The following is a 121,896-nucleotide window of genomic DNA, read 5'->3' on the forward strand; positions in this document are numbered from 1 at the left end:
TACTTAAATCTACATAAATTTAGTTTTAATCTTGACATTTGATTTGTTTCATAAATATTTCTCATGTATATGTTTGTGTATTGTATTGTTTTTTTGGTTTTTTATGTATGTGTGTGTTTAATCAAATATTTAACTTACATTTTGTTAATTTATAAATGTAATCAGTTCGAATTGCTGGAACCTCAGTTCCTCGATGTCGCAACAATCGATTTCGATTTGAACAAATAACGAATTAAAATAAAAAGGAAATTAATTTATATTTTATAAATTATCGATCCAATGTATTTTTATCATGTTCTCCAGACGGATCCAACAATATGTGTTGGCATCTCACTTTGATTGCTGTGACACATTGGAATGCGGCATTTTTGCTGCCACCTAAAAGTATGCAGCAGTTTTTTTCTTTTGTATTATTTGTCGCTTAGTGACGCAGCAAGACGTTGCTCACTTTGTTGGCCGCATCTGTTTTGGCCGTGATTTTTTCACGAAAATGCCGATTTTCGGGATTCGCCAGCACCGAAGCAATGAACTCGGACGTCTCCAACTGCAGTTGGGCCAAACGCTTCTGCAGCAACTTGTTACGCTGCACCAGCTTAATCGTCTTAATGGCTATAGAAAGCAGGCCCTGGTTGTGTGTGTGATACTGTTGCTGTGGATAATGCGGCTTGATTGGATCTAGGGCGAACTCATAGCCGCTGTCACCATCGCCCTGATCCTCCTCCTCATCATCATCGTCATCGTCGTCGTGCTCCTTATCCTCATCCATGCCCGAAGCAGGATCACAAAGTTTGGCTGTAGTTGTCTTGCTGTATCCACTGGACTTGCTGTTGCTGTTGCTGTTTGCCATAGTGGGTTGTAATACTGCTTTGATATTGTTGCTGTAGGTGCTGCTGGAATGTGTACTCGCTAAGTCCGTGCTCGTCTTATTGTAAATGCCATCCACCTCCATGCGCTCCACATGCTCGTCGTGCTTTGATTTAGTCTCACTTTCCAGAGCAACCTCATCAGGAGTCGAGGACGATGCAACGCCCTTGGGACGTTGTGAACGACCAGCTGCGTTCGTCGAACCTTTGACTGCAAAAGAAAACATAAGAAAACGTTTAGGATAAGTCAAAGTTCAAGCAACTCAAGGCACACACAAGCTAAAACCATCACGTGACACATGCACAGTAGTACAACAACGGCAAAAAGTGTTTGCCCAAGACACGCACCCCAAGCCCGGTAAGTATGCAATTCCAAATTTACAAACTATTTTCATTTAATTGACTTTCATAAGAAGAATTATGAAAATAATTTTCGGTTATTTATGCTTTATTTTTATAAGAACAACATCTTTATCATTAAGTGTGTTCTTGGAATTCAACATAATAAAAATCACGCCATGCGGATTAATTCTCAAAATAACTCTTATCAACACAATGAGTTTGCCAAATTAGACCTTGAGGCTGCAGAACTCAGGAATAAAATTTGTTCAATATCTGGCTCTCTACTCCCAGAAGTAGAACGTGGATAAAAATCTCAATAAACAAAAAAAATGGTAATATTAAATTTCTATGTATAATATATATATGTATATATATACTATATATATATGTATATACTTATTTATATATTTTTCAATACAATTTATATTGCAATTTAAAATATATTTTTGATTTATTTTCATGGCATTTCGCATTTGCCAATCAGCCAACGCACCCATTGTCAACTATCTGTGACCATGTGTACGTATGTGTGCCTGTATGCGTGTGTGTTTACGAATAGTGTGTGTGTCACAAAACGTGACCACTGCCGGGGCCAGTAATCAACTACTACATCAGCGATAGTGACGCGCCTCGCATCAATGTGGCATGCTCGTCGCCGACAGCTCACATCATAGGCGACATATACTCGACTCTGACTGCAATTACGAGCGAACAGCGAACAGTGAAACATGCATGAGCCATCGACAGCGTACACCTCCGCACAGACCAAATCATATTCCGATTTGCGTTTCCGCGACTGTGTCTATGGTCAGGGTCAGGCGATGACTGCCGCCTGCCGACTGCTTCAAGCACATGGCAGTGCACATTTCGTATCTGCGCCAGTCGGTGCTGCTGCTGTTGCTGCTGGTGCTGGTGCCGGTGTTTCTGGTGGTGTTGGCATCGGGCCTATCTGACCGCATTCAGCGTTTTGTTTGCCTTTCGCAAATAAAGCATTTTCTGATACGCTGCGCCAGTGCTTTGAAACGTGAGAGCGGACATTGGCCCAAGGGCGCGTCATTGTGCTGAGGGGGAAATATAGGCTAAGAATATCTATATATATATATATTTGCAGATGACGCATTGCAAGTGGTATAAATATAAATGCTACAATTACGACCAAAATATAGCCTTCGATTGCCACGTATATATGTATATGATGTAATCTGTAATGGATGTGATTATTTTGATTATTAACAATGTCGGCTCATAAGCATAGCTTAGTATAATAATAATTTTTATGACTGTATCAAAGTCGAAAGGTCGACCTAAAGCTAATTATTAACTGTTTTTTTATAAATATACTTTTATAAATATAGCTATAGAAACTCACTATAGAAACTTTTTAAGGTGAACACAGAAATTGAGCTCTTAGAGTCTCAATAATTGACTTTTCGGTTGCGATTGTATGAGTTTGAAAGGTATTAATAATGAAAATAATAAATAAATAATATGAATGATAATAAACAAATTTAAATATACATATATTATTATTAACTGTTTTCAAGTTTTCACTCATAATAAATATTGCAGCAATAAATGTCCACTTATACAACCTTCATTTAAAGGAAAGCTATACAACATAAAATATATATAAAATATATATACACATATATATAATTTTATTTACTTGCATAACCCAAATGTTATGCGCTTGAAAATAAATATATAAGGGGAAATATCAATTGGCAATATAATACACATTTCAGCTACATAATCCTCTGGCAGAATTGCTGCTATTCCAAAGCATTGCCAAAGCAGGAAAAACCATCGCCCCGTGACTACCACCCTGTTGCATCAAGTGATGGCTTGCACACACAGACACTCAGACCCACACACACACACATTTGTATATGTAAGCCATACTCAATGCGTGTTTTAAACATGTGCAAAGCATTGCGATGCGATTTGAAGCGACGCGACACGGACAACAACGTAAGAGTTACAATTTAATACGGAAATATTCACTTCGATACTGTTGCTGTTTCTATTCGTGTTCTGAACGCCACCTAGTTCTGTTTACTTCCTGCCATGCCTTATTCTAGCTGTGTTCGTCATCGATACGTTTGGAGGCGTGACAAGGTAAGCTGAGGAAAATCGAGACCCCCACGAGCACTTGCCTGCACTCGCTCAACTGCGCAACGCCAATGAACATTTTATCTACCCATTGTTGTTGTCATTGCCCTGCCTTGCAGCGGGTCTAGGATTACGTTTGGAGGTCGGAGGTATTGGGGTCTGTGGGTTTGTTGGCCTCGCCAAACGCCAACACGGCGTGCGCACACGTGCCAGCCCCTCGCATCGAATTAGTTACCATTTATGTTTAATTAAAGCAAACGACGTTCAAGCCACAGCATTAGGCAGTGCCAGCAAAGTCTGCTCGAATTGCTTTCTAAATGCACGACATTTATTGTCCCAACAAATGTCCACAAATATAAAAGCTAGCGGGCCACAAGCGGAACCTGTGCACAGTGACACGTGGCAATTGGAAAGAATTAATAAAGAAATATTTTTAAATATAAAAAAATTTGCAAATAGTTAATAAATTGACTTTTTATAATGTATGTGAGCATGTTTTTAATTTATATATTCTTTATTTAGTTACTTTTTCATAGAATGATTTTCTCATTAAGGCAAATATGCTTCGCTGTATAAAACTGTGTTCTATATCATTCAAGCAAAATATTTTCATTTGCTTATCATAAAATGATGACACCAATATTTGAAAAGTGATTTATCATGTGCCTTATCTTTCTGAGTATTTCAAAGGTAGAATGATCAGAGAGCAAATTTAACTCATAATTAAACAAATTGTAAACAAAATAAATTAAATTAAATTGAAAATAAAAGCAAGAAAGTCTTGATATTTGAAGATAATATTATGCATACGCGGCCCACTGTTGTTAGCCAAGTTGTTACGTTAACAAAAACTAGGGGAAAACGGGGGTCTACAGAATCATAGACGCCTGCACGTGGCTTCGTCACACCCATTTAGTATTCAACATTTTAACGTGTTGCTGGAAATTAGCAGGAAACACAAAACAAAAAATAACAAATAAGCCAAACAAAAAGCTTTCTAGACAAGGGCGACTACGAGATACGCTTTACAAGCTGGCAGTACACTTAGAACTAATGTGAGTAATACACGAAGAAAGCCTCAACAGCTTATACATGAAAAATTCTTTGAATATAAATATGAGCTATATGTAAATTGTTTTCAATTTGCCAACATATATATACCCCTTTCTCAATTATATGACAACAGGGTATACGAAAAAAAATCATCTGGAATAAATTGCGCTGAATATGGCACCAATAAACGCTGCAACAACAAACATGGCTATAAAAAGCCAAGTCCGCAAAAGCTAAAAGCAACCAAACAAATGTGGGAAAATTGTAAATAAGCTAGCAAAAGTAGCACAGTTGCTGCTGCAGCAACATCAGCAGTAAATGGAAGGGCAACACAAAACGTGTCACACCAAATGGCAAGAGAATAAAGGTTACGACACTCACACACACACATACGTGTGTGCGAAATATTTCTTGTGAAAATAAAATGCTTATACAATATTTATGCTAGGTTCTGTTCCTGAGCTCATTCAAGACGTTGTCTGTGCAGCCATTCAAAATGTTTGTGTTGCCTTTTATCGCATTTACCATTTCAAGAATATACGAGCACTGCAAGAGCTTTTGGTCAATTAGTGTCATATTATGATGAATGATATTACAATATGCTAAAATTACAATATGACGACGCTCAAGCACAACAGCGATGCGTTGATCGACGTGTCTGCATACAAACTCGATTCACTTTGCATATTTTTCCGTCTATTGCGCACATCTATTTCTTTTCAAACAACAATTCGTCAATGATTCATCATTGTTTCTCCTGCCCCTTCTAGTTTTCTAATTTTCCAGCAGCAGGTAATGACATCGAAAAACTTATGCTCTATTTCCTGTTCTTTTCGCCAACGCGTCTAGCTTCCCTTTTTTCTCTCTCTTTCTCTCTGTAATATATTTAGCTTTCTTTTTACTTTTCAAAATGTCTCTCTATCTCTCATTTATCTCCTTCTTCTCTCTGCTTCATTCTGTCTATGTCTCTTGCAATTGCTCTCTCTGTGTCTCGCTCTCCACCCCTTACCCTTTCCATCTATCTCTAGCTTCTCCATTCCTATCCTCCATTCGCCTTTTGATGTTTCACAAACATAAAGTTTAGTTCATTTTATGCGATTGCTTGCTTCTGTTGCCTGTAGCTACATTTTGATCATCATCAGAAGTAAGTCTCATGGAATTTTACTGCATTTGTTGCAGCCAGCGACAACCGACTTTTATTCGCTATCTAGTCATGTGACCAAAAAAACAGTTATATAAAAGTGTCGTGTAGAAAGACTTGAGGGAGCCGAGTAGAATGCTGGGAGCTGCATTGCTGACGCAAATTGTTGCCATAACTAAGGCGCGGGCCAAGGTAAGCCAAACACCAACGGCAGCGCCAACGGCAAGCTGGATACACGTGAAGCGTACACAACATCGGGACACGTGCTTTGAATGGTGTTTACCATTCCGATGAACTGCAAGCGAAGATGGACAACAGAGCTGCTTGACCAAGTTTACATAAATTAATTAAATATGTTCGCGTAACGTGAGCAACAGCAACAACAGCCACAATAACAAACATCTGCTGTAAATAGACACCATGACTTAAAAGAAAACATGACAACGCAAAATTATAATCAAAGTTCAGTTCATGTTACGTATACGCCATGTGCGACTGTCAAGAGTTTTACTCACCGTAGCTTAGCACAGCTCTGTTCTGTGTCACTCCAGATCCAGCACCAGCTGCAGTCGTGCTAGGATTTGTGTGTGACACGCCCATATTGTTTCGCCGTCGCCCCTCCTTGATGGCCGACACGCGCACTTTCTTCTCCGAGCAGATGGTGGGCGCCATTCGAGCTGCAAGCAAAAAATAAAATACGAATAATGCAAAATTAATTGGCCATCAAATTGAATAATTGATTGATGGACTTGTAGCCCAAGTGTCATGCCCACGTAAGAGTAAACAACAATAAATACAATTAAATAGCCACGAGTTCAGTAAACTTTTTATATTTCAACATTTTTGGGGCAAAGATTTAATTCGATTTGACATGTGCCAAAAATGAAACGAATAATCAACTGATGAGATATAGTATATTTAGTTTAATAAGAGCTTTAATAGCTGTTTTACCGCAATTGAGTTATTAGCCCCACACACACACTTTTTGTGGTTATTTATATATATATCATTCTCTGTGGCATTATTTGTGAAGCTCTGATGAGCTTCTTAAATATTATTATTATGCTATTCAGCCTTTAATCTCTAGAAATTTGCAGTACATTAGTCATTCTGCCAGATAAATAAGCTGTGTCCAGAATTCCCACAACAGAAACCGGAACCAGCTGAGACTGTCATTTGAAGCCCTGACAACAGCAACAACAACAGCAACAGGAACATCATCAACAACAACAATTACATTAAAGTATCTGTTGGATAGAACTCATTAGCCAAGTCCCAAAAATCCGAGCACAAGCGATCCAATTTCACAATAGGTAAACAGACTTGGCCAAGAAATCGTTTTAGTCGTCGTCTCAGCAGCTATTACGTGGAAGGGAAAAGCGAAAGGCCTTATATACTAAATTGATAGGCAACATGCAAATTTTTGTTGTTGCTGGGGGATTGTCGTGCTGTCAGCCCGATGAGCCCCAGGCAGCCACATTCAAATTGAAAAGCCTACGAGAAACAACACCAACGAGAGGAGGAGCAACATCAACAAAGATCTTATTGCCGGCACGTGTATCTCTTGAGTGTAATTACATTTGGAAAGTGTGCGGCGACGCGGCCATCAAGAGCCATTTTCATTTCAAATACTTATGCGAAGCCGTGGCACGGCATCGACTAAGCGGATTTTACAAAGCCAACAGAATTCCTGTCGATGTGCCAATATGCATAGCTCAAAATACAAATTTAGTATTTATGTCTCTTGGCCCTTAAAACATCCGGTGAAATACGACATTTCTGGAAGCCGTCTGGCTCTCGGGTGAGCCAGCATCTTAGCCACAGTCCCGCATTAAATGTAACAAAAACCGTGAAGCGTAACGTATGCCAAGCTCAACGAATAGCCCCAGTGGCATATTTGACGTGCACGCGCCGCCATTTCCAAGGGGTTGGACGGGTGGTCCAGCATACCAGCATACCAGCAAGCCAGCCTGGCAGGCAGTCTAAAAGAGATTTTTGCCCAAAACTGAGTCATATTTGCGCAAGCCATAAGCAAATGAGGCGAGCATGCGAAATAGAGAGAGAATATATGTCCAGAAACAGACGTCGATGATAAAATACACTTACAAAATATTTTATAAATTATTGCTAATATATATAAGTAAATATGGCTAAATATATTATTATTATATAATTAAATTATTATACTATTAACTGAAGGCAAAAAAATATTACAGTATTTAGTTTTCTTAAATGTAGTTGAATATTATTTGCTTTTATTGCACAACGCTTGCTCTCGTAATTCATGCCATAGTCAACTGTCTCCATGATATATCTATAACTTACATAAAGATATATAATAAAAAAGGTTGGCATGATATAAAACCCCCTAGCGTATTCCACTCACAAAGTGGTCTGATGATTCTAGCCTGTTTCTACATCGAACTGGACACAAAACGAGCAACACGTGCCGCTGGCGGCAACAAAGCAGAAACAAAAAAGAAAAACAAAATAGAATAAAACTTTGACTCATACGCTATCTTCTTTAGATATACACATGTTGTATGTTAGCAGCAATACATAAGTGTGTGTTATACGTGTATTTTGTGTCAGGTATTTTGAGAACAATTTGAAACACGCGTAGACCGTCACCTGTAGCTGAAGCTATAGCTTTAACAGCCGCCGGGGCTGGAGGTCATGTCAATCAATGGCCATAATGAGAACTGCCACTGCGTGTGCATAAATTAGCCAAATAATTGTTAGACACGACACGCTGACTAACACGAATCGCCTACCCCTCCCGCTAAGCTTGGGACCCACCTAAAAAACAAAGGCCTACAGCTCATTGACTTTTGAGACAAAACGGGAAATTGGCCGCTCAAATTGTTGGAGCGTTTCTGGCCAATTACTTTTTTGGGCCCCAAGAGCAGTCACAAACAAAGACCTGCCTCGCCCCGAATCCATATTAAATTGTGATTGTCAACGCTGTAAGAAAAAAAGGAAAATAACAAACAAAAACAAGTTCAAAAAACTCTCGCAGCTGAAGTTGCTTTGAAGGCGTTGTCATACTGAAGTTTATTTGGCGCACATGTCACGCTGTTTCGCTTCAGGGTAGGCTGAGGCTGCAATACACAACATATAGAGGCCAGACCTCATTTCTACGCTTATGATATGTCGCATACATACACACACACATGCACACAGATATACACATATATGAGTCGTCTGCCTTTCTGTTCACTTTTTGTGCACACGCACGCCATGAAAAGCGTTTTATATTGCACATGGGCTTCATTTGTTTAAATGTCGTCGACAATTCCCGCAATAACTTAGCTGTTAAATATTTAAGCATGTGATAACTCGACATTCATTAGCTTAAGCGACTGTTTTTCTGGTACACCACGCTGGCGAAGCTTCAACTTCTTCACGTATATTACGCATACGCCACGTAAGCTGTTCTTCAAGGAAATTACGTTGTCAGCAGTATATTTTAGCACAATTTGTGTTGTTAAGTAAAAAGCAATAGTATTTAACAATATTTAGCAATGCCAACTATTTCACGGTTCTTGCTTCGTTAGCGCTGCGCCATACACTGCGTATGCGTCATCACCTCAAGCTGTCTCCTCGGCTCAATCTAACACCTTTACACGTGCCGTTCATCGCAGACATAACAAACAAATCTTTATTTGCCAGCGCCACCGCTAACAAAAATCTTAAGTAAATCGGCCAAAAAATTTCAAAACAAAACAAGCAAAAAAAGAGAAGAAAAACTTTCCATGGCATATTTCCCCATAAAAGTTTGCTTACGTTGATTCCGTTTGTCTGAGCTCTACATCCAGACATGAATGGTGCTCATTTTATGGTCGGACTATGGGCATTAAAAGTTTATGTTTGATGTTTATAATTCCGAGTTGACTTGATGAACAAATAGACAAAGGAAGGCAATATAAAACATCAATGTAAATTCTAGTCGGCAAACTATTCGGAAAATTTTTCTTATAGTTTTTCTATAATTTCTTTGAAACTATTTTCTAATTTATGCCACAAATTGCAATAAATAACATTTTTAATCTTAGAATATATATATATATATTTAAGCTAAGAAAATATTGTTGAATATTTCTGCATTTGTTTATAATTATTTCTTTCGAAAGGTAAGATAAGGACAATGTATTTATTAAATGAAATTAAATTTACGAAAGCCTTAATTCCTTTCTAGTTCATTTTCTTAAGACTCTAATCTATGCAGACTTATTTGGACATTGTTTTATTATTATCTGACTCTTCTTTGACGTCAGCTCGTACTGTTGTTTCCAACTCAGATGTACAAGGTCTACAATTAAAAGTGGAACAACTGAAGTAGAGTGCTAATTTCCTTGTTATCTCCATTCTATGATAGGTAAGGAAATAAAAAAGAATGTTTAACCAGCAACAGTCGGGCAGCCGGAACAATTTCATAAAAATAAAATTTTAACATCGTAGCTAAGACAATAAAAGTGTCTTGTAATTATATTTATGAACGTCTGCGTCTGAGAAACGTGTCATATTTTTGAGCAGAAAGCTTACCGAAAAGTGACCTAAGCGTCATATCGAAATGAAAAGATAAACAGAGCCATGTCGCGAACAACGAGACATCTATACATACAAATAGGACTTATCAATAAAAAAGATGGGAGAGACGATAGACGTTATGGGCTTTGGTAAGTGTGCAGTATTGCCAATTGAATTGCCAGCTAGGCGATAAAAATTTATGATGGCGACAAGCACAGCAAATAAAAAGCGAAACATTCAACGAGCGAGTCACACGTGTGCCTAACGATGACCCAATTGCTTTGCCAATGGCAAACAAAAACCAGCCACGCGCAACACAAACACAAAAACAATACCAAACACAAAAACAAATATAATACACTAATACACAAGGTTCCACAAACAGCAGCTCGTTAAAGAGCCAGAGAAGTCAGTCCCCCCAAAAAAAGACCGTACAGCCACAGCAGTGCTATTAATTAGGCCCGAGTGTTACTCAAATAAAACACCAAGCAGCAAAATTTTTCCATGCACCATATTTGATATGCCACGTACAAAGGGTTTATCACGCAGTTATCGCAACGACGATTGGTATAATTAATCAACTCGACTCACACAGTAAGTTGCTAGTAAGCTATTTCTGCACACCATCTCGCTTAATAAGTTAGTGTGAATTAAATTCATAAATTTTGCCTTTGTATTAATCACATAATTGTTTAAGCTAATATAATTACATTAGCTCTTCAACTGATGTTATCAAAAAATATCATGTATTAGTCTAATATAGTTACAATGTTCACTTATAATGCAAATACTTTGTGTGCTCAGCATTTATTAGTTTTTATTCGAAATTGCGATTATTGCTCCACTTTCAGCTCATCCAAATGCAGTTCAATTAACATTTGCTGGAAGAACTTGAGACTTACGCCAAGCAGTCCAAAGAGCTGTCGAAATGTTGGACATTATTGCAAAATACGCTGAAAACGCATGGCAACAATTGCAAATTACAAAAGCCAAAGAAAAAAAAACAACTAAACAATGAATGTTTTTGTTGAGTGCGAACTATTTGCAATACAATAGATCAATTATATAGCGCCTTATGTGGCAGGCACATGGCTAACAATAAGCAATCCAATTAGCTGAACATATCTGTCCGCTAAAGTGCAATAAAAATGACATTGTTTTCGAGCCGGCATAAACGAGTTCTCGACGTCAGTAAAACATAAACAATTCCGGAGCATGACACAAAATGCGCTGTCTAATGATGAATATTTTGCTGATATTCTGCACATCGGGGATTTTTCAATGGAAATACTATTGTTGTCAGACGTTGAGCATTCACATTCAGATTCTATTCAGCATAGCTTTTTGTTTGCTATTTGCCATCTTTATTATTTATTTGGATAGCTAATTGGAGTTGGCGAGTTTTCAGGCTTGGTGAATGAACGCGTTTAACGGCCCATGTATTACGTTAATGTGAATTTGAATTTGAATTAAAACGAATATCAATGTGGATGTGGTTTGCTTTCTATTTGACACGAGCAGTTTATTTCGCTCGTTTAATTGGCACATCATAAAATGCGAAACATTTAACGTAATTAATTAGTTTCGCATATGTTGAGCATACGCACACATACTTGACTGGCACGTGTAGCGCCTGCTGTGCACTGGGGCGTATACTCGATGGCGCATTACTTCCGCTCGCGGCGCACCCATAAGCACTTTGTTTTTTGTGTTTTTATATACAAGAATCTCGTTCTGTTACAAATAACAAACAATGGCCACACAGCCACAAAAATTCATCAAAGTTAACTTTTGACTGGGTCTATGTGAAATACAAATAGTAAAACTATTGCCAGCAGGATGACTTTATAAATTGAAATAATAATTTAATATAAACCATATATGAACTAAAAAGCCGGTCTAAGCCGGTCTAACTAATTGATTAATCATGGCCTTATTAATTATAAATATATATATTTCTTTTATTTTACTTTTTTGAACACGCTTTATTAAAACATATTTCACTGATCAAGCAATCAGCTTAAATTAAAAATACAGACAGTATGTCATAATATAAATTAGACTTCGATCGTGGAGAGATGATGAAATTTTTAAGTCGACGTGACAAGAGTCTCATTAATAGAGACAATGCGTAAAAGGAAAGTGAAAGGTAGATAAATGAAATCGTTGACAGAAATGTTTATTTCGTATCATGTCTATTCCGAGAATTTTCAATAAAAATTATCAAATATTATTGCCTTTCAAAGAGGCGTAAGACCCTGCAAGCACAAACTCATTGGAAATGCGACACATGCCAGCCGTCAAAGTCATACATTTAGCTTAAATGTATATATTATTTATTATATACGCCCAAAATACTTTATTTATGACTTATCTGACTAAAAAGCCTATTTTTAAACATAGTATGCAAAATTCACAAAAATATTAGTATTCTTTAAAGCAGCAAAGTCTCAGCGCGCTGCTAAGTTGCGCGTGGCTTTATAAGTCAGTGAGACATTCAGCCCTAGTTCTATGTATATATATATTTACGTATATATATATATAAATACTTATGTTGTGGCACAGAAAGTATTGCAGTTGTGGCAGCCACTGTGAACAAGAAATATACCCACAGACATTGCCGTAGGCTAGCGCGTAAAACAAAAGCCAACCACGAGCGGCGCGTGTGTTTGTTTTTATTATTGTTTGCTCATCATTATCATTATCATTACCATTGCGGAACTGGGACTCTGTCTGAGGTCTGCGACCCAGTCTGTTTTGTTTATGTTTGTCTTAACTCCGCTGCGAACAACAACAAGAATAAAACACGAGTTTTAGAAAACAGAATTCTCTCAATAAGTCAAAGATGAAGAACAAATAATAATAATAACATATATATATAAGAAATGTATCTAAAAAATAAAGAGATACATACATACATGAAACAATATATTTAGTTGAAAAAGTAGAAGAAGAACTTCTAACCTAATTTCTTATTTGGTTTCTTTAATTAGGTTTCTCAGATATTAAGACAATTCTGAATTGTCTTTTGCAGAGCCAACAGGAACTACCCACTTGACAGAATTGAAGGGTATAGAATATCTTCAGTGTCTGCCGCTTTCTGTTTACCTTGCCATTTATCGTCACGTCAAGAATGCCGCACGTGTGACATCTAACGACCGCCAGTCATCGCTAGGCAATGGACTGTGTTGGCAGTGCATTTTGAGCGAGAAGCAGGACCCATGGAAAATGCTCCCACACAAACACACAGGCGCGCGTGTGGCAATTTACAGTTACATGCGATGGCGTGTGACTCGCATTATTGGGTCAGCAATTAGCTTTACTGGTTATCGCAGCTGCTATTGTTACTATAGTTTTTGTTGGCATTACTGCTGCTAATATAAATGGCCCCTATGAGTATATTAACATATGTGACTATGATGTGCCGCAGTGCTAATGGGCGTAAGTCTGATCATCATTTGTGAATATTTGATAGTCGGATAAAAGCAAATGCGTTAATTGAAGTTTGTTTAAACTATTCACAATGTATAAACGATTCGTGCTGCAACAGGGACACATAAATAGTACCAAGGCCCAACAGATAATTACTCATGCGTCGTGTGATACTAAGTAGGTTTTACCTGAAAGTCCCGCTTCAACCGTATCTATGAGTCATTTTATGTGCGAGATTTGTCAGAATAGCTGTCAGTGCTATATGTTTATTTAATGTAATTTCAATTAAATTGATGGTAGTTAATAAAATAATTATAAACAGCTCTAATAATACCACTTATAATAATAAAGCAATGACAGCTTTAGAGCAAGAGGTAAATATATAATAATATAGATATTATATTAAATATATAATAAATATATATATATCTATATTATTATATATTTATTTTCTGTTAATAATATAGATGTAGAACCAGCTATCTGTGTAATAGAGATAGTTTATCAATATTCCCTATCATCAAAAGAGATAACCACTATTATTATCAGATTTCCATTTAATGTTTATTGAATATTGATATTAAATGAGCTATTATTAGAGTTAATTACTTTAACCAGTAATGTGTGTAAATACGAAATGTCTACTACGCTATTTATATATTTATAATAATTTAAAAGCCAGTCGCATTTATTTGATAGGCGAATAACCAGCTGCATGAGCCATAAATATGCTCAACTTAATTTCGGAATATCCCGAGCACATTAACTGGATTAAAGGGGCATCCAACTAAGCTGCCTAATATGCCAGTAACAAAAATAGGAAACCCAAAAATAATAAATGTAAACATAATGAATTGTGTCATTGCAAATTAGGTAGTTTTATGGTTACTGCTACCGTTTGGCAGGCCGAAAACGCGTGTATCGTATTTAACTTCCATGCGAATTTCCAGCCGTCATTTGTTTCATTTAAAAACTGACTCAATTCGTTACACAGACAAAGATTACACACACGTGTAGGCGCCAAAGCCGGTAAATAATAAAACCAAAAGCTAAAGCGAAAAGGCGAATTTATTCGTAGTTGCTTGCATAAATTAAAAAGACTTTGCCATTCAATCGCAGTTAGAGAAGCGGACGCGTCAGCAATGGCGACGCCGACTGTGACGCTGACAGCGGCAGCGAAATGGCGATAATTTCGTTGCCACGAGCTGCTCACAGACAGCCAGACTGCGAGTGTGCGTGTGTGTGTGAGAGAGCACGTGAAAATGAAAGAGGGCAACGAGGGGATCGACTGCGGAGCACAAGCCGACGAGCGAGTCAAAATAAAAAATAAATTAACCCAGCTGAAACTTTTGGGCAAGCGAATCGAAAGACATGACTTGGGCATGCCAAATTCAGCTAGACATGCATGGTTTTTAGTGCGAAGACCAGCTGAATAAGGCACTCGCGCTGCGCATGTACATTTATGTAGATTTATTTGACAAAGTTCCGCAGGGTGCACGAAAATTCTTTCGCATGGTGTTAATGAATTTTTGTGCTGCTGTGTCTGATGTTTGTGCGTGTGCGTCTGCATGTGCGTATATGATTTGTGTGTGATTTTCTCTTGTTGTTTTTATTGATTTAACGGCGCACGTGTTGCGGTTGAGGTAGTTGAGCGGGGAAACACCTCTCCCCACACTTTTCCTCTTGTAACCACCACACAATGTGGAGCAGCATTTGTTGCTACTATTTTCGACTAATGTTTGTTTATATTTTCAAAGGCTTTTTATTGCGTATGCTTGACCAAATGTTGCTCTTTGTATAATCTTGAAGTTTTAATGCGCAACGTGTTCGAGCCTTATTATGGTCACCACGGGGTGTCATGTATGGGGCGGTAAGCCAATAGCTGTGCAAATTTATTAGGAAAACGCGTTGGCCTTACACGCTTTAAAGGACTGTGTGCACAATTAAATAATTTCCGGCTGCTTAATTATTGGAATCGCTTTGCACAAGGTTTTAGAGAGCAAGCCATCTGGCCTGGAGCCGAACGTTGTCAATCAGGTCACATCAGTGAAGGATACAAAACATAATATTGCGATATCTTAATATATTTCTTACTATTTATCTGTCTGCTGAGCATTAAGTTAGCTTAAACCGGTTTCAGCTTCAGAAATTCATTCAGCTTTAACGTGTGAAATCGTATTGAATCAATAATAATAAAATTTACATATGTATATAGATTATGAAAACCACATTATTGTAACTCTGTTCGACTAATTGAACCACTTTTATTAGCAACAAAATAGGTTAAACAGCCTTTAGAGGGCCACAAGTGCAGCGCTTAGCGGCCTCAAGCCAAGCGAAGGCATTAATTCACGTAAGTAAATAAACAGCTGTCTCTCAGCAGCAGATTGAATATGTTGTCAAAGTCACAGCTTGATTCACTTTTCTGCTGAGCACTTGACAAAACACAAAAAAAAGTAAATACAAAAAATATACATACGAATGTGTTTTTTTTTTTGGGTTTTGTTTTCTTGATTAATTTTTGTTCTCTTCTTATTTTGTTTACTTTTTTTGAGGCAATCTGAGCGTCTCAATGGGAAGCGTTTCACACGCTCCGCTCTATGAGCGGCAATTTCCTTTGAGAACTTGCTGCGCGGGTCTGGGCAATGGGAAAGGCGGACCAGAAAGCCCCGATCAACGGACATTGACATTCGGGAAATTCCAGGAAATAAATAAAGAGTCTTGTTTTGATATGCTTTGGCACAAATTAACTTTAAAGATTCTATGTTCATTTGTAAGCTGATAAGAAAATAACAAGAAAAGCGAGACTTTAATTGAAAAGCGATCAAATAGCAAATGAATATAAAGAGAAATATTTAATTTATATATATGTATGTAATTTATATGTATATATATATATTTGTATATATATTATTTTATTTTTACTAGTTTATTTATTTGCATATGCTTTTATTGTTTGAAAATTATGCAAAATGTATTTTTAGACAGGGAAGTCTTGAGAAATCAATAACGCGCATACGCCATGTGCGGCCGTTGGCCAAGTGCAGTCGCAGCGTGATGTGCGAACAAAGGCCAAAGGGCAGGGACTATGTCAAGAAACAAATACCGAGAAACAAGCACACATATACATCGACAAACATGCACACAGTGTATTCGTCCTTGAGAAGGTGAAGCAAAAATGTTGATTGTAAGCGATGCTGCAAGGCGGAAAACATAAATAAACAGCGCCAGAGAAGCGATAGCAGAGCGCAGAATGCGCGCAAAGTTCTTTAATGCATGGCGACACACACACATAAACCAAAATAATAACAGTAAAGGCGAGATGGTCATATTAAAACAAAGCACGACAGAGTGAGAGGCAATGACCGTGAGCTAAAAGCTCTCTGTAATATTGAAAGTTGATGGTGACATGCAATTTGTACAGGCGACACGTGTGGCCCTCGGATATTTATTTATCTATATTCTTTCTGTCTTTCTCTTTCTTTTGGTAGTTCGAGCAGCGGGCTACTAAGGCTGGTAGATTTATGAGCCAATTTATTTGTATGCGCTACTCACCCGTTGGCTTTTTTGAAAGCGTTTAGAAGTAAATGTTGCAGAAATGTATGCGTTGCTTTCGCTTAACAGCTGTTGGCGGCTGTTTTGTTGCGGCCGCACACTAATACGAGCACACACACGCCCACTAGCACACGGACACGCACACGCACAGCGTAAACACGTTTTCTTTAATTTATTGCACGCTCATTGAAACTAATGAGCATTCTTGTTGTTTTCACACGCTTTTAATCTATTCCTTTCTAGGTAGCCTCCCCGCTAATAACAATGGCAAATGTGACGCAGGCTGCGACGTTCACTGCGACTGCGGCTGCGACGTGTGTGCAATTATTGTAGACAGACGACGCCAACGACACTGCTGTTAGCAACACGCGCACAAACAGAACTTTCGCTTTCGTTAAGCCTTAGACACGAGCACTAAAGCACACACACAGTCTTAACAGCTAGCACACATACACAAATTACGTAAATGTTGGCGCTTTAAACTTTTCAGTTTGAATTAGAGCTCCCTTCTCTAGCGAAGCGCACGGAACGACAGCGCAAAGCGGAATGAAGCCGAGCTGGCAGCTGCGCGTCGCTTAAATATGTGCCCACAACGATAGTCACCGCACACCCGACACAGTTGTCGAAACTGTTTTGTTTAATAAAATTTCACCCGGAACACAATCAAATTGAAGCATTTAAATATTATAATTGGATTATATATATGTATTTTGATATATTTGATTTACAGGTGCCGTGTATTTCTTAGTGGGGCACCTCGTCTGAAAGACTGTGACTCGTATATTATATTTTAATTACCTCAATGTATGCGGTGTGATGAGCACAACTAATCAAAGTTTACTGATAGCAGCGAATGAACAAAGTGAACCTACAGCATCATTAAAATAAAACAAGCAATCAATCGTAGAACAACTATTTTTAAAACGTCTATCTATTCTTGCCAAATTGTTGACATACATTTCAGCTTCAAGTGCCCACGCATTTAGTTTTTGCTGCCTGACAAAACCAACAAATGTTGCTAGCAACAAATGTTGACGCAACAGATGCTGCAGCAACACAACATGTAAGCGTTTTGTGACTGGCCTAACTCTCATTTCCTTTTCATTCTCTCTCCCTCTCATTTTCTGGCTCTCTGCCTCCCTCTGGCGTACACCCGCCCTTTTTTTAGACAATTTTGTCGCACGTGTCGGAAATTTTGTTACGGCCGATTGCTTTTCTCTATGGTCTTTGTCTGTGTGTGTTTGTGTGTGTGTGGCTGGTTGTGTTTGTGGGTGTGAATATTTTGTTAGAATCGCTCTGTTGATGTGCCTTGCGCGTGCTAATGAAAAGGTAATTCAATGCCCTATGCCATGGGCAGGTGACGCTTGCCCAACTAACGGTAAACACACAGACAGCGCGCCTGATTTCCGGTTTTGCGATTCTTTGTCTAGCAGAAACGCTGCAAAACTAAAACAAAGCAAGCCCATACACATATATATGCATACATACATACCTTCACACTTAGCGCAAGAAGCGTAGCAAAAACAATAAAGAAGAAATTAGCATAACACATGAGTTGCCTCTCGACAGCCATCAGCTGTCACCTCTCTGCCTCTAGCGCGCGCTCTCCCTCCCTCTATCTCTCTCTCTTTCTGTCTCTCTCTCTCTCTCTATCTCTGCCGCTCCCACATAATGGCAATGGTAATGTCTGATTTTAATGGGTTCGTGGGTGTTTTTTCCCTGCCTTGCCGGCAGACATTTTTCAGTTTCAATTGCCAACACGTGCGAGCGTGGAAGTGTTCGAAAAAAAAGGAGAGTTAGCAAGTGGAGCCTCAGAAATAGCTGGGAAGTGGGTACTTGTGGGGTAATAGCCGGGGGTAGCGTGGAGGGATAGGTGTTGTCTGGCCCATTTTACTCCCTGAAGATGGCGTCAGAGTAGCTGTAAAAAGTTTAGCGGGCTAACGAATTGGAAAATTAACTTGCAGCCGTTGACACACACGCCGACGGGGCTGGAGGATCGGAACCGGGGGCGTGGCCATTTCGCCGTCGTCCACTTGCGTCAATGCAAAGCGCGTTATGAGCATAACAACGGCATCGACCATAAAAAGTGCGTAATCAAAAGGTGGCAAAATATATTTTTTCAACACGAATTAAACACGCGCCGACCGCTACAACAACAGTCCCTCCCCAAGCCCCGTAATAAGAGCCCCCGAAATCAGTTTTGTTCTAAAACAGACGAAAAAATCACAAGTGAAACAACAACGAAGTTTGAATGCTCTAAAAAGCTATTAGAAAACTAAAAAAAATATATTTCAATTTATATTGATTAACAATTGCAATATAATAATAACAATAATAAATTTATATATGATTAATTATTAATTAAATTAAATTAATAAAAATTGTAGTATTTGATTTAATTAAAATTAAATAAATAAATATTAAAATTAAAATTAAATAAAAAACTTAAAAATTGAATGAATTAATTTATAACATTAAAGTGAAAGGTCAATGAAAAAATAGTATATTAAAAAATAAATATTTAAATAAAAATTTAAAAAATTTGAATGAAATATTTAAATAAAATTTTAATGAATAGAAATTAAATATTACCAGTAAAATTGAATAAATAAATATTGAAATTAGATAAAATAAAATTAACTATTGAAATTAAATTTTAAAAATTAAAAGTTAATATAAAAAGTAAATTTAAATAATAAAATAATTAAATATTTAAATTAAAATGAAATATTTAAATTAATAAATTGTATATAGAGAAAGTTAGGCTGAACTTAATAAATTTCGCTTCGAATAGTATGAAGTTACCTTCAATAATGTATATATATATATCTGTCAATAATGTTACATAAGTTAAGGCTATTCGAATAAGGTTAAATTTTATAGTGAGTGTGTTAGAGTATGTTAGAGGGAAAAGCGCGTGTTGTGTAGTGTTGTTGTGTTGCTATTATTTACGATTTTATTAATTTATAATAGCTATGTGTAACAACATTTATGTTTAAATGGCAAATCATATTGAATATTTGTGCATCAAAGTATCCCTCTAGTGGGGTCCTCCCAACAGAATACAATTTTCAAAGAAATAAATAATTAAACATTAATATAATAATAAAAGTCTTATAAAAATAAATTCGTTTCTTAAGCTGTCATTGTTGTCAACAAATCATAACAAAATAAAAGCAGCAACACGCGTCCAGCTCTACGACACATACATATGAGCATAGTCATGCATGGCTGGGTGGGTGTGTGTGTGTGGCTTCTATGTCGACGCTTGCCAAAATAGTATCAGCTTGACGGCATGACAGGCAGCGCGATATTTGTACGGTTATCAATAGATGTCCGGCGGATATTTTTAGAAGTGCCAGCGTCTCGCGCATGTAACAATAACAATATCAATAATCATAATTAAAATAACTCGACTTGTACTTGGGTACCGGTTTTTCCTGCATATGCCGGAGTTAAATTTGTGTTCGTTTGGCTTTTGATTATTTAATTCTTTTTTATTTGTTGGTTTTTTGTTAATTTGTTTGGCACTTCAAGGTACTTATACATGCGCAATGTCAAGGCCTCTCTCTCGCTCTGTCTCTCTATAGAGTGCCGAAATCTAAAGTGCCCAGGTGTGGAAGCTAGATGAGCGACACGCGCCGAAACAGTGAGCTCACATACACACATATATGCACATCTGTACATGCATATATATGTGTATGGGTGTGTGTTTTTGTGACCACATAAATCATACATATGTGTGTCAGTGGCATCTGCGGCCCCCCACAACTTGGCGGTAATGCGTGCTCTGATAGCATCTACATGATAACCTCCAGCAATAACACGAGCTTGAGCAATTTTCACTGCTACTGCTGGCATTAAATACGCGTAATCTCACAGTTTGTTTATCACATTTCATGTGAAATAAAAACCTTTAAACTTCAAAAAACAATTAAAAATGTTTTTAAGTATAACGGGTTAGGCGCATAGCGAATAGCTTTTGACTGCTTGCGCCTGTATGTATAGAAATGCTTAAGAGACTTACAAAAGCTGATGTACTAAGCAGTTTCAGCTAAGCAGTGCAACACAAGCAGTGTACACAAGCAGATCAACCTTTTTGTTAACGTATTTTAAAATTTAAGTGGGAGAGATAATAACAATAAATAAAATAGTTTGTATAAATATTCTTATTTATACAACCGTGATTAATAAGCCCCAATAATGCAAACATAAATAATTTAAAATTACGAATTAAGGTTTTATCATCAAATTTATTTATGTTCCATTAAAATTGAAAATAACAATGCACAATACAATACAATACAAAACAAGTGCGATTTTTTTAAGTAAAGACTTTCTATAGTGATAGGGAAAGTAATGATTTGTTAAATATAAGTTTTTGTGTAGCTTATTTCAGTGTTTCCCAAATGGTGCAGAGCAAATTCAATTTGCAACATTTCAATAAGCAAATGCTAACTACTTACTGCCCGGTCCAATTCCAGTTCCAGTTTCTGCTGCGGCTGCTTCAGCTCTGCAAATTGAGCCTTTGCAAACGACACCCAACAAACAACGAATTTTGCCCAAAGCGCCAAGCGTAGCCGCAACGAGGCAAAAATGTAAAAAAAAAAAAATAAAACTAATCAAAGCAGAACTCATTAAGCATAGTAAAAAATTATGCTATTGTAATAAAATGGTAAAGCCGAAGCCGAAAATCGCCAAGGCAATCGAATTAAACAGCCAATGGCCAAAGGCGCTGCCCAAGCGCTGCAAAACAAATTGCCGGGGAAATCCCAATACCCTAGAAGAGAATCATACGGCGTGAGGGGGAGAGAGGGAGAGACACAGAGGAGAAACCGAGAGATACCCTCAAGATCGACCAGGTTGCAAGTTAGTTTTCATCGATAGCGAATTTATTATGCAAAGCAGAAGCGGTAAAAGATCAAAGCGCAGCGATAGCAGATAACACGCAAATATATATATATATATATATGTATATATATATATATATATATATATATATATATATATATATATATATATATACATATAGATAGCAAAATCGATGAAGAGGCCAGCCAGTTGATGGGGACCGAGTTCGTTGAAGGCGGCCCTTTTTTGCCCGCACAAATAGATTAGTTTCACATGGCATGGAGCCGGGGTTTTAGGGCGCCATATTGCACACTGGGCCCGCCAGCCGCCTGCCGCCGGCCGCAGCAGAAGTTATGAAAAATTAATAATAATGTCGAATCGATTGATTTCAGCGAGTGCACCACCAGCTAGCACCACCTAGACGGCTGGTCGTCCTCCGTTTGGATCGAATTGACTTGGTCAAGTTTTATCGCCCACGGCGCCTTTTTGGACCACTCAACAACAAGCCGCATTCGCTCTCTCACTCCTCCTCTCTTTCATTCTCCCTGTCTCGCTCTCTCTCTTTCCCTTGCGTGTGTGTGTAACTGTAACTAAATATGAGAGTAAAGAAACTGCTCAGCATCTCAATGTATTGATGCTCTATGTGAACTAATTTGAACTAAATTGAAATAGTCGAGAGAAAATGCTTCTCTGAATAAAATATTGTAAATAATAAAATAGTATCATTATTTAAATAACTAATTTTTTTTAATAAAAAATAAATAATAAATAAAAAATAAAAAAATTAATCAAAACTCTTTTATAGTCATTAATTAAATAAATAAAAAATTAATTAATTATATAATTAAAATTTTAATATATATTATCAAAAAAGCAAACTTACCTGCTTAATTGTAGTTGAAATTTAAAGTCTAAGATATTTTTTTCAGTTTTAAAAAATTCTACAAATTCACTGATATTTGATATATAATTCTATATTTTATAATGATTAAAATAAATGTAGCTCTAAGAGAAAAACACAAATTAAGAAATATTAAGCTCATCTTTATATGTGTTACTTACTTAGTTAACTAGCTGAGCAACCCTCTGGAGCCACCCTTTGTTGCGCAGATTTAACGCCGCAAGCAAACGTCGTACATTTTCATCAGTCGCCTAGGAAATAGTACCAGAATTTGAACCAGAACCAGAATCAGGCGCAGATGCTAAGCCCGTGGAAAGGCTGTCGTCATTGTCTGGCCAAAAACTTTTATGGTCTAGCCGGCTGTTTGTCTGGTCTGGCCGGGTGATGCATTTTTCATGACCAGTTTGTACGATTTCCGCAACGCAATGCGCGTTTTCATGTAATTCAATTCGGGATTCTCTTCAGCGTTTTGTGGGCGCATTGAACCGGCGGATTTACAATTCTATTGGCAGCGGAGTGTTGGGCGGATGAGGCCCACCGCTGCGACGAACGTTAACATGAGCTAATGAAATACGACATTTGACTCGTGCGGACGTATTTATAGGCGTGGGATAGCTCTTGGCCAAGTTGCCCACAACTGGAGCAGCGCCGCGGACAGAGAGGAGGTGAGGGAGACGCTGATATCTTACCCATTTTATGTTGCAGCTGAGCACATATACAAACTGGGCTTAGATCAATTGCTTGAATGTTGTCATCGGTGGCATCAAAGCCTGAGCCATGGCGCGTGCTGCCCGACTTCCGCTCCATGACTGACCCAAAAGTGAGCGAACGGCGACAATGGGGGCTCAATCCTACTCCTAGTTAATATGCACGCTGCCAACTGATAGCTGGCTAGTAGTTAGATAGACGTGTTTGACTCACCACACGTAGCCGCGCTTCCAGTGGCTCCTCGCGCTGCGCCACGCGACTAGTTCAAAGGGCGACCGTTCGATTGGTATGTGATTTGTTTACCCAAATGACTCATCATCATTCGAAATGCATCAAACCAGAAACAAACATTAAAGCCAAGTTTGACTATGTTTGTTTTCTTGCTCAACAAATTATTGCATTTATCTTTTTAGCTGTTTCACTGAATGAATTTTGCAGTCTTTTGTTCTTCCTATTCTTGTTTAATCCGTCCACATTTAAAATTGGTTCCAGAAATAAATAGGAAGCTCGTGTTCTTCCTTCTACATCTATGCCCCCTCGCTGATGATATATTATTTCGAAATGGAGCTGAGTATTTTATATATATATATATATATATATATATTCTGATATCTGTAGATAGTTTATATATATAATATAATATAATAATTTATATATATATATTTATATTATAATTTATATTATTTATATAATATAATAATTTATATATTATATATTTTTGCTTATATTACGTATTATGATTTGATAAATTCATTAATCGATATAAGTTGCAAAAGTTTAGTTTGCCCTTTTTAAATCAAGACATTTTATATCCTCTAAAAAAATTTGAAAATCATACAAAAATTAGACTATCTCTAATAATTGATATAGCAAATTTATTGTTCATTTTTTTTAATATATCAGAGGGTTAGTCAGTTTTCAATAATAATACTGGAAAACCCAATTTATATCACATTCAATAACCCCATTATAAGGTTTCAACCAAAGCCAATTAAAGTTTTAATTTGTATTCCATCGATTGCCTTTACCGTCTTACACCTAAATGTGTTCGATATTTTCGTTGATTTGGCTAATTAAATATGCATTGCATATAGCATCGACGCGATATGCACGATTTGGTTATGTTCGATTCGTAATATGCTAATTTCCTGTCGCCGGGCATTTCATGAAAGTCCAACATTAACCATTAAACTGACTGATAGCTGAAATTCTAAGCCATCAAATGAAAGACACGAGTCCTGTTTTCGAGTCATTGACTGCGGTTTTATGTTACTTTGAATGGGCTGAATAGTATATAGAGTTGATGTCGTGCCTCTTCCAATGGGTCAGACACATAAATTATGAGACAAACGGTTGAAACTATTTTATATCAAATTCATATCATCGATAACATTTCATTTTACATTCCGTATTAATTCGAACGAATCAAAATAACTTTTTAGCTTAAAATATTAAAATTCTTCTAAGCAATATAAAATAATTATCTTTTTTATTAAATATCATATTATTTGTTTTTAATTAATAGTTATGTAAAATCACTGTTGGACTTATACCATATAACGCATACAAATACTAAAGCAACGGCTCGCAACTTCCAGCGCCATTTTAATTGACTAATTAGGCGCAATTAAAAGCAAGCTTAATACGAAAATAAGTCACACACACACACATACACTCACACATTCACACGCACGCAGCGACTGCGTTGTCCCATTGGCTCTCACACAACTTTGCTGTCTATTGTGGTGGAAAGCGAAAACAAAGGCAAAAGCAAAAGCAAATACAACAAAACTGTAAATAGTTTTTTTTCTCTCTCGTTTAACGGAGCTTAACGAACGCTGACCAATCAGCGAGCCGCATTAAAGCAACAAGACGCACACACACACAAATGAAACCAAACGCTAAGCTTGCGCAGAGTTGCCAACTCATCTGAAAGTTACGCTTCATGTATTGGTTCGCAAGGTAATACAAATAACAAACGGAAATTATTCATATATAGTATAACTAATTGGCGATTTGATCAATCAACTCGCTTGGGTAAATACTACATGTGCATATTTTTGGCTTACAGCAGTCAGCGGGCTTAGAAATGCAAACTTAATTGATTTATGGCTAATTTGAATAGATTACCAGTTAATGAGTTACGAGAGCCGACAACAAATACACCGACTACTACATAGATTCATTTGTTTATGTGTGTGTGTGTGTAAGTGTAAAAAGGGGCGTCATCAAAAGGCATGCGCGCTCATTGTATTGGTCAGTTGGTTGTGTGTGTGCTGCTGACTACCTGGGCCAGATCAGATGGTTACACTGCCAAAAAATGTATGAATGCAAAGGTAAGTTAGACATATGTTATTTTTTTAAGATATGTATGATCACTTAATGATTTTTCTATGTATAAAATAAATGTCTGAAATTAAAAAAATATATATTTATACTTATTTTTTAATTATATACATGAAAGAATAAAATGAAGTATTTTCACAGCAAGTTTTATATTCAAATTTATTTTTATTCAAATTTTTATTTCATATATTATTTCATTTTTTATAGATATATAAATATATTCATCAAAGTATATTTTGATTTTATCTATCATTATTTTATTCCTTGTCACTTTCTCTCTCTCTCTCTTTCTCCTTCGGATGTTTCGACGAACATCACTATTTCAATTCTCTCTTGTGTTTTTGTTTATTTCATTTTAGTAATAATTTTCTTTCTTAATTTGATTTTTTATTTTTTTTTTTTTTACTTTGCACCAAAATATCTGGAACTTTCAGTTCGTACTATTTTTTCGCCCAGTGCACGATCGGTGATCGCATTGGGTGAGCCTCACCAATACGACTGCATTGAGCGCAGCTTGTGCTTGTGTGCGAGCTCTGGAGCTGAAACTGAACGAAAGCTACCTTACCTGTTTCGAAATCAAGTTTGTTGCTTCTGTGTCGCTTCGGTGATCCGCACAGAAAGGTGCTCGCGCGCATTCTACACGGTTGTCTCCACAGAGCAGCGTTTTGTGAGACAAGCTGATCGGATTTTCTATAGCCAGTAAGGCACAATACCACTAACGACTTAAAGCCGTCGGGGGTTCACAGTTATCGTCATCGTAATCGCAATCGCAATCGTTATCGGCGTGTCGGTCGGAACGCCTATCATTGGATATTTCATAACATAAGTGCCTAAGTGCATAAAGTGCTGTCGCCTTAGCAAGAGCTATACGTCATTAGATTTGCAAATGATTCTGTAAGGCTTGTCGCTTGAAAGAAACCCCATAAATCTTGTCGGGCCGCAGATCTAATCAAAGTGTTGTGAGGGCCCATGAATATGCAGTCTTCGAGATGATTCAAAACAACAACGAAAATAAATAAATAATAAGTAAAGAATCACAAATTAAATACATATTTTATTGTGCAAAAAACCATTTGAAAGTTGAGATCTTTATGCATAATATTTCAATTGTAATTGAAATGTAAATTGTTGAATGTAGCAACAAGTTCGCTTAAGTGCCAAACATTGTGCAAAACGAAAACGAAAATTCAAAATCAAAAGATTTATAAAATAATAATTTATGCAATAAAAAAGAAACAAAACAAAGCAAGGCATTCGGCAAATACATTTAAACAATCAAAGCTATCGCTATATGCTGTGTACTCTGCTGCTTTGCCCAATGGATATCGCAAATTAAATCTTTCGAGAAAAGGTAAGAGCCCAAGGTCTCAGTTAAAGCTCGCACCCGCACCCGTACGCACACACACACTCGCATATATAGAAAAACGAAAAATCGAAAACGCGATTTACCAATTTCATTATTAACTTTGATAGAAATCAAATAACAAAATACTTAAAAAGCCAGCCAACAGTTGCGCACAATCACAGCAGAGCAAATGTAGCCACAACAAAAGTCAACACACACACACATGGTCATATGCACACTGACGTAGCTCGGCGTTCTTCATTTCATTCAATGACTTTTTGGTGGTCCCTATTCAAACAACTCCAAACAAATCAAGCACCGACTCGATGGCACTCCAAACGTCAACTCGAACGAATTTTTTCCCCCTCTGATAAGTTCACTTGACAATGAGTTGCAACTAAGCTAGGCCAACCAAAGCCAGTCAAAGCCATGTCCGCAGACACACAGACAGCAAGACTGTAGTCAAAGCAAAGCCGGGCCCCAAAAATCCAAGCACACACACACACACTCGTAGACAGAAGAAGAAGAAGATGGCCGCAGCCGGTAGTGAATATTGAAGCACAACATTGAAATTCATTTACAAAACTAATTTCAATTGTTGCATTTTAAAGAATATTTGAATAGACGAGCATATCGAGATTTCTTCTTGGCGCCACCTAAAGGGCCATCCAACATTTTTTCACATACGTAATGCACGGAAAGTGATAGTGAAGGTATATTTTCTGATGCGTAGGAATATATGAAATGTGATAGAAGGTACAAATAGAAGATAGATAAGTTGCTAGAAGAATGTTATATAAATTATATATTATATTTAAGACTTAAGAGGATTTTCATAACTGCCATAATCCTTAATGAATCAAATGATTTTAATTTTGGGAATAGCTCAATATGGCTGCATCAAAAACTTTAACAACTTCCACGTAGCTTTTAAAGTTAGGAAATTGTCAAATACAATTTTTTGAGATTATATCAAAAATATCAGATAGAAGAAGCGAACTCCTAGGCAGAGCATGTAACCAAATCAAAAACAGTTTTTTTAAATTGATCAATTAACAAACAATATTTAATAGATTTATATAATTTGTATATTAAATCAAAAATGTTTAATATATTTTAAAAAATTTTGTTGAAGTATACTTAAAAGCTCAATTTTATATTTAATTAATTTTCACTCAAAAACGCTTTTTTCCTCAACTTTTGTTAATGAAAACATCAGAAGTGCTGCAGAAGTACTTAACAAATATATAAAAAAATGAAACTATTAAAAATATTTTAATATATTTTTATATATATTACATCAAGTATCAATGACTTAAAAAAAGAAAGAAAGTAAACGAAAAAATCCCAAAAATGAAATATGTAAAATTTAGTTTGTTCTTAACATGAAAATTATAATTATTTCTTCTTTAACGTTTCTTTTTAGTAGGATATTTAAACAATTCCCCTTAAAAGATTTGTTTTTTTCTAATTATTTTACTTAAACTATCTTTGAATGTCATCTAATGTTTCTTATGCCGGCAATAACAAATATTAATCAGGCACTTTGAAACCACATGAATAACACATTCGTATCACATTTAGCCATAAAAACTGACAAATTTTCCATTAAATTGAACGAAACAAAACATTATTTAAATTTAAGTGCGTCATCAAATTGATCTGTGATAAGTTATGTGTAGGCTCAAGAGTTTAGCATAACAAGTTCAAAATGCTAAAGTGAATTTAAAGCAGGCCTATAAGAGAACCTCTTTTTATATGTGAGTATGCGAGGCAGTTGAAGTGACGCATTTGCCACAAATTAAATATAATTTAGCCTTAAGCACTGGACTCTCTATGGCTGTGCCGAGAAAAGCCTTTAAGTATTTAGTATAAATCTTGTAACGCATTTCATTAACCTCGACTCCGTGTCGAATCGGAGCCATAAATCATTTTTCTTATGCAATCCGTGAAACTGCCAAGTCATAAAAGCAGCGTATGGATACGATGAGATATGTTATGATATGGGTATGCACATATGGATATATCTCCGATTGCCCTCCCCCAATGCCCAATGCCCAATGCCACTGAGCGATTTCGACGGCTCAATTGTTGACCGAGCAACAACAATGCAAATCAATTCTTCAGATGGCTCGCCCTCAAAATATGTTTTTTTCTCTTCTTCTGCCCAATTCAAACAAAGGCAACCAAACTGAACCAATTTCAATATATATATATATATATATATATATATATATATATATGTGTGTAATAGACTGCTGCGTGCTGGCACCAATAAACAGCAATTGTAGTTTCATTCCATTAGCAATAAAAAAGTCTGCAGACTTTCATTAGGCCTCGCGTATTGATTTGATATTACGCTTGTCATCACTATTGGCCCAAAGCATTAGGCAAATTTTGAGCGAGTTTATTAAACAGTTAAAGAAAATACAAATCCGAATTGTCATTCTTCAATTTTAGGAACTGCACAAATATTTGCGAACGTGCCAGCCACGAAATGTATGCGGACAAACGTGGCCTAGAGAAGCCCGGCTCAACGCTGTCGACGTCGGCGGCGGCAGCGGCGGCGGCAGCAGCAGCGGCAGCGGCGGCAGTGGCAGTCACGCATTTAGCCACGCCCTCGCATGCACATGTTCTACAGCAACAACAACAGCAGCAGCAACAACAACAACAACAGCAGCAGCATCATCATGTGTTGCAGCTGCAACACCAGCAGCAGCACTTGCAACACCAGCAACATCACATGCAGCAACATATGCAAACGCATCATAACTTTCAACAACATGAGCCCACAGCATTGTCACAGCAGCAACACTTACAGCAGCAACAGCAGCAGCAGCAGCAACAGCAACAACAGCAGCAGCAGCAGCAGCAACAACAGCAACAACAACAACAGCAGCAACAGGCAGCCGGCATGTTTACAAGGTAAGTCTTAGCGCCAATTTTAAACACGAACCAGAACCTATATACAAACAGCTCCAATTCGAAGCTTATCGCACTGGCATCTGGTTGGCTTTCAGGGCTAACAAATCAGCGCCAGCAACGCATCAAAAATGCGCAACATGCAAACTTTTAATTTCAATTTGTTTTCGCACGCTTCGATATTTGTCAATTGGGAGTGTGTGTGAGAGTGTGTGTGTGAATGTGTTCTAAAAACTGCAAAGCTTTGCTTTTTTCTCGCACTGCTTTCAATTTCTTTAAGCCTGGGATTTTTATTTTACTGTCCACTGATGCGGCTGCTGCTGTTGCTGCTGCTGCTGCCGGGTTTTAATGGCCTCTTGTATTGGCAACTTGTAGTTCACATTTATCTGGCACTCGTAATCTGCGCAGCTCCGGCAGACGACGTCGCCACATGGCCAGCCCGTGCGTATTCAGCACCAGCAACAGCGCCAACGCCGTTCTGCAACTCTCGCAAAAATTCTCAAAAAAAAAAAAAGCAAGCAAGAAAATAAAATAAAATAAAAATAAAGCAAACACAACAAGCGAAAGAAAAAAGAGTCACTCGTTCGCCTTCTTCGCGGCTGCTGTGCCATTTTATTTAGCTCCAATTAATTAGTGCTTCAAATGTTTTGCCATAAGTTAAACCCGCACAGTGCGATTGACATTACGAACCTGGCAATCGGACCGGGTCCAAGACGACGTCGCCATCGTCGTCGTCGCCGTCGTCATCCGGACTGTGTTGAATCCTGCAGTGGGATGCTGGCGCAACGTCTGCTGCCCGTTTGCTTCTGAAATGTGTAAAACTCACGTGTGATGCTGTTGATGGCTCCGCCTCGTCCGCCTCCATCTGTCCACATGCCACCATCTCAAAATCTGCCTCCTCTGGTTCGCTCTGGCTGCCTTTTGTGTGGGTGCTGCTGCCTGTGGGTGTTTGTTTTTGTTCTTCTGCTGCTTATGCTATAGGTGTAGTTGGCGGTGTCTGCTAGTTGGCTAGGCGACCAATTGGTAAGCGGAAGCCATTGGCAAAATCGTAAAAAATTAGAACGGTTTGTCACCATGCGATCTCCAACAGACGAAAGATTATTATAAGAGCTGGGCTTTGTCTTGCCAAACCACATTTATCATAGTTGCAACATTGAGTCTAATCTAATGGAGATAAGCTTAAACGTGATTGGTGGTCACTTAGTACAAAAATTTGCACAAGAGTTATATATATAAGAATACATACACTTCATCAACTACCTAAGCTAAGCATCCGATCACCAAAAATCTAGATCTCTTTAGAAATCAAACGTTTCATGTAGAGTTGAACGCATAATTCATTCATAGACGCTGGATTCTTGTCGCTTGGCTGTCATTCAGGGCAGCCACTTAGCAAGTGAAATATTTGGAATTCCAATAACGAAATTCAACAGATCTTACAAATTTTAACCGGAAAGATTTCATTTGTGTATTTAAACAGCGCGCGCGACTCTTTCGCACGCGCAACACAGATAAAAACAGAATCAAATTGTGTAAACATGGCTGGAGTAAAGATCTCATGGATTTCTATAAATATGCGTGCATGTAGATATATATATATTTATATATATATATACGCTTAGGCGCAGCGAGTAAACAATTTGCTGGCTTGAGCACCATGAAACCGAAACAAACAACCGTTAAACAACGAAACTATATCAATATGCTCTAAATAATAAATAACACTAATTAAAGCCAAGAGATCGCATTTTTAACACATGCCACACAGTCAACAGTCAACAGCCAGCAGCCATCAGCCAGCAGCGCAGACAAACAGCTCAGACGAACCACTTCCAAAAGGAAGACAAAGGAAGAGGCAGCTGAATGCTGGCCAAGTACTTTGGGTGCTTCCTCCCGGGTGAAACTAACCAAAACTCATTTGTGGGGTCGCTCGGCCGTTGGTGTTAATTTTGTCAATTAGCGGGTGCAGATACATTTGTATCTGTAACGTTGCAAGCATCAACGGCAGCAGCAACATTTTATGCTGCTAATTTCATTAACACATTTCGAATCGGTATCGCCGCAAGTTATTTGCCTTGTCCACATATTGTGTGGTGGCCACATTTCAACTGCACTGCATTTCCACGAGCCGACATATCTGTAATATATACCACAATTGTTGCTCTTGGCCATCTAATTGTTCTGGTCAATATTTGATGACGCGCGTCGCAGCTAATTGATCTGACTCCGAAGACTGCTCGCAATGAAATGCAGATCAAATACGTAAGTGCGCCGTATGCTTGCACCTTCTTGTTGGAAGTCGGGGAGTTGTTGCTGCTGCTGCTGCTGCTGCGGCAATGGTTGCTTCTGCCTTAAACCAAAAATTTGCCCTGAGGCGCGTCAAATTATTTAGCTGCGGCATCCTTGTGCTAATTGCCTGATGTTGCCGTTGCTGCTGCCGGTAAAGTGCAGCAGCCATAGCAACCATCAATCCAGAGAGTCTCAAGTCTGGGACTGAATTTGAGCCTGAGCTCTGGCTAAGTTGGGTAATTTCTGGCCAAGCCACCGCCGGGCAAAATGTGCAGAGCCAAAGCCGAAGCCGAAGCTGAAGCCAAAGCTTCGACTGTAGTCGATGCCAGAACCCGAGTCATGGGAAAATTTCCGTACACACACAATTTGGGGTTTGGCTTACGCCTCAGTTGCAGTCGCAGCTAGCGTCGCAGTCGCTGTCTGGAACAGCGGCACAAAAAAGTCAGTTTCGCACGCAAATTAAGATAATCGAAAGCAAATGCTGCAACGGTAGCAGCTCCATGGTTAGCGCTCTCGAAACGGGTTTAGTACCCGGTAGCAACAAATCATAAAAATATGAAAAATTATGCGGCGGTGGCGGTGGCGACGACGACGACGACGACGTTGCTGTTGCTGTTGCTGTTGTAGTCGATGATGACGTCGAAGTGTGCTTTTGGCAGTCCATCATTAAATTGTGGCTAAGATTCCAATCGGACATACACACCGCAGACGACCGAAGACAACAATGAGAGCAACAGCAACAACAACAACAACAATTGATTTCTTTCCTTTGCTGTTCAACCTCCTGTTTTTCACTGTGTATTCAGGCAATGTATTACTGCCGTCTGCCAAAGTATATGCATCAATATAAAACAGCAAGGAAACAGTAGCTGCCACATTAACCAGTCATCATTGCAGCTCTTTTATGCAGCACTAAATTATATGGATGGCCGCAAACCCAGTCGTAACTTTGCTTATCTTAATTGATTGTGGCAAATGGCAAACATACAAGTGTGTCCATAAACTTTATATGATTCCCACTGGCTATGAGATGGCTGAGCAGCAGCATAAGCCAAACTGATTAAGAGCATTATCAATAAATGGAGAGACATTATTGTTCTACTTAATGAGAGGCTCATTAGAGCTAATGAGTTTTCAGAAATAGTATTTTATTTTGAATAGTATTTAAATTTGTTTGATATAATATAACTGATCTTAATATAGATACAATATATATAAAATTAAAGCACAAATTTCAGCAATTTATTCTGTCAATTTCAAGTGAATGAAAGTGGCCTGAAGTAAGCTAAGTGCTCTGTGACTTATGTCACTGAATCTGCAGTTATTTAATTACTTTGTCAGTCAATTATCAAAAATGTAGCTCATTTAATTTCGTCAATATGTGGACTATATATAGATATAGACCACTAGTAACAATGAATTTCTTATCCCATTTCTTATTCAAATAATAACAAAATATATATTATATAGAAGAATATTAGAAACTGAATAAATATGTGCCTCCAGCAAATAAAAAAGAAGTCTCGCTCTACGCTTCTTAAAGTATTTTCATCGTATTAAATGAAGCAAAACTTTTATTGAAAGTTTTTAAAATTATTTTCTGCAGTAAACTAAGAAATATGTTCAGCAAACAGATAATACACACATATGTATATATATATATATATATATATATATATATATATATATATATATATATATATATATATATATATATATATATATATATGCTATTTATTATAGTATATATATATATAAAAATTATTTTAAAAAATTATTTTGAGCTCGAAATAATAAAAATTAATTAGTTTGATTTATTGCTCACATTTATACATATATATGTGAATATAGAGTTTTCGCCATTCTAGACATCTATCGCTTTGCATTGTGAAACATTGTTTGATATAATTACTCTGTTTAGCACGTCTCATACATAGGTATGTATGTATGTATGCATGTATGTAGAACAAAATAAACCGACAATAATTGTTATAATTTTTTTGACAGCTTCGTCTTAAGAACTGTTAAGCCAAACAGACGAAACAAAAAAACCATAAAATGAAAATGAAATAAAACAGAAGGCCAGAGTTGCCACCTAAGCCTAAGCGATACACCTCGAGCCGCTGCGCTTGGTGGCTGGCCATATAATTTGGTTAAAGGCCGTAGCATAGCACAGCAGCCAGCACCCCATGGTTATTAGATGGCCAACATAAACGTGCCAAGGATCGTTTTCATTTTTTTTTCGTTGCTGCTGCTTTTTTCTTCTGCATGCTAAACGTCGCCGATGTTAATCTGTGTGTAGCTGGAGCGGCACAGCGAGGTATCGATTACTGCCACCGGGTTACGCGTTGCGTTTTGGGCACACAATAAGCCACACAGACAGAGGCAGACAGAGAGACAGACAGACAGAAACATACTCAAAGAGAACAGTGGAATGAAGGACCGACAAGTGTTTCCCAGGAATTCCAAGAAATTTTGGCTCCGTAGCAGCAAAGCTTTGTGCGGCGCCTGGCAATTAATTGTGCGCCAACTTGGCGGTGGTCGGGCGTGGGTTCAACGCAGTTCGTCTAGAGTATAGGGTTACCAAGCAGACAGTCGGACAGACAGACAGACGGACAGTCAGTCAGTCAGTCAGTCAGTTCGTCAGCTTTGCATGCTGGACGCGCGTTCATTATTTGCCGTTTTGCACTATTTTCCGCACAGAAAATCATTAGAGCTGCCCGCAGCGCTGAGCTGGACCAAACTATATCGTGGGAATATGGCAAATAAACTCGCCCAAATTGCACACATACACAGAGATGGAGATAGAAAGAGACAGATGAAGTGCGAGTGCTAGACAATTCGTAAACCACAGTCGCTCCAGGAAAAGTGCAATAAAAATTTGCGCAAATTTCGTGTTTCTGTTGGCCTGCAATTGCTATTGACTTGGCCTATCCATGGCTTCGGCTGACTGACGCCCCATGCATATTAAATCCTCGACTTAGATTGATACGTATACGTGTGTGTGAGTGTCTGTGCAGATGAGATACAGATACTAGCACAGCTATAGATGCAGATGCAGATGCAGATGCAGATGCAGTTACAGCTGTTTGCCTTGGGCAGCCGTGATTTATTTGCTGCGGATTTTTACGATGGCGCTGAGGGACGCCATAAAAACAAAGCTTAAAGATCGCCCCATCGAGTTGCATTTAAAATGCATTTCTCCCTTAATAGTTTGGCATTATGTTTAAGCTTTATGTGCTAATTAGTGGGCCCAACGGGCATACCTCAGCCCAGACGCTTACTCCTCATCTTGTGGGCGTATTGCGTATTGCTGCTGCTGCTGCTGCTGCAGCTGCTCTCTGCAGCCTGCCCGCTGAGCTGATGATGACAACAACAAGATTTGCGCCTAATTTCTGTGGAGCACGTAAACTTTGTTGGATATCTCTCTAGTGAAGCGTAAAACAAACTGAGCCCCAAGTAGCTTGATTAAGATCTTGACTGCCGCACTGAGATTAAACATGTGGCAGCAGCCAGTGGCAGCGGCTGCAATGCCAGCAGCATCCAAGTACTGATGCCACTCGCTCTGCCGCTGGCTATGAGGGTGGAAGATCTTTAACTACGCCCGCCTCCAACGCAAATACAAGCACACACAGACATTGGTACTGGCAGTAGCACTGGCACAGGCACAGGTTGGCTGCTGACGCCTCGCTAAGAATCGTGTTTATGCTTTTAATTAGCAACAACAACTTGTACAGTAAGTAGTTGCAGCAGCAACTGCAACAACAACAGCAACAACCACTTGGTGCTACTTAGTGCAGATTTCAAGGTAGCGATAGATATATTAAGAAATGACATGACATGTCTCGCTCACTCCACCTCAGCCTCAGCACCAGGCTCAGGTTCAGGCTCAGGCTCGCTCAGATAAATTTTGATGTAGATTAAAAGACAAAGATGCGCGGGAGTTTTCGGCCTACCTACCATAGCTATAAATCTCACAAATGTTGTTGTGGCTACTGTTGTTATAGCCATTAACACGTTTTGGTCTTTACGAAGGATGAGCATTATCATATTATCGCTGCAGCAGACATCTTGTTTATGATAAATATTTAAAAAACTTATTAATTATGCCACAAATAGGCAGACCTTGCCAGCCAGCAGCTGCCCAGTTTTGGCCATTTGCTAGCTGGCATTTTAGCTCAGCTAATTGGGAAATGCTCAAGCTGCCGAGGCGATTGCCATGCGAGTGTGGGAGTGTAAGTCGCCTACGAAGCCTCCGATAGCAGTAGATGTAAGCAGCTGATATTTATTTTTGAGCATAAATTTTAAGTGCGACTCATGCTCATGCATATTTATGTAGAGATTTCATCAATTTATATAAATTAAATAGAGTTAAATAAGCTAGCTTAATAGTAGAAGTAGAAGAAGAAACTATTGCATTAGAACGTGAGCAAAATATATTCGTAATATTATTATATAATAACCTTAAAGTTTTTCTATAATTTTTAATTTTTATTTACTTATTTTCTAGTTGATTTTAAAATAATAATATATTAATTGCTTAGATTATTGTCTTAACTATTCGATTTTTTAGCCAATAAAATTTATTCAATTCTCAAGCAATGCAAATAGAGTCAAGTACGAACCGTAGACAAGATCAGTCCACCAATCAACTTGTGGCGACCCTTCACCAGCTATCGGCGGCCACGCCCACATGCTGCCCATGCAGGCTATGCAGGCGCCCAGTGCCAATGCCAGTCGAAAGCAACACAATCATATGTTGTATGAACCCCGCCGACGACTATCGCAGCACTTAAATCAATATTCGTTTTAATTGTACAAATCACCTTGACTTAATTGTGAGTGTGTGCATGAGTGCGAGAGAGTGTGTGTATGTGTGTGTGCCCCCCTTGAGCGTACCACTCAATTCGGCTTCAATCTGTTCTATTATGGGCAGTTGGCAAATGTCGCTGTCGCCGCCTGCCAAAGGCGAACGGATGCAGGCCAAGAAAACAAAAAAAACGGACGGTTCCGTGGCCGTGGCGCTCGTGTGCATTGCATGCGGCAACAGTTGGTTGCATGCAACGCTAACCCCCACACACACACACACACACAGAGCGTGTATCTGAGAGATACATGTGTGTGATTGTTTTAAATGTTAACATGGCCATTTAGAGGCAATAACAGCGGCAAAATGGCAGTGCCCGTCTGTGAAAGCCAGAAAGGCGCGGGCACTTGCTGTTATTACAACAATATTACCAATATTTATCAAGCGCTTGCAAAATGCCCCAACCGCGAGCCAACAATGGCAACAACGTCAGCATAAATATGAAAAAAAAATACAAAAAAATGTTTAAACCGCGTGCGCCGCAGTCGTCGACGCCGCCGCTGCATAAAGAGACAAATTTATGATTTATGAATTCAACCTTGTAAATAATATGCTCAGTAAAGTACACACGGACAGCTCGCTAAACGCTCGAGCCGCCTCGCACGCCGGCGCTCTCTCTCTCTGGCTCGGATCTCTCGATCAAACAGCCAAACAACCCAGCGAACAAAAAACCAGCCAACCAGCCAACCTACCTAACACAACACAACTGACCAACCTACTTGCACAGTTTTCCGCACAAGGCATGTGGCAAGTGTGCCCCACATCGACCAGCGTTGCAACAACAACCACAGCAGCGGCAGCAGCAGCAGCATCAAGAACAACAACAACAGCAACTGCTAACTGCTATTCATATGATTTTTAAATGCGCGATGAGTTATTTATGCATCTCGCATGCGCTTTTTGTTATGCGCCAGCAAATTAACCCTTAGATGATGTCACAATCAAAGATTTGACTCAGAACTTATAAAGCATAAGAAGAGGTATAAACTATAGAATATATCAAAAAACACTGAAATTGTCTGGAAATGAGTGACAAAGAAAATATTTTGAATATCCTTACAAAATCTATAGAAGTAATAGTATTTATATGATATTTAGTAAAAACTCTATAAAATTAAGCTTTTATTTTAGAAATATTTTTAATACAGATATTCTCCTTTTTATGTGATATACACAAAATTATTAAATATTATTAATATTATCATTCTTTTATTTATGTGTTACAAAGACTTAAGCGCCTTATGGATCGATAAGAAACAAGTAGTAATATATAATATAAGAAATATTGGTAAATTTCTATGATAATGCACTGAAAGAAAGCTTGAGAGATAATTCATATGTCTTTTAGAAATAAAAATATATTCAGTTCATACATTTGTTCTAAAAATCTATTCTATAAATAAGAATTAATAAAGAAATTTAGAAGTTATTTAGCAAATATTTTCTTTAGCAGTAACTAATATAAATTATAATAAAATAATGACGAATTTAATAAATGAAAGCAATAAAATCATAAAAATTCTTGTTGCTAGCACTTTGTAGCACAGTGCACCTGTGAAAGGTTAAGCAGACACACTCTGGCAGTTGGAGGCTGTGAAAACATATGCGCCTGTGGCCAGTGTCGGCGCTGTCCATTATTAAGCCATAGCTGTGAACGTGCAAATACACAAATATATATATATATATATATATATATATATATATATATATATTTATATATAATACATAATAATTGTTTGCTATTTATTTTTCTATCCATTTATTAATTTGATTTGTTTGTTGCCATTTGCAGATTCGACGCTAACAAATCGACGAAGGGCGCCTCGAAGATGCGACGCGATCTTATAAACGCGGAGATAGCCAATCTGCGGGATCTGTTGCCGCTGCCGCAATCGACGCGCCAGCGACTGTCGCAGCTGCAGCTGATGGCCCTGGTCTGTGTCTATGTGCGCAAAGCCAACTACTTTCAACAAGGTGAGTGGCAAAACCAAAACCAAAAGCAAAACATCAGCAAGGGGACGAGAGCGCTGGCCTGATGCATATGCATGCTGATAATTGGCTGCACGTTGATTGAATATGCATGAGTCATGGCGCGCTGGGCAGGGACCCCACGCCGCCAAAAAACATGCGCCATGGCATTCGTTTAGCCGAAAAGAAAAATTCAGGAAAACAAACCGCTAACTCTGCGCAGCATAGCTGAGGTTGTTATGTTGGGGTATGCCACATCATTCATATGTCTATGTCTCCGTTGCTGCAAAATTGTTTTTGGCCAAGTAATTGCCTAAGCGTCTAGGCACGCACCCATGCCAGCAAATTGCAACCATCTCTCTCTCTCGCTCGGTTTACCTCGATTTAATGTTCATCCTCTTTTAATGCGCATGCGCACAGGTCAATGCGCAGGCGCAACTGAACGAGATCAAGTCAGGCATTGCGCGCTCTTTATTTTTGTTTTCTGGATAATTACGAAAATTGTTTTTCAAATTAGCGTTGTGCGGTACATAAGCCCCATAGATAACACACACATTCAGACAGACGCACACACACAGAGCAAGACACACGCATACAAACACACTCATAGCATACTCGTTCACTTCGCTCTTAACTTGGCTAGCATCTTTGGCAGGCCATGTGAACTCGTTGCCCAGGAACGGGCTCCCCTTAGCCAAGCCAATTTCACAATTGCAATGGTAACAACAGCGTCTGCCTTGCATTGCTATAAATATTGCGATAAATCAAAATGTGCGATTTATGTGTTCTACAAATTGCAAAAAATTAAACTTAAGTACTGTTTTTTTCTCTCTCTTCTGCATCTCCCTCGCGCTCTCTAGATCTATCTTCGTTTTTTATTTTTATTTTTTTGATTCGCTAAGTGTGAGAAATTGTCGGCGTTTGTTAGCTTGTCGTTTGCTCTGGGTGTGTGTGTATTTGTTGTTGTTATTGTTCATTGTCATTGCACCGTTTAAAAGCATTTATAATCACAAATTGTGTTAATATTGGCACGCCATCGGATCTCTTTTGGAGCCTTTGAGCACACGCGCTTTATCTTCAAGTTCAGGGCATTTTGTTATATATATTGATTTTGTGAATGTGGGTGTGGGTCGCTGTGGGTGTGGCCACAGCACTGAGTGTGGTTCTCGCTCTGGCTTTAGCTCTGCAGCTAATGAAATATTTATAAGCCAAATTGAGTTTTCACAAACAATTATTGATGCGCGTCGATTTGCGGGTATTAGCCGACGGCTTGAATCGCATTGTGAAAATACTTATCATATTTGCTGGCCTGTTAGACTCCAGAGGCGCAAACTGTGAAAGTTGCATTAACTTGTTAAGATACAACAAATTGCGCTGACTACAGCTTAGTTGTGGATACACTTAATTTAGCCTGCTGCGATTGCCGATTAGAAGATTAGAAATTATAATACAGATAGAGCAGAAAACTGACTTTAAAAAAGAAAAATTTTAAACTTGTTTGCAATTACATCTTCTAAATATAAATATATATTAATATTTATATGTCAATCAATGCGAAAAAAGTTAAAGAATAATAATGAAGCCATTTGTATTATATAACAAATTCATTGGAAAAGGAAAATGTATTTATATGAGAAGTCATAAATTATAAAAATAAGTAAAAAAAAATTCAATAAATAATAAAGAAATAATTAAGTCAGTTTCTTTTTCGCAGTATTAAGATTGATCATTGGATAAGAGTTCAGAGAATTGTATTAAGCAATGGATAACAATTGAAAGTTAATAAAAAAATAGCCAACAAATTAAAATAATCAATAATAGATAATGTTCTTAAAAATAATTTCAATTTTCATGAGCAGTTCAAGAAAAATTAAGTTATTTTTGGAAAACTCACAACACTGGAAAATACTTTAAATGAGTAAGCAAAGCCAAGTTTGTTTTTCATGCCAGGCCATCCGGCCACGCCCTTTATTTAACTGCCGTAACCTAGCTAACAATCGAATCGAATTTCTTGGTATTTGTTGCAATATTAAAACACTGCAAAAAATCTGACTGCATTCATGGCCTTTCCGTTCAAGTTCAATGAAATTACCAGTTGCGGTTGCTGCCGCAGTGATTGTTGTTGTTGTTGTTGTTGTTGCTGCTGTTGCTGTTGTTGTTGCTGTGACTGTTTCTGTTTGGCTTTTGCCAGGTGCGGGAGTATCTCGTAGTGTTTTAAAAATAATTGATCTTGATGCTGGCTGCAGCGCAGCTGCAACTGCTAACTGCAATTGCAGTCAGTGATCGCTGTTGATTTTCGTATTGTTGCTGTTCTTGCTGCTGCTGCTGCTGCTGTTGCAGTTGTCTCAGCGACAATGACACATTTTCTTTTTGTGATTCACTTGTTTTTATAATGCAAGATCGTCGCTTATTGTATGTAGAATATAATCAATGAATGCACAATCAATTGCATCTAACAATCGCCGTCAGAGACCAAGTCTATTATTAACAGATACTTTTTTAATTAGCTTCGATAAGTTTTTTTATGCATACAAATTACACACAAGGAGCTATGGGAAAATACTGAGATTTCTAACAGATTTGCCTCCAACTTAAGGCGGATGCTAGAGCGCGGATATAACTGGGCGCGCCTGTGAAAAGACATAAAAGGTCAACAGTTGAATCCGAATTAAATTAATTATATGTATTTCTCTATTTTCCATGTTTCTCTTGCAGTTTTCAAGCGTCACAATACGCTGCATCAACATCATCAGACAACAACACCAAATATTGGCTTCTCGAAGGTAAGCTCTGCTATATAAACTGTATTTATATTTCTGCGAGGTTGTCTCAGAGGAAACTTAAACTAAAATATAAAATCTTATTATTTATCTTCTTGATAGAAAATATATCAAATTATAAACAGGCATACAATTCTTCAGTATTTTTTATTTTTAGTTTTCAAAAATAGTTTTTCAATTACTCTTTAAAATTATATTATAAAAAACATATTAATTATTCCAAATATTTATTTCTCAGTCCCATTTATGTCGCCATATTTAAATGTGAAAATCATTGAAGGTCTATTAAATAATTGCCATTAATGAATATATAACTGATTTATTTGGATCAATTTAATTAGACAACAATTTGAAGTTATTGCTAGGAGTCTCGTTTATTTAAAAGGTGAAAGGTGGCATTATCGCAATGTTGATCTGATTTTTGCTGATGCCACAAATGATGCGTTTGTCAATTCAATTAAAAATTTCTTGTTGCAGTTGGAAACAACTCAATTTAAGTGAGGCGCGTTGACAACTCAACTAGTGAGCCGAAAGTTCCAGGGAAAACAACTCTATTAATGGCAGCCTCTGTGCCATATCATAAGCCAGAAATCATTTAGCCGCCGCCACTTGCTGCGCCAAAAAAAAAAAACACACAGAGCAGCGACAACAGGCAAACGGAAAAGAAAACAATAAATGCTGCTCTTAGCCAAAAACAAAATGAAAAAAATAAAAAGAGACAACAGAGCAGACAGTAGTCAGTAGTCAGTCAAGCTGGCTGCCACTGGCTGCTGTGACTCGGCGATGGTCGGCAGATTGATCTACATACCTGTGCGCACTCGTGACTGAATTTAATACATATACACACATATATATATATATATATATATATATATATATATATATATATATATATATATATATATATATATAAGTATATGTGTGTGCATGTGTTGATAGCAAGCACAGTCAATTTTCAGTTGTCAACGTCAGCCAACTTCTTTGGGCTAACAATTTATTAGTGCGCAGACGCGAAAATGAATTTGCATTTTCAACACAATTGTTGGGCAGCCTAATAGAGGGTGTTTCTTTCACAAATCATGCTTCGATTTTATTTGTCCAACAAACAGATCAGACTATAAAGCCATTGGATATATATCCATATATATATATATATATATATGTATATTTGCAGAAGCACTTTTTGAATATATGAGCATTTTCAGATTCTAAGCAAATAATTAGTCAATTATTTATTAAAAATGTAAAAAATCATGCAGAAATGTCATATTATTATTATTATTATTATTATTATTTTAAATACTAAGGAACTTTTCTTAAGGTATTTTCTTGTATCGACAAACACCCTTTACGTCCATATAGCTTAACAACATTTGTCATTTGTTTTGCAGGCACTTTCGGGCTTTCTCATGATGCTCACACAAAATGGCAAATTGCTCTATATATCGGATAATGCTGCCGAGTACCTGGGACATTCGATGGTAAGTTGATATTTTCTTGTCTTCTTCTTCAATTTTTCATTTCGCTTTTTGGGCTAACAAAAACGATTTGCGCGAATAATTAGAAAAGCGCAGTCTATGAAAGTTTTTGGCTAAAATTGCTACAGCCGTTGATACAAATCTCTGACAAGCGACAACAGGCAACGACGACAACAACAAGAACAACAACAGCAACAGCAACAGCAACATCGTTGTCGACCCAGCAACAACAAATATTTGCTGCACTTTTTATGTTGCTCGTTTGGTGGGTTGGTGGTTTGGTGGTTTGCTGCTTTGGTGGTTGGCTGCTGCTCCCGTTGACAAGTCAGCAACAACTGACTGCCAGAGACTCGATTCATTGAGCTTACATAAATCTGTTGCTTGTACTACACAAAAGTTCCTTAAATCTGTTGCAAACAGCTCAACTTTGTTACTGCTGCTGCTGCTGCTGTTTTAGTTGCTGTTGTGGTTGTTTCAAGTTTTGTTTATCGCACGTTTACGCTGCTTAAATAGCAAGGTTATACATCGTGGCCTTTCACTTTGCATTTGAAGTACTAAAGCTAAATAAATATATGTGCCTGTGCCGCATATATAAATGCACTCGCATGCAGCACATGTGACATATCTCCGTTCTACATACCAATACAAGTGCGAGCGCGAGCGCAAGCGCAGTTACTTATTCATCTAAAACAAACAGCTAGACATTGACAAAGGTACTGTTACCAACTCTGATTCGTATATATGTAAATATATACATGTGAGTACATACAGACACATGCCGAGAGATTGTTGAATGTTGATGTGCCTTGCCGGCTGCTGCAACTCTCCAGCTCCGATCGGCACAGGGGGCGTATGAGTTTTACTGCACTGCAACTGCAGCAACTGTCAAAAACTTGTGAGAAATCGAAGCATTTTGCCAATAAATCATAATCCATGCTGTCCTAGTTGTGCTCAGTTAAATTAGATATATCGATTGTTCATATAGTTGCACTCGTTCACAAAGTGAATTGAGTATATTGGCTGGATGCACTGCCCGTCTGTCTGTCTTCATAAATGCAAGTGTTTCAGTTGATGCCAGAGACTTGAATGCTTAAATATATAAGAAAACACATTCTATATAAATATTTACTTAAGCTTAAATGCTAATGTGACAGGCACCTTAACTTGAGTATTTTTTTATTCCGATTTTCAATTTTCCATTTTCAAAAAATACATCGCTCGCCTGGCTTAAATCAGTTCTTCAAATATAGCTAATTAATATTATGTCTTTAGCACTCATCTGTCAGTTAGAATCGTTTCAAAAATCGATACTTTTTAATCATTTTAATCAGGACTATGGATTGGCATTTCAATTATCGCATTCTACATTTTTGCAGTTGTTGATTGGTTTTTAAAAACCACTATAAAGTAGCCTTTTGCTAGCAAATGCCAAACTCAAGTTACAGTAGTTTTCCGGCAACTGGTTGACTATTGCCTGCGACTGAGACTAACTTTCATATCGAGCAGACATGGAGACCAATATTTGGGCCTACATTTTAAGGCCTGTCAAGGCGAGTGTAGCAGTGTAGCGCTGTAGGCCCACACACGTACCCACAGAGAGAGAGAGAGAGGGAGAGAGACAGCGAGAAGCTGGCAGGCCAATTGGCTAGCAAGACACTTGACAGCCTTTGGCCTTTGGGCCAGGCCTTATCAGGGGACACCCACAACAATAGCAGCTAAATGGTCAAGCGAGTTCATAAATTGTTCGTATGCCATGTGTTGGCATAATTACGGCACAATAACTGTGCACATGAGCGGGCCCAAAAGTGGATTGCCCAACCTTTTAATTTGTGGCAGGCAGCAGGCCAGCCTCACAGTTAGTTAACGGCCAAAGCGACAGTAGCAGCCACTGCAACACTGCAACAACAACAAGCAAAGTTAATTAACAAACTGCCAAAAATGTCAATGAAGGCCTTGTTGTTGTAGCTGTAGCTGCTGCTGTTGTTGTTGTTGCTGCTGCTGTTGCTTGGGCATCATAATTCCAATTCGATTTTTGCATATTGCCATAACAAGTTGCCATTGTCATGTGTCATGTAGCGACAGCAGCCATAAATAAATTACAAATGCAACAACATGGCATTGTATATTGCCCGATCGCTTGGTCTAACGCTCATTCAATGCTGCCCATAATTGTCAACAATAACAAAAGCACATTCGAGCCCCAGAGCCGACTTGACCGAGCACTAACGGACACATCATTAACAAATTAAATTTGTCATCCCACTAGATAGCTATTACATATAATGTCACTTAAAAGCTTTTATCTGCTAATATATCGAAGTCTTTTTAAATTAGTTTTTAATTGAAATTCAATTATTTGCTATACAGTTTTTTCAGATTCAAACATTTTTGATTAAAAAGAATAGAATAAAATATTATATAATAATAAAATATTTTTATAATCATCAAGGAAACTTAGATATTGGAAAACATATAAATAAAATTTATTTTTTATATTTAAGAAATATTAAATTTTTTAAAAATTATTTCACATAATAATTTTAAAAAAAGTTGATGGAATAAAAATTATAAATAATCATTTTTTTAATAAAAAATATAACACACTTATGATATGTGTTATATAAATAAACAAAATCAATATTTTTTAATATTTCATAGCTTAATATATTTTTTCCAATAAACTAAGTTATAAATATTATAAAAATATTTTACATTGTATTTAATACAAGGCTGGAATATTATTCTAATTTATTATCATAACGTGTAATGCCATATGCTTATCACATTTGCTTTTCGCAGGAGGATTTACTTATACATGGGGACTCCGTTTACGATATCATTGACAAACAGGATCACGCAACCATACAAGCCGAACTAAATCGGAACGTGCCACCGCAGCCAGGTGGCAGCAACAGCAGCAGCAGCGGCGTTGGCGTCGGCGTTGGTGTTGGCGATTCGACAGCCAGCAATGGCACTGGCGGCGCCTCCAGTTTGGAGGGGGAGCATCGCATGTTTCTCTGTCGCATGAATGTTAGTCGCAATGCGCGACGGCAAATGCGTTTCGGTGATCAGAAGGTAAGTGCAACACACATACACACAGTTGCATATATGTGTGTGTGTGTGTGTGTGAGTAAGCGTGTGTAGTCTCTGACAGAAATTGATGAATGAATCACCTGGGAGCGTGTTGCGTGTAACACTTGGATACCAGAGAGTCGAAAGCCTGCAGTCAGAGTCACAGCTATAGTCACTGTAACAGCGACGCAATGAATTATGCATGAGCCGGGCGCGCATGCGTCGTCTGCCAACCGGCTGCCCAGACTGGGGCTGGTCATACGTCTTGACTGCCTGCCTGCCTGCCTGCCAGCCAGCTAGCCGGCCAGACACTCAGACAGACATACGCTTTACTATAAGCTGACAAACGATGACAGTTGATGTGAAACGGGTGGGTGCCGCGTTGTTGTTGACTGCTCTGATTGGCCGCCTCTTCTGATGATCATGACGATGATGATGATGATGTGAGAAAACAAAAAAGCCGCAACAATATAAATGAATGCGAGCACAATATGAAGTTGTCAGCCAGTCAGCCAAGTACTTGGCTCAGCAGGCAAGCATTCAGGCAGCCCGGCAGGCAGGCAGTCAGTCAGGCTGGCAGAGAGGCAGGTTGAACCAGACAAGACCAAATCTGTCAACGTGTTGCGAGCGAGTCCGAGACGCGACGAAGACGCGTTGAAATGATGTGAATGCTACTGTATGGAGCGCACTCACAATCTTGTGGGCGGTCGCTGGTCTTTTATGCATATCTTATATTTTTTTTTTGCCATTTTTGTTGTTGTGAAGTGCGCAGATGTGCGCTGCGAGTTATGGAGATAAACCGAGGCGTTGACAGTTGCTGCAAACGTTTTTAATTAAGTTGAAAGTTGGCACTTTAATGAGGTGCAGGAAGTGCTGCTGCATCTTACGTTTATATATATATATATATATATATATATATATATATATATATATATATAATATTTTCTCAGCTGCAGCTTATGACACCACTTGTACCCCCACAAGCATTCAGTTTGTGTGTAGGCTCTTAGAAAAACTTGAAGATGTAACAGCCAAATAAAGATAAGCAACAAGTAATCCAGGTCGCAGGATATGCTTGCAATGACACTACCTGAAGGCTGACAGAAATGTCAGAGACAGAGGTGATAGTAAGACTCAAATGTTAGCCAATTTAGCGAGATATTTATCTTGAATTAATATTAATAGCAGTTGGGCAATCCAATTCATCAAGCTAAAAATAAAATTTTTTAGCTTTAGGTGTGACTTAGATATTGGATTATTTATTTTAGAGAATTATAATGAGCTGGTGCTGAAGAGCTTATTTATATATTGGCAAATGCATTTAGAAACAACTCTAAAATACATCAAAGTGCATTGATATCTAAATGATGTAATAAAGTTTTAGGCTGTATTACTCATTGGGTTCACACGCTGAATCATAGCTCGGAGTCGCTGAGTTGAATAAAAAATGAAGAAGCGGAAGTTATAGGGGCTTGTGGATGCCTATTTGCATATCGGAAAACTAGTTGGGATACTTATTACTAAATGTTTAGAGCTTAGCATTTATGTAGACTGTCGCCAGGGATTTGGACCCACATGAACTGGCAGCGATAACCCAGAGCGCAAACGAGAAAATGCGGCACATTCACCCGGCACTCGTTAATATGCAATAAAAATGGACCAATAAATAATTATGAATGAGGTCAGCATAGTTCAGTGCTAGTACCCAAGCAAAAAGAAAAAGAAAAAAACGATAGACAAAAGACCAAAAATAAAAACCTCCAGCTATAGCAACAACAAGAGTAGACGATGGCGACAGCGCTGTGGCTGTGGCGCCTGCTCCCCAGTCTAAGGTCGTCTCATTTACCAAACCAGCAACAACAGCAAACGGCGTCTGCGTCATCGATGGGCTGGGATCGGTTTCGGCAGCGGAATCGGATTCGGATTCGGGCTGCATTTGCATTTAAGCAGAAGACGCGGCCATAAGCTACGAAATGCAATTGCAATGGAAAACTAAATGCAGGCACGTTTTAATTGGGAGACAATGGCTGGGACTCCGACTGAGACTTCCATTGAGACTACCTGGCGTGTCTGAATGTGTGTGTGTGTGTGTGCTGAGTGGAGGCAGCTCCAACTGTGTGCGACTGCGACTATGGCGTCCGGCTTGCGTATGCTGAAAAAAAAAACATTTCAGTGATTGCCTTTTTTAAATTATGGAATCAGAGTAAAATGTCTATGAGACCCGAAGCATGCCAGCCCAAAAATGGCCACAACTAGCGGCGACAACGTGCGCGCCAATTTTCGTGGGAGCCGCCGCCTCAAAAAACCCAACAACAACAGCAACAATATCGAAGCGAGTCCAAGCTATAGTCTCAGCCGCCGTTTCTGTCTGTACTTGCAGGTCGTTCTGGTGCAGGGTCACTATTTGTCATTCCTGCCGCTCTGCAGTCGGAACGAGCCCGTCTTTTTAGCCACCTGCACACCCATCGCCATGCCGGAGACACGCGAGTGTGTGGTGCAGGGCGCCACCAATGTGTTTACCACCATACACTCCATGGATATGAAAATCGCACACATCGACAAAAAGTAAGTTGGCTCGTTACGTGGCTAATAAACCAATCGAAAGCTCATTTATAATGCACTCTCTGTTTATGTTAACTATTTATGCACTTTGCAGTGGCGAATTCCACTTGGGCTACGAAAAGGCGGCGCTGCAGGGCACCTCCTGGTACAATCTGATACACAGCGAGAATCTGCGCGAAGCTCAAAGCAAACACCGGCTAAGTAAGTTACAAAAATATTTATGATCAAATAATTTATTACATAAAATGGTAAAATACTTGACGAATACCAAATATATAAAATGACAACATATCTCGAAAATCAAATTGAAAATTAAATGATGAAACGGATTACAAAAATTATGATATATATGATATGATAGCAAAATGTTTTTAAAATTTAAATTATAGAAAAAATAATAAACGTAATGTATTTCTGCAGTATCTCAGCTAGAAGTCATTTTCTTATCTATTATATATATATATATATTTTCACTTCATTAGCTGTTATTAAAAATATAATGAGCACATGTTATTTTTTCACTAGACGCCAGCAAATTTGAATTATTTTCATGTTTTTTTTTTTCACATTCCTATCGTTTTGAAAAAGTTTTTAGCTCTATGCGTTCAAATTTTTTGCATAATTCGGATCTTTTTTTAATTAGGACCTGCAGTAAAAAATTAATTTTTATGACATGTTTTAAAAAAACTTAAGCTCGAATTTTAGTTGGATTATTTCTGAAACATTTCAAAGCACTGCCTAAAAAATGTATCTAATAGTTCCATGATTTATAAATAAAATCCAAATAGTAAAAGGAAGAAATATATAAAAAACCAATAATAAAATACATTTCATAATGTTATTGCCGAGACCCGTTCAACTTTCCTTAACAAAAATATTCCAAATTTTATAGTAACGCAATCGGAACAGGATCGCAGCTGTATACTGCTGGTTCGCATGCAGCGCTCTAGCGGCGAGTACACCTGGGTGCATGTGGTGCTCCAGGTGCGAGATAGTCCTGACTCAACACAGCAACCTGTCATTGTGTGCACCAACCAGGTGCTGAAGTAAGTAACGCCTCACAACCAAAGTTGATCTCTAGCTAACGGCGACAATCTTCTCAGTGATCGTGAGGCTACCATAATGCTGGCCAACTCGTGGCTCTATCACTATTACACGGTACAGTCGAAGATACAATTTGGCATGCCACTGGATAGTGCGATGCGTGTGCCGCCGGGCAGTAACTCCGGTGGCTACTACAACTCCCATCAGCAACCGCATGGAGGCGGCGCCGCTAGTGTTGGCCTGGGCATGGCCAGCTCTGCGACGGGCATGTCGAGTGTATTTGGCAGCCATCATGCGCATCATCATCACCATCATACAGCGGCAGCTGCATCCTACCATCACCATCATCCGCACATGGGCGCCACCTATGGAGGCGTTTACCATGCCGAGGGTGCAGTCGAGCTCAAGGAGGATCAGCAACTGTATGGCTTTCAGCCGGGCAGCGGAAACGGGCTGGAGCCTGTAGACTATAGCCAAGTGAATGGCACGTCCACTGGCGGCAGTCAAAAGTCCACACAGTCCGCCTCGCCGCCGCCCCCCAAGAAACGGGCGCGGAATAAACTAGAGCCACTTTATTTGCACGCTGAGCGTTCGCCGGCGGCGGCCATTACGCCCGAACCGGACTGTTATGCGCTGCATCCGGGTGCAGCCTATGCCACGGCCGCAGCTGGAGTGGCGGCCAGCAGCAGTGATGCCACCGCTTCGGTTATTTATGCAACCATTGTGCCAACACGTCCGCGTTTGCTGAACAAGACGCTTCCGCCAGATCCGGCGGATTTTATTGAACAATGGAATCCCAGCCCGCCCTGGTCAGAGTCGGCACAGAAGGCATCGCTGGATAGCTTTGGTTCCTCTCATGAGCTCAGTCCCTGCATCACAACCACACCGCCCACACCCACCAGTGCCACGCCCCATCATGGCGGCCTTAGCGCCCAAACGATTGGACCTGCCTTCAGCTTTGAATGGATGTCCGATCCTTTGGTGCCAGTTGCTTATCAACAGTGGCCGCCAGCTACAGGCGACCATCATCAGCACCTGTCACAGCATCTGGCAGCGGCACAGCAGCAACATCAGCAACATCAACACCAACAACAGCAGCAGCAACACCAACACCAGCAGCAACACCAACACCAACACCAACACCAACAACAGCAGCAGCAGCAACATGCTCAGCACTTGCTTCATGGTGTTCACGTGGCGCGTGTAGAACTTGCCGCCGAAACGTTGGTGGGCACGGGTCGAGCGGATGCCGCCGAACCGGTCGAGGATAGAGGTTAGTACAATTTGATTGGCACGTTTCAATCAGTGCCCAATTGGCGACTAACTGTTAATTGAAAAAAATCTTAAAAACAAAAAAAAACAAGTAAGAAAGCTCTAGTCGGGGTGCCCGACTAGGAGATACCCTGATCCCAGTCCTTTGAGTTTTGTAATATTTTCCGTAGTTTGTATCGAGTATTAAAAAAAAAAGAAAACAAATAAAAATCGACATTGCGAGACCAGGATTCGAACCCGGATTATTTGCGCAACGTGCACAAACTCTACCAACACCGCCACTTCATAACTAAAAAAAAAAAATAAATAAATAATATAAAACAATAAAAAACATTTCATCTCCTCTGGTCTCGAACCCGGACCAAGCTGCATCCGAGAGGTGCCTCTACCAACGCAGCCACTGCCCTTCTTACGCGAGCTGTTGCAAATTTGAACATAAGTAGCAGCTAATAATTCAGCACAATTCAATCGCAATTTCAATTCTTGGAATAGAAAAGTATACACGCATTTGAATGTATGTGTGCACACGCATAGGAAAAATGCGTGCGCGTGGCGCTGCTGACATGTGCTTTTGCAAATTGGCCAAACGTTTTGTTTAATAACTTCTGTTTTACTTAATGGATTTTAATGAAATTTTCAGCATATGATCTACATATCCTATTGGCTTGGTTGAGATGCAAACGCCTTCACATAATGGCCCTAGTTCCAACTAAACTTAAATTCTAAGAATTTGGGGGAATTTGGAGCCGGTATCCAAAATCCAACAAAAATCAAAATTGCATAAAATATACATAACACTAAATACAAAATTTGGAGGCTCTAGCTCTTAAGACGTTCGAGATATAATTTATTTACTGCATTTCAATAATGTTTTTATTCGATAACAATTAAATGCGAATAGTTATCGAATATTTGAAACAAACTTGACCTGCGCGTGCTATACACGGACCTACAAAAAAAATTTCAAGTCTCTAGCTCTTATAGATGCTGAGATCCACGCGTTCACACATACGGACAGACGGACAGACGGACAGACGGACAGACGGACAGACGGACAGACAGACAGACGGACAGGGCTCAATCGACTCGGCTTGTCGTCCTGATCAAGAATATATATACTTTATGGGGTCTGCCACGCCTCCTTCTGCCTGTTACATACATTTGCACAAAACCATTATACCCTGATTTCCCATTTTTAATGGGATCAGGGTATAAAAACAGTAACAAATACACAAAAAAAAAGAAAATTTGAAAAATAAATAAATGAAAATGTTGAATATTCTAAACATTAGGAATTGGCGCTTCCGCTAGCTTAACGACACGCTTATGTGCCCTCTCTGATATATATAGTATATATATGTATATGAATATGTTTTCTTTTTTCTTAATCAACTCAATTCAGATCCAAAAAATTAGTGACCTGCGCATTATGCAAAACTCGGAAATACCCAGCGCGGCTCGGCGTGCAACGGGCAGGTGATAATCACACTTAAATTAATTGCCACTTGTCATCTTAGCGTTTAAATTATTTTTATCTAACTCTAAGCAAAATGAAAACACACACACACAGAATAGTAACAATAGCAATATGCATTGACAGCTATAACAATCGTTTATAAGCATTATTTTTGAACACTATCAACTAACTAAATGATTTGAGCACCAAATGCTCATGTAACCATGTTTTCTGTGCAATTTCGTTTAGTGCTTAAGCATTGAAAATATAATAACAGTATAGGTATATAAAAAGCTTGCAAATTAGTTTTACGATAAGCACCTGGATAAGCAGAAGAGCTCTATTAGTTGTAAGCCATTTTTGTGTATTTTAAATGGCATTTTTTTATGAACATTTTTATGAGTATTTTTCACAGCGGTATTTGTAATTTGTTTATATGTATATGTATGTGTAATTGTATTTCTCTGCTAGACAAATTAGGTTAATTATTTTATTTATGAAAAGTTATTTATAAACCATATTTATTACCTGTATGCCTTTTGCTTTTGCTTTATACAATAAACAAACAAAAGTATTTTGAGTTGAAAATTAAAAGAAGATAAAACGAAAAAAAAATATTGATTTTTTATTGACATCGGCTGGCATGTGGGTATAAAAAAAACGTGCGTTTTATTTAAAAGAAATTGTATATTATATATATATATCATATCTGTGATCGGTTTTATTATTAATACCAATAATTTCAAGATAAATACGAAAGTCTAAAAATATGTGTTTACTCTATTTCTGTTCATATCTTAAACTGAATTTGTTGAATCAAATATTAAATTAAAGAATTTAACCGAAACCAGTAACCAATCAGGTCTCAAAAATGTATTACGTTTTTTAATATTTAATTAGTTGATAAACTTCACATAGAATATGCATGCCTTTAATTGCAATGCCAACAGATCAAGTATTGTGAAATAATAGATACTGTCAGAGCCCTATTTACCTAAATAGGAAATCTAATTGATTTATGACTGATCGTGATAATCACAATCAACTGATATAGCCAGCAAAAGCTCATCGAGATGTCAAATCACATGTACAAATGATTCTCATTGTTTGCCGTTTATGTGCGCTCAAGGCGATTTTCAAAATTTATGATACGTCTTCGACTTAGACTCTAGCTCAAGACTTTATGGTAAATGTCATGATTTTAAGTTTCCATTAAATGCATTGCACTCTGAACCAGCCACCGAAAGCGCAACTCGCTGCCCAAATGCTTTCCTCAAAAAAAAAAAAAACTAAATGCCACTCCCCAAACAGTCAAGGAAATAGCGCCTAGCTGCGACCAGCTCATAGACATTTTCCATTTCAAACTACTCGTACCACTCCATGGTGACGATGCTGAAGCTGCTGACGCAGAACAGACGCCAGACAGAGTGGAAATTCACACACAGCAGCAGCAGCAGCAGCAGCAGCAGCAGGCAAAGGCTCCTTTATTTTGTTTTCGGGTTGCAGTTGCCGAGATCTGCGGTGATATCCCACAAATATTGTAAGTAGAATGCCCAGGCAAAAGCGAGGCACAGCAAAGCAAACAAAACAAATCGAAACGAAACCAAATAAAAATCCCAAACTAAACGGAACGAAACGCTGGCAACGCAGACGCCGCAGCTGGCGCGATTGAATGACTCCTCGTCGTCGGCCGTCTGAGATACTGACTGGCTATGGACTTGGACTGGACTGGACGACGACGACTAAGACGGAGACAACGACGACACACTTACAGGCGACGACGGGCCACAGCAGCATTCTCAGAAATATTGGTGTAGGTCACAGCCAGAGATAACATGCTGCGCCATCGAGTGTGTGTGTTGGCTGGCTGTATGGCTGGCTGGCTGACTGGCTGGATTAGGTCTCAGTTGTGGCCTCATTGTATGCAAATGTGCCACGATCAGCGACGAGCCACCACCCGCCCAGCCAACTGCAACTGCAACTGCAACCGCAACTGATGCTGTTGATGCTCCTGCTCATGGGTGCCAGAATCGTTTTGTGTGCGAGAGTGCTCCTGCTCGTATTCGTACTCATACTCATACTCGTACTCGAACTCAATGTCCTACTCGTACTAGCATTCACATTCGCATTGGATTTTGAGTTGTGCGATTTTTTGGCATTTTTGCATTTCCTTTGTCCTAGCCCAGACCTTATGTAAGCGTAAACGACGACGACGACGACTCCTTTGACCGCCAGGAGCACGGAGAATTGTTACATATTCGCCTCAGACCCAAATATGTATGTGTATATGTATTATTAGTCACTAAAGGTAGATGATCGAAAAAATATACCCTAATCAAAATATAAATGGAGATAATCTAAGATTATTGAAATAGTTAATTATTTTAATGTATATATGCATAGAATTAACATTCAATTTTCTTTACACATTTTAAATATGAAAAATATTTGGCTCTCCCTCATGTTTCATATAGAATTTTTTAAAAGGCGCTTCACATAGGGCATCTCATAAGCCATCTGTTAGCCAATTACAAGGTATATTTCTTATCATGTACTGAATGACAAAGTTTTTTATGCCACTGCCAGGGTATTAAAAAAAACCGAAAAAAAAACAACAAAAAGATTTTAGAAATAAACGTCGACGACAATGGAAATGCTGCACACACAAAACACAAAACATTTCAACAGGAACAACATGTAATTTTTGAGCTCCAGCCCAGACAACCCAGACATGCCGCCCGTGGCCCCCTACTCCTTGGGAGCCAACTGAGAGTCAGACTCGGTTAACCATATGCAATGCCTGGCTCGGCCCGTCCGGGGTCACGACACTTTTTGTGGCAGCCACAGACGATGGCGGGCCAGCGCAGTCAAATAGTGGGAGAAGTATGGCAAAGGCATCAAGGCCTAAGGCTTGTGCTGCTGCTGTTGCTCAAACAATAAGGCACAGGGGCAACAGCAGCAACAGTTGGCGCGGCTGGACATTTTGGCCAGGGTCTGACCGATGGCAATGGCGACTGCGACTGCTACTCGGACTGCGACTGCGACTGCCTGGCGTCAAGAGAATGCGTTGCGCTTGTTCCTTGGCTTTGATTTCGTTGCATTGTGGCCATTTCCTAGGAAAAAATGTTACATGAAATTAATAAATAGGCAAATAAATGTTAAACAGCTGCTGTTTTGTACGTGTTTCTCTTGTTGCTATTGCTATTGCTGTTGCTGCTGCTGTTGCTGTTGCTGTTGCTGCTGCTGCTGCTGTTGTTGTTGTCGTTGCACGCGCACGGTAGCCATTGTGCTGCACACAGGGTGGTGTGGTGATGTTCCTGTTCCATGGCATTTGCATAACACCAATGCAAACAGAAACAAGCCAAAAATCCAGCACAGGATGTTTCCCAGGCCCAGCCAGATACAACTACTGCTGCTGCCGCTGTTGCTGCTGCTGCTGCTGTCGTCGTCTGCACTTCCTATCTGCAGCCTTAACTTCCCCTCACTGCTAATGCCTGCAGGCAGCTCAAATCTGCCTGCTCGCTTTGCCACTGCATGCCAAATCCTTTTTATGCAGTTCACAGCAATTGCTTAGGCTGGGGCCGAACTAAGCGACTGCATGGAACTCACCCCAGAACTAATGCGCTCATATTCCAAGGCTATAAAAGCTCTTGAGCAGCAATTTATTCCGATACGCCCTCACCAAAAGCCAGATGCTACAGCTACAACTGAAATAAAACCAACCTATGATGGGGCTTGACCAAAACCAACAACTGAATTTTACACTCTTAAAGCTGTAATCGGAGAGAGAAAGAAATCAGGTTTGAATACCATAAAAAATTATAAATGAAACATGAATTTATTTAGTTTAATGTTTGTTGTAATAAGGGCTTGAGTTAAACAAATACTAATAATATTATATATTACAGTTTTTAATTTTTCAATTTCTATGAAACATATATATAAATTTTAAATTTAAATTTTGAAAAAATTCATTTTTTTAAATTTTGTATTATGAGTATTAGTTATGTGAATATAAAAATTATATATATTTGAGCCTCTTAAAATTTTAAAGTTGATTTTAAAGCAAAAGTATTTAAATTACTATATATAATTATCATTTTGTAAACATAAAGATTTTTTATTTTATTTAAAATAAATAAATGATATTTGAATTTAATAATTTTTTCTATTTTATTTAGCCACAAACGTGAATTTACTTTTTCTAATTTAATGTAAGAAATATGTTAAGCTTACTATTAGATTCTTCAGTTTAAACTAAATTCTTAAGCCAACCAAAGAGGTCCAGCTACATAGGAATCGCACTCCTACTAGCCTGCGCATACAGTAAAGCTTCAAATGCATGCATTTCATGCAGAAAAGGCCGAGTCAGACTGCGCATTGGCGTTATATTAATATGTAAGCCGCGCAGGGGAGTTGCGCAGGTCTAACAAAAAAAATACATAATAATTCGTCTATAATTTATACACAATTGTAAATAAAATGTGTACAAGCATAATTTACACATAAACAAGACAACGAGCCACAAAAAAACCTGCAACATCATCACACGCGGATGCTGCACAGTGAGTGGCAGGAGAAGGGGGAAGCAAAAGAATGAGGCAGCAAGCAACGGTGCTGGCAGGCGATTGCGATTAGAATGCAGAGCAGCCAGGGCGCGAGTCGAGGCAGAGCTGAGCAGAGCAGAGCAAAGCTGAAGATGAGCCAGACCGGGTGACTGAGAAATTGATCAACGCTGTGGCGGGACATAAACTAAAAGCTTATTTAACATTAATTTCGCCACGAAAATCACACAGCAATTTTAAACATCAGTTACATGGCGCAGGCAGCGACAGAGACCGCCACATCCAGCCAGGCAACCCCATTGGAAGCCACCGCAAACATGCGCAAAAATGTGCCCAACAGATCCGCGGAGACGCAAGCGACGCGCCCCCTTTACACTCACTCGCCTTCACTCGCGCACAGCTCGTGTAATCTAAGCTGCCATTAAACAAAATACAAGAAAAACTTACGAAAACATATGCTACATATTACCGCCGATCCCAACTGAACTGCAACGAGGATGACAGCGAAGGCGGAGCTGGAGCGGAGGCGCGACGATTCGCAGTGCTCAGTGACGGAAGTAAAGAAGCAGGCGCACAGTGGAATCAATTGACAAATTTGTAAATAAAATGTAAGTAGCTGGAAAATTGATTAAATATTTTTCAACTAAATTTAAAATGATTTATTTTCTTAAAAGCTTAATAAAAAATTGATAACCATTGTTTAAAAACATAATATAAAAAACTTATGTGTTTTTGTTTCAATAACTATTATCAAATATAATAATAGTTTAAATGCTATAAGGAAAAAATATATAATTAAATAAAATGTATGTACTCTACGAATTCTTAGGCAAAGAAAAATAATGCAAAACAAAGTAAATAAAATATTTTTGATATTTGACATAATTAATATCGGATTTTTTTATTACTTTAAACTTTATGCCGACCCATTGTTAAGTGCAGCCGTCTGGCTGGTTGGCAGACTCGGCTCGCTTTTAGTGGGAGAGCTGCGTCTGGGCAATTGCACCTGCCCGAGCCTCAGCCTCAGCCTTAGCGTCAGCCTGGACCTGAGCCTCAGTCGGAGCCTGCTCTGTTTTGAACTGTGGCCATGTGCGATGCCGCTACAAGCAGCATGGCCCAGCTAGCTACAAAGATTTAGAGCGACATTAGAGCAGTCAATCCATCATGACTGAACATTACCATAAATTACACAGAAATAATTGATTATTACGAGTAGACACAGCGACCAAAGACAGAGCCCAGGCGCACTCGAGATACAGGAACAAGCGCCCAGTTCAAACTGCGTGTATATGTATATATCTGTGTATGTCAGTTGTATGTGTGTGTTTGTTGGGGGCAATGGTGCAACTGCTGCTCCGTTGCTTTACGCAGTTTAGCGAGCGCACCGATTTAGTTTAAATTACGTTGGGAAGATGCGCAACGGACCCGGCCAACAAGTCGTTCAAGTTCTGACCGTCTGCTGAATCAGTCGGGCAATCAGCGCACAGACTAAGCACTTTGAACTCCACACAAACTTGCTCTACCAACACGCACACATACCGCTGCACACGCGTATCAAAGCCGAGTAATTGCAGCCAGCAACTGCAACTTTGTATTTGCATTATAGTAAACAAAAATATGTATATAAACAAATGTTAAAAAATTAAGTAAAAGTCGAAGCATAATGAATAATAATATTTAAAAAAATATTTCTTTTGATTAAATGTAATTCTTAGAGGGAAGAAACGTAAGAGTATTTAAAGCGATACCCTATAATTTAGAAACTGGCTAGCCAGACGTTTTTTCACTTCTCGTTGTCTAGATTTGTGCAAGCATCAAATTGGGTATTGCACAAAGCACAACTACTCCAAGCGCTAACCTCTCGCTTACAGCCTTACTATTCGCTTCTCAAAGTCTTATAGAAAGTATGATTATTTAAAGATGAGAAATATATCACAAAACTAAAAATTTAAAACTAAAAACTACTTACTTAACCCAGCCTGTAAAACTTACAATTGTTTCCTTTACTGTCTATCTATGCACTTCTCAGCTGCTTATTTGCATTCGCTTAAAGTGAAATTTTTCAATTGAAACTTTGGCAGCTTTGTTGTGAGCCGCCTTCTTTTTTATGGTTACTCAATATTATAACGAGCTTCGAGCTATATCTTTCGCCAATGATCAGCCGAGACAAGGGTGGCCACTGTGGTGAGCGTTAGACAGAGATGGCCAGAGCATTTAATAAGGCCACTGTCGCTCGGATGATGCTTTGAATGATTGCAAGTGGCGATAATAGGCCAAGACAGTGTGCTGTCAGTACGTCAAGTGGAAATGAACGACGCGACGCTTTATCGCACTGACTCTTGAAGTTTATTACAGTGACATTTCAATTCTTCTGATTGGGATGATTCCGATACCAACAATAGCCAGCGCCGCACTTACCACAGATCACAATGCCAACTGGCTCAAAATCAATCTTTGCATCTCAGATTTCTCTCTGTCTCTCTCTCCCTCTCTATTTCTCTATCTGTCTCACTCTCTCAATCTCTCGCATTGATATTGCGCTGATTGTTTGAAATTGATTGATCGTTGTTTTTTTATTGAGTGATTGATATAAATGCTGCTTGGCAGCAAATGCAGAGCTCTCCAGCCCGAGCACAATAGGAAACAATCGTTTCAATTACAATAGCCCCAACTAGCTGGAAGAATACGCTTAAGAAATCTCTGTCCAGAGGTTTCAACTTCTGGCCATGCAATCATATTGAAAGCTGCGCTAAAAATATTATTAGCCATTGAAATATTGTGTTGCCAAGGTGTTCGCACGCCAGCTCTAAGCTCTTGGCTCCAGCTAGACCTTATTCGCTGCCTTCAATGCTCTTATCAAGATGCTTTCAATGTGCCGTTTAGGATTTTCATTTGTAGCATTTAGCTGCGAAACGCTCTATAAAAACGCAAAAAAATACAACTTTTTGCTGCTCTCGTGGCGAACTTGTGGGCGCAATGTGAATTCGGATACGGATTCAGGTTCAGGCTGGAATCTAGCGGCGCGACTGTATATTGTTAGTTAGTGTAGATCTGGTGGCCTCCCCACTCCTGGCTGCTCTATTCCACTCTGGTCTACGCGGCTGCTTCTGCCACGTTGCCGACACTCGTAAATTACAATAAATTATGTTGAAACTGATTATTCGACACAATTTATGAGGCCCTTTAAGTGGGCGTGTGCACTTTTATTTTATTGTGAATGATGATGTAAATGATGTTGGCATCGCGCATTTTCATATTGTTGTTGCAGCTGTATTGTTGTTGTTGCTTTTGTTTTGTTTTTGTGTACGTTGCACAAAATAAGCGACTTGGGGTCACGCTGTGGGTCGAGTTGAGTCCGGGTCAAGTTTTGGGCGACAAGATGGGTGATGGGTTAATGAGAGGAGCTTTATTTTTCTCATTTTTCGGCCGGGCTCATAAATTGTGGAGCCTAGCTGTGGCTATTATGTGGCAAGTGCGGTAATTGTGGCCAGATAACCATGTCAAGAAGTTAAACAAGTTGGCAGCTTACAGTGGATGAAGTTTTAAAAGTGTTTGCAACAGCTATTAATACTATCTCTCCTCAAATAGACAATAAATTCAGTCTAAACAGTAGAGGTACAGCACAGCATTGGGTATTTCAACAAAAAAAACTTAGCTTAAGGCTAATTAACTGTTTGCTTAAGTAAACATTTAAAGTAGGGCCCTTTGCATTAAGAAGTTTTTGCCAGTTGCTCCTTTAAAAGAAATAAAAGTTAAATAAATAAAGCAAAAAACAGCTAAGAAAATGTGGGAGTGTGTTAACAACAACAACAAGAGCAACAAGCACCGAAACCCTATCGACAACGTCAAATCTGCGACTGCGTCGGAACGCTGCTCCAGACTTATAAAGCACACATCATCATCATCATCAGCAGCAGCGGCAGCAGCAGCAGCAGCAGCAGCAGCATCAACAAGCAATCGGGTTAAACAAGCAGGCCAAAAGGAGCAGCAGCCTGTCTCTGGAGCTGGAGAATAGCCTTGGCAGCGGCGTAGCAAAAATTTAATTAAGAAAATCAAGCCGAAAACTGCGTTGGGCGAGGAACAGACGAGCGACGCCAACGACGGCGACGACGCTCCAGCTTTCATATCTGATGGAAAAGCAAGAGCAGCGACAACACCAACAACAACAGCAACATCAGCCACTACAACAACAGTAACAACAACTGAAAACGAGCGTTGCAAAAATTTGATGCTTTTGCTTTGGCGCAGCGATTTGGATCAGTGCGACACAATGAGGACCACCACCAGGCTCAGCCGATGGCTGTGGCTCCATGCGGGTGTTTGCTCTTGTCAACAACAACAACAACAACAGCGAACGGATTTCAATGATTATTCATTGGGCATGGCGCATATAATCGCACACACTTGTCTGCGACAAACAATTTCAGCAATTAGAATATCAAGCAATGCAGATCTCTGGCGATGCAGCAATTGACATTACCAAGATCACAGAACACAGCTCGCACACCCTCTGCCATGGAAAATGTGTGTGTGTGTGTGTGTCTTAATGTTTGTGTGTGCATGTTGCTTTAATGACATTTCTGTAGAAGAAACTGGCAAGAACAGCGAACACACACAAAACGCCCCGCGCTTTGTGTGTGGCAGCAAACGAAAGACTTAGGACACAAACTTGCAAATTAAAGCACATTAATTTTGCAAGCAGAACAAGTCGAAATGGGCAAAAGCAAATCTCTGGCGCGTTGCCCGCTGATTGATTACAACAGTTTGTGCCGCTGCTGCAGCTGCTGCTCTTTTGTGCCTGGGAAAAAAGTATCATAATCATAATAATGATAATAAAAATGGAAAACTTCTAGACGCCATATAAATCAGAGCAAATATGAATTGCTGTTTTGTCTGCGCAGTTTTGCTCTGTGCTGACTGTTTATTTGTTTTCTTGCTGTTGTTTACGTTGGCTTTTGTCAATTGCCAAAGACTCGAGCGTTGCACAGTGGCGCATGTCAGCTAAAAAGTTACTATTTTTAAGAAATTCTTTTGAATTTTTAATTTTGCTTATAAAAATATATATTATTCTTTTTTACTTTTGATGGCTATCCTACTAAAAATCTTAAATAACTGAACCCTCAAATTTCTATTTTACCATATTTCTAAGATTAATAGCATGTTTTTTTCTTTGTTTTGTTCATTCCGATTTTGATATGATAATATGTCAATATATTATAAGCTGACTGCATTGAAGCGAAAGAAAAAAATAATATATATATAAATATTAAATGCCTCGAACTTAAACACTTCAAGAAAATTGTTTTTCATATACATATTTTTATAAAGAATTTAAAATATGACACTTCATATAATTTACGTTTTATATAAGATATTGGCATAATTTATGCTAGGAGCGATAAGCCAGAGTGCAGACTCAATGTCATTGTGGCCTTTAGTGCAGTGCTTTAAAGATGCACAGGTTACTTAGAAAAATGATTTTTGAATAAGAAAAAATTCTTGAAGCAGCAATTTTTAAAAATGTCTAAGCTTTTTCTTCTTTTTTCTTGAAGATCTAACAGATAGTTCATTTATTTTCTCCTTTTCAACCTATCAGCCTTTACTGCTATAATAGAGCGAATATCAAAAGCTTCTTTTAATAATTTTAATATTTATTTTATATTAATCATAAAATATTTAATGTTTCAAGTATGATTAGCGAATTTAGTTAAGAAATCGTTAGTCAAAATAGCTACACTCTTCTTCTTGTTCATCTTACATAGCTGATGAGCATTCGCTTTCTATTATCGAATATTCATTTAGCTAGTTTTGCACTTTCACCACTGTTCAAATGGTGCTGACTGCATTCATTGTTCCATTGCGCTTGTAATTCTGTCTGGGCTGGCTTTGTGCTCAGCCTCTGTAGCAGCTTCAGTTGGAGCTAGAGATCGGAGACGTCGTTGCCAGTTGCCAGTTGAGAGTTGTTCTTGTTGTTGGTGTTGTTGCCAGTGGTTGTCGCCGCCACAGTTTTTTTTGTTTTTCTTTAGTTTTTATTTTTATTTATTTTTTTTTTTTTGAGTCCCCATTGTCTGTGTGGGAAACTGGCGCGCTTGCCTTGTAAAAACTTCTGGTGAACAATGTATCCGCATCCACTGTCGTTTGAGTGCGCGCACAGTTTTCAATGCCAAATGGTTTATGCATCGGCATATTACCAATCATAAGCATGGCTCATAAGCATTTTGGACACAATGCGCAAACGCCACATAAATTCAGCAATGGCCAGCCAAGCGAGATATGCATATGCGGATTGTTTAACCTAGATATTGAGTCGCTGCATCTTTTTGGTGCCAATCATTATATTTTAACAGCTTGTTTGCTCGCTTGTTTTACAAATTGAAATCGCCTGTCCGGCGACCAGTGTCCGGCGTTCGCGTTGCCAATGTTACAATAAATTTAAATAAACACAAGCCTTTTTGCCGACGACTCGAATAGGGGATTTGGATGTGGTGCTCGTTGTAGCTGTAGCTGTGGCTGCAGCTGCGACTATGGCTGTGGCTGTGGCTGTAGCTGCGAACGTTGCAACGTTGCGATGGTGCCGTTTGCATCCTGGCCTAATCGCTGCGTTTAATTTACTTAAATTATACTAATGATCTTGAGCGCTCCTCGCGGCCAAGTCGCTTGGCCACAACTCTCAAGTCATTTGTTTTGGCTCGTTTGCAGGCGGCTCAATTGATTTGGCCAAAGCAGCCGCCAAAGCAGTCGCCGACGACGACGTTGTCCGAGTTGCTGCTGCTGCTGCTGCCGGGGCGAGTGCGAATACGAGTGTTGAAATTGAGGGCTAACAGCGACAGGAACGTTGTGCGAGTGTCGCTAGATATGGCCTGACATTTAGATGAAGTGTCTGTGAATCTGAGCCGGGTCTCTCTCAATGCCCAGCTCCAGCTGCGTTCTGCTCTTGCTAAATGTCGACCGTTGTCGTTGTCTTTACTATTTGCCGTTTGCCGTTCGCAGTTCGCCGTTCGCCTTTGCGGCCGGCCCATGTAATTCCATTCATAAACAAAACTTTAATTTTATTGCACATTCGAGTTGACACAGTCAGCAAGCAGTCCGCAGTCAGCACTGAGCAACATCTGCAAGCCTCTTTGGCTGTGTGAAGGCGTTGCCAAATGGGTGTGGGCATTTGGCCAGCACTTCGGTTGCCCATGCCAGTCGCTATGGGTACTCACAAACGATTATCATAGAGCTCAAAATGGCTCAATTAGTTCCCATAGACCGACCTGTTGGCGGCGTCTTCCCCAATGTTTATTGATTGGAATTGCATAGTTTTTGGCTCTGATCGAGCAACAAGTTGACAAACTCGTAAGAACTTTGCAATTTTCAGTAAAATCTTCTTCAATGTTGATGTGAGAATGAACCAGTCTAATCATCTGTTATCTTTATCATAAGTGTGAGCTTAGCTTAGATTGTAATACATACTATTAAATTCGATCAGAGCTTAAGTTATAGAGCCTTATATATATATTTGCTTTACCATCAACCAGTTATATGCTAATTTTATTGGCTAGTTTTACCAAAAAACAAACAAAATACGTCTTTGTTGTATTTAGATAAGTTTGACTATCAATTATATATAAATAAATAAATAATTTAACATCTACAGGTATAATTTCAATGAAAAATCAATACATAAATATATTAGTTAAATATTATATATATATAATAAAATGACAATTAAATGACTTTTTAATTGAATCGCTTTTCATTTTATTTAATTGCTTTAAATTTTTTCCACATTTAAATTCAATAAATTTGCAGCACCTTTGACCCAATGTATATATTTTTTTGCTACACAGACAATAAAATGAACAAATAAAAATAAATAAATACAAAAAAAAATGAGCCTGGGCCAACCAACTACGCCAGGCCATTTTCGCCATTGACACCCATGCGAACATTGTTAATTAATTAAAAAAGAAAAACTAATAGACGATTGCGTTGACAAGATAAAATGGCAAACGGTTGAAGCCAAGAGAACAACACACACACACACTCACGATATAGCCAAATGTAATAAATTGTGACAAAAAGTCAGCTAAAATATGTTGGCGAAGGCGTCAAGGTGTGACATTGACCCTCAATAAGTAGTCTGTGTGAGCTTTGTGTGTGTGCGTGTGTGTTAGTGTGACTGTGTGTGGCACAAATCTAAAAACGTTATCTCAACAGCAGCAGCAACAACAAGCAAACATTACAATTTAAAAGTGCATAAAAATGTTTATTGGCTGGGCGAAATCAAGTTCGCTTTAAGTTTGCCAAGCTACGACAATAAAATACACTGTGCAGCAAATGTTACGAAAATGCTAACAAAACATTTAATTTTCCCATATTTACATATGTTTAGCTGAGTATCTAAGCAAGTTTTATGTAAAATAAGAAAACATTAGAATATAAAAATGTCATTCCTAAATCTGATACTTGTAGTTCAGTGTTAAGAGACGGTCAGGGCCAAGCTTTAGCTTTGCTGCTGTTGTTGTTGCAAGTGGCAAGCCCGCAGCTGCAGCAGTAACTACAATAACAACAACAACAATATAGAACACAGCTGTGTCTAAGACAAGCTCGCAAAGCTAAATTATTATCAAGTTCTTTCTCATATTTTTCGCTTGGTACAAATTTGCGCTAAGCAATTATTGGCAATAGCAGAAATATTTTTGATTTGCAATTTTCTCACGGCCCAGAGAGCGAGTAAAAGCCTTTCACAAAAATTGAGCAGCCAATTGGTTTGTCAATGGCACAATTGAATCTTTCAAGCAGATTCACAATTAGCCAGCAGCCAGCAGCAGCGGCAACATACTGACAGCAACAACGACAACATTGGCGCATACAAATGGTGTTAAAGCCTGAGCGCAGAATGTAATTTGTTTTCACACAACATAATCAACATGATAACCCCGGCCAAAACGTCTTTAGATTGAGTCTAATGATGATAAACGCTTTTACTGTGAGGTAACTACAGACTTCTGACACCGACGCAGCAGACACAAACCATTGCAGCAACAGCCGAAGAGAGAGCGACCGACTGGCAACTGGCAACTGGCAACTGGCAACAGCCACAACGGCAATAGCAACAGCAACAGCAACAGCAACTGCTGCAACTGGCTGCATGGCCAATAATAAGTCAACATTCCAAGGCGTGTTAAGAGATGCTCGATTAAATGCCTCAATTGTGGCTCATATTGAACACCAAGGCGAGCGCGACCCAGCAACATCGACACCACACACCACCTGTCTGCAAAAAACGCTTGAAGAAGAAGCAGCAGCAGCAAATAGCACCGCCCCCACCAACGGTCAACTTTGTGCCCATTGCCCGTTGTCCGTTGTCCGTTGCACATTGCCAGTTGCCCGATGCCTGTTGCCCGTTGCCTGTTGCTTGTTGCCTGTTGCAAGTGTTGCATTGTTGTTATTGCTCGCAGTGCTTGCCTGACTTTTAGCACTGAGCAACAACAGCTCGCAATGGGCGAAATCGTTTAGTGTCGTACCTAACTAAGAAAACGTATTTTCAATATCGAAATTATTATTATTAGCTGACAGCAAATCGCAGTTTTCGACTGTTGCTGTTGCTGTAGTTGTTGTTGCGCGGCGTTGCCGGCGCATATTGTAATAAATGGACAGGCCTGTTATTGTATGCACTTTGTATATGATATGCGAGTACTAACCCAAAACTTAGCTCGAGCACACTGCAATAATAGAGTCTTGCCGACTGCTGAAACGCTTTGGAAATGAGGGAAATAATCAATTGTAGATGGAACTGAAGATATTCTGTTATAGAGTAATTCAATTATATTTAGATTCTTAACAAATGGGACTTAAATAGTTATGTAACTTTAAATGAATGTTCTAAGTCTTATATATATAAAAAAGATAATAAAGTAAGAGGGAAAGTTTCTCTCCTCTGGATGTTAAAGTTTTCAAATGAAGACGCAATTGCGTTTGTTCCAAAATATACTTTAAAGATATGTTACGAAATCACGAACTCAAAAAAGTAAAGCTGTAAATATATATAAATCTATGCTGGGCATAATTCTAAAAAATCATATCAAAGAAATAAAATAAACTGCAAATATGGAGAACCTCGAAACTAGCGTTTATTTGTTTGTTAATCTCAGACATATTAACGTATTATTATAATGTTAAATATTTTAGTAATAATTGAAAACCAGTTAAGCGCAATAAGGATTATTCAAGAAGCAATATAGTATTAACTGTTTCCAATTCTATATCCTTTTTTATAGACATTTGTAATATTTTGTAGTATGTTCAGGGCTTCATCGTGAGCCGTCCAAGAAGCAGAGCCAACCTCTGGCTTCATACATTTTTTTGTTTGGCTCGCCATCTGCGACTGCTGCTCGGTTTCTAAAGGTGAGAAACTGGCCATAGTGCTTGCGGGCAGCACTGCACCCCCCTAACACACATATTCACACACATACACACATACAAGAGCGCAATTATATGCCATTTAATAAATACAAGTATTTTCAATAAATATGAGCATTTCTATCGAAAATTTATGCGCGAATAAGCAGGTGTTTACTAGTGACGAGTCAAACGCTGCCCGACAGCAATGGATAACACACAAATGCCGAGCTGGTTGCCCAGAGTAGCAACGATGTGGGGCTGGTGGCGGTAGTGGTACTCATCAGCATTGTGGCAATGGCTATGGGCTGTGGGTTTCTGGTTGTGGACTATGGGCCATGGCTAAATGGCAATCCGTTACAGTTGTCGATCAGCTAACAAGATAATTGTACAAATACAAACACAACAATGAGGCACAACAACCAGAGCTGTGATAAGCAACACGTTACCCAGTATCAAATTACAGATCTTCCAATTAACTGACCAATAAGCGGCAATGCTTTTAATTTGATAATAGTGCAAACTCACGCCCAGCAGACAGCAACGAACTGTTGCCCAGTTAGCCAGCAACTTGTTCCCAACAACAACAATAACAACAAGCACAACAACAACACGCAATGTAGCTGCAACACGGACGCAAACAAAAACAATAGACGCATTTGTAAGACGCCCCAACGGGGGGCTAATAAACTCAAAGCAGAACAATTGTTGGCATTTTTGACAGCAATATTATTTAGAATAGACTTCTATATATTTAGACTAACAATAAATTGAGGCAAACAATAAATTGAGGCAACATCATTTTACCAAGAAATCGTTCCCAACAAAAATAACTATGAAATGCTCAAATATAATTTTGTTAGTGTTTCGGAGCGAAGTTAAATAAAATTCGAAATAGTTAAAAAAGTTTAAGGTAAAATATAAAAAATATATTAGATTTATTATGCAAGTAACTTTTGGTCAAATGTTGAATCTGACCATATGAAAAGGAATATTAAACAATCAGAGAAAGAATTTAAATAATATAAATATTTGAATATTAAAAAATAAATATAAATTCAACCATTTAAACAAAAAAACTAAAAAATATATAAAATAAAATAATAAAGGAGTACAAAAAAAATAAAATAATTTGAGAAAAAAAATCACTTTTTTCCTATTATAAAAAAATAATGTGTATTCCGTTAAGTTTATTATAAATCACAAATTTCAAGTGCTAAAATCATTTCATATCCTGACATAAACTAGGCTCTGTTTATGGGTTCACGGTATTGCCCAGTCCTGCTTGAGACGTTGTTATGGGGAATAAATCGATAGACTCTAAGCAAAGCGGCTATCTTAGCTACGAGTTTGTAAAGCATCTCGGTGAACCACTTACCAAATAATATTTAATAAGAAGTTATTGAAAAGCTGGTATGTGCATTAAGTACTTAAATATGAGCTAGGCACAAGCACTTAGCATCAATCAAACACTAAACAAGAGTTTAGAACGGCAGCAGCTGAGTTGCCAGTTGACATATGAGCAACAGGCAGCAGGAGCAACCGCTGCAGCAACAGCAACAGCAACAGTTGAAAAAGCCGAAAGAAGAAAGAATATTTTGCCGCCACACCAAGAGAAGCGGCTACTACACAGGAACTGGGAATCGGTAACCGGGCCGCCGGCTGACTAACAAGCAGAGCTTTAGGAACAGAAAGAGCAATAGCAGCAGCAAAAGCAGCAGCAGCAGAACCAGAACCTCAAGCATTCAGAATTATGTAACACGGCATTTGCAAGTCAAGACTGTGGGATGTCACTGTTTGGATAGACAGGCGGGACAGCTGAGCAAAGTCGCCGCCGCTGCCGCCGCCGTCGTCGTTGAACTTAATCTGCGAGCATGATTGTGCACTATTTGTAGAGTGGACGAGCAAGTGTGCGCGTTGTCCTGGCAAGGTTGTTATGGACGCACCACTGTTTGTTTGTGCATGTAAACATGCCGGGCGATGCGCCAAACAAAAAAAAAAAATAGAAAAAGAATTTCCACTTCGAACTCCAATTGCAGTTGACACGGCTGACAATGATCTCTAGACGCGACAAATTGCTGCAGCAGCCTTGGGAGCAGCTGCGCTATGCACAGCATCGCGAGAAAGTGATGTCCGCACGGCCAGCAATTGATACCAAGTTGCCGCGCCAGCACGATCATGTGCAGCGCAAGTGGAAGAAGCAGCAGAACGAACGGGAGCGCCAGCAGCAAATCGAACGCGAAAATCTGCGTCTGCTGCAGAAGCTGGGCGACATCATGCGCAGCAAGCGCATGGACAATTTATGGCTGGAACCGAGGCCCAAGTACAACCGTGCTCATAATTAACTCTAAATATTCTTTACAATCATTTTCTACGATTTCCCATAGTTTTTTGAACCGGGAGAAGATGTTTCAGACGCGTCCTTACTCCAGCCTGCCACAGATTGTGACCATTTACGGCGCTCAACCTCCCGGGCCACTGCTCTATGGCATGATGTCCAAGCCAACTGTTGTGGGCCGCTGTCCCACCTGCAATGGTAATCCCGAGCGCACACAGGTGGGCGCCCTCACGCAAATCCTCGAGCCGCAGGCCACAGCAGCAGCCGGAGCTGCAACAGCGCTGCTATCAATGCGGCGGCATCAGGAGCATGGATCAAAATCTCTTCGACGACTACTCTTTTGATTATGAATAACAATTACGCAAACAAATAAAAAGTAGCTACAGATTTATTAAGCAAACGACTCGCACATATTCACGCCTTTGGTATGTTGGGCGGTAACGTGGCAAAGGTGAGAAAGCCCGTGTGACCAGGCAGCACTTGGGGACAACTAGATGTTAGATACTTTTTCAGCTCCTTGGGTTCCTTCGCTTTGCTATCATCTATCGAATTCGCCTCGCTGCTTTTAGGCATCTTGAGAAACTCCAAATCGATGACAGGCAATGAACGGGTTTTAATCACACTCTCCTGCTGCAGCACCTCCATAGAACAGATTTCAGTGAAGCCCAGTTTGATGAGACCATTAATACAACGCTGCGATTGCTCTATGCATGGGGAGAACGAGCAAAAGCGACCACCTGAAATTGATGATATTTCAAATGATTACACAAAAATACCAATTTTTCCTGGAAATACAAGAAACCTATATTTAAATCTTTATCAAATCCAAATTCGATAATAATTTCTTGCTTCTTGATGTTTTCCCAGAGATATTCCTCTTTATGCAATCTTTATGAATTTCATCATTTCTTCTCTATATTCTGAAATTCTACACCCAGGACATTATCATATATATATAGATATATATAGATATATATATATATATATATATATATATACATATATATTTATCGAATCGAAACCCACATTCTTATACCAATCGCAGCTGCAATGTTGCAACGCGCATTTGGTTTCACTAATGAGTGACAAAGCTGCCCAGCGGGCTGCCTGACCACGTCAACTGCCAAAAGCGGGCGCATTCAATGTCAAACACAATGAAATGGCTAAGACAGACATACAGACAGAGAGTAAGAGAGACAACTGACTGACCAAGCTAGCCAGGGTCTTGATTGCTGCAGCTGCTGTCGGCTGCCGCGCCAAAGGGCGCTGACAACTTGTTGTCATGCGCTGACTGGGCAGTCGCGTTTCACTTACCCGACAACTTCAACGCCTTGAATGCATGTGGCACTGCCAAATCTGGCGCGGGCAGATCCAAAAAGACCGCATCGGCCACACCATCCAACTCGCTAGTGAAGCCCAAATTGCACACATCTCGATGATAGACCGTTACAAAGTCGCCGAGACCATGCCGCTTAAATTCATCGCGCGCCTGATCCGCTCGCGCCTCATGAAAGTCGAAGGTGTGCAGGTGACCCGTTGGTTTCAGAGCACGCAGAAAATAATGTGACAAGGAACCGGAACCGGTGCCAGACTCAACGACCACTGCGCCAGGGCGTACTTCCAGCTGATGCAGTATCATGCTTATGTCCGGCGTATATATAATTTGTGTGCGATGCGGCAACGTTTGCGTCCACAGCTCGGGATTTGGCTGCAATACATACGCCCAACCTTTGGACAGTTCCACCCGACTTCCATACTCCACACCAATAATACCTAGCGGTGTTAAACAATTAAATAAATTAAACATCAAGTTATTGCAGATCCAGGTTGCTTACTTTGCACTTTTAGTGAGCCGTAGGGAGTCTGGAAGATGTGCGCTATGGTTTCGCCTTTCTTGTTTACTATTGTCGGCACCGCTTCTATGGCGTGCATGGAGTTCACGCTCAGATAGAGAATGACAATGTCGCCTTGCTCTATGTGTGTTTTGGGCTTCAGAAAACTCATTATTATGGTTGATATTATTATGGTTGATCGTTGTTATTGCCGGTTATTAGCGAGGAGAGAGACGCGTGGGCCAGCTTAGACCGCTAGCGCCAATATTAATACCAAATTGTGTGACCAACATAATTATAAAAAAAAAATACTACAATTAAATGCGTTTCCTTAATTTCAAATTACCCAAAATTCGTTACTCAATATATACATAAAAATATGGAATTATTTACATAATCAATAATAATTAAAATGTTTGATTATTGCTTTGCTGACCAGTTGCATCAAAAATGTAACCAGTTTTTAAAGAGTGTGTAAAAAATACTAACAAATTTTTTAAGTCACTTACCAGCACCTTTTTTGTGTGACGAGCAGCCCACTTCACGTTGATTTGCTTCTTCTTTCCCTCTTTTGGTTTTTTACTACAAGTATGTAAAGCTTGCTTTCTGTGAATTTGTCAAATAATCTGTGGACATCCGCAAAACGGCTAATAAATTTTTATTAATTGCTATACACGATGATTGACAAATATTTACTCTATAACATTACTACTTACTTATATAAATTTCATTGTTTTTTCCATCCAATTTTATGCTCTATTGGAACCTATCTCCGATGACTTCTGAATCAATTCGCACCAAAAACTGGCAATTAAAACAAAAGCAGCCGCAACATGGTCCAGCGCTTGACTTTGAGGAGACGCCTGTCGTACAACACCAGATCCAACAGGAGGCGCATGTAAGTGATAAACGAACAATTTGTTTCTTTTTTGTTGTAATCTAATAAGACGCTTGTTTACAGAGTGCGCACTCCCGGCGGCCGTCTGGTCTACCAGTACGTGAAGAAGAACAAGACCGTGCCTCGCTGCGGTCAATGCAAGGAGAAGCTTAAGGGTATCACCCCATCCCGACCAAGCGAGCGTCCACGCCTCTCCAAGCGCCACAAGACCGTGTCCCGTACATACGGTGGCGTCTTGTGCCATGGCTGCCTACGTGAGCGTATTGTGCGCGCCTTCCTCATTGAGGAGCAGAAGATTGTCAAGGCACTGAAGAGCCAGCGCGAGGCGCTCGTCAAGCCCGTCAAGAAGGTCGAGAAGAAGACCACCAAGGCGGCACCTACCAAGAAGACCGCTGGTAAAACCGGTGGCAAATCCGCTGTCAAAACTGCATCCAAGAAACCCGCACCCAAGGGTGGCATTAAGTCCAAGAAGTAAATATGCTTAGGATTTTCATTGAGTTAAGAATTGGACGAGGAAGCATTTTGTAATAAAGAAAATACAAGTTGGAAAAATTTTAAATTTTTATTTTTGGCTAATTGATTGGATTGCGGTTCGGAAACAAGTTAAATTATCAGCTGTTCGAACTTTGGAAAATTAATGAAAGTTGCCATTCACATTCTTTGCTTACAAGCATGTGCAACTGCAATTCTGTATATTTGAAAATGGCTGTAGACCACGCAACTGAAAAATTGTAAAAGTTTTTTTTCTTGTGCAAGGGTTTGTGTCCAAACTAAGCAAACAGCTGTTTAGCTACTTCTTCACATTGACATTCAGATTTCATGCAAACAATTCAATGCGGTTTCTGACTTAGAAATTGTTGTCATAATTAATTTATGATGCCACAGCAAACGGTCGTCAGCAAGGTGAACGAATCGTACGTACATAATAAATTATTGACTTAGTTGTCACATCACATATTAAATTTTTCAGAACAATAAGAGTGCCATTTGATACGCCGGAGCATGCAAAGATAGCCTTCCGGGTATTGAGTGTCGACCAGGAACCCCGCCGAAACTTTGTGCAGAAATCACTAAGCCTAGAGGACGATGTGCTTGTAGTGCACTTTATTGCCGATCAAGTAAAGAATTTACGCACTGCTATAACATCGTTCTTTGAGTGCCTGCTATTGTGCCAGGATACCATTAAACTGTTTGGCGAGCAGCCCCAATCGCAGCTGAATAACAATGCCGGAACACAGTCCAGCGCCGACTCCACATAGAGCAATCTATGGTTTTGCTTTTTATATACTTTTTACTGTGCTATTCTTTGTTTATGTGGCATGGGCTTTTCTGCCCGTGGAACTGGGCCTACACTCCTATTTACCGGACAAATACTTTGCAGTATTCGTACCGGTATTGGTTATGGTTTGTGCGTTCTTTGCCGTCATCATCTATCCGGCCATTAACCTTTCATTGACTCCCGATATCGATTCAATTGCCTCGGTTGTGGATCTTAATCTGGTGCTGCCCAAAGGCGCGAAGTTCACCTCCTGGTCACAGTTACAAAGTAAACGCTCTGAAGCTACGCCGAAGCGGAATCCATCACCAGCAGAAAACCTGTGCAATCTGTGCAAAACAGAGCACGTGGCAAAGACTCGCTCACCCATATCTCCACTTCGATTTCTAGACTTACAAGAAGTAAACGCCACATATTACAACTAACAAATTAGTTTTTAATCTTAATTTCTTCATTTGCGACGCACTGTCGTCCAACCTTCCTCTGGCTCCACAAACTGTTCTGCTTGCTGTTTGCGTGTCTGGGAGCGGGTTACACGTCCACTACTTGTAGCGGCCTCGTCTTCATCGCTATCACCATCATTCATGGGATCGTCGGTATTTTCATCTTCCATGTCGTCATCCTCATCAGACGATGAATCACCGTCTATGGGTGTGTATGTTATTTTGACATCGGGACGCAACCAAACCTTCCCTTGCGGCAATTTGCTGAGCTCAAGTTCAATCTGTGGGTATTGCGAGGCTGCTGCCATTTGCTTGTAACGCAACAGGTTGCGGCATATCTCAGGTATGGACTGATCGTCGCAAAGTGTGTTGAATTCCTGATCCATCAGCTCTTCTATCACCTCCTGCAGTTCGCCCTGCGTTATGTTCTCGTTGCCCACACAGTATTCATATGTGTAGTCCATTATTTGTATGGCGACCTGCGAAATTGTTAGGTTACATTTTTTATATAGAATGAAATAAAATGTTTAAATACCTGCTGGCCATTTCGTCCGCCCATGCCATGTTCGACAGCTAAGCGGAGATTTTGCCAATTGTTGAATATCTTTTCAACAATAGAGCGAAAATTTCGATGGAAATCGGTTTGTGCCATAGCGTGCAATGCCAGTGCTGCACAATTGTGAATGCTTCCTTGCCATTCGCTTGTAAACACATTTGCTGACAGCTGAACGTTTGTTTACATGTCGACGCGCGAAAGTATGTCGGACAGCGAAAATGTGGAGCAAGCTCTAAATGAGCATGACATGATCACTGAAGCTGTCTTAGCGGATGCCTATGAAGAAGATGGCGATGACGAGGATGCGGAACCAATAACCGCACAAAAAGTGAGTTCGCTCTTCCTTATGAGTGTCTGCTTTCATGCTTTTCTTGAATATTTTTACTAAGGTGCTGGAAATCTTGGAAACCGCTTGGACAAATGAAATGTGTGCACCAGAATTATTACAGCACCAGTCAGATATGCTGGAACTGATGATGTCGCAGGTGGCACACATGGAAGAGCAAATGAAGGATCTAGACAAGAATGACTTTCGCTTTGTGGTGCATCAGATGGAATTGGAACGCATACGTTATATCATGGCCAGCTATTTGCGCTGTCGTTTGCAAAAAATCGAGGCCTTCACCCAGCATATCATTAATCAGGATGCAACGTATGATGTGGCTGACAAGCGACTTTCACCCGAAGAGTCAAAATATGCACAGGAGTTCGCGACAAATGTGGATGAATACTTCAATAAAGTCGCCACACGATATATGCCCAATCAGCAGCGTGGAGAGGCTGAGCAACGAGTTGTGGCCCCAAATCTTATGAGTCATGTATTTCTAAAGGCCAATGTGGCAGGTGCGTTAAGCGATTTTTATGTTATACATTTTTTATTTACAACAAAATTATTTGTATTTAGTGTCCGGTGTTATAGTCGGCGTCGATGATGAGGAGGTGGATCTTACGCCAGGGTCACAGCACATTATACCCTATCAACTGGTGTCAGATCTAATACAGAGAAATCAAGCGAAACTTATATAAATTTCCTAAAAAATACACATTAAATTTAAAATTACAATTACTAGTGAACCTATTTTTCGCGCTCGAGCTACTGCCAGTGTTGGTAGACACTCATTGTTGCTGCTGCTGCTTCTTCGCTAACAGCTGGCGGCTTAATAATGACGTCACAACATCCGTTTCCAGTGGAAATTCTTGGGTACACACGCCACGACTTAGTCTCAGTTGTCAATGTGGCGCGCAATTACGCGTATACCAAAAACACTTGAGTCACTTGGCCAAGGTGTCGCAGTGCTACCTCAGCAGTTCCAACATTCCCAACTGTACAACAAACACAACAACATCCGCAGTATAACCAATTACCCCAGCTTACACAACGAAGCGTCTCTCATAAAACCGAAATACAGAATGTCAAGTGTGAAGCCAAAGGTTGTTTTTGTATTAGGCGGCCCCGGTGCTGGCAAGGGCACGCAATGCTCGAAAATTGTCGAACGCTTTCATTTCGAACATTTGTCCGCTGGCGATTTGTTGCGTGAGGAACGATCACGCGAGGGCTCCGAATATGGCCAGCTAATCGAGGATTACATACGCAATGGCAAAATAGTGCCCGTTGAGGTCACATGTTCGCTGCTTGAAAATGCGATGAAAAACTCAGGAAAGTCGCGGTTTCTCATCGACGGATTTCCCCGCAACCAGGACAATTTAGATGGCTGGAACCGCCAAATGTCCGACAAGACAGATATGCAGTTTGTTCTCTTCTTCGATTGCGCTGAAGACGTGTGCGTGACGCGCTGCTTGGGACGCGGCCAGAGCGGCTCCGGCCGCACCGACGACAACATGGATAGCCTGAAGAAGCGTATACAAACGTACAACAACGACTCGTTACCCATCATCAAGTACTTTGAGAATGCCGGCCAGGTGAAGACCATTGATGCCAGCCCCGATGCAGACAAGGTTTTCCAGCAAGTGGAGCGTGTGTTTGTCTCTAATGGTTTCCAATGAATTTCTATGCGGATCTACCTATTCAATGAGTTGACGGTCTAGTTTGAATTGTATGTGTGTTTCCTAATGTGTGTAATCTTAATTGTATATCCCTCCCTTACTTAAATATATATATATTTACGCTTGTTATCATAATTAGCAATACGATATTTTTGCGTGAGGGAATTTACGGGCATATCAAAGATAACAATTTTGTTGCTTAAAAATAACAGCGTCTAGCATATAAAACGGCAGGTGAATGCGATGATTAACTAATCCTTGCGCAGCTTGTCCAGACGCGCTTGTAAATCGGCATCTGCATCGGACATGGGTGTTGAACCACCGCTGCCGCCACTTGCACCACCACCAGCTGCACCGCCACCACCACCAGAAGCTGGTCCGCCGCCTGCTCCACCTGCAGCAACAGCTGCAGCTGCTTTCTGTGCACCCGCTCCACCTGCTATGGACAGCGACCCAGAGGCAGTGGGTAGATCGCCTAATTGTTCGCCCAGCTGTAGGCCCAGCTCGTCAAGCACTTGGGAAACAACGGCATCGGTCTCTTCTTCATCGCCCTCATCTTCCATGGCATCGTCGATGGCGTCGTTAATCATCTCCTCCTTCATGTCCATCATCTCAGATTGCTTTTCGAAGTCTTGGAGTATCTTTTGTATTTGCGGGAGATTCAGTTGACGATTCATGTTCTGCATAGCCTTGGTGACACCTGCGAAAATAGCGATATCATAAGTAAGATATGAATCATCGATGGAAACCTTCTCTTCCCTTACCTTTCATTGCTTGTGCCATTGTGTTTTGAGATTTGAGCGTTTGTATTTTAAGCGAGACCGCTTGAATGTTTGCCTTCATAAGCATAAACTTCTTGGAATACCGACGCGTGCGCACTAAATCCTTGGCCATGATCTTGACCGCATCCATTTGGCCCTCTTTGGCCATTTTCTTGATGTCGGCAATGATTTTCTTTTCTTGTTGGTCCATTTTCATACGCTCACGATCCAAATCGCGCATTGCCTTATTCAAAGCGCGCTGATTCTTGCGCAGCATCTCATCCGGTGAGATCTTTTTACCAAAAAGCCAATCCATTTTGCCAAATTAGTTTCTATTTACGACTTAAGAACTGTGCAGGAATGAACTTAAGAATTACTCATCAAAACAACAAATGATGGCATAGCGTTGCCACTATGCCATCAGTTGGTTAACAGAATTTCTTTTTACTTAACAGAAAACTCCCATCATTAACAGTTCTGGTTAGAATGCAGACAAAACAGCTACAAGCATACATATTTCTAAGTTACTTACAACAAACTTTTACATTGATTTTAATTTTAAAAAATTTAATTTCTGTATTTGTTTGCACTTCAAGCAGAAAATTAGAATGATTTGTTAAGTCGACAACTTGGTGTAGGATTGTGAACACCATACTTCGCATTACGCTACAGTACGCGGAAAATGTTATGTTTACGTTGTTCGTTTAGTGCTTACGTTAACATCTGCATAGCTCAGCCTCACAACAAGTTTTGAGTTTGTGTTTCAGTTTTCTAATCAACAATGAAGGAGTTCGACGATTTCAATTTTAGCGTGGATAAATGTAGGAGTTGCAGTCATATAGTCCGACTTGCTTTAAACACTTTATTTTTAAATTCGCATAGACACCAAGGAGTTGACTCGGGAATGTGTGGGAGGAAGCGATTTGCAGCAGCGAAAAAAGGAAATCGAAGCCTACAATGAACAAACGTCAGCAACGCTCAAGCAGACCTGCAAAAAGAACTATATGCAGTTTATACAAACGGCCAAGGAGATCTCACGTAAGCGATAAATTTGTTTGTACATTGTCAGTTTTAATATCAGCTTACCAACAGACCTGGAATCGGAAATGTACCAGCTGTCGCATATTCTCATCGAGCAACGCAACATTTTGGCCACCATGACCGATGGGAAGACGAGCAGCCACCTGAAAGCGGACAGCATCGAGGCCGAGAGCAGTGCGGCCACTGAGGATGTGGAGAACAGTCAAGCGACGCGCGCCGTAAAGGAAATGGTGCAGGGCTTTAATGGGAATCTTGAAGGAAAAACGTTCCTAAACGAGGGAGCCCTTATTGAATTGGATGCCAATGATTACCGGCCCATACAGCGCGTGTTCTTTTTTCTGTTCAACGATGTGCTTATTGTGTGCAAAGTGAAGCATGATAAGTAGGGCACCCTCAACATAATCCTTAAATCTTCTGACTTAATATGTATGACAAATTGCTTGCAGGCGCCTGGAGTTTCTTACGGAATTCGATCCCAAGAAGATAGCCGTAATCAATATTAAAGATCTGGATGGCGTTAAGAATGCCATCAACATTATAACGCCGGATGGTTCCAAGATATATCAGAGCATCACAGCTGCCGGCAAGAGCGAATGGATTGAGAAATTGGAAGATGCTTTTCGCTTTGACCAGCAAAAGAAACCAAAGAAGGGACAAGCACCGCAGCCACCAAATCGCTCCAAACAACAGCAGCAGCAACAGCAATCCCAATCGAAAAGTGCCACGCCCGAGAAATTACCTGAGCAAAGTCCCACAGATACGCAACCAAAATCCCTCGAGGATGAAACACCCGAATGGCTAAGCACGGCCAGCGAGGAAATTCAAACACTGGTGGCTCAACGTCACTTCGAGGACGCACAGTCCTTGATCAAGCGCACCCAGGAGTTTCTTAGCGTTGCCCAGCACAAAAAGAAACTGCTCCAGGCGGACGTAATTGAGGCGAAGATTAAGCAGCAGGAGCAAAAGCTTACAAATGTGCTGCTCCAGGAACTGTCCAACAGCCACAATCGCAATTTACAAATTGCACTGCGTGAAGTTCGACGACCTCTCAAGATACTTGTCGAAATGGGTCGCTCTCGACAGGCGAGTACCACATTACTAAAGGTCTGTACGGTTAGTCTTCGTGTGGCACAACGCGAGGCGCGTCGTAACAACGCAGAAATATCGGAACTTTTCTTCTGCGACTTAACGCAGGTGGCATGCGATTTTCTTAGCGCCTTTGAGCAGCAGCCAGCATGTGTTAGCGGTGAGTTAACCATGTCGTTAGATACTCACATTATTCTAAATCTTAACCTTTTAGCTCTCGTCGTGTGGTGTAATGCGGAACTGCAGTACTTTGCCAGCCAGTTGATCAAACACTATCTGACAAAGGGCACCTCCTTGGAGGCAGTGGCCAAGTGCGTGGAACGCGTGCGCAAGCCGGCCACGAAGCTAACCGAAATTGGCTTGGATATAAGTTACCATTTGGAGGGTCTGTTGCGTACAACGCTCGAGTCGCTTATTGAGGAGTCTAAACAGCGCTTGTTGGATGCCGTGGGTCGCACCGAAGAGAGCTGGCAGCCGTACAATTTGCAAACGAAATCAAATTTGAAGCGATTGTTGCTAGAATTGGATACGTTAGGCATTGATATACGCGGCCAGACCACTGGTGACACATGGCTGAATCTTACCCAATCCACAGTCGTTTTTATACGTCAATTTCTGCTACTGACCGAACATTGCGGCTGCCTGGGAAAAGGTGAAACGCTGCTGCAGAGCCTGGAACATCTGTTGCGCGATCTGTTTTTGGCGCATCATGCCCTGAAGCCACCCAGCGATATGTCGATGGATGTGAGTAGATCATGAAATCACTTGTCCGTCATAAACCTCGTAATAACTTGTAACCCATAACTCATAGCCCAACTTTGTGATGAAGAACAAAATCTTTCTGGTGGACAATTTGCTGCCCATTGCCATTGAGAAGTTCCGCAAGACATCAGGTCGCCAGTGCGAGACACTGAGGGAGCTCCACACGAAGCTTTCTCGTCAACACGGTGCGCCAGTGCCGCGTCAGCGGAGCGTCTATACGACCGACGTTTTTTAATAAGAATAGACGACTTTACTTTTGATTACATATATAATTTTTTATTTTTCTTTTTCGTTTTGCTTCAATTATTTATAATATAATTATATACATATATAACCACAATAATAATAATATTTGTAAAATTAAAAATCGAAGCGTGTGCTGCACTCTATTCTCTGTTATTTGCTTATTACAATTTCCTCTGGGCGCGAGATGTGCCCACAAATATATATATATATATATATATATATATATATATATATATCCGATTCATTTCTATATAAACTAATGTGTAAACAAGTTTCTTTGTTAAATTATTATTTTGTGTTCTTGTTTTTTTTAGCTGCACAAAACATAGGATTTTACAATGTTTGGATTTGAAAAAAGATTGGATTGTTTTTTTTTTTTGATTTTTCAAAATTACATACAAGCAAAAGCTGGCTGCTTTGGCGCCCCCGACTATTGTTGTATGGGTGTGTGTGTGTTTGCGTGTGTTTGTTATGTGCGGATGTGTGGACGTGCTGTTGCGGCGGCGCCCGCTTCGTTTTTTGTTATTGTTGTTATAATTTATAATGTAAAATTCTTAACTAAACTCCTTATTAATTATATTAATTTATATATATATATATATATATATATATATATATATATATATATATATATATATATAAATATACATATATACTTTTTCTGCATGCAAATGTGTTTTGTGTGCGAAGGGAAGGAAATTGGGGGCGTCTCAGGACACAATAAACAGAATTGGCAAAAATTAAAAACATAATTTTGTTATGCACACGCAATCATTAATCATTAATTAGAAAAAAAAAAGAAAACCTTCGCTGCCGACATACAAACACATAGACAAACTAAAAGCACTCACATTTCTGACACATCTGGTATTCATAATCTCAACGCTCCAGCAATGACTAATCCATGCTGGGTCCATAATTAAAAAGGACCCTGCACTTAATTCTTTTCATGAGCGTAGTAGGTAACGCAGACTGTTTTTACTCATTTTTGTTTTTTATTTCTTTTTTTTGTAGTTTTTCTCTTTTTGTTTTCCCGTTCTGCTGCACTCTATATTCCTCATTTTTATTATTATTATTATTATTATTATTTTGTTTTAGGTTTTTACTTTGCAATTTGTGTTCAACTTTTTATTGGACTTAGCCTAGGCTTATAAGCTACAAGTACGCTTAATTTTTTATAGGTTTTTCTTTAATTTTGTTTTATTTTTTATTTATATTATAGAATTTTTACTTCGCTCGTATGCACCGCGTTGCTGCCACTGCGTTTTTGCTATTATTTCTTTGTTTGTTTGTTATTAGCATGCTATCGAACAATGTGTTTTTTTCATTTTTATTATTTTTTTATAGTTGTAATAAAAACCTATATACGCTTATTACAAAATGAAAAGTGTGGATTCCCTCTGGTGTTCTTTTGTTTTGTTTGTTATTGTAGTTTTTGTTTTAATAAATAACTTCATAGACAGTAGCCTTTTTATCGCCTGAACCCGTCACAATATATTTGTCGTCAGTTGATATGTCGCAGCTAAGTACGGATGATGTTTCCTTCGACTGCAAACGATACAAAGAACAAAAAACACAACAATTAGCAAATATAAACTGATTATAATTATATACACATAAATGGATATATATACAGATAGATTCTCAATTGTTTTCGAGGTGTAAATATTTGAGGTTTTATTATAGAGTAAGACTGGTTTTGGCGGTTCTCCGAATCAAATCGGTAGACTAACTTTTAAAACTTAATTTTTTGTTTAAAACTGGCGTTTGAGATCGTCGATTAAATCACTCACCTGGAATATACTGGCACCATATGGTGTTCGCCATGCGTTAAGCAGGTTGTCTTTGCCGGTGGAAACGAACCATTTGCCGCAGGTGGCAAATCGCAGCGACAGAACGCAGCTCTCGTGCAAATGCAGCTGATACTTGTCTGGTTTCGAAGCATGCAAAACTTCCACATGTGAATTCTCCATACCCACGGCCAACCAGTCACCTGTTATTAGAGTGGAATACATAAATTATTACGTGTTTTATGGTCTCGTAATCTATACGAGAAAAGACGTATCTATAAAACAAACTAACCTGTGGGACAGTACCCAAGCGAAAATATTTGAGAACTGAAGTCGTGTTGCTGCAGTTGGCGACCTTCGCGCAGGTCCCACGAGCGCACTGTGTTGTCAAGACCGCCAGTCCATAATCGTGAGCCATCCGGACTGATGTCAATGCATGAGGCACCGTCTGTATGACCCTGGAACTGACGCACCAGTATCTCATTGTGTAGATCCCAGACAGCGATGTTGCCATCGCTGCAGCACGAGAAGCACACCTTCGAATCGGGACTGATGGCGAGCGCATAACAGGCAGGCGCTGCTGAGGTTAGCTCGGCCTTGATGCGTGGCGTAGGACTGGCCAAATCCCATATCGATAGATTTGATGCTTCGCCACCGACAATAAGTGTGCGTCCATCCGGCAGTAGCTTCACCGAGCGTATATAGTTATCGCGCTGCAGGCAATCCAGTTGGCTGACGGGGTTCTTATTGCCTGGCTGTGAGATGTCCCACACTTTGACGCAGCCCTTACCACCCGTATAAACATATTTTGTAGGATTTGAAATAGTCACCGCACAGACGACCTCGCCATGCGATAACGTGTTTATTTGTCGCGCATGTCTTGGTATTCCAACACCCACCAACGCGTCCGGCGGGAATGGCACCGGTTGCAAGCTACCCTCGCCGTTCATATGGAAAGAGTATGCACTGTTCCCAAAAGAAAACCAACATTAGTTATACATTAAACGTAGAAAACTTTATATTGTGCTGTACTTACGGCTTTCCACCAGTTAGTGCCGAGGGATGTGGAATGCCGTTTGTTCGTACATGCGCATGCGGATCGTACGGCAACGGCGGTCGTCCATAGGCGGGATCCGATGGTGGACGCTGATAGGGATCCGCCGGTCGCTGATACGGCGACGCTGGATAGCCAGCCGGCGGTGGGCCACCTTGTTGCATCATTTGTTTAGGATTTGCGCCCTGAGATGGTGCTGCAGCGTTTGGTGTCGGTGTGCGTGCCTTTGCTCCCGGTGTGCCCGGCTTATCCATCTAATAGTGAAATAAAAAAACATCAAAAATTGAATAAGATTTTTCCACCGGCAAGAATTTGGTCTTATTCGATAGTAGATTTATAGGATAGAATTATATTTGACAAGTGCACAATATTCTTAAAAGAAAACCAAATACTGTATTCGCGCTTACATCTTTTGTCTTGAGGCTGGGTGTTGAACGCGAAGAACTGGAGCCGGACCGCGAGGGCGGACGCTCCTGTTTTATGCCACTGCTCCCCGGTTTGTCCAGACGCTCGCCGTTTAAGCTCTCACGATCGCGCACCTCCATGGACACATGTTCGCCATTAGGACGTGGTGAGTGGGATTCCTACAAGGGTTATTGAAATGACAGTTATTTCACGGTTTTTAAATCTATATTCGTATAGTATTTTTTTTGTTTTGAGGAATTTGTTGCATGAATATCAGGGCCGACACTCAACTCACCATTTCATTTGCAACATCTACGACTAAATCTTGATCGCTTTTCTCGCCTTCATCGTCCTGCAAATAATTTTGAAAAAACAAACAAACACAATAAAACAAAATTCGTACAACGATAACATCAACAACCCAAATAGCAATTCAGTTGTTAATTGCACTAGTCTACAAATATAATTAATACATTTCTTTTATAGTTTTCATTTCGGTTTTATGAAGCGCATGAATTAACAGAGGATTAGAAATAGACAACAACAACTACGTATGAGGTAGGCTACTATATATTATAGGAATATGTTTTTTTTTTTTGTTTTTGGTGAGTTGAGAGGCAGCAACAGCTGATGACACAATGATACGAGTATACTAAATGATATATACGTTTATTATAACTAGATACTCACTTGCAGTTTCTCATCTTTTCGACGTTTCGAGTCGTTCTCAATGTCCAGCGGCGAGCGCGTACGGTATTTCTCACGATCCGCTGGCGAAACCGAATTGCGCTGCAACATTACAAATTGTTCGATTAGTATTTGACAATACCTTCAAGTTTCAAGTGCTGCTACTTACCAGGCGCTCTTCAGCGCCCGCTGGTCCCTCCAAGCCCATGGGCTTTATGTCCGGCCTTTGATGCTCTGGCGGCGCTTTGAGCAAGCCCTGTGGCCCATGTGGCAAGCCCATTGTTGCACCCAATGCAAACGGATTTAGTGCACTCATCGGTTGTGGCGGTCCGCCTGGCACCTGTTGTGCGTGTATTTGTTGCTGCAATTGAAAAGCCGCAGGCAGTTAGTTAGTTGTTCAAATGCTGATTTTGGTGCAGGCGCTTAAAATGTTCTGTTATTTGGCTTTGGGACGTGTAACAAAGGCTATTTTGATGTAGCTGTGCGTGTGTGTGCATACAACACCAACAACATCGACAAGTAGAACAAGCGGCAGCGATTTTGACTTGACGCATTGTTTAAAAAAAATACAAAAGAATGAACAACACCTTGTAGAGAGGCGAGCGAGAAATAACGCAACAAGCAAACAAACAAACGAACGCAAATGGCAAATTACAAAATAATAATCACTTACTAAAAGTTGTTGTATTCCATGTTGCTGCTGATGCTGCTGCAGACACACGCATGCCGCACGCACAAGCCCATCGTTTAATTATAGTATATACAGTTTGTATATAATTATTACAATATAAAAATAAATTAAACAAGTTGGTCGAGCAGCTTGGTAAATTATAATGCTATCGCTAACCTATCTAATCTTAAAAAAGTGAATATATAATATTTTGTTTTGCATGTTGGGATTGAACAATAATTGAGATTAACTTCTGCAACATAACTCAATGGACAGTTTATTATATTTAAAGTTATTAAATTTACTATCGAAATTATTAAACCAGAAACTGAAATAATGCTATTGCTGTATAAAGTATGTAATCCATTTTGCATATAACTAGACGAATAAGTCGTTCAAAAAGGCTAATATGTCTATATGTTGTATTATTTTGCGATCTGGGTAACAAAATTTTTTAAAATTATATCTAAATATTTGTAAATAAGTTTATTCTTAAGAAAGTATTCTGTACTTGCCACTTGGTGAACAAGGCAGAGTCAACTTACCCCAATGATCAGATTCAATTCCTGCATTGTGACTTGCTTCGCACGCTCTACCGCCTGCAGCACTTGTTGCTGATGATCGGCCTGTAGGAATGGAAGTAGCTGGTTGATTAGTGTGTTAAGACGCTTCGCGATTTCCGTTTGCTTGTGCATTTCCACATTAAGGCCATAGGACATTTCATAGTACTGCATTGAACATGTGGGAGAGAAGGATTAAAAACCATAATGAAATTGAAAGTTCATCAATTAAATATATCTTTACCATAACATAATGGCGCTGCATTTCGGTCTTTTCGTTCGCCAGCTTCTCGCACTCCAATTTGATGCTGAAATTCACAGGAAAAATAATCAAAAGGGCAAATTAGTTTAGTTGAAAGAAATCTCGGGCAGCGCTTCCGTCGTCGCGCCGGCTAAAAAATCCTATGACCAGCGCATATGGCGCGCTGCCTGGCAAACCGGTTTACACAGCCAGAGATATACGAGGTTGAAAGGCAGCAATAGCCCAGCAGAGCATGTGCGCATGAAAAACCTACAGCAATCAACATTCTTTTTCTTTTTATATATATTTTAGTAAATCTGAAATCGGACATTCTTTTTACGAATTGAGAATGGAAATACCAGTACGAATATAAATACGCAATATATCCATGAAGCAGGAAAGGACGTTTCCATGACATCATTCGCCACATTGATTTGTCATGTGAACTGATTAACTATATTTCAGGAAGCATGCGATAATTATGTATTAATATATACATATATGGTTTCATGAATTTTTTAAAATCCCATTAACTAATCTTTCGCGATGTTCTGCTGGGAGTTCCTATTGCGAAATTGTATGCCGTAGACACTTGCCTGTGATATTGCGCCTGTAGAAAATTGAACTCCTCCTTGATGCGCTCCAATGTATCGGCAATGGTAAATTTGATTGGGCCCTGAGGTGGTGGTCCCTGTACGTATTGAAGATGGACATGGGGGCGAAACACAATTAGCAAAACACTTGATTGGGTCCCAATGCAATCTGTAATACTTACCCCGGCGGCGGGGTGACGCACCGGTGCGGGATACATTGTTGTTGAGTTGGCGTTGTTGTAATGCCTGTTTGATTGTTGCCCAAGAAGCGACGGGATGAACAACAAATAGTAATTGTAGTTTGTTGTATCGTAATTTTTTGTATATATATTTATATATTTTAGTAGAGCGAATTGCTTATGCTTCCTCTTCCTGTTGGCAGCGCGCCGCTGCCCGCTGCTGCTGGCACCCTGAGATTAAACTCTCCTCTGCCGAAATTAGCAGCACTAGCACCGGAACATGTATAAAATTTTGCAAGCGTTTAATTGCTTTTGTTGTGATTTTAAATTTAGTTCAACTCATGCGTTTCCATATTGTCTAGCATGTTGCGGGTATCCTGCAATGTGAATTTTACGTTTATTAGTTATTGGTCGTTATTTTGCACCATTTTTTCAATACGTAGAATCTCACGCACGCACACACATATACACACAAACATAAGCGCGCTCGCATATTCTTGAGCATCTCAGCAATGGCAGCCATGCCAGCAACAACGAGTGTACACACATACAAACAGAGGACGACGCACGTACGAGGGTATGAGTGTGAGTGTTTACCGCCGAAAAAATCAAACGCACAGTTGCATGTGCCTGGGCGAAATGTTACGCAAAAAACAAGCATGCGACATAGGGTATAAAATGATCGTACACTTCTTTGGCAGCATAAGATATTCTTGTTGAACTATTTCCACATTATCGTGGCATGTAATTTTTGCAAAAGCAATGCACGCTGGCCGCACGCTCTGCACAAACAAATGTACCCCGTGCAATACATATACAGATAGACTGCAATTACGCAGGGTTGCCACCTTTAACTGAACAACAATTACTGCCACTAGTCAGCCGCACCAAGAGCTTGATTATTTTTTAATATATAACCTTTTGTCTTCATGTACTTTGGACAGTTAAGCAATGAAATAAAATAATTTTTGTAAAAGCAATATAGTATCCCAAAAGAAAATGTGATTTCCTGGCAACACTACTTGCTTGCGACAGCGAGTTGCTCACTCACATATACACAAACAGACAGACAGACTTATACACGCGCGCGCACCCTAAACGGACGAGTGACAAAACTCACACAAACACAGGCGCACACACGAGCGCAGCGCAAAAGAAAAATTGGCCCAACAAAAAATAAACAAAAGCAATTAAAAAACGGAGTAGTTGGCAGTACCAATTTTCATTTGGGCATTTAGCTTGCCGTACAATTGCACATTTTATTGCCACTTTGTGTGCGTACACATACACTGCACTGATATTTGCATGTGCCGATTTTTTCAATGCAAAAAACGTAATTTTTTACTCGAATTCTACCCGTAAAAACTGGCCTCTTCAACCGACCGACCGACCGACTCGCTACGTCTGACAGTCAGCCTGAGCGTCGTGTATGTGTTGTGTGGCGTTCTCGTTCTCGTCTCTATTTTTTCGCATCTGCTTTAGCCGTCTATTTTGCACTTAGATTTTCGGCTGCATTTAATTGAAATTCGAGATAGTTTTGTACTGTCCGAAACGCACAATTACATATAAATGTTGATCAACTTTACTGCCGATTTGTTTTTAAATTGCGAACGTGATTTTAATGCGTGGAAAAAATAAAAAGCCGACGATATATCGCTAGATATATCTCATCACTTTATTATTTAGGTATATCGCCGGGCCTCCATATTATATCGACACTCCACTTTGATTTATCGATTTGAGTGGTTCGTGAATGTTATCGAAAATTTGTATTTATCGTTTATGCAACATTGTTGAGAACGAAAAGGGATTAATGGGGCGCGCAGTGGACGTTTAAAAATCAATGCAATATAATATATTTATCACACAAGCTAATATTAATCTAATCTATAAAATAATAGAATAAATAAATAAAAAGTTTTCTTTTCATTATAAGAATATAAGAAATATAAAAATAATAATAAAGTTTACGTGTAATAAGATGCAAATTTAAATAAGCTGATGATATTAAATTTATCTAAATTCCGATGTTACACTAATTTCAACTGTCAGCTCTATTTACAAAGAATTTCTATCTGAAAATGTTGTGTGCTTTCTTTTTATTTCGGCGCCCAATGCTGAAAGTGAAAGTCACCCTTTTCCTTGCCCAGCCCATATTAATCATAAGTCAAATAATTTTATGTTTCTTAATTGCATTTATTTAATTGCTTTACTAATTGTTTTGTTCCCATCACAGTTGGTTATCACAGTTGCGTTGTCTTTTGTTTGCCTCTTGGTGTTTACCGGCTATTGCCTGACATTTTACCAGGGGCGCCATAGTTTCTCGCCCTCTTCTGGCATCGGCGATGGGGCAGGACTCTCGCAATCACTGTGATATCCCGATGAGGCGGGGCTGAGAGGCGCCGAGTTGCAGTTGATGCTCAATTCGGTTGCCGCCTCCGACTCGGACATTGTTTGTGCCTCATGGAACTGCTGTAAATTCTTGTAGACGCGGCCCAGATGCGACATCACCGATTTACCCAGATCAACACTCATGCCAGGTGTGGATGCCATAACACGTGACACCTCATTGACGGCATTCATATAACCATTACGGAAGCTCTCCAATGGCATGGGTGGTGTTGCTGCTGCTGGTGTTTCTGTTGATTTGCCTGTCTTTTGTTGACGCATGAATACGACAGCTGATTCGAGCATCTCGGCCTTGTCCATGCGCAGTATGCCATCGTCGCCGCGCAGCTCGGCGACAAGTGTCTTTAGCGTGTCCAGGCACTTGTTGATGCGCGCACGACGCTGACGCTCCAACAGCGGCTTCTTCACCTTCTGGTAGATCTGTGTCTTGGTTGTGTATTCCATTTTTACGTGTATATTTGATTAAATTTCAGTTGCGTTTTGCAGTGCACAAAATGCTCGTGGTTGCCTTGTTGCTGGCTGTATCGTGAATGATACCTTTTGGTTGTCAGTGGCCTGCTTTTATAGTCCGGGCCCAAGTTCAGAATCCACCCTCGGCCACGGCCACGCATGAGCGCTCCTGTCTCGCTCGCACGCACGCGCATGTCCCTGGCAGCACTCTCCCTCTCCGACACGCAGGCGTTGGAACTGTGCGGAACAGCTGCAATTGAGCGGCTGGCATGGAGGACAATCGGCAATCCTTGTGGCTCGTGGCGTGGGAACCGACCTGAAAGTAAGTTTCTCACACAATTTTTTTTCTCGTTTGTTTTCCTTTTGGCCACATGCTTCGCTTTTTTAAAGGATCAGAGCACAAATTTTGCAGCTGTCGCTGTTTTGGGCATTGCTCTGGCTGTTGCTGTTGTTGCTGCTGTTGCTGCTGCTGCTGTAGTTGCTCTTTAGACCGGTGTTATTATCCTTAATGCATACTTCACTGCTTCATCCTGTGCGTGTGCGTGGGTCGTTCCCGTTCTCATTGTTATCCTGCCGTGCCAACTCTCGCTTATTGTTTCATCAATGTATGCAGATGATGATGGCATAATGCGGTCTCTGCCTCGATCCCTGTTTTCCACGTTTCCATTGCCCGATGAGTGTTTATTGGACACAATTAGTGTGGCATATTGGCTTCGTTAGGCTATGGCCTCTGTCTTGGCCTGCCAGGTCAGGCGGGCGCTGAAAGTGTGGCAGCGCGTGGACCTGGCAAAGGTGATCGCTGGGTGAACTGGGTGATAGGGGGTTATTACTTACAACCCTCCTCCCAAAATCTAAGATGTAGTACTCAGCTAACAATTATCAATTATCATCAATAATTGATCAGTTTCACGCTTGATGCATTAATAATAATTAGAAGCTGAGTAGGGTGCGATAGTTTACTTTAGATAATCAATAGGTGTTTGTGTTAGGTGAATGAGCTGGCAGGAGTCACTCCAATTAGAAATAATATTAGCTAATTTAGTTAATTAGTGCAGTTCTAAGTGCATAACCTTAAATCTTATTTTCTTGAAAGGTTTATAGGATGTCTTACTATATTAGAAAGGAGTGCTAATAGAGTGTATTAGATTCCAAAAACTACTAATATTTTTCTAATAATTATAATTGTTAATTAACTATTAGAATTGTCAACTCAACAGCTGTATGTGACGTGGACTTAGTTGGAGGCTTTAATAGCAACTGGTATAAAAATGAGTTCCTTTGCTAATTTGTCATTACATTCAAAATTTCTAATAAGAGAAACTAATTAACTCAAAATATGGATTATATTTCTAATATTTTCGAGTTTGTTTTATAAGAAAAATAGTCTATATTGTTACATTGTGTTGAGTGTTATATAGCCCATTAAAAAATGGAATTCCGGTTGTTATGATTGTGTTAAAATGTGTGTAGCAGGCGGAAGGAGGCTTTCATATGCTTAATGATGATCGAGAGCAACTTCGATATATTCTATATTGTAAGCGTTAAATCTGAACTAGAGTCAAATGACTCTACTATATTGGATAGTTATATAAGTTCATCCTATAATAATTATAATGTTAAAAACATAAAAATAAATGCAAAAAGACAGAATATCACATGTTCGATACAAGTGTTAATTGATTGAGATTAAATAGTCATGTGACTCCACTTTAATATAGCTCTCTTTTCCTATGAATACTTCGAGAAAATAAATAAAATATATAGTCTCAAATATACATATATAAAAAAAAATTATTATATATATATATATATATATATATATATATATGATAATTTTTTAATTAATGACAAATCTATTCATCTCTTGAAATGATCTTTCGATTGATTCACACTTAACGAATTTCCTATTGGACAGGGATAGGTTCACTTGAGCGAGTATTAAATTCCAATTATATTTCATTCTGTTTAGAATAGAACAAGCTGTAAGAAATAACTGTAAACTGTTTTAAAATATAAAAGATAAAAGTATTTCTTTTCATGTTTGTTTTTTATATTTATGTATTCATATTTTGTTTTCGTTTTTGTTTTGCTTAAACTCTATAAACATTCGTATTGGCTAACAGACTTCTGGCTAATTGCTATAATGGAGTCAATAAAACGTGCCTATCACAGACCTAACTTAGAAAACTGCGTAACACTTAATTAGAGGCAAAATGAAGATCATTGTAAAGCTTTGTAAAGCGACAGTTCGATTGCGTGCGTGTCCCGATGACTGCGGAGCAAGTGCCTCCTTTACCAGGGACGCCAGACGCTGGTTCCGTTGTTGCTAATCTGCAGCAGAGACTGGGCGGCAACGGGTGTAGCTGAGCCAGATGAGCTGCAATCACTGTCACTGGCGTAGCCGCTGGAAACGGGGCTGTAGGTGTCACGGCTGCTGGTGCTGCTCTTGCTGGAGTATGCGGAGTCGCAGTTGATGCTGAGTGGCGTATGCATTGACATGGGCGTTGGCTGCTCCATGGGCTGCTCCAGCTGATTGAGGCGCATGCCCAGGTGGGTCATCAGTGTGGTGCCAAAGGCTACATCTACTTTGGGCAGTGCAGCCAGTGCACGTGAAACTTCGTTGGCGGCACGAATGTAGCCGGCACGGAAACTGTGCTCCGTGGCGGATGCATTGGTATTGTTATTGGCGGCCTTGGTCTGCTTTAGTTTGCGCAGGTATTCTACGGTCACCTCCAAGATGTCGGCCTTTTCGAATTTGGCATCGCCAGTTTGGGCCACACACTCGGCCATCAGATCCTTGAGATCATCCAGGCACTTGTTGATGCGTGCGCGACGCTTGCGCTCCAGCAGCGGCTTCATCACCTTGCGGTACTGATAAGTCTTTGATTGTTCGTATTTGGTGGCCATGTTGTGTTGCGTTGTGTGGCGATGTATGTGTATGTAAGAAGAGCTGTACGATGTGTACTGCACGACGATTGCGTTGAGAATGCTGCTGCCGTCTCCAGTTACCGCTGCTTTTATAGCTGCACGTGCCGACGTCGCCATCGACGTCGACGTCAACTGCGTCTCGTGCTCAGCGCACGCACCCAGAGAGCCAGCAGCAGAGAGCACCACCTGACGAGCAAATTACTCAGTCATTCGGTTCGGTTCGGCTCGGCTCGGTTCGTGCCTGCATCTGGGTTACCAGCTCTCGTTGCGTTTGCGTCTGCGCCTTGCAGCGATCCTCGTCTGCTGGTGGTTGGTTTTTCTCTTGTTGGCTCGGCAAACAAGTTTGTTGTGTCTTGGCAGGGGATGAAACTGATGGTGCGTCTGTGTGTTGGTGGTGTCGGTGGTGATGGTGGTGGTTGTTGCACATGTTCGGCATGTTGTTGTTGCCGCCGCTTTTAGCTCTTCTCTGTTTTCTTTTACATTGACGTTCGAATCGTGGGAAACACTTTGCCCTCAAGTTTCCCACAAGATTTTTCTCGCTCGTTGGTGTTATAAGTTATAATCGGTCGGTCCTATAGGGTGAGCGAGTGAGAGACAACGAGTGCGTGTGAGAGAGAGAGGGCGCTACCTACAGAGTCTTCGATTTGAGCCCTTATGCACATTGCACAGTGGGCAAAACACATGCGGAAATCTTGTACAAAGCTGAATTGAACGAACGCATTGGATTTTCCACTACATGTTTCTTCTACTTGATGTGAGAAATTTTGCAGTTTGCCTGAAAATCTGTTGTGGAATTTACGTGGCATGTCCTTTACTTGATATGGCTAGTTTCAGGGTTTTTGGGTGCTGACTGTGCGTGGGAATGAAGTCTTAAAAGTTTTCACGAAAGTAAGGTGCTGTAAGGTAGAAAACTTAAGATCTGTTGTGGAATAAACGTAGCATGTTTTGTACTTGATGCGCTTAGTTTCAGATATTCCGTGGGAAGGAAGTTTTGGAAATATTGCAAGTAGTAAAGTGAAGCTACAAGGTTGAATTTCAAATGGACACCGCCTAGGGATTTTCGGACTAATGTGGTGTGAACAGATTTTGAAGCTAATTTACAGGTTTGGTCGATCAGCGTGGGAACTAAAATAAATAGGAAATTATGGTAAAAGACAAAGCCATGACTGAGATTTTGTATATATTATTATTTTAAATTACTAAAATATTTGGGATATATTATAAAGTAGTATCAAATTAAAAATTTGTCTTTATATATTTATTTAAAATTAGTTTTTAATTACTTCAAATAAAATTTATTTCAATTACACTTTTTATGCACTTGCCCCACTGTAAATCTGACCGTGCCCAAGATCGACTCATGGCGAGCGGTGTGGACAGTACCACCGAAAAAACTACCACCTGCCTTTTATTTTTTTTGTTGCCAGACGTGGCCCAGAGGTTCTTCTCTTTGCAGTTGTTGCTGTCTCCGTTGTTGCTGTTGCTGTTGCTGTTGTTGTTCTTGTTGTCAATTATGAATGCTGAATTGTAGCTTCTGTTGAACACTTGGGCCACGCTAAGTGGCATGCCTGGGCACGTCGTGGGACCGGGCAACCAGGAATCCGGTAACGAGCATGTAGGGACGCTGTGCGGGGCATGCAAACTAAATGACTGTACGGCAAATTGACACACACTAAAGATTAAATGTATCGCATTCGTTAACTATATAAACAATATACGTGGCCAGTTTGGCCACGGGCAGGAAGTGCGAGCAGCCGATCAAGGGCGAGAGCGAGCGCGAGGCAGTCGCATAGCGTGCTGGGGGTTGAGATGGCAGAGCATGATGATGTCGATGCCGTGCTGAGAGTGTGCTGAACAGCAAGCCGTTACAATCTTTTCGAGAGTGTGAGAACATTTTTTCAACTGCACATGGCGAACGGATCGACGGATCGACGACTCTTAACAGGGGCACATTTAGGCATGCAACGGGCTTGGGGGTTGCTCGGCTTATTGTCAATGCAACGCTCTTGTCATCATTGTGGCTATTCATGTTGTTCGTGTTGATGTTATTGCTGCTGTGGCTGTGTAATTGAATATGTGCGCATGCTTGGACCGCGTAATAACGCGCGACTGACACACGCAAAATGTCAGGCTGGAAGTTTGCGCAAAGAGGGCGCGCAGGCGTCAAAAGGGTTGCGAATCTAGCGTGATTGAAATTTGGATAAAACTTTTTCTGAATTCAATTATAACTTAACCTTGATAGAGCCCAAGTCATTTAGAAGTTTACTATAATCAAAATTAATTATTTCATTTGTAAGGAACGATATAAAACTGGGCAAATTATAAAAATAAAAATATTTACATATAACATATTACTCTAATTAAAAAAAATTAAAATATTGATATAATATAAATCTTATCATACAAGAACTTCCATTCATTGTTGACATTGAAAGGAAAAATTAATTTTCTTTCGTATATCAACTTAATATTGGTAAGAAATAAAATTATACATCTAAATATAAATAAACTTTTTTTTTAATTGTTCAATTTAGCAATTGATTTAATAGTATACAATTTAGTACATATGTTATGTATATGTGAATGTGGAATCCTGATCCAGAAGCGAGTCTAAAGTTGGTAATTGCTTTATACCGCGAACCCAATAACAAATAAAACAATTTAATGTGGTTGTCCCTTTTAATCGGATCCATTGCATAGAAACACGAAATGTGTTTTATATAGACATAATTCTAATACTAAATAAGCAAACACAAATACAATTTTGATTTACTTTTCAAGTCATTTTATTATTAACTTAAGGTCTAGAAACATTTATACTATTGGCACTACGAACTAGAGTCTGATCGACACTGAGCATATGGCATTATATATATCACAAGTTATTTAAAGTTGGCATATTGTGGATATTAAGATTTGGAATTAACAGCTTGGCCTGGGGGGGCAAAGTTGACGTTGCTGCTGCTGATGGCTGACTGCCTGGCTGACAACTTGTTTATCATTTGCTCAGGTGTTGCATGCAACTTGTTGCGCATGCTGAGACATGAATTGAGCTGACTCGATGGATGGCTTCATTGAAGAAGTGTTTTCATTCATACATTTGACCGCTTCTAACTACCGGTTTGTTGTTGTTGCTGTTGCTGTTGCTGTTGGTGCTTCTGCTGCTGCTGTTGTTGCTACTGTGCATGCCAATAAAAGCTGCCGTCTGCGGTTTCCAAGCAGAAGAGCAATTGATGTGTTGCATTTGTTGTCTCCTGCAGCATGCGTTCGTTGGCCTGATTCTGCGCTATCTCCTCCAGACTGTCATAACGCTGGCAATGGTTGATGTTGCTGCTGCTGTTGTGGCCGCTGTTGCACTTGCGCCGCTGCAGCATTTTGGCAATTAGATTCTTTACTTTGGACATATTTGAGTTTCAATTGATGTTTGCTTCTCGCGTTGCAAATTTGAACTGCGCTGCTGCATTAACAAGTGTCGCGCTTTTATAGCCCAGCATCCCGCCCAAAATTGAACCCACCACCCAGCGAACAAGTGCCACATGCGCAACACATGTGCTCAGCACGCGGCTGGCTGATGTTGCAAGTTTGCTGCTGAAGCTGCAAAGCAGCAACTGTGGCAACAACTGTGGCAGCAGCAGCCGCCCAACACTCGCCTGCCACGCTTTCAGCGCAGGCGAGGTGGAGAGCAAGCTCAACACGTGCAGGATAATCTTGTCAGTCGTCCGCACCCCTCATTGTCGAGGCTTCCTTTCCCTTATTTTTGTTGTCTCCTTTTTTACTTATTCAATATAACGAACGCACAAAATAAATATTGAGAGCGTCGAGCAGTTGTGGTTCCCATGGATAAGGTTCGATGGCCCTCGGTTTGGTTAGGGGAAAAATATCCCACGGTTCGAGTGGCAGCTGCTTGCAATTTAGGCCACAGCCCGTTTCGTGTTGCTCTTGCTGTTGTTGCTGTTGTTGTTGGCTTGGTGGTGGCTGTTGACTGGCTGACACATATTGCACTTGCTGCCTGGCGAAAGTCTCGCTCGACCTCTAAAGCCTGCTCGGACAAGTGTGCCCGCGTGTGCGTGTGTGGATGAGTGTATGCGTGTGTGTGTTGTTCGCATTGCCTAATTGGCACGAGTTCAATTATCAAATGCACACAAAAATTCAGAAACGCAAGTGCTACCTCCTGCGCCACATTTGCACCTGATTGATATTTGTGCGCTTGGCGCACTTCTAGAAAGCTCCTGGCCGCCGGCCAGAGTCGCGTGGCAGACGCACTTGCCGCGTGCTGTGCCCTGGCAGCAGCGGGAGTCGCCTGCGGGGCGTTGGGCGGTCACGTGGCCAGTCATATATTTGATTTGCTTGCCACTTGGACTGTGGCGCAAGGTGCAGCAACTCGGTTTTGTTTGATCGCCACTTGATTGAGATTTTATGGGCGTTTTTGTGGATTATATTTTGAGTGCTATTGCAGTCAGCTTTAATTAAAGCTGTGGCTGCGTGTGGCACGCGCCACATTTTGGGTGGTTGTATAGGAAATTGTTACTTAATTGCATGTGGTTTTTAAATGGTTGTTACCATAGACATCTAAGGCTCTCAGTGAGCAGCTGAAAGTGTCGCATGGTATTTACCTCACATAGACCATAGTTTGGGCCAAGTAGACTCAACTAATTAGAATCGTTAGCAGGTTTTGAGTATCCTAAGGTATTTCCCACGCAAATTTTTTTGACAATTGCCCACTTAACGTTCAACTAATTTCAAGTTGACTTTCTGAACAAATGACGCCTGGGAAAGTTCTTTTAATGCTAAAATAAATATGGGTAACTTTATAAATAGTCAAATAAGGCAAGCAATTAAATCTGAAGCAAGGCTTAACGTTAGTTCAACAATTAAAACATTGGACTAATTGCCAAAGAAACTACTTCCTTTAGGCATTCCTTAGTAAAGCGCGCCATTTGAAAGAGTAGTCGATCAATCAAAGAATATTACCAAAAACCTAATAAATAAGGAAGGTTTTTCATTCAAAATATATAATCAGAAAATTAAAGAAACATACAAATTTGTTGATTTATTTATGACGCTAATTTGTATGCAGAATAGATTCGTATTGAGATTTGCAAGCTAATGCAATTCCTATCCTATTTATGTTTTTAGTCACTTAATATTTTTTTAATTGAATTGATATAGAAGTATAGAATATTGTCACAGACTATCAACTATTATTTTCAATATTATCGGCTAGACTGGACTATATACATGCAGTTGATTCTCATTCGAACCACGATCCTCGTCCTTCGACACCTCACATGCTGCAGTTAATTATTATTGTATGAAGTTGTCTGTATTGTCTCCTAAACTAAAAATGCATTTCGAATTATATATAAATATAAATTCCTTTAAAAACTTTCTTTTATAAGACTTGTGTCTTGATTTATTTATAATTTGTAGTCTTATTATCTGAAATGAGATAAATAATTATATAGTTTGATATAATTCCATATCAAGTGGCTTTCAAGGTCCTACGTTTTATGCTTATGCATGCAACACTCTGAAATACATCTGATGGATTGCAAATCTTAAAGTTTTGCACCTGCTGTCAAATTGGTTCTGAGGCTTCTTTTGTCCATGTTCTGCGCGCACACATGACCCAATGCTCATCAAATCAAATCCTCAATTGACGGCCTATTGATGTTGGCCGACAGTAGCACGCTGTCTATAAAAAAATAAAACTCAATTCCAATCACGTCAACGGTAGCGCCAACTTTTCACCTTCAGCTTTGGCCAATCAACGACTGTTGCTGAAGCTGAAGCTGTGGCTCATAAACTCCTCTGCGGTTCAATTAGCGCATGTCGTAAAGTACAAATAACTATTGCGTACAATTCCGCAGAAACCTCGAGGCAGACTTTGAGGTATAATCATTAAGCTGAAGCCGAGTAGCCGACATCGCGACGACGATTTAAATTAAACAATCGACAATGACGACGACGTCGACGACGCCAGCAACAACATGATGACGACAAGAGTGAAAAACTAAAGTAAAGCAGTCAGTAATCAGTCAGTCAGACAATCAGACATTCAGACAGTCAGTCAGTCAGTCACTCAGTCAGTTAGGCAGTCAAGTCGTCAGGGCAGCCACACGACGCTGATAATACGCGTCGCGCCGGCGCAATAAATGTGTGCCGTCAACAGTCGAGGCCCTCTAGTTGTTATTGTTGTTGCTGTTGATGTTGCTGCTGCTGCTGCTGTTTGTAATCGTAACCATATAAGCGACTTAAATGGCAGGTGTGCACATCGCGTGGGAAACACACGACGTTACTCGAGCGGTTCTCACGATATGAAAATCGAGCAAGCGACGCACAAGTGAACGACGGACGACGGACGACTGACGGGCTGCCGAGCTGCGGGTGCCACTTTCCGCAATGGAGCTCTACCTACCTTCATACTCACCCTTCTTATAAGCATGCATCCTAATTGGAGCTCAACAGATTGCTGTAGTAGCAAACCCAGCCAGAGTGTAATTATAAAATATTGTATTTTTATTGGAATGGGACTTTGTGAGCGGTAATTGGATTAGCTGTTTGTAGACTTTTCGAAAGGATACCTGATTTAGCTTTAATGGACTATGAATATAAAAATATATAATTTCTTTACATGTAAAAGGGTAGATTAAGTAATTATATTAACATTAAATATATATGCCTGATCACAATATAGAAATATAAAGTATAGATTAATTTACCTTAAGCATTCGTAGCTAAAATTTCAGATGATGCATTTATCATTTTTGAAAAATATTTCAGAGTGAAAAAAACTAATTAATTGGAATAACAAACTACTATATTGTATATATTGGTGTATAAAAACTAGTGAATAACAAACAATCTACTCAAATAGATTAGTCCAATTAGAGGACCACAAATTTGAAATATACAAATATTGAGTTGAAATTGTATATTTCTCTATATTTAAAACTAAAATTAAATTAAAATCAGAGACTAGCCGAGCCTCCAGGATCGCAGCTTTAAACGTATTTGCTTTAGTTTATATGGCTTAGCGATGCTGAGAGTTTGAACTAGAGTAACGATGCTCTTACAACTCTAATGATATTATGTATATGATATATTATTAATCTAACGTTTTGAACTTCAACTAACTAAAGTAGTATCTCTAATTAATAAACTGCTTTACATAATAAAGTCACTCTTCATTTCATAATGCTCTATATTTCAAACTAATTCGAATTCAAGTCAAGTCGGTACAGCCAAGCCTTGTGTATATTTTTGTTGTACGCAGGATGTAGCCATAAAACCACAGCGAAGCCAGAACATTTATAACTTTTCATCAATTTTCCCTTTGGCTTGGCCAAGACAAATCATCACGGTCCAGTCAATTGTCTGGGCCCTCAGTCGGTTCTCCAGGTTCTTGGTCAGAATTTTACGGTTTAATTGCAGTTACAATGCGTCAGACACGCAACTAGACAATCGTCTTATAGTTATTGTTGCTGTGTAACTCAGTTTTTAGGGTCTAGCAACGATTTCCTTTCCCACGCAGTGAGCAAAGAGCGCAAGAGAGCGAGATTTCTAGATTTCTCTGCACGTCTGGCTACCTGCAGCAGGTCCTGGCTGCAGGATGCGTGCGCCTATAAAAGGCGACGCTGCGCTCGAGAAGAGCATCATTCACACAGCATCCTGCAAACCGTGCACAGCTCAAGCACTCAATTTGATCTCACAAACATGGCACCACAAACCGAAACCGCTTTCGTATCAAAGACCCAGCACTATCTGAAAGTGAAGAAGCCTCTGCTGGAGCGTCAGCGCAGGGCACGCATGAACAAGTGCCTGGACACGCTGAAGACACTTGTTGCTGAGTTCCAGGGCGACGATGCCATTCTTCGTCTGGACAAGGCCGAAATGCTCGAGGCAGCACTTGTCTTCATGCGCAAACAGCTCATCAAGCAACAGGCGCCCGTCCCACCTGTGCCCATGGACAGCTTCAAGAACGGCTACATGAATGCCGTCAGTGAAATCTCTCGTGTGATGGCCTGCACGCCAGCCATGAGCGTCGATGTGGGCAAAACGGTGATGACGCATTTGGGCATTGAGTTCCAGCGCATGCTGCAGGCCGATCAGCCACAACAACAACAGCAGCAGCAGCAAACCGAATTGGAATCCTCGCCAATCAGTCGTCCAGTTAGCCCCGCATCTTCTGGCTATCACAGCGATGCCGAGGAGTCTGACGCAGCAGCCAGTCCGCAATCACCCAGCAATCCCATGTGGCGCCCCTGGTAAACCACAGAAGATGTCAACTATCTACAACAACTACTACTACAACCATAACAACGAATCATGTCTTCCAATTGACTCGATGTAAACTGTGATAACAAGAGCTTTACATAGATCTAAGCCCTATCAACCTATAAGACAACAAGCTTTAATAGTTTTAAGAATATTTGTAAATATGTAGCAAGATTTTGTTTACTAACTTTAGACTATAAGAAAATATTACAAGCTTTAATAGTAATAAAAACTAAAACTTGAAAAAAAAACTTAAAAAGACTTTTTAATCTTTTAAATTTCACAAAATAATTCATACAATTTTTGAGATTTTAAAGAACTATCAAAAGTATATTTTTACTATTTGTCGATGGTTTACAGCTCTATATAAAAAACTATTAAAGATATGGAAAGCATAAATTGACGGGCAGCAAAACATTCATTACATAAAACCAATATTTAAACAAAAATAACAACAATAACAATATATGCTTTAAAAATGTGTAAAATCATGAATTAAAGTTATTTGTTAAAAAAAATAACACTGATATACAAGTTAAATTCTATGATTAATAAACAAAAAAAAACTGATTTTTAGAAGAGTTTTAAGCAAGTCTGTTTAAAATATAATATTCATTATTTTTTACTACAGCTCTTAACGATGATAGTTTGAAGGATTTTATTTACTTTTGTCGCTCAATATTTAGTTCTTATTGAGGTTACCTTAGACTGCCTCTACTATTTTCAGTAATATCATCTATTCTCTATCTTGAAGTGAAATGAAAGTACTTTGTACTTTGATTTGCCATTGTTTGAGAGGCTCATGCGTTGTGCGATTTGGCGCAACTGTACCTACTAAATATCTTATTTGTTCTTAACCTGTTGATGTTGCCTCACAATATTGACACTCTCCTTTGTCTGCGGCTGCTATCAAGATCAAACTGCCATATTTGCTATGGTGTGTGCTGCGTGCTCGACATTTACAATCTGAGCTGAAACCCAATATGAAAGTAAGATATCCTATCTAATGGGGGACAGCTCTTAAATTACTCGGCTTATCAGTATGCGTAACAGGACTCCGGCGTCTACAATTTTGTAATTAGTCTTGGAAGGATTAAATGGGACTAGACACGCTAACGATTTCAAAATTGGAAGATTTGTGCGTGCGTGTAGAATGATCGAGGCAAAAAGGGACGACAATTTCGATATCTTTTAATGAGTTTTCGTATTCTTTTTCGTTTTTGTTTTCGTTTTCGTTTTCGTTTTAATGGGGTCTTGGTTTTGTAGGTGCTTGTTTGTATACGTTGAAATGGCTCCCCTGAAACTTGTTCGGTAAGCCAAACGTGTCAACGCAACCAAACACCCCAGCTGCGAACGAGAAAGGGCGAGAGATTGAGCGACTGAGCAACTCGAGCTCCCTAGGGTCGCAAGTAGGAGGTCCTGACCCTTAAGCTGGCTTTATCTACATATTTATGTATGTGAAACCTTAGCTGCAACGATCAACGACGCCCCTGAGTGGTGAACCGAAAACGAGTCTGAGACCTGTCCACGCCTCGCCTGCTCAACGGGCTCATCAATATGCACGTGTTGCCATCGAATCTGCATAGGCCACTCGCTGTCTTGTGTGGTGCGAGCGATCTGTGTGGTGCTAGTGCTGTGCTGAGCGTGGTTTTTAGGGAGGGCGGCGACACTGAGTTAAACTGTAATTACAACCCCTTTTGTGCGCTGCACGTGCGTTGAGTGATGGGCGGACTAAAATTAAAAAGGAAAAAATGCTTCTACGGCAATTGCCCATTGATCCTGGTCCTAAACTAACAATGTCTGCATTCCAAGAACAGCCTGCATCTCACATACTAATTTGTAAACTAAAAGATAATTCAACATGTCGCGCTGTCTCGTGTCAAGTGCGCTGCCTCGTTCGTCTCTTGCATGTAATATGATGACAAAAAAAGGACCCCACATGTGTTTTTTCCCTTTATTTTCGTAGCGCATTTATGAGTGTGCCGCATGTGTGTGCTATGGTGTGTTATTTTATCATTACAAAACCGCCGTGTGGGTCGCTATTCAAATGTAGCTGCGATTTGTAGCTGTTGTTGTTTTAACTGCAGCGCACATGACTTTATCGCCTTGGTCTACGAAATGGTCTGTTTATGGGTGCCTTGGATGGCTTGGGTTCAATTGGAGTAGACGCGACTCAAGTGTGAGTCGGCTCTAGGGTTACATTCGGTTGAAATTTTCGCACGCCTCGTTTGATGTTCACGCTGACCAGCGAACTAGCGGAAATACCGTAACATCGACATAGTTAACACTGACAATGATTTGCTGGAAAATCCGAGTCCTGTAACTGGACCTGATTGCGGGCATTTCCCGGTTTGCTGCTATTGCTGCTGATGCTGCTGCTGGCACATGTGTGAAAATTTGCCGCTCACAAGTTATGCACGTACCTTAGCGATTCACATGGCCACTTGCTGCACATTGTATGGATAGTACATCAGCGAGACGTGTCAGTTGGCGACGCTGCAATTTTGAAACGGCGTCGTAACACCAAACATTCCGCAGCGCTTAAAACGAGGTCGTCACGTGTTCAAACAAGACGCTGCACGTTCTCATTCCCGAAAAACCAAGCCCAAAAACCCAATCACCATCCGAATCCCGATGCGTGTGTGTACGCACACACAACTGGGCCAGGAATCTAAACACTTGCAAACAATGGCCATCGGCGAGGGGTCAGGTTGTTGTTGATATACATAGACTTATTTTTTTTATTTTTCCAATTTTACTTTTTTTGTGTGCCACAGGTTTTTGTTTCGGGCTAATCTACAATTTTGGAACCTTAAATGATCGGCAACGATAAGAAATCAGTGCACGTGTTCATCGAGAGAGCAGGTCAAGAGATTTCGTTGGAAACGATTTTGGGCCAACAACAAGGCACCACGGTAGCCCGAATAACCGAAAACCGCCGCAGTGGTAGCTGCTATCTGTCTATCTCTGTAGTCTTGGGACCCCCAGCAGGGCTTTTCGTACGATCATTTATTTATTTTGTTATTTTTTTATATTTTTGGGTTTCTGGTCTGCCATAGAAATTTTTGGTGGCTATTCTATTGGATCGAATGGGCATGCACGTGGGCCATGAAATGGAAAACTAGGGGAATGAGTCAACCAAAATAGAGCCAAGGACGAAATACAATTGGAACAAACAAACGTGCATAACAATAATATGCTAGAATGATTCAACCAAAACATACAAGGCCCTAATTTATATTTCCATGAAATTCTCTGCTGTACACGTTCGTCAAACGTTACGAATTGGTCAGCTCTTTCCGTTTTTTCAAAGGATATATTCCTGGAATTATGCGACTTCTTTATGCAGTTGATCTTTTATACCACAAATAATTGTTGCAAAATCAAGTCTTCATTTGTAGATTGAGCGTTTGGCCTAAGAAAGTCATCATACAGCTTACTGAGAAGTTCAAATAACATAATTGCATAGGTTGAATAAGTGGTTGGAGACATATATAGTAGGTGTGATGATGAAGAGATCTCTCATAAATGTAATAATAATTATTGACATCTGAGCAACATTTATATAAGAGCTGATTGTATTGAAGACTTGGAAATAGTAATTTAAGTTTAAGTATTTTCTTTTGACACAAAATCTGATCGGCTTTTTGTAACTCTATACCATACACACTTTAGTCAGGTGGTCAGTCTTACTGGTGTTTAGGACTGCCTCCCACCTTGAAACCAGAAGTTATTCTTCACTAAACTTCATGGTAGAGCCTTTCCATGTGCTCTAGCTACTGTTCTCCGAGCTCCTGGGCCAATCTCCCACTGTTGCACCCGAAAACTCATAGATTCGTTTCCAAGCCTTTTTGCCTTGCACATTATTATAAATATTATTGTTATCATTATACATATAATAATAATAATTGTAATTTAGGTAATAATAATAGTAGTTCAAAAATTATAAATAATTCCATAGCTTAATTATTGATCATATAATGTGTATCATGTGTTTTCCCTTCTGCAACAATTTTATAAAAAAACACATCAAACGTGCTCAGCACAATATATTATTGAATATATATTATTGAAGAACATAGCTTATAAAAATGAAGTATATTTGCTTAAGAATATATTTAACTTTGTGAATATATTTCACTAGAATTATACGATTTTATAATTATGCATAAATATTTATGTTTTTATTATATGGCTATAAAAATGTTTTTTTTTTTTCTGTAAATTATTTATCAGAAATGAACGCATTTCAATAAAATACAGCCTTTTCACTTTACAATCCTTATTTAAAGACTGTGCAGACCTAAGCAGAGCTGTGTGAGCAGCAAACTTACTATAGAAACTGCAGACAACAGCAATTGTCACTTTCTTTCTTATCCGTTGACTATTTATTGCTTTGCTGGTCTAACAAATCCTTAGATTGTTGCCTTTACTTCTAATTAAACCTCAATAGCTGAGCTCAGCTCAAGTAAAAGATAAAGAAACACACACACAAATCAGCTCGACCAACTTCTAATAACAAAGCGCACCTTATAATCAAGGAGTACATCAATAGGACTACAGCAATCCCTAGGTACAAACATATTTGGAAACGAACTGTTAACGCCAGCCTACCACTTCTCACCAGGACAGTCGCTGCTTGAATCTTAATTTGTCTCCCTGTCTGTCTAATGTAAAAAATGAAAATAAAACAAACTATAGCTCCACACAAAATGAAGACCATAAAAAAGAAACCCAACGCACATGGGCTTCAAATATTTATAGTCAAGTCAAAGACAATCCATTAAGTACAGGATCGTCCCAGAAATCGTTCTCTGCCATCGTCGACGCCTCACGCGCCATCACGTGTCCAACTTGCGACCGAGCCGAGGTCCAAAAAGGACAACGCTTGAGCGAGTGAGTGTGCATGCTCTCGCTTAGCTCCTCCATGGAAGCACACAAAGTGCCCCTTAATAAGGCACAGGGACAGGCAGGGGTCGTCTGCTAATTGTGTGCCATCGAAATGAAATTAAAAGCAACTCCTTCGGCTTTCGAATGCCTGACACGTTTTTGGTTTAATTTTGTTCTCCTTTTTCCTTTTTCTTTTATGATCCTCCTTTTTTCTCGCTCGTTTCGGGCAACGCCTCGAGGCACACAAAAAAATTTATAAATTTCAAATTACAGCGCATTAAATGATCCCAGATCTCAGTCTGTCCAATGTGTTTGCCTATTCAACTAGTTGATCTGGGCCTCTGCTGTCAGGCCATTAATTGTTTGAGTCGTTCAAGCGTTGAAAATTGAAAATATTCTCCCACGTTTTGCGGGGGCAACCGCTGCACACGTGTTCAAGACCCGAAAAAAAGGGATTTCTATGCCAGCCAAAACGAGATAAGTGCATAAAGAGCTGCCAGCAACAGCAGCAACAACAACAACGATAACAACATATAAAAACCAAAAGTGATCAGCAAAAAGATTCGGTTTTGTTGTTGGAGTTGTTGTCTTCAATAGGCTCGAAAAAGGATCCTTCGAAAAACTGTGGGAACTGGTAGAAAGTCTCGCTTCTCACGATCCTGGCGCAGGATAAAATTGCTATACATCACTAGCAGGTGGGAGCGGAGCAGCACGACATGCCTTCACACTCCAACGCATGCAGGTTAATGGCGTGCAGGTCCGTCCCAACGGTCCGTTTCGAAACACACCTGCCGTTTTTTGAATGTATGTGTGTGCATCTGTGTGCTTGTGCGCTCAGGATTTTCTCGTTTACAGTGTTTTGTCTGTGCACGTATCCTTGTACTTTCCCACACTCGCTGAGTATCTGGTGTATCGTTCTGGCTGCTTGCCTCAACCCTCGTTGTCCCGACCTGCTGTCGGCTTGGGTTTCGTTTTTGGTCCTGTGCGGGTATAAAAGGCAGACATCTCAGAGGATCAGACATCATTCGAGGACTACGCTTCGTACAGTAAACAACTCAGCAACAGCTACATCTCAGCTAAACAGCAACACAACAAATTCAAAATGTGCCAGAACAAGAACATCATCAACAACAACATGAACACCAAGACCAACAAGAAGACCTACAGCGTGAAGAAGCTGCTGCAAAAGATCTTCAAGCAACAACAACAAGTCGAGGAGCAGCAGAACATGCAAAACACACACAAGGCCAACTCACTGGAGTCTCTGGAGTCCATTGAGAATAGCCGCAACGCCGATCTCGAGTCCATCGTCAACAAATCCTGCGCTGACTCTCTCGAATCCTATGAGAACGAGGCCAATGAGCGTCTCTCCGCCTCCTGCGAAATGGAGGACTACGAGCTCGAGCAATTGCCCACCGTGCCAGTACACTTTGTGCGCACCGCCCATGGCACCTTCTTCTGGACCGCCGCCTCCGATCTGCCCGCCGACAACGATCTCATCGAGCCACTCTACTGCAGCACAGCCAACGAGATCGCCGTCGCACAGTTCCAGGATCGCTGGGTGCAAGCCTAAACAACCAGCGCTTGGGCATCCCAGCACACGCAACAATGTCTTCCATTTTTGGGACCAGCGGTTCCAGCTTCCTGCTTTAAAGCGTCTTCTGTTAATTTTGTGCATCCAAAACAATCAAAATTAGCTGCAAGGCGCAACACTCAATCGAGCTTTACAAAATTGTGATAAATTTTAACTCATACTTTTACAAAAATATATATACAATTTAAAAGAAAAACTACCTTTTTCGTTCTCATTCCTAAATGACATTCAATTTTCAGCTATCCCTAACAAACAGAAAACTACTTAATAACCTTTGCATAACTGCAAACCATTGTTGACTAGCCCGGCTAATCCACTCTGTAACCGATCGATTGTTTGCTTTCGGGTCTACCTGAACCTGATTACCAAATCCCTACCGTGTCCCTATTAAGTCGGTCTTATTGTTTACGTCTTAACCTGCGTGCAGGTAAAAGGCAAAATGCAACAGCATCCCAAATTTAGGGGTTGTTTTTTCTCCGTCAGGTCTAACCAGTTTGTGGCCGTTACCTGCGGCTAATCAGAATTTAAACAAGGGATCGTTGATCGTGAAAGGAGACCAATTGGATTGGACAGTTATTTAATTATTTCAAGAAGAAGTGATGCAGAGTTGATTACATAAATGATTCAGACATTCACATTATGTATGTATTCAAATATATTTTGTATTCACATTCATATTATCTATGTCTGCTTGTGGGTATCTGTATCTACATCTATTTACAGTAGCTACAAGCTCTTAATTGCTTGTGTGAAGGCAACTTCAGATATGCTGATGTACTTGTTGCATGAAATGTGAAGAGATGTTCGACTGATAAAAGTAAAAGTCAGCACATGCATTTGACTCTGTGTGTGTGTGTGCCTGTGTGTGGCAGTAGATCACATTTGAAATGAGAGCACTGGAGGTGGAGATATGTGAAGATATGCTTGAATTCATTGAATGCACACTCAGCGCATATTTAATGTCCGTAGATAGGCAGCCACAAATTACAGTGTCTTTATGATCTACTGCTTTGATTGAATCTGATATGTAGATATAAACGCAGAGTTTGCTATTCGCAATTTTGTAGTATAATCTTTTCAATAATTATGTATTTATTCGCATTAAATATTGTGTGATTGCTTTACATAAACAACCTTGTGGGAGGGCTGTGGTGTATAGTCTGTTTCACAGAGATCAACTCGAGTTCGGTTCTTGAAAATGTATAGGACTTGCTCTTTTGTAAGTAAGATAAGAACAGATAACTGCCTTGGCCTGGGCTGAATGAAATGAGAGATGGCTTAAGGAAATAAAAGTGAAGTCATACAGTTCCAATCTGCGAATCAATAACTAAAAGTGTTCAGAAATTAAAGAATGAATGCTTAAAGTATTTTTGCTATTATATAAAAAATGGAAATTTCATTTTTGATATTAACTAATTTACTAACTGCCTAAACTAATATATCTGTTGATTTTCAAGCAAAATGTTCCATAGTTCGAGCTCTGTATATGTATTTCTACGTATGCATTTAAACGGGTTAGAGATCCTCCATCAATGCCTTTAGGCTGATATAATCCAACTCAACTGTAGGACTTCTTACTCTTACTTCTATGCCTTAATTAATTATGAAGTTTATTATATTATGTTATTACTCTAATCTGATATATTTCTGACACAATATTGCGAAATACTTCACTACGGCAGCTAAGCAAACCCCTCCAATTGGCATCGAATTGGATCGCACCTGCCCTTTGTTTCTATTAAAAACATAACTGTTTCTTGTTTGTTTGACATGAGAACTGTTTGTTTATTCATATTTAAATCCTAAATTAACATTTATAAATTATTTAAAGCTTAGTATATTTTTATTTTTATAAGATGCCTTTACTTATAAACAACGCACACTTTAAACGCTAGGAAACTTTAGCAAAAATTATTAGGAGGTTGGCGCATTCCAGGTGAGTTGAAAGGCCACGTACTTTAGTTATATCACAGTTGAAATGCAAAAATTTACAGTTATTATTAAAATAAACTTAAAAGTATTTAAAAACAATGCACAGTGCAACGAAATCAATGCGATTCGTTGCCACAATTTGCTTTGGAAGACAACAGATTTTGCTGCGGTTGTTGCTGCTGCTGATAATGGCTGCAGCGAACGGTTAATAGCCATTTGGAATACTTAAGATAAGATCTAGAAATTAGATGATGTCGCCAGGCAGACAGGCAGCCAGTTGATTACCAGGGCCGCCAGACGGGCTCCGAGGCGCCCGACTCCTGCGAGCTAATCGACGCTGTTTCGGAGAGCGCTGTGCCATCCACGGATGTCACATCGATCAGCTCGTCCTTGCCCGCCAGAAAGGCGCTGTAGCTGGCTGCGGCTGCGGCGCCGTACCCGCCCAGCAGCGGAAAGGCCAAGCGTCCTGTGGCATGAGAGACAGATTGCTGTTGTTGCTGCTGTTGTTGTTGTTGCTGTTGCAGCAGTTGAGTTTGCAGCTCAATTAGGCGCGTCGATAGAAACTTCATAATCTTGCGGCCAATCTCATCAGTTTGCTGCGTCTGCAACAGCACTTGTGTAATCTGATCGGCAGCATGCACATAGCCCGAGCGAAAGGACTCGACGTGGGCGGCGCTGGTGCTGGAGGCGGCCACATTTCCAGCGCTCGCAGCACTGCCGACGGCCTGCAGCGTGAGCCCGCCACGTTGCTTCAGCTTGCGCATGTGATCCACAGTTAGCTCGAGTATGTCGGCCTTCTCGAGGCGCGTAACATGCTCGCCCTCTTGCTGCAGGCACTCCACCATCAAATCCTTGAGATCGTCCAGGCACTTGTTGATTCGCGCACGTCGTTTGCGTTCCAACAACGGTTTCATCACCTTGCGGTACTGATACGTCTTGGACATCTCCATGACCATGTTGTGATTCGAATCACGTTTCACTATTTTCTATTAGTTTTTTTTTATTTTTATTTTTGGCTTGAACCGAACTAGACGCACATATTCACGTCGATATCGTATTTTCTTTGGGGGGCGGTTGCGCGTGCGTCGCTCTTAGCGTTCCGTTCAACAGGCGGCACGTTTATGAAATGAGTGGCAAACAAGTTCCCAACCTTACTTTTATACGACGCTCTCCCAGCGCAGCGACTGGGCCGCAGCTCCCGCATGATCGCTCACACACGCACACATGCGCGGAGCTGTGGTGGCATTCGGGCTCGTTCGGTCTCGGCTCGGTAGCGGCACTCGGCATCGTGCACAAAGAGAGGCTACTGTAAAGTCCGTTGCAGGCACAGGTTGGGGTTGGGGTTGCCAAGCTGCACAGTGAGTCGTCCCTGTATAAATACTTGTTGTAACATTTTGTGTGGGTTAGCTAATGAAATGCACAAATATTGATTTCACTTTCTTCAACAATATTATAATTATTTGGTTTCCTTTTAATTATTTTTCTTGCTTCAAATAAAGAACACAAGAATTTCCGAATATAATTTTATGTGGCTAAATTGTCAACTGCGCTGCTGCCTACTTTTGAGAGAAAAAAATATCGGATATATTAACACAGATCAAAGTAGAATTTGGGCTACTTTTAAATTGATAATAACATATATAGACTGTAATATACACTATATTTATATGTTTACATTATACTATATAGATATAGACATATAGAATGCGCATATATTCATAATGCACATTTCATATTTTTGTGATCCTTAAAGTATGCTGCAAATATCCTGTCGAATCTGATTTTAAAAAACATAAAGCAGATCTATATCAGATATGATTAATAACAATATAAAATGTAGCTTGGCATTGCTTATTTATATATATTTTTGTCATAATAATTAACATGTTTTTGTCCCTAGGGCAATGTAACTCTTTCGATAGTCTGACAATGACTTAAGATGCCAATCTGAGCCCCAATAGATTAGCTCAAATATAAGTTTATATTTATTTATATCATTTTGATACGATTTCATATATTTATATTTATTACATTGGGCCCACTGTGCGCTCTTTGGCATATTATTGCGACAGTTTACGTAGCAGAGCAACTCGCAAAACACTGTTGATCCGCTGCATTGGCTGAGCGTGAGCGAGAGAGCGTGCCCTGTTGCGCTCTGGCGCGCGTCGTCTTCAAAAATTGATTGCCGAGTGAGGCGTCGCAGTAGGGGCTTTCGGATTTCGGATTTGGAATGAGAGTGGCTCTGCGCGTGGCTCTCTGTGTGCCTCCGCTGTCATCGTCGCCGTCGCCGTCGCCGTCGCTGTTGCCATCGTCCATGTCATACTTATTGTCAATGATGACAGTTGCGCTGCTGCTTCAACGGCGGCTCCTATTCGTCGTCTGTGGCTCTTTGGCTCTTTGGTGCTCTCACTCACACTCACACACACGCACATATACAGGCAGACATGCATATGCACAAATGGGAGCCTACTGCGAGTGTGTGTTGTGTTGTGCCTACTTTACGAGACCGTGGGAAACAGATTTGTCGTGTGTTTCCCACACGTTGGACGGATGGCTGGATTGTGATGCGATCCGATGGATTGCTGAAATGTTTTGCTGCCTGTTGTTGTTGCTGCTGCTGCTGTTACTGTTGCTGTTGCTGCTGCTGATGATTGCTGTTGTTGTTGTCGCTTGTTTGGGGGGCTTTAACTCGCGCAATTATGTCGCATGCTTGGCTGATGATGATGACTGCGACAACTACGACTACAAAACTATAACAACAACATTAAGTGGCTAGCATTTCGTTGAAGCGTATCGATTAAGCGTAGCAGTCTCCAGCCTTTCTTCCAGCTTCTCGGGAGTACCCGAAAAACTTTTGCATAGCTAAATGTTGTCGCCGTCAACGTTCAGCGTAATAAACTTCAACATCCGGTTGTCGTTCTAAGATGATGTTTTATTTCATCTTTTCGCTGATCTCGGCTACAGCTACTGGGCAGCTGGACAACTGCCAGCTCTTAAGGGGCACACACATACACACACTATGTGTATAAAATGTTGCCTGTTTTTTATTTATCACCAGCACAGCAATATGACACTTGTGCTTTTCCTCTTTTTTTTGCCGGCCCAAGCAGTTCCCATGATGCTGCAGAATCTCTGGTTTGTTTGTTTGTCTTTTGGCCATGACTTCCGTTAGCCGTTGCTTGCTTAGCTGCTGGCCTGGCCTTTTTCTGCTGACTTCGAACTGAGGCTACAATAATAACGGCTTCAGCAATGACAATTACAACAATAACAACAGCTTCAGATTACAAGCGGACTTAACTTTCAACTTTGTTGTCACACGTGTCGTATGAGTAACGCAGTTGCATCCACACACAAGGCGCATGCAAAAGCAAACATACATACATAAGCACACACACACAGAAATAGTGAATCGCAGCAGCCACAAGCCACAACCAAAAACCATTTTCAACTAACCTCAATGCACACTAATTGCTTGTCATATATATATTTTTAAGCTTTGCGCTAACTTTGCGCAAAACTCGTTGCCACGCTGCCTCGCTGCCCGCTTGGTCGCCTGCCGTGTGAACCAAAAGCCAAAAGCCAAATGGATGCTTGTGGCTAAAAGAGGGGAAATTGCAGAAACCTTAAGTCGAAGCTTAAATTCTCTGCAAAAATTATTTTAATTTCTTACTAAATATATTTATATCTTGGCAACTCATAAAAATTCCGGAACAATAAAAAGTTTTTTAAAAACAATTTGTTAAGTATTATAATATTTTATTTTATAAGACCACAAAATAGCTTCAAATACCAATCATACGATCATAAATTCTGAAAAATCCTTGTAAATGCCTTATCAGTCAGACATCGTATCATTTTACTGAAAAGTCATTATCTATGTTCTTCTAGACTTACAAATCGTCATTTACAATATTATGTACAAGCTATTCAATATCATTTTGTCTGATATTATTTTTTCACAGAAAGCTTTTAGTCAAATTAAAACTATGGAGTGTTTCGTACAAAAGCTTACTTACACATGTGGAGATAAAAGCTTTTCCTAGCATTTTATATATTCAGCAATAAAGTTCGTAGAAAACAGAAGCTTTATTGAGCTAAAAGTAAAGTTTATTAAAAGCTTAAAGCTTTGACTTGATAAAGGTTGCAACTATTATTAAAAACAAGTGCATTATTTTATTATTTATTTAAAACAGATTTCCTCTCAGTGGCCTTCAAGTCTTTTACATTATTCATTACATTATATATGTATATATTAGATATAAATATTATAATCCATAATCAAGTAATATTGTCAAAGAAAGAGTATTGAATAGCAAAGACACCAACTTGGCGTTCGACTATCCCATCTACCAATAAGGCGTTAAGGCAGGCGCATGCGCAGCTCGTTGAGACTTGCAGTTGGAATTGAAGCTGGCAGCGTTGCTTAGTTGATGTAGTAGTTGTAGTCGCAGTCGCAGTCGTAGATAGAGTCGGAGTCAAAGTCGCTTTCAATTTAGCAAACGTGCAGTTCAAAGCTAGGCGCTGATTGGGGGCAAATGTGCGGGGCAACGATGCCATCGTCGTCGTCGCCAGCGTCGACGTGCTGCGGAGAGTTCAAGATTAATGGCGGCCAAAGCGTTGGAGACGGTGGCTCACAAGCTGCAGGCGTGCGGTGTACACGCGATTGGCACGAGTTTGTTGCAGTCGGCCCCCGGCCAGGCAGCCAGGCAGCCAGGCAGCCAGCAAGCTGGCCAGGCTCTGTTTTCGATCTGACCGGGCCGACTAGTTTTTCGAGACTAGCCGTTGTGTGGGAAAGAGCTAAAGGACTGCGGACTGAAATCAGGTCACGGCCTCATTAGATCTGCCTTTGTGCGGAGCGTGTGAACAACATGTCATAATCCCCTTGGCTAGGATCGAAGACGAACGTAAAATGAACTTATCAGCGCCGGGGCTCAGAGCCTTGATTATAAATGACAACAAACAGGCGAACAAGTAGCAATAACAGCTGCTCTCGACAACATCAACAGCAGCAGCAGCAGCAGCACCAGCACCAGAAGCAACAACAAAACACCAAAAAATCACAAAGAAGGAAACAAAAATAACAACAACAACAATAGTGCCCGAAAACCCAAAAACCCGAACAACCCAAGTGAAATTCTTATAAGCCCTTTCCCACACTCGCAACGGTGCGCCGCCTGCGCCAGGACGGAAATGCACAGCGTCTTAGTTTACAGGGGCCACAAAGGAACAGGTGCAGCTGCTGCCCCCAGTGAGCGCTGAGCCAGCGAAACGGCTACGTCACTGCGCCCAAGCGGCTTCAGCTGGACAAGCAGCAGTAAACCAGCAACAACTACTGGGCCCTGGCTCTGGCTCTGGCTCTGGCTCTGGCTGCGGCTTCGGGTACCGTGTGAATGTGAAAACAAAGTCAGTCGTGCATAAATGACGGAACAGGCCGTGCACAGTGGTACCACAGCAATACGCTGCGAGCCAATAAGTGCATATGAGCAAGAAACGGGAGTTGACTTTGTTATCAAATATATATTCAATAAATTAAATTAATCTTAACAAAAATATATATTTGACAGATTTTATTTTGAAAAGAGTTAATTGAATTTCTTAAAAAAGATAATTATTAATTAATCTCCCCATACAATCAAAACATGTTTTCCACTTGATTTACCATTGTGGCAATAAATACATTTATGCATTTATAAATTGTTCTATTGATTTGCTCTTTCGCTTATTAAGAAAGGAAGCAGGCAGGTATTTTAAAAGTTTATGCTTATTTTTCTATTTTTATGATAATCAATTTAGCGAACAATAACTATTTGTGCACGTTAACTGAACATTTTGAATACGTTAAGGCGATTAGACTTAGCATCAGAACACTCCTAGTTAACAGTTTGTGAAATGTTCTCGGGCATTTTTATTATCAATTTGCATAAGTAGACTCATAAAAAATATTAGACCTATAAGACAACATTTAGATTCTCACAGCATTTGTGCACTATTGTAATCCAATCAGTTGTTTCCTATACAATATATCTGGCACCACTGTGCAAACGGCATCGTCTTCATCTACCTGCAGCCAAAACTCATCAAGCGGCCCTTGTCGATTGTACGTGCATGGGAAAAGTACACACAAGCTTGTGGATTCCTGTTGGAATTTATTTGGGAAATACGCGCACATAAAAAGCAGCTCCCTCTCCCTCATCGTCATCGATGAGAAGTGTCTGCATGTGTATGAGCCTCTGTCTATGTGTGTGTGTGCATGAGAGTGCACTCAAATTTCGTACGGTGCTCGGTGCTCGGTGCTTGGCCTGGGCTCGTGAGATCAGCCGGCATACGATTTCACTCTTGACTGGCCATTGGCAGCGCTGCGGCAGCGCCTCATATATAAATATGAGCGCCGGCTGGCGCAGCAGCATCAGAAAACGAACGACTCTCGCGAGGTGCGCACACGCAACAACTCGCTGCTGAACACAACTAACTTGAACGAGTCGAACAAAGCTTCCACAAAAGCTAACGCCATGTATCTGGATACGAAAAACCTGACAGCCAGCAGCAGCAACATAACAGCAACATCAGTTTTAATGGCGCCCAAAGCGGGGAGACGCATGCGCAAAGTGTGGCAGCCACTGCGACGCCTGTTGACAGTGGGCGGCAAGGGCAGGCCCACCTCTCAGCCACATCCCAACAATGTGGATCTCAATAATACGCAGCTCTTGCCACAGCTGGACTCTCTGCAAACTAATGACAACGCCAACGACAACGACAGCAGCAAAACAACGCCCGATGAGTCTATCAACAAGTTCGCCGACCTGACTTTACAGCAGGTGCATGAAGAGCTAACACAAACGCCACCGCCGCCCAATACGCCCACGCTGATCAGCAGCGTTTACGTGGAGAAGGCCAGCACACAGAGCTGCAATGCCTGCCACCATGGACGCAACTGTCAGCACACACATCACAACAGCAACAACATCAACACCAATAACCACAGCCTAAATGTAACCGCAGTGCCCCAGTTCACGCCCACGTCTGATGTCACGCCCACAGCCACATCTACGCTGTGGGATCTGCCTCTGCCGTTGCAGTACATTAGCACCGACAACGGCACCTTCTTCTGGGCCAACACACAGGAGCGTGTCGACGACGACCTGCTGCACGCCTGGCTCTGCCAAAGCTTTAGCCAATTGCCCGGCACGCTTTGCTAGACCCCGCTCCAACTCCAAACGTGTTCCCTATAACAGATCTCATTTTGGGTAACTCGTGACTGGACCTCGCCCCGAGTCAAAAAGCTCACAGACAGTCGAGGTCCAGGACTGTGTATCCCAAATTCTTATTAGTTATTTGTTCACACAATTATTTATTTTCTTACGCAATATTTACTTTGTCAATGTGATATCAATTTGCAAATAAATGAAAAACTATTGAAAACTACTCGAAATATTGACTTCCTAGAGAAAATGCTTGAATCAAAATATCTATTAATATTAGTTGTTTATATTTTTGTTACGGCTAATTGGCATTCGTCAGTAGAAGATATATGGAAACACTTATCTAAAATATGCGAGCCTATGAATAATATGTAATTATTAAATATTTTATTTATGTGTATATTGAGCTGTGTTTTAAATAGATTCGAATGCAGCTTATTTTGATTTCAATTTTAATTTAAGCTTTTATACCAAATGATAAATTTTTATGTAATTAAAGTATATACAATAATTACTTAACCATGTTTGACTTTTCTACGTAAATTATGGCATAAATTGTTGAGATTTTAACTAATTATTACAATTATATGGAGCTCATGAAAAATCATCAAAACTTTTTCTTACAAATTCAATATTGGATTTGCAACCAAAACTTGCACAGAAATTGTCAAGCTTCATTTGGATGAGCCCTAATAGTAATATATAACTATTAAGTTTTAAATACAAAAATCAAGTTTATACAGCAATTTAAAGCATGTTCATTAGCTAAGTAAAAAAAACTTTTGGGTTTGTCATAATGAAATTTTGATAAACGCTAAGTTAAGCTGTGAATGGAAACTTGCAGGTTAAGAGAGACGTTTTGAGTTTCACCAAAAGTCTTCATGCTTCAGCAGGAGTATATAGTAAATAAGGTAACAAAGAATTTTATTAGTTGTTCTGATTAGATAAGGCATAAGAGTAAAGGTGGGTGATATTTGTATTCAGTATATCATTTAATGTGCTGCAGTTGAATTAGCCAAAAAATATGCGATTCAAATAATTCTCCGATAGTCAATATATTTTTCATTAAGAGTCAATTGAGTAGAGGATTTTTATTCCTGTTTAATTTTCAAAGTTAACAAGTCTCTGATTGCAGAACGTGCAGAAGCTTTGCGGGACTGACGCCGGTAGCCATGAGAGCGCAGTTGAAGATTTCTAAGGAGCAGTCGTTGGGCACGAGACCGCGGTACTCGCCATTGGACACGCACAGGGGCTTGTAAATCATGGGACAGGGCTTGAGGCAGCCTGCAACATCCAGCTTAACATTCAGTTGCTTGTCAAGATTCTCGACCTCCTTGGAGGTGCACCAGGCCATGTCAGTAGCAGCGTAGGCTGAACAGAGGAATATTAGAAATATGGAACAGCTATAGAACTGAATATAGAGCTATTAACTTACTCGTCTGGGCATTGCGTGCACGGCGACAGTTGCTGGCCTGCAGATTGCAAAAGCTGGCGAACTCCTTCATATTGAAGCCATCCGTTCCGCACACCGGCTGGTAGATGGCGGGGCACATTTGTGGGCAATCAGTCTCGTTGGTGGACACCGAATTGGCAGCTATGCAGGCGACAAGCGCCAGGCAGCAGCAGATCGACAAAACTTGCGAATTCATTGTTCAAACTTTTTTAGTTTCTTGGGAAAGTGTGTTGTAAATATTTATATATGTTTGTATATATTAATATTTATTTTCTTTTCGTTATATTTTCCCTTGTTGGTTTAGGTTGCGTGGACTACGTGTGCTGTTTGGTAGCTGTGGCTAACAATTGCTTTGACTGTTGGGAAACTCATTGATTTTTATATATATTGCTGCCACTTCAGCGGCAATTCAGTCGCTCTTATCAGCAGAGGGCTGATAAGGCAAATGTCTATCTAAAAATGCGACAAGCAATGAGTTTATTTTCGGTCTACAAAGTTCTGGCTCGTACCATGACCGAGGTGAGTAACAGTTTGTTATGGGCTAATTGACGGGCCCGTCTGCCTTGCGCCAACAGCTATTAGCCATCAATCGCTCGGCAATCAGTAAGAATCAACATCTTTATTGTTCTGTTGTCAGTTGGTATCTTGTTTATCACATCTGAACAACATTTTCGTATTATTTTTTTGGCGATAACTACGGGGAACCATTCGCCATAAATACATCGACTGAATGTTGCCAGTACAATTTATGCGATGTCATCAGCGGGTATTTGTTTACCAATTCTCCATCTTGAGAGTCTGTGTTATTTACGTAAACAAAGCACATTTTATTCGGAATAGATATAGTTACATACTTTCATTATTTCCCTTGAACTTCGTCGAAGTTGAAGTTTGAAAAACTTTTAGCTAATGAAAAGATAAGCACATATTTATTGCTCACAAATTATTTTTAAAAGCCGAAATGATGGTTCTAACATTCACAGAATAAAGTAAAAGTACAATCATCAACTACTTGACCTATAGTAGAGGATGCCTATCTATTACCTTTTAGAATCGGATCTCTCTCATCAAAAGTCGTTAAGTGTAGCTTAGTCTATAAATATCTAGGAGTTGCGTTTTGAAGCGGAAATGTATTGGAATCTATTTCAGCGGCTTGGCCATTTAATTGTGGCTCAGCACAGACGGTTTATCAAGGTTAAGCACAAGCCATGACCAATCACCAATAAATCTTGATTTGTTTTTTATTTGAACCCGTTTGGCAGCCCTCGTCTATAAAGCCGAGCGTCAATTAAAATATTTGTGTAGTCTTAAATTTGATGCTTAACATATTACCTACAAAAAAGAAAACCAAACAATATAGCAATCTATGTGCAGCTTCCACAGCCCGATGTGCTCAACCAGTTACGCACAAAAGTATGCTTTAAATAATTGGCAGCTGTGAAGGATTAAAATAAATAATAAAAGGGCGCTAAAAAATATTTCCAAATATTAAATAGAAAAGCTGAAAGCATAATATAACGAATTATATAATATACGCCAAAAGAAAAATAATTGAAAAATCTTTTATTCTTATCCTTTATCAATAGGAGTTTAGCTATAATATTTAATTATTAAGCTTTATATTTTTATTCATTATTATTATTAATTAATTATTTTTAGTTGCATATTCAGTATTTTTATTTACATTAACATATTTTTAGTATAAAGAATGCAATAATATTAATAAACATATATTTCACACATTTTTAGATAGATCTGTGCTGCATAATATTTTATATTTTTATATTTATATATATGTTTTTATAGTTATTAAAATGTATAAAAAAAATAATAATACATTAATTATACCTGTATATATTTTTTTAAAATTTATGCAAGTTCAATTCTGTAAAATGATATATAACTGTTTTTTGCCTATTTTCTTATTGAACATTTTACATTTATATAATGAACTTCAGTCACTTCGCTTAGATTTTTGTGTAGCTACATTTTGTGTATTCCGGCTGCCCACATTATCCCTCATCAATTTAATGGTAACATTGCAACGGGCTAATTTGTGGCCACAATCGCCACACACAAAGTGCTTAGACAAGAGCTAAAACAACAAAGACTCTGTCGCAGTCGCAGAGCTGGGCCTAATCACCGTTTAATGTGTTCACACACTTGTTGCTCGCGGCGCCCTTAGTTAACAGCCAGCTCGAGCTTAGGCATGGTCAAAGAACTCGCCAACAATGTTTTTACTGCTGCGGCGGTTGCTGTTGTTGCTGTTGGTGTTGGCCAATCAATGACCGCTAAGCGCATGCCGGTCACGCACGCGAAGGCCGCCGCTGAGTTGTCGCTGAGAATTGGGCACAGAGGCGTACATTAAACCGCAGTTCAGCAGGCTCAGTACACCTGTGCCAGGTCTACCCAGCACTCCAGTCGCCAAGACAGAGACGGAGACAAAGCGGCGCATAGTGGCCATACGACATATAGTGCCTACATGTATGCAAGTCTCTTTTTTCGTATTTGTAGCGCTCGCTTGTAAATGCAAATGAATAGAGGTAGCCGGGCACGAAGATCCCAATCGCAGCAGTGGCAATCATCATAAGCATTATCAACATCAACAACGGCATTCCATGATGGTTCTTTCTTCCAATTCTGTGCCGCTGCGCATACGAAATTAATTATGCGCTGTCGGGGCCAATTTACCAGAAACTTATTTAGCTACTTAATTTACGTCACGGCGCTACCAGAATTTTATTCAATTCTTGGATACTTTTTCAATTTTTTTCTTTTTTTTTATAAATTTTTTTGTGACATCAATTTGCATTTTTAGTGTAGGAGAAATGCGTTGGTGATTGATAGAGCGAAAGAGATGGCCATATACAGAGAGACGGGAACAGCAACAGAGTGTATGAGAACGATTATCTTTTGCGGTACTGTTTTTATGCCCAATTTCAACGTCCGCCTCGAAACGCCTTGGCATGTGAGCATTGCGTGTGTGTTGTGACTGTTTGCTATGACTGTGACTGGCCCGTGACTGGAAGGTGTTGACGTCTACATGTTGCATTTTAATTGTGGCTTTTGATATGGGTTTTTCCTATATACTACAAGTAGCAGCACCAGCACCAGTTCCTTCTCCTGTCGGTTTTTGTTTTCTTCTTTCTAGAAAAGCACATAAATAAGTTGTACGACACGCGGCGACAAGCCCGTGCAAGAAATTGCCGTGAAGTTATGCACACCATCGCCATATTTGGGCACGCAGGTGGCGGTGGCCTTAGCCAAGGCAAGTGACAACTGCAATAATATGATAGCATTGCAGCCGGAGTGGGAATATTTCATATTGGCTGACTGCCAACGGAGCCAATAGCCAAATGGAATTTATGTCATAAAATGCGCATAGAATCTGTAAAGGTTGTTCAAGGCAAGGCTGACTTATGTAAGACTACACTACGAAAAGTGTACAAAAGGAAATGTCTTGGGTCAACATCCAATTGAAAGTTTATGAATGCAAAAATGT

At 39.9% G+C, this 121,896-nt stretch overlaps 21 protein-coding genes across 22 annotated transcripts; 11 read left to right on the plus strand and 10 right to left on the minus strand.

The window, feature by feature from the left end:
* Positions 1-99: 99 nt before the first annotated feature.
* LOC111595160 (uncharacterized ENTR1 family protein) lies at positions 100-17,559 on the minus strand. The gene is made up of 3 exons (XM_023308741.2): positions 17,029-17,559; positions 6,027-6,188; positions 100-1,074 (listed from the first exon to the last, which is right to left on the minus strand). The coding sequence occupies exons 2-3, from the start codon at positions 6,181-6,183 to the stop codon at positions 422-424; spliced, it is 810 nt and encodes a 269-aa protein (XP_023164509.2). The 5' UTR covers positions 6,184-6,188; positions 17,029-17,559; the 3' UTR covers positions 100-421.
* Positions 17,560-46,249: 28,690 nt separating this feature from the next.
* On the plus strand, positions 46,250-51,003 carry LOC111595179. Its single transcript, XM_023308758.2, has 7 exons — positions 46,250-46,558; positions 48,936-49,120; positions 49,212-49,318; positions 50,010-50,163; positions 50,221-50,435; positions 50,487-50,866; positions 50,962-51,003. The coding sequence occupies exons 1-7, from the start codon at positions 46,250-46,252 to the stop codon at positions 51,001-51,003; spliced, it is 1,392 nt and encodes a 463-aa protein (XP_023164526.2).
* Positions 51,004-69,894: 18,891 nt separating this feature from the next.
* LOC111595180 lies at positions 69,895-70,532 on the plus strand. The gene is given in 3 exon segments (XM_023308759.2): positions 69,895-70,163; positions 70,228-70,395; positions 70,397-70,532. Coding segments are annotated over 3 exon segments (573 nt in total).
* Positions 70,533-70,548: 16 nt separating this feature from the next.
* On the minus strand, positions 70,549-72,364 carry LOC111595181 (tRNA (adenine(58)-N(1))-methyltransferase catalytic subunit TRMT61A). The gene is made up of 3 exons (XM_030222878.1): positions 72,014-72,364; positions 71,493-71,951; positions 70,549-70,915 (listed from the first exon to the last, which is right to left on the minus strand). Exons 1-3 carry the CDS (start codon positions 72,180-72,182, stop codon positions 70,593-70,595), a joined length of 951 nt encoding a protein of 316 aa, XP_030078738.1. The 5' UTR covers positions 72,183-72,364; the 3' UTR covers positions 70,549-70,592.
* A 155-nt stretch (positions 72,365-72,519) lies between these two features.
* On the plus strand, positions 72,520-73,467 carry LOC111595166 (60S ribosomal protein L34). Its single transcript, XM_023308746.2, has 3 exons — positions 72,520-72,598; positions 72,837-72,908; positions 72,972-73,467. Exons 2-3 carry the CDS (start codon positions 72,844-72,846, stop codon positions 73,381-73,383), a joined length of 477 nt encoding a protein of 158 aa, XP_023164514.1. The 5' UTR covers positions 72,520-72,598; positions 72,837-72,843; the 3' UTR covers positions 73,384-73,467.
* Positions 73,468-73,692: 225 nt separating this feature from the next.
* LOC111595159 lies at positions 73,693-74,184 on the plus strand. The gene is made up of 2 exons (XM_023308740.2): positions 73,693-73,822; positions 73,879-74,184. Exons 1-2 carry the CDS (start codon positions 73,782-73,784, stop codon positions 74,165-74,167), a joined length of 330 nt encoding a protein of 109 aa, XP_023164508.2. The 5' UTR covers positions 73,693-73,781; the 3' UTR covers positions 74,168-74,184.
* Positions 74,118-74,624, plus strand: LOC111595158 (phosphatidylinositol N-acetylglucosaminyltransferase subunit P). The gene has a single exon (XM_023308739.2). It carries the CDS (start codon positions 74,133-74,135, stop codon positions 74,607-74,609), a length of 477 nt encoding a protein of 158 aa, XP_023164507.1. The 5' UTR covers positions 74,118-74,132; the 3' UTR covers positions 74,610-74,624.
* LOC111595157 lies at positions 74,600-75,327 on the minus strand. The gene is made up of 2 exons (XM_023308738.1): positions 75,163-75,327; positions 74,600-75,106 (listed from the first exon to the last, which is right to left on the minus strand). Exons 1-2 carry the CDS (start codon positions 75,277-75,279, stop codon positions 74,636-74,638), a joined length of 588 nt encoding a protein of 195 aa, XP_023164506.1. The 5' UTR covers positions 75,280-75,327; the 3' UTR covers positions 74,600-74,635.
* Positions 75,328-75,352: 25 nt separating this feature from the next.
* LOC111595156 (DNA replication complex GINS protein SLD5) lies at positions 75,353-76,222 on the plus strand. Its single transcript, XM_023308737.2, has 3 exons — positions 75,353-75,511; positions 75,573-76,026; positions 76,088-76,222. The coding sequence occupies exons 1-3, from the start codon at positions 75,368-75,370 to the stop codon at positions 76,207-76,209; spliced, it is 720 nt and encodes a 239-aa protein (XP_023164505.1). The 5' UTR covers positions 75,353-75,367; the 3' UTR covers positions 76,210-76,222.
* An 84-nt stretch (positions 76,223-76,306) lies between these two features.
* On the plus strand, positions 76,307-77,200 carry LOC111595153 (UMP-CMP kinase). Its single transcript, XM_023308735.1, has one exon. The coding sequence runs from the start codon at positions 76,417-76,419 to the stop codon at positions 77,185-77,187; it is 771 nt and encodes a 256-aa protein (XP_023164503.1). The 5' UTR covers positions 76,307-76,416; the 3' UTR covers positions 77,188-77,200.
* A 216-nt stretch (positions 77,201-77,416) lies between these two features.
* Positions 77,417-78,350, minus strand: LOC111595154 (charged multivesicular body protein 2a). Its single transcript, XM_023308736.2, has 2 exons — positions 77,952-78,350; positions 77,417-77,887 (listed from the first exon to the last, which is right to left on the minus strand). Exons 1-2 carry the CDS (start codon positions 78,262-78,264, stop codon positions 77,439-77,441), a joined length of 762 nt encoding a protein of 253 aa, XP_023164504.1. The 5' UTR covers positions 78,265-78,350; the 3' UTR covers positions 77,417-77,438.
* Positions 78,351-78,663: 313 nt separating this feature from the next.
* Positions 78,664-81,127, plus strand: LOC111595152 (exocyst complex component 8). The gene is made up of 6 exons (XM_023308734.1): positions 78,664-78,769; positions 78,831-78,986; positions 79,041-79,371; positions 79,436-80,235; positions 80,290-80,819; positions 80,887-81,127. Exons 1-6 carry the CDS (start codon positions 78,730-78,732, stop codon positions 81,070-81,072), a joined length of 2,043 nt encoding a protein of 680 aa, XP_023164502.1. The 5' UTR covers positions 78,664-78,729; the 3' UTR covers positions 81,073-81,127.
* A 1,343-nt stretch (positions 81,128-82,470) lies between these two features.
* LOC111595167 (protein groucho) lies at positions 82,471-88,682 on the minus strand. Of its 2 annotated transcripts, none has more exons than XM_023308748.2 (13): positions 88,511-88,682; positions 87,266-87,639; positions 87,087-87,181; positions 86,494-86,557; positions 86,235-86,417; positions 85,189-85,380; positions 85,023-85,121; positions 84,628-84,684; positions 84,335-84,511; positions 83,910-84,181; positions 83,166-83,839; positions 82,877-83,076; positions 82,471-82,631 (listed from the first exon to the last, which is right to left on the minus strand). In XM_023308748.2, exons 2-13 carry the CDS (start codon positions 87,299-87,301, stop codon positions 82,524-82,526), a joined length of 2,157 nt encoding a protein of 718 aa, XP_023164516.1. In that variant the 5' UTR covers positions 87,302-87,639; positions 88,511-88,682; the 3' UTR covers positions 82,471-82,523. The 2 variants fall into 2 exon arrangements, with proteins under 2 accessions (XP_023164516.1, XP_023164515.1); XM_023308747.2 differs by having other exon boundaries at positions 88,479-88,682.
* Positions 88,683-89,563: 881 nt separating this feature from the next.
* Positions 89,564-90,115, minus strand: LOC111595175 (enhancer of split m8 protein). The gene has a single exon (XM_023308755.2). It carries the CDS (start codon positions 90,113-90,115, stop codon positions 89,564-89,566), a length of 552 nt encoding a protein of 183 aa, XP_023164523.1.
* Positions 90,116-92,200: 2,085 nt separating this feature from the next.
* On the minus strand, positions 92,201-93,218 carry LOC111595168 (enhancer of split m7 protein). The gene has a single exon (XM_023308749.2). The coding sequence runs from the start codon at positions 93,164-93,166 to the stop codon at positions 92,414-92,416; it is 753 nt and encodes a 250-aa protein (XP_023164517.2). The 5' UTR covers positions 93,167-93,218; the 3' UTR covers positions 92,201-92,413.
* Positions 93,219-96,225: 3,007 nt separating this feature from the next.
* On the minus strand, positions 96,226-96,453 carry LOC111595182 (enhancer of split m6 protein). Its single transcript, XM_023308761.2, has one exon. It carries the CDS (start codon positions 96,451-96,453, stop codon positions 96,226-96,228), a length of 228 nt encoding a protein of 75 aa, XP_023164529.2.
* Positions 96,454-100,765: 4,312 nt separating this feature from the next.
* Positions 100,766-101,320, plus strand: LOC111595176 (enhancer of split m5 protein). Its single transcript, XM_023308756.2, has one exon. The coding sequence runs from the start codon at positions 100,766-100,768 to the stop codon at positions 101,318-101,320; it is 555 nt and encodes a 184-aa protein (XP_023164524.2).
* Positions 101,321-106,848: 5,528 nt separating this feature from the next.
* On the plus strand, positions 106,849-107,789 carry LOC111595174 (enhancer of split m4 protein). Its single transcript, XM_023308754.2, has one exon. It carries the CDS (start codon positions 107,319-107,321, stop codon positions 107,787-107,789), a length of 471 nt encoding a protein of 156 aa, XP_023164522.2. The 5' UTR covers positions 106,849-107,318.
* Positions 107,790-109,575: 1,786 nt separating this feature from the next.
* LOC111595164 (enhancer of split m3 protein) lies at positions 109,576-111,318 on the minus strand. The gene has a single exon (XM_023308744.2). The coding sequence runs from the start codon at positions 110,696-110,698 to the stop codon at positions 110,024-110,026; it is 675 nt and encodes a 224-aa protein (XP_023164512.1). The 5' UTR covers positions 110,699-111,318; the 3' UTR covers positions 109,576-110,023.
* A 4,851-nt stretch (positions 111,319-116,169) lies between these two features.
* LOC111595171 (enhancer of split M2 protein) lies at positions 116,170-117,099 on the plus strand. Its single transcript, XM_023308751.2, has one exon. It carries the CDS (start codon positions 116,252-116,254, stop codon positions 116,936-116,938), a length of 687 nt encoding a protein of 228 aa, XP_023164519.2. The 5' UTR covers positions 116,170-116,251; the 3' UTR covers positions 116,939-117,099.
* An 898-nt stretch (positions 117,100-117,997) lies between these two features.
* Positions 117,998-118,748, minus strand: LOC111595169 (enhancer of split M1 protein). The gene is made up of 2 exons (XM_023308750.2): positions 118,377-118,748; positions 117,998-118,312 (listed from the first exon to the last, which is right to left on the minus strand). Exons 1-2 carry the CDS (start codon positions 118,588-118,590, stop codon positions 118,056-118,058), a joined length of 471 nt encoding a protein of 156 aa, XP_023164518.1. The 5' UTR covers positions 118,591-118,748; the 3' UTR covers positions 117,998-118,055.
* Between the last annotated feature and the right edge of the window lie 3,148 nt (positions 118,749-121,896).

Source organism: Drosophila hydei, unplaced genomic scaffold (assembly GCF_003285905.1).
Source record: "Drosophila hydei strain 15085-1641.00,03,60 unplaced genomic scaffold, DhydRS2 tig00000063-arrow-pilon, whole genome shotgun sequence".
Lineage (NCBI taxonomy): Eukaryota > Metazoa > Arthropoda > Insecta > Diptera > Drosophilidae > Drosophila > Drosophila hydei.

Bases quoted from the DNA above. Each gene is read 5' to 3' on its own strand.
- LOC111595160 (XM_023308741.2), bottom strand. From the start codon at position 6,183: ATGGCGCCCACCATCTGCTCGGAGAAGAAAGTGCGCGTGTCGGCCATC. The intron at 1,075-6,026 runs GTGAGTAAAACT...TTTCTTTTGCAG, and splicing joins CAGAGCTGTGCTAAGCTACG to TCAAAGGTTCGACGAACGCA.
- LOC111595179 (XM_023308758.2), top strand. From the start codon at position 46,250: ATGCCATATGCTTATCACATTTGCTTTTCGCAGGAGGATTTACTTATA. The intron at 49,319-50,009 runs GTAAGTTACAAA...CAAATTTTATAG, and splicing joins TCAAAGCAAACACCGGCTAA to TAACGCAATCGGAACAGGAT. The intron at 50,164-50,220 runs GTAAGTAACGCC...CAATCTTCTCAG, and splicing joins TGCACCAACCAGGTGCTGAA to TGATCGTGAGGCTACCATAA.
- LOC111595181 (XM_030222878.1), bottom strand. From the start codon at position 72,182: ATGAGTTTTCTGAAGCCCAAAACACACATAGAGCAAGGCGACATTGTC. The intron at 71,952-72,013 runs GTAAGCAACCTG...TAACACCGCTAG, and splicing joins CGGCTCACTAAAAGTGCAAA to GTATTATTGGTGTGGAGTAT. The intron at 70,916-71,492 runs GTAAGTGAAACG...CATCAATTTCAG, and splicing joins CAAGGCGTTGAAGTTGTCGG to GTGGTCGCTTTTGCTCGTTC.
- LOC111595166 (XM_023308746.2), top strand. From the start codon at position 72,844: ATGGTCCAGCGCTTGACTTTGAGGAGACGCCTGTCGTACAACACCAGA. The intron at 72,909-72,971 runs GTAAGTGATAAA...GCTTGTTTACAG, and splicing joins AGATCCAACAGGAGGCGCAT to AGTGCGCACTCCCGGCGGCC.
- LOC111595159 (XM_023308740.2), top strand. From the start codon at position 73,782: ATGATGCCACAGCAAACGGTCGTCAGCAAGGTGAACGAATC. The intron at 73,823-73,878 runs GTACGTACATAA...TAAATTTTTCAG, and splicing joins GTCAGCAAGGTGAACGAATC to AACAATAAGAGTGCCATTTG.
- LOC111595158 (XM_023308739.2), top strand. From the start codon at position 74,133: ATGCCGGAACACAGTCCAGCGCCGACTCCACATAGAGCAATCTATGGT.
- LOC111595157 (XM_023308738.1), bottom strand. From the start codon at position 75,279: ATGGCACAAACCGATTTCCATCGAAATTTTCGCTCTATTGTTGAAAAG. The intron at 75,107-75,162 runs GTATTTAAACAT...ACAATTTCGCAG, and splicing joins GCGGACGAAATGGCCAGCAG to GTCGCCATACAAATAATGGA.
- LOC111595156 (XM_023308737.2), top strand. From the start codon at position 75,368: ATGTCGACGCGCGAAAGTATGTCGGACAGCGAAAATGTGGAGCAAGCT. The intron at 75,512-75,572 runs GTGAGTTCGCTC...ATTTTTACTAAG, and splicing joins AACCAATAACCGCACAAAAA to GTGCTGGAAATCTTGGAAAC. The intron at 76,027-76,087 runs GTGCGTTAAGCG...ATTTGTATTTAG, and splicing joins TCTAAAGGCCAATGTGGCAG to TGTCCGGTGTTATAGTCGGC.
- LOC111595153 (XM_023308735.1), top strand. From the start codon at position 76,417: ATGTGGCGCGCAATTACGCGTATACCAAAAACACTTGAGTCACTTGGC.
- LOC111595154 (XM_023308736.2), bottom strand. From the start codon at position 78,264: ATGGATTGGCTTTTTGGTAAAAAGATCTCACCGGATGAGATGCTGCGC. The intron at 77,888-77,951 runs GTAAGGGAAGAG...CTATTTTCGCAG, and splicing joins AATGGCACAAGCAATGAAAG to GTGTCACCAAGGCTATGCAG.
- LOC111595152 (XM_023308734.1), top strand. From the start codon at position 78,730: ATGAAGGAGTTCGACGATTTCAATTTTAGCGTGGATAAAT. The intron at 78,770-78,830 runs GTAGGAGTTGCA...AAATTCGCATAG, and splicing joins CAATTTTAGCGTGGATAAAT to ACACCAAGGAGTTGACTCGG. The intron at 78,987-79,040 runs GTAAGCGATAAA...GCTTACCAACAG, and splicing joins AACGGCCAAGGAGATCTCAC to ACCTGGAATCGGAAATGTAC.
- LOC111595167 (XM_023308748.2), bottom strand. From the start codon at position 87,301: ATGTATCCCGCACCGGTGCGTCACCCCGCCGCCGGG. The intron at 87,182-87,265 runs GTAAGTATTACA...CAATACGTACAG, and splicing joins TGCGTCACCCCGCCGCCGGG to GGACCACCACCTCAGGGCCC. The intron at 84,182-84,334 runs GTAAGCGCGAAT...TTTCACTATTAG, and splicing joins CCAGCCTCAAGACAAAAGAT to ATGGATAAGCCGGGCACACC.
- LOC111595175 (XM_023308755.2), bottom strand. From the start codon at position 90,115: ATGGAATACACAACCAAGACACAGATCTACCAGAAGGTGAAGAAGCCG.
- LOC111595168 (XM_023308749.2), bottom strand. From the start codon at position 93,166: ATGGCGACGTCGGCACGTGCAGCTATAAAAGCAGCGGTAACTGGAGAC.
- LOC111595182 (XM_023308761.2), bottom strand. From the start codon at position 96,453: ATGTCCAAAGTAAAGAATCTAATTGCCAAAATGCTGCAGCGGCGCAAG.
- LOC111595176 (XM_023308756.2), top strand. From the start codon at position 100,766: ATGGCACCACAAACCGAAACCGCTTTCGTATCAAAGACCCAGCACTAT.
- LOC111595174 (XM_023308754.2), top strand. From the start codon at position 107,319: ATGTGCCAGAACAAGAACATCATCAACAACAACATGAACACCAAGACC.
- LOC111595164 (XM_023308744.2), bottom strand. From the start codon at position 110,698: ATGGTCATGGAGATGTCCAAGACGTATCAGTACCGCAAGGTGATGAAA.
- LOC111595171 (XM_023308751.2), top strand. From the start codon at position 116,252: ATGTATCTGGATACGAAAAACCTGACAGCCAGCAGCAGCAACATAACA.
- LOC111595169 (XM_023308750.2), bottom strand. From the start codon at position 118,590: ATGAATTCGCAAGTTTTGTCGATCTGCTGCTGCCTGGCGCTTGTCGCC. The intron at 118,313-118,376 runs GTAAGTTAATAG...TCCTCTGTTCAG, and splicing joins TGCACGCAATGCCCAGACGA to CCTACGCTGCTACTGACATG.